This window comes from Pagrus major, chromosome 21 (genome assembly GCF_040436345.1).
Source record: "Pagrus major chromosome 21, Pma_NU_1.0".
Classification (NCBI taxonomy): domain Eukaryota; kingdom Metazoa; phylum Chordata; class Actinopteri; order Spariformes; family Sparidae; genus Pagrus; species Pagrus major.
The window spans coordinates 8,608,365-8,716,835 of NC_133235.1; the positions used below are offsets into that span (position 1 = coordinate 8,608,365).

The following is a 108,471-nucleotide window of genomic DNA, read 5'->3' on the forward strand; positions in this document are numbered from 1 at the left end:
TCAGGGTCCAAAGCAACAAAACAGTGTTGCTTCCTTCTGTAACACTAAAACTGCAAACCACTGTGATTTGTAACTAAGGCGTAACACTTGAAGAGTTTCCAGCAATATTTAATTGTAATGCTTTTTCTACTGAACAGTCCCATTAGTCACATATCAAATTTCTTCGAACTTCTACTATGACATTTAAATCACTGACAGATTTGTCCACTTCAACTGATGTTGGAAAACAACAACAATAATTAATTAGGAGGTCAAATCAGTCAAGAATCACAAGAGTAACATGCATCAGGTTACAGGTAAAGGACGGTAAATGATTGCGTTCACCAAAAATTTTGGATTAAATGATTTTTAATCTGCGTCACATCAATGTCAAACAAACGTGTGCGCTGATGTGTGTGCAGATGTTCCTCTCTGCTCAGTGCCCACGTGAGACCAATTGAAGCAGACATAATGTCAGTTTCGATGCTCGATGTTAAGATATTCACACGCTCTCACTGCAATTAACACACACACACCATAGGGAAGGAATCTGGCTGTTCTGCCAGAAATTGGTATGAAGACCGATTATGTGATCTGATGCCACCTGACTCCGACAGCAATGCCAAATCTGTGTACAAAGTCTTCTAGTATGTGCTTGTGGCCAAGTCTGAACCTGTTCACACACCTAAAGGCACGGAGGAATGTCCTTTGGCCAAGACCAGCCTCCCTGGCGAACATCACAAACCACAAGTATGTCAGTGCTGCTGGTGTATTTTACTAAACGTCCATTACAGAACTGCAAAAGGAAGTTCTGATTTAAAAAGGGGAAAGTGTTTTTTGTCTCTAAAATCTACAAAGTCTCAGTGCCTGAAATCAGAAATGTTCTTCTCTTCTGACTCCTAAACACACTCCTCACCCCTCCTCCTCTAATGAAGAGGCTCCCAGCCTGGTCCCAGTCACTCATCCCACTCCGCTCCCCTTTGTCTCTGCTGGGGGGGTATGAAGGGTGTAATTGGTCGAGCCTACTCAGGTGAAAGCAGACCTCTTGTCTGGGGACACAAAACCGTCTCTCTCTGTGTCTGCAGCACCATAAGGTCAAAAGGACACACCAATTTTGGAGACACTCACTCACACACACACACACACACACACACACACACACACACACACACACACACACACACACACACAGAGAGAGCGCTCTTCACTCATCCTCCAGCCCCCAACAATCACTGCAGCTACCTGGGAAAGGTAATTATTTGCTCTCCTGTTTGTCTTCTAGCTTTCAGGGCACTCAGCTGCCAGGTCTGACAAGAAACAGAGACAGAAAAAAGTTTGTACCGCGCTCCCAAAACCATGTCGGATACATTTTCGGCTCCCTTCTAAAAGTTTCTGAGGAGCGTTACATTTTTTCTGTGTTGTGAAAACCTTTAAACAGTGAACAAAAGGTCTGTGTTAATGTGTTCAGAATAGCATTGCATCCTGCAGCCACTCCACATGCTGCGTCCATCAGCACACGTGTTGTTCAGCAGGATGCACATGCCTTCACACTGACAGTTGTTCACCGGCAAACAGAACATGATGTAAAAATGTACTGCCAGCTGATTGAGGTGCAGTCTAGCCTGTACAAACATGATCTGCAGGCAGAGGTGCTCAGAGGGCAGAAACAATCCTAGAACCACAGCTGTTTTAAAACTGATGATGATGAATGTTGGCCAGTTAATAGAAATATGACTATCACAAGCATATTTTGGTTTTAGTGACTGATGATTGAGTTACAACTTACATTGGTAGCTATGGATAGAGTTTTTTTTTTCTTCAGTCAACCACTCTGATCCAGACTGAAAAACTTCTGCAACCATTGGATGAATTTTTTGTACAAACATTCATGGTCCCCAGAGGATAAAGCCTGCAAGTTTTGGCAATCCTCCAACTTTTCCTGCGGTGCCACTTATTCTGTGAAATAACTCAACATCTAATGTATGGACTGGCAAAAATAAATTGTACAAACATTCATGGTCCCCAGAGGATGGGGTCTACATTGACTTTCCATGAGCGCCACCATGAGGTTGACACTTTTTGAGCCTTTTTGAGTGAAATGTCTAGAAAAAAAACCTTTAAAATGTCCCCTTCAGGATGAATTGTATTCTTTTTGCAATCATCTGACTTTTCTTACACAGTGCCAGCGTGATGTCAAAATGAGATTTCTGTCCAGTGCTTTGGTTCACGCTTAAATTCTTCATCAGCTTTACCTGTACCTTGTGTTTAGCGCTAATTAGCAAATGTTAGCATACTAACACCATGCCTAATCACTGACATTCTCCCGTTGTGTGCTACATGTGTAAAAGGGAAACTCCAGACAATGTTCAGAGTTCATAGTGACACAGCTTTAATCATAAAATATGTGGTTTTATTGTCACACCCACTCAGGTATTACCATTAAGTCTATGTGGTAACACTTTATTTTGACATCCCACTGTTGGTACTGAGAAGACTTGAATGTTCAACAGCAAATCATTTTTTTGGTTTAAAACCACATTGTTTTTTGAACCCTAAATGAAAGCCTGACATAACTCACACTTACTGGCCTGTTTGTTGCCTACTTATTGTATCCCACTATTGTCTACATCAACTAAAACTATCTTAGTGACATGCAATAGTAACTCAGTAGGAAGTTTACAACCATCACTGTATTATCTGACCTTTGCACTGAAGACTATATTTACCATCCATGTAAATGGTGTGCAGGTGAACCTAATGTTGGACAACCGTCTAAACTGCATTTTATATGAACGGTGGTCTGACTCCCACGGCCAGCATAAATAAAAACACAAAGGCTATCAATGTGTTGAAGCAACCAACAATTATTCTCTCTGTTGACTATTTATGTTCAGGCTCTTTGGTTTCAGTGAAAAGGTTGCTTGTACTTAACTTTAGTCATCACAGTTATAGTCACAGTCCAGTTCAGGCACCTGGAAAGATAAAGACATGAGCACATCAACAAACAGAGTTTTTGACCTCACATCTCCAGTCAAGTGTAGACTGAAAACTCTTTGTGTTTGTCACCCTGACCATATAAAACACAAATACTGGAACCAACCAGATTCATTATAGATCTCAGCATAGCATCTACTGAAAACACTGGTGATGTGTTTTTGTCTGTTTCCAAACCAAAGTACCCATCCAAGGATGTCAGATGTTTTCCCGTCAAAACTAAATGAAAATATATCATACTGAAACAAACAGGACTAAGAGGCAAGTCACATTGTGAGGTTATATTTGGGCATAGCAGTGCTTTGAGATAAATGCTAACATCAGCATGCTAACATGCTCACAATTACAATGTTAACTCTGATGTTTATCAGGTTTAAGGTTTACCATATTGACCATCTTAGTGTTGTGTGTTAGCATGCTAACATTTGCTAATTTTCACCAAACAAAAACAAAAGTACAGCTGAGGCTTAAGGGAATATGAATAGTTTTCAACTTTAACCAGTGTATCGCACAAATTGAAATTTTGACCTAATGTTGAACGTTGAAGGATCAACCAAATTATTGCAAGAATAGCTCAACCAAAATTCATGGCAATCCATCCAAAAGTTGCAAAGACATTTCATTTCAAACCTCAAATGTCAACTTCTCAGTGGCACAAGAGATAAGATTTGAGATACTTCAGACTGGACTAAAGTGGTGGACCAACTGACAGATATTGCTAACCCTAGAGCCACACAGGTAATGGCTAATAAAAATAAGCAAGGACTCACTCATGTCTCATAAAAACTGAACAGCAGGGAGTAGCAATAACCCACTGGAGTGCTACATATTTCAGTGGCAAAACTCAACTAGATTTATGGTCTGCATGGGTGGCCCTGCTGGAAATTGAACTTGTAAGCCTACCATGAGACACAGTATTGACACAGAATACACAGTGTGTTATACACAATACATCACCCCTTGGCCTCTCACTCACCCATGTTGTGCACCAGTTTTCTTTAGCTTCTCCACGGCCCGTGACAGAAGGCAAAGAACAGAGGTTGTTCAGAAAGCACTACGTCATTTGACATCCATCAAAGATATTTGAATTTCTTTTGATCGCCACGGTTCCAACTTTCTTAAAGTTAAACAAGTTGGACCATTGTCACTGAAATCATGGGCCTGGCCTTGAAATGGTTCATAGACTTGGTTTCAGGTACATCATCACATCCCCATACAACAAATACTGAGATGTTAGGTCCCACGGTTACAATGAGTTTCTCATATTTTGGTATGAGGGTGAAACTGGGGCACAAATGGTGCAACAGCAAGACGAGCATATGTAATTTGATACACACTCCTGCAGAAATGAACACCATTATTTGTTGGATAATAACCAAAAACGTCAAGCATCGTATGTTTTCCTTATGCCTCTTACAAAAGCTCAACAAAAGGTGTGATTTTGTCCCTTTGTCGTGCGTCTATCTAGAGTATCATGGCTGGTTAGAAAGTTATGCACCTCAGTCACTGAAAGATGAGCTAAGTGGAGCAGCCAAGATGGAGGAAGAGCTATCGCTTATTGCCCATGAGCACAAGGATTGCTCCAGAACAGATCATATAGACATTATGCTGCAACAGCAACCCTATACCATCTCCCTGTTTTAGCACACAATGTTTCTTCCAATTACCTCTTTAATGACGCACCTATTGTCAGACATTTTCTTTTAACAGCAACCCACTTGTTATGATATAAGCAGGCTATTTATGGCACAAAGTTGGATGGCTAACAGTGGTGTCAGGTCCCAGAGTTTATGAGCATGCTGCCTGTATTACCTGACCTTTATGTGCATGTTCCTAGGAGCATCATTGCAACTGACACCCTGTTGTGATATCTTGTTGGTGTTGTTCTTGGATCATGATCAATGTTGCTCCAGAAACATCATTTCAGCTTTGCAAAGTCCACAAGTTGAGCAAACTGTTGTGGCTGAATGGGTTAAGTGGAACATGTTGTTATTCTGTTAACCTTTTACTTTTACATTTTCTCTTTCTTTTACGTTTCTTTTTACCTTTCTGCCGCTGTTTAGTTCGGTTTAGGCAACAAAAATACGCGGTTAGGTTTAGGAAAAGGTGGTTTGGGTTAAAATATATGCTTTTGAAAGGATCATTTCTTCCATGTATGCCTTTTGCCCATCTTTTTTAATGAAGTCTCTCATAACTCTACAACTAACAAAACTGAGCATTTTGTTTTTTTAAGAAATCTGGGGACTTTCTCCATGGGCATCAAAGCAGTTGTCTATAACGGTTACTGTTTCCTGTATTTGTAAAATCTGACATGTTTACTGTCAATAAAATTTTGTCTTCTCTCATAATTTTTTGTGTAAATACTGAACTTCTAAATGTGGGGAGGTAAGACACACTTCAGACACGACAACGGAAAGACTTACACTTTTTACAAGGTTCAGAGAGCCCACACATGTAATTTACAGCGTGTAAATGGATCACTCAGAACACATGTTGATACCAAGTGTGAGCAGCTTTTAAGTTAAAGGATTCCTGCTCTTGAATACAAAACACCCCTGAGAGTCTTTCTTTGGAGCCAGTTTAGTGCTTTCACATCTCTGCCAGCGCATTTAGTTGCTCCATTTCCAGTTAAGTTTCATCTACAATATAATTAACTGTTTATGATGCGTAACTCAAAAGGGTTTCCCAATTCTGCATTTCCTTAGAATCACCATTCAGGTCTGTGGCTTGTGATAAACCACAGCCACACTGCCATAACACACACACACACACACACACACACACACACACACACACACACACACACACACACACACACACATGCACACACAAAAGAAGTCCCAACAGGTGGAACAGGTAAACTGCCCTTGAGGTGTTGAGGGGGCTGGTAGGGTTGGTCGCAGGGACCAGGCAGACTCTCGGCTCTTGCTTCAGGTTAATATGGAGAAATAAAGAGCTGAAACCGAGACAGAAAGAAGTGAGACTGGTTCTTCCTAGTATACTTGAATAAAGTGCTGGATCAGGTAGAACAACAGCTTCTGGCATTTAAGTTGGTTTTCTAACTCATCTGACTGAGATCCTCCCCTCTTCAGCCAAATACAAAAGGAATTTCTGATGAACTGTCCAGGGCCAAAAGCCTATCATTTATAAAAAGTTGTATTTCTTTTCCCTCAAATGCTATATGAGCAAAATCCAAAGGGTGATTCTCTTTTTGCAAGTAGCATGATAAAAACTATTCAGTCAAAATAACTTTTTTGTGGTTGCATCTCTGTATTTTTTTTATCCATATACAGATTCTATAACCCGTTAAATGTCCTCGGCATTTGAAAAGCACTGTTACCTCAACAGGTTTATATGCTCTTTTTAAAGTCCCCCAAGCTAACCAAAGCCAAACATCTTACAAGACCTTGCAGGAAACACTGAGCAGGTTGTAATTGTACATGATATCAACATGTTATACATCTTAAACAGTTCTTAAAAGTATAAAAGCAATTATTTCTGCAAAGGATGAAAACTGGATTCTTGAGAACTTATCTTCTGTAAGGTTAACTATGACTGACACAACATGGTGTCATCAGTGATGGAATGTAACCAAGTTAATTTACACAAGTACTGTAATTAAGTATAATTTTAAAGTACTTGTACTTTTCTTGAGTATTTCCGTTTTCTGCTACGTTATACTCTACTACGATTATTTAATAACTTTAGTTCCTAGTTACTTTGCAGAATGCATGCTGCATTAAAGCGAAAGTAGAACATTTTAAATGTATTTGATCTGCAATCGTATTAAAAAAAACAAGGATCAGAGATATTCTGAATATCAGATCTGATAGTCTGCCAGGCAGATAATCGTGCTGCATTGAAGCCAAAGTAACACATATTTAAATTAATTTATGTTATTGGTGATCAGATTTAAAAAACCCTGATTCAGATAATCGGAAATATCCTGAATATCAGATCTGATCTGAGTCATTAAGGCTAATAATTGATCGACTCAAACTATACAGAAATTGTAAATATTATTAATGCTGACGTACATTTATTGCCAGAAAATTACTCTTGATCCTTAAGTACATTTACTATAAGACACTTTAAGACTTTTACTCAGGTACTATTCATATGGGTGACTTTCATTTTCATTTTTCATTTTCAAGTACCATTTTAACACGATATTTTTTACTTTTAATCATGACTTTTGGGCACTTTTTTACAACACTGGGTGTCATTTAACTTTAACATATCTGAAAATGGAACTTTTGACAAATGTGGAAACACATTTTTGCCAGTAAAATGTTAATATACATATAAATCAAACTCAGAGAACAGTGTCTGGCTGTTTCAGTGAAACTGCATTTGGACTTTTCTGAATGTATGTGGGCACTATTGAGGTGCAGCACACTTGTTTGTACTGTAATTTTGTTTTTGTTTTCTTACTTAAAAATAAGTGTTTGTTTAGCAATTCCCTTGAAACCATTGAAGAGCAACTGAAGTCTGTCATTGCCACTGACCATATCCAAGAAAAATGCACCAAACTTACCCAGGCGGTATATGCGCATGCTGTCACAGGTCATCCTTTTATTTGATTTTGAATGTGGAGGTGGCTTATTTGTTCCATGATGATAAAAGGCTTTTGAAGGGCTGGAGACTAACATTTCCAGTAAGTTCAGTTTTCAATCCACAGTGACAAACCCCGAGACTAACCAGGGACTAAGATTAATAAAAAAAATATACAATGCAGTGATTTTTGAGAGTGTACAAACATACATGAATATCTACCTCTGTCTCTCTTTACTCAGCGGGTCATCATTACCATTACCATTACCAGCTCTTAATTACGTCTGATCCTGATCAAACACAAAAGATATGTTAAACTGCTGAGGACTGCTAAGTATGTGCCACCCTGATCTCATTAGGCTAGTAGCTAGCTGCTAATGGCTTCATTAGTGCTGGATGCTACTAAACCATTTAGCCACCATGAGCTTTACCTCCTGGAGGAGGATAAACCATTTAGCACCACTGGTAACTAAACACATCAACAGAGCAATGATTGTGTGTTTGATAGGCCAATAACAAGTGCACTCATTAGCACATCATGTTATTAGCCACATGACACAGATTTCAAACACAATATGTTCAAATAAACTATCTTATATAATGATATTTACACAATATATCAACATGGCTCATCATTATATTTTCATCATTTATGAGTATACAAGGGGAAAGTTGTACTTTGTGCATGTTCAATAAGTCTAATATGTTTGCATACTGGAAAACTAGGCTAGAATTTTAAGTCAAGGCCAAAACATCCCATCTAACCATGTCCAGTTCAGTCACCCTTGCAATCAGACTGTTTGACCCAACAGGCGTCAAGCTCTGGCCTCAGGAAGAGCAGAATTACTGATTACCGGGCCTCAATCAGACTGATGTTTTGCTATTCTTCTTTCCCATGATTCTTCTCATTGCTTTGCATTTCCTCTCCTTTCCACCTCCTTTTTCTACGAGGTAGACTGTCTCCACGCAGTGGTTTTACTTTCTTTTTTTCCACTCTAATCACTTTGTTGCTGTTTCATGCCATGCAAGGCAGCATATTTATCTAAGATAACAGCTGGGTTTCCCCTTACTTTGTGGGCGATGGAGGATAATTGCTGTTGCTGTGCGTGTTTGTCTCCGTGTTCCAGTGTTCAAGTAGATTGCTCCTGGTTGTTCCGAGCACAGCTACTGTTTGGACAGGAACACGAAAGCAATGTGTATATGTCTAAATAAAGGATTGACAGTGATTGTACAGTACATTTTCCTGCACAAGCCTGCAGAAATTTGCATGTAACAAGCTTCCCATCAAATTAGTTCACAGTATGCAAAGTTCCCGATATGCTGCTGTGTGATTCCAGTGGAAATTCCTGCATCTGTTCTGAGCATCAAAGCAGGACACGTGAGTAGCTAGCACAATGAGTCTTTGGGCTCCGATATTTTTTTTATCTTTTACACATAAGCCTGTCAACACCACCCATCATGTCCCAGATACGTTCATTTGAATTCATTTTTAATCAACATTCTCACACTTTTGAAGCAAAGCATTTTTGAAGTCTCATCTACACATTGAGTTTATTTCAACATTTAAATTAAAAATATTTCAAACACTTCCCACTTTTCCAACTTTTCATACTCCTTCAGTCTTTTAAAGATTTAGCCAGCAATGCAGTTTAGCTCTCAGCTTTTTTGCATCCTGCATTCCTTTCCATCCATATTAATTAGACCATTTCCCACTTTTCCAACTCTTTATACTCCTCCAGCTGCTTAAAAGTTAAGCTGGCAATGCAGTTTAGCTCCGTGCTTACACTATATCTTGAATCCTTCATCTCTTTACCACTTTTCCAACTATTTTCAACGTTTGATCACTCATTCATAAACCAGAAACTCCATTCAAACTGTGTAATGTCCCATATCTTTCATACATTATGAGTTTTATTCAACTTTTAAATCCCATTCATACTAATTATACCCTTTCCAACTTTTCAAACTCATAGTACCTTCGACTGCTTCTTCATACAAAGCAAAGCCAGCAAGTTTTTTTTTTCGCACCAGATTTTTTTCAACAATTCTTATTCCACATATTTCATACTTTCCTTTTTTTATACTCTAAACTTATAAAGCCAGCAGTGCTGTTTGGCGTCAGCTTTTCAACATCCAGCATTCACACAGCAGTTTCTTCAGAAAGCTTTTCTAGCTTCAAACGTGTTGTATCAAAGAAAAGAGAGAATAGGCCTGACCATAGGGAATAATTTTAAGGGGAAAAGGGATACTTTTAAACTTAGCAACACAAACAACTGACCAAGATAAACAACTTTTTTTTTTATCTTTACGTGGAAAACATTTGAGTGTACCCAGGATGAGATGCTTTGGCACTCTCTGTATGTCTGCCTAACTGTAATCTTAAGTAATTGTGTTTAGAAAACACTTGAGCTGGAAGACTTCCTCCCTTTCAGAAAGAGAGTCACAAAAGGAGAAACCTGAGCCCAGGGCAATTCTTTAACTGTATCTGTCTCCATTCTTGGCTATTTGGTTTTTACATGACCTGGGTTTGATAATCCCTTTGATGGAATGAAAAAGAGGATAGTTTCTGTTCAGTGGAAGGGATTATAGCATTTTTCAGTGGGCTTTATTTTTTATATTTCCTAAATCATATTCAGTATGTGGAAATAGGCTTATGTTGCACAATATTGCATGTTACATTAATCATTATTGTGTAGGCCAAACACAAGATTTTTCTAAATTATTGATGTGATAAAAGAAAAAGTTCTGCGTGCACACAAGCAGCTCCATGTCTGTATCCTCCACTAGGCATCCAAAGGTGACTGCAGAGTGAAAGTAGAGGAAGCGAGTGTCAAGTTTTTCCTCAGGAAACAGAGTCAATTTCCACTTGGCTCGTGGACAGAACCGGAATTTGTTTTGCGTAAGCCCAGCTGGTTAAAAATAACTGAGTATAAAGGCAGAGGGCTGCAGGACGCTGCCTTCCACAACACCTGCAGGAGCAGAGGGAGACAGACACGTTTGTATTAGTTCATTTCGCCCTTGTTGCAGTCTTTGGGATTTAAAAATCAAACCAAAGTCCGATCGTTGTAAGACCAGGTGCTAGAAAAGTTGGTTGCTAAACTGAACAACTTTTCTGACCTGAAATACTTGATGGTGATAAAAGAAATGACCTTAAATGACCAAATAAAGAAATATTTCAGGTTTTATATGTTTTATTGGTTACATATTGGAATTTCCTGAGTTTGCCAGAAAGTCATTTACAATCAAATGTACAGTAAGTTGTCTCACACTGTAACATGTTGACTCATGTAAGCTTTGACAGCCTGTTATAACTCTTATGTACAAATTATTAAATCGACAGGCTTGTTAATGGTCATTATATCTTTTTTTTATTCAGTTTGGTTTGTTGCATTTGATCACAGTTGTTATTATAAACAACTCCATCTATTCCAGGGGTTAAATTGAGTAACAAATGGTTACGTAGTTTTGTGCATTTAGGGTTTTTTAGCTAGAGGTTTTTACAATTTAAAAAACTGATTCTAGCATATTACTATTGAGCAATAGAACACACACACACACACACACACACACACACACTGTTCCAAAATTGTGATTAATAGACGGTATATGTACAAAACGTAATACTAATAATAATAAACAATAAAGTTTTATTTCAAAGGCTGCTCTCTCTCTCTCTCTCTCTCTCTCTCTCTCTCTCTCTCTCTCTCTCTCTCTCTCTCTCAGGTCTCCACTGTCTGCACCCATCCACCTGCACATTACCATATGACTGCAGGGGGCTCGCAGGGCTGCTGGGAGGGAGATCATTAAGAAACATGTCGTCCTTTTGTTGACACCGAGATAAACAGGTTGTTTCGATGAGCCACCGCTTCACACGTTTGTGTTTGTGTTAAACATGCAGGGATCAAGTCCGGACAAATTAACAAGGTGTGTGTGTGTGTTTGAAGAGGCCGGGACGAAACTGTAAAATGAAAGGCACGGAGAGTCAGTCACCACCTTGTTGGGCTTATGGCCAGCAGTTGATCACGTTTTTCTCACATAGTCTCTCTTAAGGGGCTATCATTGTCTAACATTCGAAGAAATAGTTTCACTTAAAATTAAAATTGTCAGGGAATTTGTTTTACGCACTGGAATTTGGACTCTCCTGCACTGCCTCTCCTGACTTTAGCCAGGTTTGGTGTCGCCCCCTGTGCCTGCCTCAAGGGAACTGGGTTTCTCTTGAGAGAGAAATAAGATGAATTGCTGAAATGGAGCTGCATTTGACATCTTCATGCTTCGCACATTCATTCCCGCTTTTTTCCGTCTCACTTAAGATTGAAAATACATTGAGGAAAAACGTAGATTTTATAAATAATCCTCTGGCAAAGTTTCACAGGTAGAAAGATTATTGTCACAAGTCTTCTGGAAGAAGTTTCCTTAAGTGAAGTTAATTTTTGACTCCATTTTTGAATCATTAATGATCTTTTTGGTTAAACGTTATGCACTTATGAACTTACCTGCTTGACGCACCTGAATGCCATTTGATGTTTGCGCTGCTGGCTGCAGTGGGGGAGGTGTGTTGTGTGTGTGTGCGTTGGGGGGAGTCGAAGCCACACCTCCCGGTATTAGTCAAGGAGCTATAAGAGGCTCCATCAGGACGGTTGACACACGCACTCTGAATCCTGCATTCACTCAGCTGTCAACATTACCAAACAGGCGCTCTATGGACAGAGAGGAGAGACTTTTTTAATTCTGTCTGTTTTGTTTTGAACTGACTCAGCATGGCTGTGGCTGAAGCACTGATGCCTGCTGTGACATCGTTTCCAAGTGTGATGGAAGGGAAACAGTTCCACAACGTAAGTAGATGATTTAAAGTTCGGAATCTGTATATTTTTGTATATTCAGTTCTGATTGTTGGCTCACATTAGCAACTTCTTCTAACTTCGCTCCCATTTGCTCTCCTCTACAGCTGTGTAAGGTGGATGACTGTGCAAACAGCAGCGCAAGAGGCGGCGCGGACAACCCGCTCATCGAAGTGGAGTTCAGCATCCGGCAGTCTCCTGCTTTACCCCCCAAGGACGACGACGAGCTGGGAAAGTTCTTGGACCTCGAGTTCATTTTGTCTAACACAATCGGCACCGATGTTGGAGACGGCAGCACCAGCAGCGGGAACATCTCCCCGCCGCAGCAGCAGCAGTGCGCGTACTCCCTGCCGGAGTCACCGGAGAGCTGCAGCAGCAGCTCCGTGCCAGACTGCGGCGACAACCCTCCTTCTCACCTGGCCGCACAGACATACCACGGCACCGTCAGCTACACGAGCGAGGGCCCGGTTCGCAGTCTCATGGCGGAGCTGCTGACGCCAGAGATGAATTACCCGGGGGACAGTTCAGCGGAGAGCGCAGGCAAGGCGAGAGACGGACGGGAGTACACCGAGCTGCGAGCGTTGAATTCGGTCACCATTCCAGCTCCTCCCGCTCATCACCAAGCGGCCACGTCTCCTCCACCGCTTGGATACAAAATAAAAGCCGAGCCTGTGGGTCAGTCTTGTATGATGGCTGCCGCAGGGGACTTTATGGGACAGATGTATGAGAGACAACAAATGCGCTCCGCGGCCTTTACGCACCACCAGGCTACACTGCCAGGTGCGCTGCCAGGTTTCGGTGCGCACCACATGCAGCACCATGCACCTCAGGGACGCACAGACTGCCATTTGGCGCAAATGAACTCCATTAGCGCTCATCACCCCAACCAACACCATCTCCAAAACCAGTACATGAACGCGCCCTACCAGCCGCAGTACACACACCAGAGTCTGCCACAGTATCAAGGGCAGTACAGCATGCACAGAGAGCCTGTCCGCGTCCACCAGCAGCACCATCCGGCTTCCATGCAGGGGATGATGCTCACCCCTCCATCGTCGCCGTCGCTGCTGGAGTTTTACGCGCAGGACGACGCGGGGAGCATCAAACAGAAGCGAGGCCGCAGGTCGTGGGCCAGAAAACGCGCAGCCACGCACAGCTGCGAGTTCCCAGGCTGCGGGAAGACCTATACCAAGAGCTCCCACCTCAAAGCCCACACGAGGACACACACAGGTGAGCACAGAAGCACAAATTAATTTATGTCATTTTGCTCATTCTGATTTCATTTGGTTCTGTTCATGCAATGTGATCTAAACCAAGTCCTGTCTCTTGTCTCTCAGGTGAGAAGCCCTACCACTGTAACTGGGAAGGCTGCGGCTGGAAGTTCGCCAGGTCAGATGAGCTCACCCGTCACTTCAGAAAGCACACTGGACACCGACCCTTCCAGTGTCATCTGTGCGAGCGCGCCTTTTCACGCAGTGACCATCTGGCTCTCCACATGAAGAGGCACATGTAGGCCACATTAAAACTTCTGGACACTTTTGTATCCAAATCCATCATGGGGTCATGCCCGGAGCATCCCAGAAGAAGCACGAGTTGGTCCCTCAGTACTGGACAATTGAAACAAACGTTCCTGTAGGGACTTAAGAACATGTGTGGTGCCTTGATAGAGAGTTTAAAGCAACCTTTTCCTAAGTCATTTTATCTCCTGAGGTGCCACACATTTATTCATGTTGCAACTTGTTTTGCTTCCAGAAGTCAAGTGCCTCTCCATCAGAAACAGAATAAATGCTGATGGTCTCTGTACATATCTGTGGATATATGACTAACTTTGGCTAAATTATAGTTGTTTGTATTTAAGACATTTCCTCACTCTGTCTTTGAAATAAGTTATTGATTGCTGAGCGAGTGCCTTAACCAGACTGTGCATTTGCTTCCTAAAGGGGAAACCTCACTGTGGGCCGGACCCATAACTGTGTTCATATGTAAAAAGTATTTTTGTAATGTTTACATCTTATATCTTTGATACTAATCAAATCAGGTCAGGGTTTTTTATCAACATTTTTTACTCTATTTTCTCAAGCTTGTTGATCTACACAGTAATACATATCATAGATTTGTTCTTTGTCCTGTGAGGGTTTGCTTGAGCGATGTTAACAAATTCAGGTACTAAAACTCATTTACAGTCCCATTTTCAGGATACACCAAGTGTCAATTCACCCTCACTTTACTCAGTACAAATGTTATTTACAGCTCAGTGTTTATACAACACACATGTATTTTTGTCATGGAAGATGTGTTAAGAATGAAGTAATCCCCTGCGACCAATGGTTGAAGTGTTGTACTTGAAACAGAGTTGCCACTCAGATATCTAATTTTCAAGAATGCAATTGTTTTTATGTGCTTAAGGGCTCAGAGAATAAAAGTACTTTTACAAATACAGAACGTCTGTCTTTGACTTTTTTTCCCACTCACACGATTCATTCAAGTCCAGAGGAGTTTAGGCAGGTCTGCCGGCACCGATCCATTGCCAGGGAACACAAAGGCTTATAACTTTGAGTGTGTTTGTAGCACAGACGGTGACACTGACATCAGTGGTCATCCATGGTGTCCCCATTCCAAATGTAAATCCCAAATCTTCTGCATGTCCCACAATTTCAGCATGTTAATGACAGTCCATGACGAGAGAAACTGATGTTATAGTTGTACAGTAACATCTTCACAAGTTGCATGTGTAGTTCAAGGGTCGAAGGCAGGGCTGCACACATTCCCACCAGCCAAAGATGACCCACTGTAGAGTTCGATTTGACCAGAAGTTTGTAGTGAAGAATAAAAATATATATATTTGTTTTTGCTGTATCATATTTGTGAAGTAATACACAATACACACACACACACACACACACACACACACACACACACACACACACACACACACACACAATAAGCATAGTTCCAAGAGATGTTAAGACAGCATGTATGTTTAGGTGCCTGTCAAACTCTGCATCACTGCCTATAAGAGACTGCCCTCTACTGTTCATATGTATAATAACATCTGGCTGGTCCAATAGGCTGTGTTTACCAGACTGCTGCATGTTACTGATGCACTTGTTAAAAGCAATAGGCTGAACGTTGTGAAAGGAGCAGAACTGTTTCATTTTTAAAAAGATCAAAATTCATTGTTATGCTCCTTCGAACAAAGAGATGGATATAACATGCAGTGTAGAGAAGACTCACTCACCCTGCTCTGATGGAAACTCTGTTGATCAAAGATATTTCACTCATGAAGGATTCAGAGCGAGCAGCGCCAAAACAAGACACAAGAGATGAATAAGAATACAAAACACAGGCCCCAAGATATCTAATACCAAAACAAACAAACAAACTTGCCTGAATCAAGACTGTATAGAAACATCTCTTCACAAAGCAAAAGCACGAGCATCCTCAGTGGAAACTGAGATGGAAAGTGAAGACTGTTAGGTGGCATCTGTAGCTGTAGAGCTGTCATATACGGCCACTCATATCAAGGTTACACCTCTGCAGTTATTTGAACGAATCACCACCTGCAGCAGCACCGACGTCCACACGCCAGAGAAAGTAATCAGATTACAGTTACAAAATACAGAAACACACAACACAGGGTATTTACAGAATTGATTGAATTATTCTTTCTTCTCCTTTGTCTTGTTCACAGTAAAATGTTAACATATCATCTAGGGATGCAACGGTACAGTTTTCCCATGGTTCGGTATGCATCACGGTTTTTGGGCCACGGTAACGGTATGGTTTCGATATCTTATTATAAAACTATTCACACTAGCGAAGGCAATATTGCATGTAAAAATAATTAAAAGCAGATATAGTCAAACCACAAACCTTATTATAAAAATGTAACACTTATCTTAATTGCCTTCCATAAAAAACATATGCAGTATCCAATCAAGTTAAACAGCAAACATTATTGTAGTATTGTATTGTACTGTATTGTATTGTATTGTTTGCCTTTGTGTATTGAACCTAACAGGGCGTATTGAACGGTTCGATAAAATATTGAATATTGTTGCATCCCTAATATCATCACATGCAAGCAAGTGTAAGTGTAAGAAGAAAAAAAGTTTTTAAAAAAGTGCATTACTCTATTTATAATAGTCTAAAGTAACAGTAAAATACTTATCTAAAATACTTATACTGGACAGATTGCTAATTGCTTTGTTGGATGCTAGCTGTGTCTTAGATTCTTTCTCCCTGCAGTGATATACACTGCTGTCAGTTAAGTTATATTTTCTAAAACCCTCTTCCACTAATAATTCAGTCCCATCACTGCTGTCTCTCTGCTTCATGTAGAAACCAGAGTGTAGAGCCTCCGGTCTGGAGGATGTACTGTGCTGCGTTCTTTGTCATGTCTTAGTTTCTCCACTAGATGTCCTCAGTGGATTAGTTTCCACATACAGTCTCCATTATCTGCTAATTAGGCTTACTAGGAACAACTGTCTTAATTAGTGATGCTTGTCTCCTGTGTTCAGGCTAATCAAGTCCCTGTGTTTGTTTTATGTCTTGTTCTAATAAAACCTATCCGTAGTTTTCTTCTGCAGAACTGTGTTTTGAAGGATATATCCAAGGTGAGGTCACTGAGGAAAACAGCAAATGTATGTATCAGTCCTCTGCATATTGTTGATATTGTTCAAATTGTTTTTCATTTACAACATAAGAGCCATATGATATGACAAAATGCAGCTTTTCTTAATGTTTAAATTCTTTCACAATCATCTGTCGCCTATTAAAGCATCAGTAGATGAATCCTGAGTTGTCTGAAGTGTGGTTAAAGTACTACACAAAGTTTCTGTCATGTTGTACATGCAAACTTATAGCATATCATCTCCCAGCACAGTGGTAGTGAACTGTAAGGCAATCGTCAACAGACAGAAGCTGTCTTTTTAACCACACATGCAGGTTTTTCCCTGCTGTTATAAGGCTTAGGTGAAGCACCCAATCCAGTTTGGACAGTTAGTCCTCAGTGGACTTCTTTAGCATCTTTAATCATTAATCTTTTGGATGTTGATCTTCATCAGCTCTGGCTTTTCCAATTTTTGTACACAAATATGACAATAATAATGGTCTAAAATCATGTGAAATTGCTTTTTTCTCTGAAAAATTAAAACATTTTCTGTGATACTTATCAAAACACATCCTATAAATTAGTTTATTTCAGGAGGCTATGTGGGAGTAGAGACAGATTGTATAGCTGTGATCAGTGATTCATCATGCAGGTGCGGCTGTTAGCCACACAGAGACAGTATACGTCACACTGACTACTCCTGAGAGCTGGGTGTCACTCAGGGTTGGAAGTGATAGGTCAACACTGAACTGTATCTTGTCAAGCAGGAGAGTGAAAACAATGAGGGGAAATTAAGTTGCAAAAATAAGCAATAAAAAGAAAAATTCAAGCCTAAAGTAGAAATACAGACTCGATGATAATAACAAACACAGCGATCAGCCTCTTTCCCTGCAGACACTGGCATATAGAAGGAAAAGCACTGGTGTTGATCCTAACATTAACAATGGCTCAGTTCTGTTCAGGTGTCAGTAAGCCATGACAGAGTGACAGCGAGCCGGCAGCTGAAGCATTTAAATGAAATTCAGACATCACTCATCCAATTATTTACACCTGTGCTATTCCTACTGTGACACATGAAGAAGTGTTCTGGGAAAAATTCCCATAACGAGCTGCGTTGAAATTCTCTCCTGACTTAATACATCTGCCTTAGTGAGGTCAAATGTTTGTTTTAAAGCAGTGAACGTGATCTCTCAGCAGTTGCGTTTGAGTTGTGTTCATTTGGTATAGTTTATTTCAGGAGCCTGTGTGGTAGTACAGACAGCTGAGAGCAGTGACTTGTCATGCAGGTGCTGCTGTTAGCCACACAGAGACAGTATAACACCTCTCTGACTGCTCCTGAGCTGGGTGTCATTTGGCATGGATGGTAATTTATCAGCAGTAACTCTATCTTGTTAAGCGTTAGGGTAAACAACAAGGAAATTAAATCGCAAGAGAGGCAATAAAAAAGTGTACGATTAAAGCAGAAATACAGATTCTTACAATAAAGTGGATTTCCTATTTCAATACATAACACACATAATTATATTGACAGTGATAGATGGGACCACCAGGGGCAGTGGTGGAAAAAGAATTCAGATCATTTAGTGAAGTAAAAGTACTAAAACCGCACAGTGAAAATACTCGGCTACAAGTGAAATACCTGCTTTCCATAAGTAAAGTAAAAGCATGTAAGTATTATCATCTGGAGAAACATGATTTAATGAAGTTAGTGCAGTGCAAAGTACAAGATTTGTCTCTGGGATGTAGTGGAGTAGAAGTATGGAGTTGCGTTAAATGGAAGTACTCAAGTCAAGTACATGCAGGCTTGGGGAGTAAAGGAAAACATGTAATGGGATTACATTATCAGGATACAAAAAAAGGTGACAGTATTCTGTTAAAGTTACAGAATAAAAGATGTAATGGGATTAGACACACTCAGTAAAAAATGGGATTACTAAAAGTTTTACAATTTTGAAATAAAGAATGATATACTAGTCTGTAACCATGCACAACACTCACACACATAACTCTAGCCTTGAAACCAAGTTTCTCTTGTCTATTTGCTTGGTCTTTGGTATTGAGGTAATCCAAAAGTAATGGAAAGTAATCAAGTAGCATTACTTTAATATTGTGATACTTGGATTATGTTACTGACTACATTATTTAACAGGTAATTAGTAATTGTATCGGAATACATTTTTAAAGTAAACCTCCCAACCCTGTGTGAAAGTAGCTTCAGCTTGTACTTAAGTACAGTACTTAGGTAAATGTACATATTCTAGCACAGACCGAGGTGTGGTTTCCTTTTGAGTCCACAAGTACATGGCAGGATGGCAAGTAAAGCACAGGTGGGACTAATGATAATTCAGCATCTTTAATCATTACTGGCCACACCTGTACTTTCTCTGCTAACACATGTCGAACTGTCAATAATGAAAAAGGACAACAGACCCTTCTCACAGAAGACATTTTGACTTGTTGAGGCAGGAAGGCACAGGTGTGACCAAATCCATTAAAAAATTCTTCAAGTGCCACAGTAAGTCGTGTCAGTGAAATAGGTGTATTGGACACCGATTGTAAAGATAGTCTTGCTGGTGTAGTTTATTCTCACTCCAACAAATAGTCTGTAGCGGATTAAGAAAAACTTCTGTGTGTTCACACTGCACTACTCTTGAAAATGTCTCTCCTCAGCCATTCATTGTCCTTTGCCAGTCTCTTTTTTCGTCTGAAACATGATCTTTCCAACCTTTGGATATTGTTTGAATTTTGTCATTTTAACCATGATGAAAACTTTTTAGCATCCAAGCTCCAATGAGGATCACTTATGGATGTGACTTAAGGGAGCTGTACAACATTTTGTTCTGACTGAGTAATTTGATTGGACAACAGGCATTCCATGAGTGCTTAGAATCTATCAGCACTTGGACTTTTAACCGCCTCACGTAGCTGCACAGGTGCTCTAATAACCATTAATTGAAGGAACTAAAAGCTGGAGTCAAAGCTAATCCTGAAGCAGTCCCTAATTTAAATACGTTTTTCATACAGTGAACTAAATCAAAATAAATGACTCTTAATTAGGGTGTTGGGGTTTAGAAAAATCAGACTGACTGGCACATGTTCACCTTCCCATCCATTCTCCTCATCTGTTGCAGGGAACATTGACAGCTTTTGGAGAAATGCCAAATTAAATTTCAAACAGAGTGTGCTGAAGCCTTCAGTGCTTATCTATTATTCTGTACACAAATCTGCAGACATGGATTAGACTTATCCTCCGAGCAACGTGTAGAGAATAGCTATTAGCAAAAACAGTTGTATGTGTCTGTCTTGATTTTAAATATTAGTAATATGAAGGAAGAATGCGTTCCTTCCCGTTTTTCACAGCTTTCAGACTGAAGAAGTAGAAGTAGTACTAATAAGAAGAAGCAACCAGCACCTGCTATTACTCAGTGCATCAATTTATAGCAGTGGTTGAATAAGTGATGTCTCGTGATCGGTCTTTTATCCCTCTCATAATAAAAGTGAAAGAGTCTGATCATGCAGCTGGACTTTTGAAGAGTCCGATAATAAGACTGTGCCATCACTTATTGGGTAATTGTGGCCAATTTCTGTTCTCCTCACAGTGTTCCACCATCTCTCACATCCCTACATCTGCATCCTCAGTGCTAAACCACACTGATCGCCTCTGTGTTGTCAGCAATGTGCTTTCAGAGAGAGGCAACACAAGTGGGACTGCTTGTGGGCAATCAATATGTTTCACTCTTATATATATACTAGTGTAGTGCCCGTTCAAAACATACTGTTCAGCGCAGATTATCTGGTAGTGTGAGGGGTTTACAGATCCAGTTTTAAGCCTCCTGAACTGCTAACAGACTCATCAGGGTGGCCCAAGTACTATCAATCACATTCAATATTTATGATTTAAAATGTGCACGATTAAATCTGTAGGTTACTTTCCAAGCTGGACCACAACAGCCAATGAGAGAGGCATCCCAGAGCAGCTGACGGTGCTGCCAAGCAACAGTAAACATTGTAGACCTTAAGAGGAACGTTAGTTAGCACACTACTGTTGACAGAAACTTAAAATCTCACCTCAAGTTCTCGCTGAAAAGAAAATTCCCCACTCATTTAACCTTCTGCTTTTGTTTTTTTCTCACTGCAATTGTTGCACCATGCTCATCTCTTTTTTGTTTAAGTCTGCTTCCCTATGAGATCACATGAGAGGCATCATGAGTGAGCCCAGCTTCAGTCGGCAGAGCCATCTAACTTATTTACTCGGCAGCCATTTGCCTCCAATGTCATGCTGTAGGTGGGAAAATTGGATGCTGGGATTATGTAATGCTGCTGTTTTCCAAATTTAAAGTCATATAAATGTAGCTAATCTGACAAATTGTTGGCATTTTAAAGCTTCCCAATGGATCAGCAACTGAAGAGATTATGAATAGTGAAAATCTAGGGGCACATTTGGCCATATTTCAAGGTGAAACAGCATATTTGATAATGCGTTAGCTGATATTAGCATTTAAATACTCCCTAGCTAACATTACCATTTGATTACAAGATGTGTGTTGCTATTTCTGAATCAATGTACACATTTCCTAATTGTAATGTATCAAAACAGTATCATATCAATCAGTAACGTTTGCTAGAATGTGTTTGAATGCTAGTGTTAGCTGTTGTCTAATGTTAATGGAAGCTAATCGATTAACAAACCTGTCATTTTACCTTGAAATATGGTCCGATGTCCCTATCTATCCATTGTCTTTACAGTTGCTAATCAATCTGGCAGCAGTGAAATTTACATTTACATTTAGCAGACCTTTTGTCCATAGCGACTTACATTCATACACTGATGGTGTGGTTGCCATGAAAGGTGCTGCCCAGCACATCAGAGCAGTATCTTGCCCTTTGACACTTTGACAATCGAAGCAGCAACCTTCTAATAACAAGATGCTGTCTTTAACCCTGAGCCACAGCCGCTTTATGAAATGATAACAAATTGCCTACACTTCTATGACTTGCACCCTAGAGCACAGCAGTACAACATTTGAGCTTCACATCCTGAGTGTGATTGCCAATGTAAATAGGAAATAGTATTAACCTTAGATACAACAGGAGATAAACCAGTATGCAAAGCTCATACAGCCTTTTGGCTCGGCTATAAGCCAAAAAGCTAACATTAAGCTTGCAAGATTCAAAGTCAATAATGTTGCGTATGGTCGACAAATAGTAAATATTATTTGACAGCATGTTTCACAACAAGACTAGATGGCCAAAATCAATAATATCCTATCATGTGATGGATAGAGAGGTTGTCTTTGTTGCATGCACTTTAAGGCTGATTGTTTTATACCCCACAATATTTTGCACTTAAGAAAATGCAGTCTTCATTGAAAATGTGCTCATTTAGCTTTTGTCCTTTTGAGCCAGTGTGTTAATGAGATTACTAACATATTGTTATTCAGTTGATTATAATTTCTTGCAATTGTGCGACTGAATAATGTACACAAGTTGTACAGAAGCAATCGTTGTACAGAAGCAATTGCAAGTGACCAGTAAGCAACATTCAGCACTGTGAACTCCACCCTCATAGTTCCTTTACCATCAATAAGAACTAGTCCAAGAGCATGCATTATTTTTAGACTCTGCTTCCTCCAATCAAAATGCAGGGAAGCTTCCCAAATTCCTATAATTGTCCCTGGGTTCCTGGAAATATTCCTGATGTGGAAAAGGGCTTTCATGTTCTGTTACATGTGAATGTGGTTGCCCAGTTATATGTATTTTGTATTGTTTTTTGACTGGCGACCTGTCCAGGGTGCACTCTCCCTGTCCCCAGTGCATGCTGGGACAGGCTCCAGCTCCCTGTGACCCTGACCCTGACCCAGATTTGCTCATAGGAAGTGTGGATTGAGGGGGAAAATGCAAACAGAAAAACAGAATCTCATAGTTAAAGTTCCAGTAACTGTTGACCAAATAGTGACTCTCCATGGCTTTGTTACATGTATATATCGACAACATATAAATCAGCACTATTGATGGACTGAGAGATTTACAGTGATTTTAAAAATGAATTAATTTCAAAACAGGCAAAGTACACATAACCACACATGACTATGCTACATAAAGATATATTCTTACAAAAAAAGACAAAAAGAAAAAATTAGTAATCAGAAATAAAGTAAATAAATAAAAAAGACCCAAAAAACTATGAAATATTAAAAGAAGAACATTTATATTCAGTTGTTTGCACTGTTAATGCAATAAAACATGTAATGAGCACTTATTCACTAACTCATCGACTATTTTTTAAATTGTCAATAAAAATCAATATTGTGTATTGAACCTCTTTGTAACATGACACCGTTATAGTTCACTTTAGTGGCAATGGTAGATTAGTATTCTGTGTGTGTGCATGTGTGTGTCGTCAAGGAGGCAAAGCTATGTGAGCCTCTGTAGCCTTGTTTACCTAACCCAAAGGATTCTGGGTTTTGTCAACTGTCACTAGGTCAGAAGTCAAACTCCACTGCCAGTGTTTCTGGGGAGAAAGTAGGGCAAAAATCTGAAAGTCTTCATAGAATTATTGATGTTTAAGTGATGGTATGCTTCAATTTACACCATCAGTGGACCCTGAAATCAAGCTTATGGATCACTCCTTGCAGGAAACACAGGAGGACGGGGGTTTCTCTCAGACATGCCACTCCCTAAACACTCAACTATTATCTCTGAGGTCAAAGAAAGGGCACGGGAAAAACTGCTTGTTACCATAGCAGAAACTAGGGGTGCCTGATCCTTTATGAACTATTTGTGACAAACAGGGTTGAATATATATGCATACGATAAATATACATTTTGAGTCATCTGTCCCCCCCACAGGGTTTGTGTTATATTTGACAGCCGGAAAAACTTGGTCTTCATATGCTGTGGTTATCGTTATCACTTTCCCAAGCTACAAATAAACACCTCAGTGGAATGTAATAACCCTCTGCCCATGTTACAGCGTGGTTGACAGGCATTCAGGCAGAGGTAGGACATCACAAAATGAAATAAAAAAAGATAAGGAAGGTGAGAGAATGTGAGGACACAAGCAACAGAAGGCAAACATGGGATATGGGCGATTGGGAGAAGATAGGTGACATACTGGTCTTGTAGTTAATCAAAAGGGTTTGATTTAGCTTCTGGTGTCAGGAGGAGTTCAAACTTCCCTGTATCACTGGGCACTATCAATGATGCTGCAAAGCTGAAACGACACTGCCCGGAACTGTGAACTGAGGGGACTGTCAAATTTCCAGATGAGCTCAGATTTCACGAAAGAGCACAGCATCTACCAGTTTTAAAACTGCTCCAAAAATACAGAGTTTGAGAGAAGTCACAAGTCTGTATATGACTGCATTTCCTGCAAATCCTGGTATATGCCCAATGGTCAAGTCTGTCAGTCAAACAATAATAATAAAAAAAAATCTATATCCTTTAACCAGCCCTGAGGGGCAAGTGAGATATTCCATGCAAAAATATGCACAGTAGTTCAATAGCAAAATAAACTTACTATGCAAATGCACTTAAACATACTACAAGGATCCGGCTTTGAAACAGTCTCAGTATTAACTTAGGCCACTACACAAGCAAACAAGAACATCAGGCTAAAAAAAAATGTTTGTGCCAGAGTGTTGAATTGGGGAGTGTCATAGCCTGAAGGAAGAAGCTGCTCTGTAGTCTGGTGGTATTGCACTGATACACGGTTTATTTTGTTTCGCTTTTGTCCACAGGGGCCGCCACAATCAACAAAATACAAGATCCTTGTAGCAGCTTTAACTTTATATGAAAAACATTTGATGCAAATTATCTTGTAGAATTTATCTGAAAAGAAAAACAGAAACAATTATCCTCATCAGCTTTGTAATAAGAGTAACACAGTCATTTTAGTGGCTTTATATTTATGTGCTAAATCTGCACTACTATCACCAACTCTGTAGAGCATTTTAGCATCATTCAGCACATTGTTTTGTTTGCTTTGACTGTCCTTCCAGAAGCAGTGACAGCATCGGCCTCTTTTTAAGGAAGTGCCATAAAATCACATAGGTGGCATTACAGAGCGACAAAGTCTCTGCAGTGAGGATGATGGGCCCCCCAAAACATGGGGCCCTATAGACAAGATTTACTCTGGGGGCCCTTATTACTTTTCCTGGAACCTATATAGTATACTGTATATATAGTTTAACTATATAAAACTATTATTTGTTTTCTGAGGACAACATGACAACCCTTTGTTATTGTACTACCTCAATGTGGCAAGAACATTTTTCTACAATCTGTTAAGTGGGCATAATACTTGCATGTGATTACACAAAACACAGTAGTCACATGTCTTCATTTAATCAATGCTCATTCAGAATTATGCCGTCAGGGTCTTCGCAACATCCTCAAGGCATACTCAATTATCACACGTGCTCACGAACAATACAATATAAAAGCAGAGAACATAATTATTAATCATGTGTGGACATAATTGAAGCAAGAAAAAGAGAGAGAGGCTGTCTATTGTGTTATTAGCTGTAATAGCCACACAAAAAATTAAGAAGGGGCTTCTTTTACTCTCTGTCCATAAGTTATCTGCAATATTCCAAAATGGTCATTTTTTATGTAACTTTTAATGCGCCATGTGCTCTTGCAAAAACTTGTATCTTTCTGATCTGTGAAAGTGCCACCTGCTCCATTTACTGATGTTAGATACATCTCCATATAGCTGCATACTGAAGATACAAATAGAATGAAATGACAGTGAAACAGATTTAACTGGGTAACCAACATGATGACAAATGGAACAGAAAACCCCCAGCCTCTAAAATATCTGAAAGTCTCAAGGAAGTCATACCCACAGACGTTTCCAGAGCTTGGCCTCATTTTGTTGCAGGAAATGTCTATATAGCTGTGGTGCAAAAGGGCTGTTTTGCGCACCTTATCTTCTTAAAATGTCCCAGGTCATCGCCTCTGCATGCTCTTGCCTTTTTGGTGCATGTGTTGATTCGCATTTGGATTATGCATTTGTTTTAGCTTTTAACCTGTAGCACTTTGAGATTATCCCCTGAAGGCGAGACACTACAGTTGAGCAGGGTAAACATTGACCTAATAAATCACCATGAAACCTCCCCAGGTGATTACGTACATTTAGACAAATGTGTGATACACATTTTCTGAAATGTTATGTTTGAATGACACGTTTGACTGAAAGAGGTCATAATGTAGTTTTAGTGTGAATCCTAAAACAATGCTATAGAGACACTTGAAACTGGTCTCCGAGAGCTTTTTAAAAATGGTAAGGCACCAAAACCTTAGAGTGGACCGAAAGATTTTCGTGCATCATCGAAAATGCACTTACAGTCCATGCTGACAAGCTGCTACCTTTAGCCTATAAAAGGAAGTAGTCGAATGTTTAAGACAACTTTTTAATGCCTGTGAGTACTGTTAAAGGCGCCTGGGCCACAGAAACACTGAAACACAACCTTAATACTCTGATGTAAATATGTCACTGTGTTGTAATATCACGCATAGAATCAGATCAACAGGCCGCAGTAACAAGGTATTCTCACACCACGTCTGACCCGTACAAAAGATCTTTGCTCAAGTTATGAATGCAACTGTTCCAACAGCACATATGTTTAGAGTGAGATGCCTCTGACATCTATGCTGGAATTATTTAATTATTTATTTGGAAGTTTAAGTGCACTGTATCATGTTTACATTTTTTATATTTACTCCGTGACACAACAAAAACAAAAACTTTTTCTAAGCCGCCTCTTGTAATGCAGGAGATGCCAGTTGGTTTGCAAGCTTTTGCGGCTATTCTGATTAAAAAATCAGTCCTATTGTCATGTGCTCCAGTTGTGAAGTCTTTGCTGTATCGAGTCTGTATCCGAGGGAGTCAGGTAACACTGGACATAATTGAACCACATGCTGCCCAAGCTGGAGATGAGGAAAGTAACCAAAGATGCATGGGTAGATGAAACTGTTTTGAAAACGCTGTTGCAAGTTTTAACTTGTCATGAATAGTTGGTATAAACTCACCTTAAACAAACGCCCCCAAAGAACACCCCAAAACCCCAATTTCAAAAATAGGTACAAGGTAAATTTATAGTCATTTTTTTAGATCACAAGGATTTAAAAAAAAGAAACAATGTTTGCGTCATGCTACATCTGTTTTGGAAAATGGAGTGTTGATGATGTATTGAGAAGTCTCACACCCTGAGGAATGGAGTTGCTCTGTAGTCTGGTGGTACGGCAGCGGATACTTCTGTATCTTTTGCCATGGCAGCAGGGTGAACAGACTGTGGCTGGGGTGGGGGTTGTCTTTAAGTATCCTTTGGGCTCATGTGAAGACATCTCACTTCACCAAAGTCACTGATGCTCTGTAGATGGGTGCCAGTGATGTTCAAAACGTGTTAATATCTTAAACCTGTGGTAACAACAGTCCTCATTTCAGGCATTTCAGCAAAAACCAATTAAAAAAACACTGACATTGAGACAAGGGAACTGGAAGTGCAAAAATGCTGACTAATTTCCAGGTTTTAGGACAATATGGATAACTATTAAAAAACTATAGGATGATATGAATATATTTTTAACTGTTTTGAAAACTGTGTTAACATTTGAAAAAGTGCTGCAAATACAAAGTATTTTACAGGTGAAGGAGTATGAATGAGGGTCATGGGGATGGGAGAATGTGGTCTGAATGCATTTAATGCGAAAGCAACAAAAAACGATTCACAGTTTGATCCTGTGTGAAGAGTTTTGACAATGTGACTCCAGTTTTGACCAATGCATGTTAGCAATTGAAAAAAAACTGTAATCTAATTAAAGTAACCCCACCAATGGAGGGAGACAATGTGTGTGGAAAGGAATATTTCCCTTTTTTATTACACTGTTATAAACAACGTTTGTATCTCACTGCCCATTTATTCTCAATCTTATTGCTTTAACATGAATGCATTTTTCCCCCCCAAATCTTCATGACACTTCTGTGAGGCAGCATTAGACTGTGGCATACGACTATAGGCAGCAGAATTTTTGACCGCCACCCCTCACCTCCCTCCTCTCACCCCAGCCTGACCATCACCGCGCCTGCATGCGTGTCTCCTCCTCCTCCTCCGCGTTCCCAACAACCCAACAACCTGATCGGTCCTCAAACAAGGTAAACCCCGCATCTGCATGCCAAAACCTCTGGAGTGCCATCATCCATTCATCGGCTGCATCTTTCATCCGTGACACGTCCTCTATTCTATCAAAACGTGGGAGCTTCCATCTGTCACCGGTGGCATACTGTAGCCGAGGCTACCACACCTGTCTGGAGCATCGCGTTGACTCATTGTGCCTCTGCCTTGCCTGGGCTGTTGCAGAATTGAATTTGCATTATCATCAAAGCACAGTGCACAGATGATCGGGTGCAAGCATGTGATTTACAAACCACCTGCAAACCCACACACACTCACACACACACACTCTCACTCTCACACACCGCACAGCCAAAATCACAAGGGTGTGTGTGAGGAATCGTTGCGGCATGCTCTTACAACAAAAGAATGAGCAACACATGCGTTCATTCCTCCACTGAGCACGTGCAGCTTCACATAGGAGGACACTAAAAAATGCATTGTGTTGAGATGCCGGTAAAAACACCTGTGATATCATTATGTGTTCGGATAATTGCGCCCTAACATCCCTGTGTGTGTGTCACTCAAATTAATTATTAATAATTTTTGAATTAAAAAATAAAAATGTAAAATGACTTTGATTGATGCTTAATTGCTTTTACACACAATTAACTCGCCATCTAGCATCATCTTGAAGGCAAACGCAGCATGTGACCCAGCAGTGAGCCGCAGTTTAAGGCAGTGTGTGTCTCACAGGTTGTGTGTCCACCCGCAGGGAGCCCTCACCCACATGTTGCCTCTGACCCCCGCGCACTCAGGAGCTCAGAAAGGAGGGGCCTGAGGAGGAGTTATTGGCCCGGCTGTGACCGAGCGGAGACGGAAGAACTAAGGTGATGCAACTTTTTTATGCCAATATTGGCGGAAGAAAACCTAATATGTGCAGCAGCGCTCTCAAAGGCAAAGGACGAGAGCTCACCTCCACGGTAAGACAGCGCCTTCTCACAGGAGGGAGGGAGATTGTTGAGTTTGAACTCTGCATGTCTGGTGTGTAACCGGGTGATGAGCGGGAGGTTGGTTGTATTCTCCTGAATGAGCTACTTTGCTCACATGTTTCACGTAGAGGCTGTAAGGGTGTCAGAGTGATCTTTGAGGAAAATAACAACATGAACGTGTGTCCGTGAAGGGGACACTGTTATAGAATAGAGGGGGTCCCAGGCAGAGGGAGCCACAGGGTGATGCAGAAGGTTGGAGAGCTGCCATTTAATCCCACGTGGCACTGGTCGTGGCCTCCCCCTTGTTGTGGGGAGAGAAGGGGAGGTGGAGGGGCTATTTCTGTGTTGAGATATGTTTCTGACTGCATGTCATGGAGACCAGTTGAGTTTCATAGGTGATTTATATCAGTAGCATAGTTTGCTAATGGATAATCACCACACGACTTATAGTATGCCTAAATACTATGTAGTTTTTGTAGGGACCAGCTGTATACATGTCATTATTCTACAGTCATTCTAATTACAACAGTTTCATTTAAATTAAAATCAGATTGATGGAGGACTGTCATCCCGATATCCATATTTGAAAGTGTAAAAATTTGATAAGGATCCATCATTTAAAGCTGCAATATGTATGAATTGGTGACCTGTCAAATTCATATATTTGCATATCACCATTGGCGAGTAAGCTCAATTAGCCGTGCAGTTAGCGGTCCAGACTGGTAGCTCGGAGCACTGGGGAAGTATTGGTGTTGACAACCTTAATTCATTTTTTAACTTAAACATGTAATCTACCTTAACCAATATTATGAAGTTCAAAAATTCTGTTATTGATACATTGGTGGACATTCTTATATACACAGAATATATACATAAACACACATTTTTTACAGTGATCCCTCAAATATGGAACACTTGTGTCAAAGTTATGTAATGGAGGAAGGATATTTTACAGTTTAACAATACATTTTATTGTCCAAAATGATGTCAAGGCACTGAAACAATAGACTTCACTGTGAATTTAATGATTTTAACACACCTCAAAAATCCTTTTTCTGTGTTGTGTTCTGTAAAGAAAAGAGTTTTCATATCGGCACATATGTTCTAATATATCTGTGATAGGCCAATATCGGCTAAACTGATATAGCAGTGAGGCTCTATTTTACCTGTTCTAAAACTTATATTTGTGTTTTGGGTACCACTCTACTGTCTCGTCAGTTACATATTGCATACATAGTTACATAGTTAAGTTGATTGTAGCTGTATGTAGCTCTATTGCCGTAGCAAAGTGTACCCTTTGGGACAATTATATCTTATCTCATCTTATTTTAAAACCTAAAGTCAGATCATTGGCCTTTACTGAGTGTCTGATATTACTGTTTCTATTGGAAATCGGTCGACCACACTGTATCAATTTGATTTGAGCCACAGAAGGTTATCAGACAAGTCAAAAGTATAATTGACTCCCAGGAAACATATTGCTTATAAAGTGATGTATTGTCATGTTACAACATGATTTTGTATTTTTATATTTTTAGACCTTGTTTTTTTACTTCTCCTCTGTTGTTTGATGGATTGCAAACCAGCTGTAAAGATACATACAGCAACCTACACTCATATTTTGTCGATGCAGCTCTTTGGCAATCGGCTATAATTTCAGAGATAAAGCAAATAATAGCTGATAATGATTCTCAATATCCGGCCAGTAACTTATCTGCCCAATTCATATCATGCATCCCTAATTTGGGTACATCTGGCCAATACCAAATTTGCTGTATTTTAATATTGTAACCCCAACCTTGACAAACACTTTCGCTAAGGATCTCTTAAGTTAGTTTGTCATAAAATTGTGACCAGGTTATGTGCTGAGTCAGACTTTTTTTTTGAGTCACAACTTTTATTGTTGGAAAAATAAACATACTACTTACTACTCAGGCTCTAATTAATAACATAAAATCATATGTGATCGGTAATGACAGCATTTATAGGTTTTACTCAATTTCTTAATTCTGGACTTCACTAAAAATCTCAAGTTTGAGCTACTCAAATGTCAATCTTTGGTAGTTTTCATCATTATAAATTGAATATGTTTGGGGTTTTTTCTGTTCGTAGGACAAAACAAGGGAATTTGTGATGACGTTTTTCACTATTTACTGTCTTTTTTTATAGTCAAACAACTAATCAAAACAGTAATTGACAGACTGAAAATAGTAGTTGTGGTACATACACATGTTCTTTATGTTTCATTTGTATTCCTATAGCATAACAAAATTGGTTGCTGAACAGAATGGTAAAAGTAGGGTATGTCAACAGAGGTTGTGCATGCATGAATGGCAACAACCCCAGCCCCCAAGACACACACACACACACACACACACACACACCACCCCCTTCCCGCCATATCCTTGTCCACACACAGGAGGGCCTTTCTTTCATCCAGCCTTAGAGTTTTCTGTTTGCTCTCCTTACGCGGAGCTCTGTAGGTTACACACAATTTGGCAAACGTATGTCAAAAGGACAGGGACTCCACAGCCTTATCACAACAGCTTCTTATATGTGAGTGTCAAAAGCATATGAAAAAGCCTCTCTGTAACACCTTCATTAGACTGTAAGCCCATTCACACTGCCCCTCCAGTGCGGGAATCATGCACCGATACTCCACCCCGCCATCTGTGTGAAAGTTACAGATGCAGAGAGGGGGGACAGTTTCGCTGCAGAGGCGAGACAGCGTCTGTGTGAATGGAAAAATTACCATGACGGTCAGCCCTCCCGGCTGAGACTTCACTGAACTTTCCCCCAGAAAACAGCATCCCTCCCCGTGAGTGAGAATCAGACAGTCTGCTGTTTTACTGATGGTGATTATGTAATTTAGAGCAAAAAACATAACTTTGTTATTTTCCAGGATGTATGATGGGTCAGGATCTCAACCACAACACATTATAACAGCATCCATATGATAGTAAACGATCAGCAAATACATGTTTAGATTAACAGGTGGAAACAGGGACACACATTAAAAAAACACACGGATGTCAACGTTATGATGTGAACCGTCACGCCTCTTTTGGTTCCGCAGCGCTGGCGTGCTGTATGAATTGACACACTGGAACAGCTTTATGCCGATGCTGCTTGGTTCAGTGTGAACAAACAAAGGCGAATAAATGGTGAGCCTTGGTTGAGGCCATAATGTGGAGTTTATGTGTGAAAAGGGCTCATGATAGTCTTAGAAGGATTGTAGCCACTGTGGCACTTCACTCCCTGGTAGACAAGGCATCGAACAGCTGAATGGAATGTGTTTAACAAATGACTCTTAAAATAGTCACTACTAATTGCCAGCTTATATCATGTTCATTTTATAAATCATTCTCTCCATTTGTGGTTAAGTTGTTCGCACTAACAGCAGATAATTTCTCTGGCAAAAAGTAAGAAAATTCACAGGGCCCGTGGCTCAGAGAATTTGAGTAATCTGCTCTGAGGTTGGGGACATCACTCGCCAGATTATTGATTAATAGGAAGTTCCTCTGTAGAGTCAATGGATGGAAGTAATAATGTAGAGGGAACCTGTAACATTGGTGAGGTGGTGAAATGCATACTTCCCCCTTTTCCCGCACAGACATGAGTATCACATCACAAGCATGTTTGAGGGGGAGAAGCGGGGCTGTTGTGGGTCAGCCATGGCTGCCAGACATCACCTCAGCCCGCTTGGAGGCGGAGCATGTACACCATGACGCCACTCTGGAGAGGGTCCATCTCAGGCGTGGCTTAGTTCAACTCAGTGTGGTAAAACTGGCAATAGAGAAGGAAATCAATGGGGCATGGTTTGACATGGCATGGCCAAAAGTGACAATGGAAAAGCTCCAAAGTGAAAAAACCTAGGAAGACCAGGCTGGCTGTCTTTGTCGCCTTCCACTATTGTGTTGTTGTAGTTACTGTCTCTGGCAACTTATATAGAAAAAAATTACCGTGACGGTCAGCCCTCCCGGCTGAGACTTCACTGAACTTTCCCCCAGAAAACAGCATCCCTCCCCGTGAGTGAGAGTCAGACAGTCAGACAGTCTGCTGTTTTACTGATGGTTATTATGTAATTTAGACCAAAAAACATAACTTTGTTATTTTCCAGGATGTATGATGGGTCAGGATCTCAACCACAACACATTATAACAGCATCCATATGATAGTAAACGATCAGCAAATACATGTTTAGATTAACAGGTGGAAACAGGGACACACATTAAAAAAACACACGGATGTCAACGTTATGATGTGAACCGTCACGCCTCTTTTGGTTCCGCAGCGCTGGCGTGCTGTATGAATTGACACACTGGAACAGCTTTATGCCGATGCTGCTTGGTTCAGTGTGAACAAACAAAGGCGAATAAATGGTGAGCCTTGGTTGAGGCCATAATGCGGAGTTTATGTGTGAAAAGGGCTCATGATAGTCTTAGAAGGATTGTAGCCACTGTGGCACTTCACTCCCTGGTAGACAAGGCATCGAACAGCTGAATGGAATGTGTTTAACAAATGACTCTTAAAATAGTCACTACTAATTGCCAGCTTATATCATGTTCATTTTATAAATCATTCTCTCCATTTGTGGTTAAGTTGTTCACACTAACAGCAGATAATTTCTCTGGCAAAAAGTAAGAAAATTCACAGGGCCCATGGCTCAGAGAATTTGAGTAATCTGCTCTGAGGTTGGGGACATCACTCGCCAGATTATTGATTAATAGGAAGTTCCTCTGTAGAGTCAATGGATGGAAGTATTAATGTAGAGGGAACCTGTAACATTGGTGAGGTGGTGAAATGCATACTTCCCCATTTTCCCGCACAGACATGAGTATCACATCACAAGCATGTTTGAGGGGGAGAAGCGGGGCTGTTGTGGGTCAGCCATGGCTGCCAGACGTCACCTCAGCCCGCTTGGAGGCGGAGCATGTACACCATGACGCCACTCCGGAGAGGGTCTATCTCAGGCGTGGCTTAGTTCAACTCAGTGTGGTAAAACTGGCAATAGAGAAGGAAATCAATGGGGCATGGTTTGACATGGCATGGCCAAAAGTGACAATGGAAAAGCTCCAAAGTGAAAAAACCTAGGAAGACCAGGCTGGCTCAGCGTCCGACTGTAGCACGTCTGTAATGAATTATTTTGATGGCAGTTTCCCTTGGCTCGATCAGACAGTTTTTACAGTAGGCTCTGAGATATTTCATTGTTATTTTTGTGGAGTTAGTTAGTTTAGACACGTCTGGACTGGTGGAATGCCAAGATACTGCCAGACTAGAGCAAAAGAGATGCAGTGAAGGTAGGGTTGCAACGGTATGAGATTTTCAGAGTACCATAACCTTCTTGGAACTTATCACAGTTTCATTGTTCAACGGTATACGGTATTGTTATAAATATCTGTTTTAATGACCCTTAAAGGAATGAAAATAGAACGTTTTTTTGGTTGGAACACTTACAATTTCCTTCAATTTTTCATAAGACTAATACGTTAGAATTCAATAACATAGCTAAGCAAATGTATATGGTATGATAACTCGGTTGTGATACAGTGCATCTGCCAATTGAACCCAACTGAAAGGGTTGAGGAAAAGGGAGATGAAAGAAGTATACTCCATGCTGTGCTCCATATCTTCAGTAAAACAACACAATGACACCACCAAGTCAGTTGTAGTGTCAAAGTTCCCAGCACTTCTGTAATAGACAGTTACTTTGATCACACACCCTCAAAGTTTAACACAAAAGCTCTCTGTTTAACCCGATGGTGATGAAAGGAGGAGATGGAAGAAATAGACAGAAAGAACATGATGGATCTATGTGCTGGCACCACTAGGGGGCTGCATAGCATAGTTGGGCTCAGCTGTTTGGTATTTGCTCAGCAGTTCAGCATCAACATCTCAAGGTGGGTTTTATACACAACTGGAGCGGAAGTGCTGCCTAGTCTGACTTGAAACTACCCAGTGAGTCTGGCAACCCTGCCCATAAGCAACCCTAAGTACATTATAGCAGAAAACTTCACAGTGAATGCTTGGTGTTCTTTCTTGGGTCATTGCAGAAATGCAGTTTATCATTGTAGTAAATGAGTACACTAAAAGAAAAGTTCTCTCTCTGTGTATGTGCAAGCAGTCGAGAATAACTTACCATCATCTTTATGGTCGTGTGTGTTCTGTAAGTCACTGCACATGTTCAGTAGGAAAACAGCTCTCTCTCTATGTCAGATCAGAAGCAGATGATCACAGCAGGAAAAGCACAGGTGTTAATAATAAAATTAACTTAACGATGACTGAAGTCCATGTAGCGGTTTCAGTGTCAGGGCCCTGGTGTTGTGCACGCTGGCTCTGTCACACTGTCATGAGTTAATGGGCCTTTTAAAAAAAAAAAGAGCCATCATTAATGTTATTAGTTACACCTGTGCTTTTCCCACTATGACAAGTTAAAATGTCTGCTATGAGACAGGCCTGTCGAAATACTGTTTATTTTTAAATCAGAAGATTTTACATTTAACTTGAGAATTTAAAGAGACCTTGTTCACACATTTTTAAATATATGATGATTGATTTCTTAGAAAAAAATGAGTTCAGCACTTTTGGTTAACTATGAAAAAGTATAGACATATTCAGTATCCTGCAATGACTGCTTGGCTGTGTCCGAAATCACTAACTACTCACTATATAGTGAGTTCGCCATTTTGTTGTACCGTCCAAATGTGTATTGGGAATAAGTATCCCCTATATAAGTGACTCAAAGTATCCCACAATGCATCGTAAAAAGCGTTGCCAACTAAGCACTATATACCCATCATGTATTGCGCTGGAGGGTAAAAATGACCAGAGTGGTGTCCAAAGGTGTTTTTCTTTTAAATGATGAGCTCACTATATAGTCCTCTAGATAGAACTCACTAAGTAGTGAGTAGGAAGTAGTGAATGGAGCGGGTGGATTTGGACACAATATCTGATCTTCACCTCAGGTGAAAGTTTAGAGTAGCTTCTAAACACAAGAGGTCCTCGCAAAAATAATGTTACAGAAACCATAAATCGTCCAAAACTAGCAACAACAGCAGCAAAAAAAAGCTACATCGGGAAAGAGAACGCAGTGTCAATTACTGAAAGTGATGATAAAATGCTACACAGGTGCATTCATGCAGACTTCACAATATTCTTTGTAATGCCTGGTGGATAACACTGTGAATCCAGTGTTTTCTTAAGTTGTTGGAACAAAATTAGGACTGTTCCTCAGGACTGTTCATTTCGAGCAGTCATCTCCATTCAAAACACTGAGAAAGCGTCTTATGGTGCATTCCATTGCAATGCGGAAGTCGGAATATCTGATTCGGCATTCGCGACTTCCCATCTAACAATGTCCCAGTCTGCAAACTTCACAAGCAACTGCAGCAGCTTAGTTAACAGTTAAGGGCCCTTAAAAAAGACAGGAGGAGTAGGCTCCTAACGCATACTCTCAAAGACTTCTGTTGAGTACAGATCAACTGAATGAAACTACAAAGTTCTATTTACTGCATGTTTCACAAACAAATGTGAAGTAAAAAGTGATGAAGAGGTAAAAAGTAATTGTTCACTATGAAGTACAATCCAAGCACAATGGAACGCACCATTAGTCTTAACGCACCTGCAACTCGTTACCTACAACCTCACTTTCCATTGACCTGTGGGATAGACCTCATGCTGAAAGGCAGCATTGTGCTGGAACAGAGGAAACGTGAGGGAGCAAGAGAGCATATTACTCTGTGTTTGTGGAAGTTGTTTAGAAGTTCTGTGAGTCAGTTTCATTTTATTTAATTCTGCTTGGGGAAAGAGGGACAACAGGCTTCGTTTTTTCACTTGGCCTTTTCCTGCTGTTGTTCTAGCTAACATAGTTGCTAGCAATTGTCTGTTCAGACGTCCACCAAACACGGAGGAAGTATTGAAAACGTGTTTACGTCCACCTGACAAATGTAAGTCCAATATTTCCTGTTAGCTCTAGTTTTGTTTCTACCTACTCCTTAGAGTAATATCTTGCACATTAGCTTGTCAAATGTCAATTTTCTTAAGCTCATGTTAGCTGCTAACTGTTTCTCTGTCATTGAGGTGTTGAGCAGCTAACTATTAGTGCACATTCGTGTTTATCAGAACTGAAAACCTCCTGCCTGCAAGAAATTGTATTTTTGAGAGACTAGCACAGTAAATTTGCTCTAAAGATGAAACAGAAAAGGGCTGAAAGTGGCTAACAACTGCAGATTTGGGTGGTAATTCTCCAGGGGTTTCTCACTCAGAGTAGGCTAACTCTTTTCCTGTTACATGTAGTCAGTAGGCATTTTTCATGAGACATTTTGACATACTGTTTTAAATTCAAACCTTGGGCCGTTTGGTCCTAAGGGTAAGTCCACTCAGCTATAACATGGAATTTGCAATACCGTCATCACCATGATAATTGTTTTAGCATATCAAAATCAATTTGCTTTACTGGGGCTGTTAAAAAGCTAGCCACGAACTCATGGAAATACAGGTACAAGGCCATTTATTTGTCATTATACAACACAGGGTCGCATAACGAAATGAAGGTTTGTAAACACCTTCATGCTACACAAATTACAGAATATATGCAGTTAATAATATAGAAATATACATAAACACGTAGTGCATCTTTTGAATCTGCATCAGGGTGTCTGTAAAGAGCAGCAACAAGCTGGTGATGATAATGTGATTGGCATCTTCATATCAAAAGTTCAACATCTGGGAAACATTGTCCATCGACTTTGACTGTGTGTGAGCACCAAGCATCGATGTCAGTTCACCTTGCCTTGCCCGCCTCTCCTTGTCCCACTGTAGTTCTGCGCTCTGTTGGCTCAGAACACAGTCCACCCTTCGAGTTCAACAGCTTGATCCGAGATGTTGTGGTGGAGACAGGTCTCCGCTGGCAGAACAGTCTCTGATGTCACGTTGTTCCCATTTTGTCGATTTCCATGTCCTGCGACCAGACATTAGGGCTGACTTTTTCCGACTCTCTTCCTCCCTTGGGCGGTCCAGCCGGTCTGGTTGGATGGTTGAAAGATGCTGCTCTTAGTCTGAAACACCCACTTTCTTCTCCAGTGATGATGATGACAGTATTTCAGCCTTAAGCAGTACGCGTTTCAGCAACACAGCTGAAAAAAACAACGGTTTAAAAAACAAAAATGTAGCATAATTCGGTGAAGCTACCAGCCACTGCATCTTCATGCGCTGCTGTTGCCATAGCAAAACAATAGAGTTACATCTCGTGATTACATCCGCCAAGGAGGTTATGTTTTCGCCTGTGTCCGTTTGTTGGTTGGTTTGTTGGTTTTCAGCAGGATAACACAAAAACAATCTTTTGACACAAAAGCAAGTTTTTATGTTGCTTTACTGTGGGGCTGAAACACTTCAGCTGAGGGCAAGTTCAAAGTCGCCTAATAATTCTCAGTGGGTTTGTCACTAAAAGCATTATCAGAGATTAGGTAAATATTACTTCACTTCACTTCACTAAATAACTTTATAACTGAACTTATTGGCACCAGGTGAAACATTCAGGCAAACTGACCAGCTCTGGACCCCAAGGACTCAGGACACAAACCAAGAAAACCTTAAGAGTTTCTGCAGACTCTCTCTGCAATAAACTCTGTCATCCAAAAACAACTACTACTATTTAGATCCTCACTGAATTGGTCTTCTTTATTGTGGTGAAGTAAATGATGAATTACTTAAATTATCTACACATTTCTACATATTGATAGCACTTGTACTTGTTCTACAACAGATAAAGTGTGGGGGTTGTTTGTTGTGTGGTATCTATTTGTGCAGGTTTTTGCTGGGCCAAGGTCTCCATTCCAACAAAAAACAGAAAAGAAGTCAAGCCCTGCTTGGGTATGTGCATGCGTGTGTTTGTGTTGTAACAGGGTCTATAAATTGATTATCATCAGAACATGCCTTTCAAAAGGTTTGCTCTGTTCTATTAACATTAACACTACGCTATTAAGCATCTACATTGTTTTTACTGATGGAGTTACTGCTATAGATTTTGTATTTTTGCTGCTCTCTCCTCCCTTTCCAGCTTGTGTGCCGCAGAAGTCAATATCATTTGAATGCTATTATTAGAAAACTCTGATTTGTACACGTCATATTAAAATCCCATATCTTCTCATTCCCAATGTCATTGCCTTATTGTAAGAATTCTTATTTTTGCAGCAGTCAAAAGTGATGCATAGCTTGCTGGCTCTATTTACTGGGTGGTGAACAAAGGCCTAAGCTAGTTGGGGCTGCTTTGAGTACTGTCACAATTTTCTAAGTCATATTTACCTTTCTGTGCACAGTGAAAGAAAGAGGCTGTCTATCATGACAAAACAGAGCTTGTGGCGTCCCAATCATACTGCTGCATATTGACATTAGTGATAATAGAAACAGCTGCTTCGCCCAACAATATGATGCATTGTAAATATGGCTAGCAATAATGTTTGCTATTTTGTCCTGGACCTACTGTGTTGTACACCATGTCAGACAGGAAACCGAGGGACCCCACACTGCTACAGTTTAGATGTTGAGTGCAAATCGAGAACAGCTTGTGTAATAGTATAGTACATGAGGATGGTGTTGAATCTGTATTTTAGATAACGGCAAGCAATTATTGAGTCTCTTGTATATCTTCAACCCTGGTACATTTTCTGCTTCAAAGACAGACAGATGTGTGCCACTTCATTGGCTGAGAAGGTCATTCTGTCATCAGAAAAATGGGGCCCTAACAAAGAACTGCTCCAAGCGGTTAATGTGTAACTGTGTGGCATCCTCCCATTTCTTTTCACCAATGGCAGGCTAATATTTCCATAGTCCTGACCTCATGAGTCTTTGTAATGGGGTCAACTTAATTTTGTGATTAAGTACCATTGTTTTATCAGGACATGTGAAAAATACCTTGAGGGGTGACCTTAGTGACTTTTACACCCTGCAATATTAGTCACCAGTTTCTTCACCTCTAGAAAAGTCACCTGTCACTTATTGAACTTAAACTGGAAAGCCATAAGGAGATAAGATAAAACAAAGAGTTTGCACCTGTCCTTAACGTCCACACCGTGAAAAAACAGGGCGATGTTATAGTACAGTGCACATTTTCAGACAGTCTCTCTTGGAAAACATTCCTTGTTTTTCATGTGGTTGTTCACATGGAAAGTGACAGGTATAGTTATGTAAAGAATGCAAAAAGAGAGCTGGAGGGAAGACTCTTTTCTGGAATCTTCTCACAGCTAGTCAGTGAGTGAGGGTGTGAAGTGTGTGTGAATGTCAGATCTTCAGTTACAGATATAGTCGGACACAGCTCTCCCCAATTTGACATCAGAAGGGCTGAAGCTTTTTGACCATCCAAAGTACAGTCCTGATGAAGCTTTCTGGCAGCTCCATAGTCTAGAGAAATGTTAGCTCTCTAGCAGTTGTTTACCGTGACCGGCACGTGGGAACAAGATTTCAGGGTTTTCTGCAAGAAAACCCTTTAGGAGGTCAAGAGGCTGCATGGGGAGAAGGTTGGTGTGGATGGATGTTTAAAACCAGGACTTTCCCCCAGGAGACCAGTGTTTTTATGTCACATGTGAAACGTTGGCATTGATTTGTTATTTTAACCTAAACCATTGTCTCTTGCTAATCCTAACCAAGTAGTTTTAGTGTCTAAACCTTACCTAACTGCGACTCTTGGAATGGCTTCCTGACAGAAACCCCTGAAGAGAAATGTCTGTGTGTCAGTGTGATAACATGCTAGCATTTCAATCAGGAGAGACTAGTGAATGAAGTAAAGAAAATATATTAGTTGTTCTATTACAGCAGATGATATGTGATATAACAGCAGATGATATGTGATAGAAAAGCAGATGATATGTGATATAACAGCAGATGATATGTGATATAACAGCAGATGATATGTGATAGAAAAGCAGATGATATGTGATATAACAGCAGATGATATGTGATATAACAGCAGATGATATGCGATAGAAAAGCAGATGATATGTGATATAACAGCAGATGATATGTGATATAACAGCAGATGATATGCGATAGAAAAGCAGATGATATGTGATATAACAGCAGATGATATGCGATAGAAAAGCAGATGATATGTGATAGAAAAGCAGATGATATGTGATATAACAGCAGATGATATGTGATATAACAGCAGATGATATGTGATAGAAAAGCAGATGATATGTGATATAACAGCAAATGATATGTGATATAACAGCAGATGATATGTGATAGAAAAGCAGATGATATGTGATATAACAGCAGATGATATGTGATATAACAGCAGATGATATGCGATAGAAAAGCAGATGATATGTGATATAACAGCAGATGATATGTGATATAACAGCAGATGATATGTGATATAACAGCAGATGATATGTGATATAACAGCAGATGATATGCGATAGAAAAGCAGATGATATGTGATATAACAGCAGATGATATGCGATAGAAAAGCAGATTATATGTGATATAACAGCAGATGATATGTGATAGAAAAGCAGATGATATGTGATATAACAGCAGATGATATGTGATATAACAGCAGATGATATGTGATAGAAAAGCAGATGATATGTGATAGAAAAGCAGATGATATGCGACAAACAGTCTTGTCAGAAAGTCTTTGGCACTTAACTCTACAGGGAGATTTTGTAATTGAAGGGCGTCTGCCCTGAGCAGCACCAAGAAAAATGTCGCCATGAAGTCCAGACGTTGGTGGTGGTGGCGGCTGATGACCTTCCTGAGACAGGCTGATGAAACAATGGGTTGACTGTTGGCCAGTGTCAGTCTGCCCTTTGGCTTGTCATTAGGTCAAAACATATCATGTGATTTTTATCCATAACCATGCAGGGTCTTGCATATCTGCCAGAAGAAGTTGGTGTTTTTCTCACTTCCTCAAAGTGCGGTTGTACCGCAGGACCACAGGAACAGGTTACTCTGCCCAGAGGTAGCTAAGATATGGTGTTGGAGCTTTTGTTAAAAATGAAAGCACAGTCACTTCTTGTAATCCTGGGTTGACTGGTGTGTGGTCAGAACAGCTATGTGGGTTCCATCTGCAGTCTCTTTCTGTATTTAGGGAAATGCTTTCAGAAGTGCAGCACCATTACGCATGAATCCTCCACAACCAAAACATGTTTCCAAGCTGCATTACCTCCTGTGTCCCTCTGCAGTGTCTCTCTCTTTGCATTATGTAATTAGCTACATTTCTCAATGATGTATATGCAGATAGGCCTGCATTTCCATTCTTGATCAAACAATTAATCATTCAGTCCATGAAAAGCAAAACAAAGCCCAAAACCCAAAGATGGGCTACATAAAATGAAAGGAAGAAGATGAATGGAAGAGAATATTTGGCATTTTTGCTTGATGCCACAACTGAAACAAGTAATTGATCATCAAATAATGTGTGCAAGCCTTGTGGCCTAACACCGCAGTATTCTCCTTAGATAAAGCAAACAAGAGACCCAAAACGCAGAGATCACTTTGATTTGACCTTTATGTCAATGGGAATATCCCAAACTGCCAGGAAACTGATTGTTTAGGGCTGATGACATCTCTTTAAACCAGACACGACAGGTCTCAAAGTGAGCATAGTGTATACTGCCACTCCTCCTGGGATGGCCCAATAGGCTTGGCTCAACTATTGCCTTGTGTACATACATTAGTATGGGGGGGGATGGAGCCAGAGCACCGAGACTTGATCACAGACTTCAGTCTTCACACCAGTTAGTTTCTCACTGCTGAGCCGCCTCCCCTTCTCTGAGGTAGAAGTTGGTGTCTCCCTTTTTATTTTCTTCTTTCTTCAGTCTTCATAACGTGGATGGTAAGGTTCAGTTTTTAACCTAGTTTTGTTTCTTGTCATCTTTTCATCAATGTGCAGCGTGCTGTGTATGATGGATGTCCCAGGGCATTTTGGAGTCCCCGTAGGCTCCTGTACATGTGAGAGGCGGAGTGTGTGCATGTGTGTGTGTTTGTATGTTTATAACACTGAATGGGAGCTATATTTGGCCTACTTTTTTTCTTTGCTTTTGCTGGGATGCTTTTAGTTCGCTGTCCAGGGTTTTTATTCACTGAGTCAGTGATAGAGTCAGAAAAACGGAGACCTGCAGCAGAGTTACAGTGTTTGAGTCACTCTCCAGTTTCCACATGACAGCTTACAGGGTTTACTGCAACATGTGCGAATAAGCTGATGGAGACCTCAGTGTCTTCTGAAACTTTCTTAATATATTTTTGAAGTTAACTCAGAAATGAACCATATCAGTGCGATCAGGCAATTAAATCCGTTAAATTGTTAAATTGTTATTTAACGATCTTTGGTTCCAATGTCTCCGATGTGAGAATGTGTTTTATGTTACTGTAAACTTAATGTGTTGGGATTTCGGACTGTTGATTGACCATAACAAGCAATACAAAGATGTCACCTCTGGAAACTTTGACAGGCATTTTTCACTTTTTTCTGACATGTTTTAGAACAATCAAGAGAATAATCTGCAGATTTATCAGTAATGAAAACAGTCATTTGTAAAAGCTCCAGTTTATTACACTTATTACTTTTCTATTTCAGGTAAATTTCCCTCAATCAGAAATACTTGCTGCCACTTTCTACTAAACCCAGGCTGTTTTTGAGTATTCTCTCCCAGTTTGGCTTTTATACAGCAGTAGTCAGTAGGCAGTCTAAACGTTCCCCCAACAGTTAATCTCTTTACACAAAAGGGCACTTTGTTATGGCAGCTGCTTTGCTACAAAATGCAAATCTGTTACTACATGTTTTTCTAAATTCTTTCTCTACATCCATGCTAACAGATTCCTGAGAAGTTTGATTTCCACCTCTCAGTTTATCAAACTTTCAGAGCGCACAGGATTTTTTTGTGTTTGTGTATTTTTTTACCTTGCAGCAGGTCATGTACAAAGACCGCGGAATGGTTTTGATCGTGGCCAAGGGGACAAGTAACTAAAAAGTGTTGCCTTGCCTCCCCCTTCCCCACCCCTCTCCTCCCCTCCACCCCTCTCTGCCTGTCACATGTTCTTTTCACAGCATAGAAAAGTTTCTGGATTAGGGCAGAATTAGCACAAAGCAGCGACGCCACTCCAGCTACACTCGCAAACGACACAGAAGAGGCACGAGGGGGACCGAGACACTCGAGCGAACGCCACCTCCAAAAACTTCAAACTCTGATAGCGAGAGGCGGACGAGTCCATCCCAGAGAGAGAGAGAGAGAGAGGGGCAGCAGAGGCAGAGAGACGGCAGCAGAGAGGCAGGGGATCTTTGCCGACAAGGTCCTGAAGGATGGAAGAGAAGCAGTTTGCCGGGATCCTGGTAAGTTTGACTTTTGTTCAGTGAACACACATGTACACACACACACACACACACACACACACACACACACACACACACACACACACACTTAACGCAGATATACAAGTTTATAAACACAGAGAGATGTCATACATGGAGGCAGCCACGTCTCTGAGCGCACTGGTGAGATGCAGCTGCTGGACCACCAGTTGAGTCACCCTGTTCCTCCCCTTTCCCCCCTTTTATTTTCTTAATTGTTTTTCCTTTCGATTTCAAAAGGAGAAGGTAGTGCTCAGAATTTTATTTTCTAGTCTTTAAGAATACCTCCTTAACTTGGAAACACTTTTTATCTTTAGTCATCTTCGCCCAGTTGCACAACACCTTAATCTCGTTTATCTCTGAAACAACCAAAATACACGTTTGCACTGACTGATAAGCCCGCAGTTTGTCTTCTGAGCGTTCTTTGCATTGGTGTTGGAGTGCAGCAGGCCGAGCTGTCATCACCTGCTGTTCACCATGGCAATGTTAAGCACACACCATCAACAACAGTGTCCCTAAAGTCCCCAAAATGTGGCTTTACTTGCAGTCATAGAAACAGCTCTGTTTTCACGGCACCTCCTCTCATATGATCTTTGTATGTTAGGCGAACAATAAACAGTGTTCTTTGGCTGCTGATAAGACGTGAGGCCAAGAGGTAAATGTGTCAGTGTCGGGCCTGTGCTGCTGGTGAGGCTTTAAATAGAGGTTTGGCATCATTGGCAGTCAGGTCACTTCTCTCTCTCTCTCCCTTCTGTCCAAGTTCTTCAGTCCGTCTTGAGACGGCGATAAACACAAACTCAGAGCTCCAACTCTCTGCTGACATTCTCGCTCATTTGAAGCCATGCTTTTCTCCCCGATGGTATTTTTTTTCTTCTGCTGTCCTTTTGAGATGCATATCCACGTTAAAATGAACACATCCTGTCTGAAGTTCGGAGGGGGGCGTTATCAGGCTCGCCCGCTCTCTCCTCTCACTCTCTCACAACATTTGAAGGCAGTTGGAGGATGGAGATTTGAGTCTTGTTCTCTTTTTTTGTGTGGGTTTGTCTTTGTGTTTTCAGCTCAGTGACAGTTTGCCAATCAATCTTTTGCATAGTTAGGCACTTCAGGAGAGTTGCATAAAAAAAGTTCTGTGAGTTCAGATATGGCAAATGTGTTTAAATGATAGTCACGAGGACAATTTGAATTGTTTCTCCATGGAAGAGGTTTTGTTTTGGATATGTGTGCTTATTACTAGATCTAAGTGGTATTATTTACCTTTTCAGTGCCTTTCACACTTTGTTTATGAGGAAGGTAAGGAGGACACGTCAGCTGTTGCCTCCTCACAGCCACTAGGGGCATACAGGCCAACATTGTGGCGTTTTGCATCTGGCAGCCAACACTGAGTACACATTTTGAGGAAGAAAAGTGCAGTTTATCATTCAGTTTGACCAAAATAAAAGCTTAAGTCATCCAAGTTAAGTTAAATCCATCAGTAGAGTTTAAAAGGTGCCATTAGTCAGCTTTAAGTGGATATTATTGACTAAATTGGTGTAAAGGTACATAAACTTACTAGCATCCCAATACTTACTATTGGGATGCTAATAACTACATATCAGTCCTTGATTATTTTTTGGCCAGAGCCTTCTCTTATCACTAATACACATGATTGCTTATTTAATTTGGCTGAAGGCATCACAGCAGGAAGCAAAGAGTTTGTTTGCTCTCAAAAGTTTTGTTCCCCAGCCAACATGGAGCGACTCCTTTAAGGTCAATTCAGTTGATTTGGCAGGGAATACAAACTTAAAAAGCAATCTAAAATTGACAAATAGAAGAAGACGGGACTTATTTAAAAATTACATTTAGTAATTGATAACTCTAAATTAAGCTCAGGTGCAGGCACAACTGTAGTTCCCAAATGATAAGGGCATGAAGCTGTGCTCTTTTCTCTTCGAGCTCTTGCTTTCATACCGTTCTTCCGTCTCCTGTTTTTTCTCAAAAAGTAGGGTAGAGGTCAGAGTTCAAGACCCACACATGTCCTATCTATGAAGGTAAACATGGCACAAAGCTGCAGCTAGATTGTACAACAACTTCAGCAGTGACAGCAGGCAACTGCTCATGCACACTTACACACAATTCGCCCCCTGTGATTGGTCGCTTCTCATGGCTGGGGCCGTTGTCTTCAGCGGGAGTAGACAGTGATGTCAGTCGGGGCTTAGAGACATCAACAAAGAGTGAAAGAAAGCGTGTGTGTGTGTGTGTGTGTGTGTGTGTGTGTGAGAGAGAGAGAGAGAGAGAGGGAGAGAGAGAAAGAATTACAGACAGAATCTTAGACCTTGCTCTCCCATCGCCAACTGTCACTACAATGTTGATTCTGTTCCTCCCTCTTCTTGAGCTCTTTTCTGTCTTCTTCCTCCATTTGTAACAAAAGCTGATGAATTTGTAACAATCTTTTCTTTCTTGATCATTTCCTGTTTAATCCGCATCATTGTTACCTCTGTGTGGAGAGTGGAAAGTGCCCTTTCCTGAAGTCCTTGCCCTCTCTTTACAGTCTGGTTAAATTTATTTATGCCGGTCCAGATGGTTGGTGGATGGACCCGTCAGCGTAAATCCCGCGACACACAAGGCGCTCGCTTCCTGCTACCGCTTGGCTCGGCTGGTAGCCTTCTGCCGGGACTCTTCTGTCCAAACTTAATCCCCCTCCTCGTTCACAACGTTCAAAGAAAGCCCCCATCTCTTCAATCTTCCTGCGCTGTCTTTGACCGCTCTGGAAGCCACCACTTCCACTGAGCGGATGAGCAGATGGTGCCCTGGCACTAGTTTGTACTGGGCGGATACCTGTCCCTTTGTTTTTACTCTTTAGTTGCTTCTTTTTGACTTGTCTATAAAATGTCTGATGTTTGGATGTATGTTTAGGGATGTGAGAGGAGGAGGAGGAGGAGGAGGAGAAGGAGGAGTTGGACTGAGGTTTTGATCATTTGTCCACTGATTGCTGTGGTCATATGTCATGCTGTGCAGACCACTGCCGCCCTGTCCATCACTATGAAGGCCAAATGGAGGAGGAGGTCACCAAAGTCTGACCTGATCAAAGTTTGACATTGGCAAGTCTTTTACTGTTAGCCTGTTACTTTACAACCTTTGGACTGATTAAGAATTATAACTGGACATCATAAAGACACATAAACCTCTTCATATTTTACACATCCCCTTGAGTAACCGCAGCATTAAAACCTTTTGACACCCTATAACAGGATATATGTATATACATGATGATGATACAATGTCCCAAACTTCTATTTACTTAAATTGTGATTAAATACGTGTCTGACACAATGAAATAACAGCTGTAGCCTTCTTAATCTATGGCACCTTTTTCACAAACTTCTTGATATAAACACTTGAGGTCCTGGTTCAAACTTGAATTACTTATGTGATATGAATGAAAGTTCAACTGGGAGAATGCGATTCTGGAAACTAAGGTGCTATTAAAGGAATAGTTCACTCTAAAACAAAATTCAGTCATTGTCGACTCACCCTCATGCTGATGAGAAGTCCGGTATAGTTTCTTATTCCTCAAAGTGCAGCTGGAGACCCGCGGGGCTACCCTCCGGCAGGAATAATCCATATAACGAGCATAAGTGGCGACCGAGAGGAAAAGGTCCATAAAACTACACAAAAACTTTGTAATATTCCTCCATACTGCTCATCCGCTGCAATCCAAGTGTCCTGAAGTGGCGACATCCAGAGTTTACTCGAAACAACGTCATTTAGTACATTTTTACGAAACTACACCGGAGATCTCATCAGCATGTGGGTGAGTCAATAATGACTGAATTTTGTTTTAGAGTGAACTATTTCTTTAAGCAAGCGCTAAAAAGTGTCACTCTGTTGGAGCCAGTTGAACTACAATTAGAATGGCACTTGGTAGTGTGCATACCTCTGCCAAGGCCCAGGAATCCACTTTAATTCAATCAAGCCCAATCCAGTATCGGATAAAACATATAGAAATATGCTATAGAAATCTGCTTTTCTGGTGGCAGATCATATCAGCTGCCGCCAACAAACAATTTAACTGGGTTAAGAGATAGTCATCAACTACTTAAACTGTGATAAGCTACTACCTGAATGTTTTGCACACTGCTGTTTGCTAATGAAAAGAGATGAAAAGGATAAGTGATGACAGACACATATGCCGTTTTTCCACCTGCATGTTTGGCCGCCCCGCCTCCAAGCGGGCTGCGGTGATGTCTCCTGACTGTCGCCAACCCTTAACAAGCACCCGTCTCTCCCTAAAATCGATACTCAACTCACGTCTGTGCAGGAAACCTGAGAAAAAGACGTTTTTAAAAGTCAGCGTGTTCAGGTCTCAGTACTTTTGTAGCTTCTAACTGAATCTCTTTAGTTTCTCTCGTCCTGTTTGTACTTTCAAACACACTTTTCGTGTTTAGTTACTGCTGGTGAAAACACAACATTTCCTGTAATGCTGCTTTATCATAAAAGATTTTAAATGACTAAATAACAAGGAGCTTTTATATAAGATGTTATATAAAAAATTGTTTGTAACTGAATTAGCAGAGCCACTTTGTTAGTGGTGATTCTGCAATAGCACTACAGGGATCGGAGCAAGCACATCATTGGTTAAAGACACACCTTCAAGCAGGCAGCCCTGTTGTGGTGTAAATGAAAATCCCATGCAGTACATGTTACAGTTAATTGCATTGTTAGAATGTTTTTGTGACGCACCCGTCCATCCATCATTCCACAGCAGTGGCTCTACTCCATGCTCCCTCCGCATGTCTGAGCTTCTCACCGTACCTCTAAAGCCATGGTTCTTAGGCTGCCTGCCACAGTATCCCTGGGTGGTCAAGCCGGAGATGAAATCATTGCGACTTTAGCACCAAGCCCGAAGGCTCCTCAAGTTTGTGTGGCCAAGCACCAACTAACGCGCTCAGATGTCTTTATTTCATGTCCAATATTGGATAATGACATTCTTCCGATAACACTTGTTGACTTGTATTTTGTTTGTACAATCCCTGGCATTTCATAAAATACTACAGCGAACAATGCTTAGAGAATAAACGCCTCTGTGCATGCCAGTAGCTCACGCGCCATCTGTGGAAGCCCATGCCACAGTGTCTCGCGCCAGTTTAACCAAGGCTTAAGGGGGAGCCCAGCCACCCTGCAGATGAAACTAATTTCGGCCGCTTGTATCCGCAATCACCCAGACACAACTATTTTTTCCAGTGAAACTGTGGTGTGTGTAATGTGTGCTGTAGGCTCTGAAGTGGAAACTAAATGGAGAGAAAAAGTAGAACCCACAGCCAGAACCTCCCTGAGGTCAGGATACACACACACACATAGCTACGCACACACTCTCTCACACACACATTGAAACATAATGGATGGCCCATCTATACCTTAAGCCCACACATTAATAATAATAATTATACATAATCACATTAACATATTTTAGATTTCTGCTCACAGATACATCGCACACACATCATCACATTTACACACACTCACACAGACAAAACATGAACAAAACAGAGAAAAAAGAAAGTATGCAAGCAACTTTGTTCCTTTTTATTTTATGAAATAATAAATACACAATCTGTTAAGTGACTCAGGGCTGTGACTTTTGCTCTGAAGCTGTGATAAAACTGTGCCGCCCAAACTGTGACCCAGGGGCCATTTTGAACTCACTAGGGATGTGTTGACCCGTTTTTTAAAAAGTTGGTTTACCCTGGCATCTTGGGCTGTTTGTAGTCATCGTCCATGTGCCAAGGCCTGTACAACAGCGCAAGTTCAGCGTACACTAGATATTTTTTCATTATATGGCTTCAATAAGCCTTCCAATTGCAATCATGCCAAGGGGTCACACGACAGCGGGCATCAACTCCATAAGTCACATAAATCACAGGCTGCGGGAAGTCAATAGGCAGATAATATCACTGCCTCATCATTAGGGTATGAGTAGATGTGATTATAATTCCATATTTGTATCACATTAAATGAATGCGTTACTAGTGTAATGTATTATTATAGTTTATGAGAGTTTAAGCTTCTTAAAGTTTAAGTTCAATCTTTCAACTTCAACCCCAATAATAGGCTTACTTTCATATCCTAAAAGTACGAGGCTATAGTATTTGAATTATTCTCTGTGTACAGTGTCCCACAGCATACATAAAAGTACCTATAGCAAAGTAACACAAGGAGATGAACATTAGCATACATACAGCATATGGCTCAAGAAGCTGACGCAGATAGAAATTATATCCTCCAACGAGAATCTGTATCTCTCATATAAAAATGGTCAAGGAAATCCGAAGGGCTTCTCTGATCTCTGAAACCCTCTCATGGTCTGTGCATTGAGCTCCTCAGGATATTCTAAGAATGGAACGGGGTTGCCATTTTCCTCTAGAACTGATCGGTCAGAAGGCGGTACTTTTATATGTGCTGATCTGTTATTTCAAACATAACCTGTTCTGCAGCAGGTTAGGTGTCCGTCATAAGTTACCATGGTGATGTATCCCAGTAATTGGTGAACCGCCGACGAAACCCTGAAAAAGCCAGGGTTAAACCTGAAGTTACCTGAAGTTGCCTCATTTGTATTATTGCTTATGCCCTCTGGAATCATGTCCTCCACATAACTAGAGTACATTTATTACAGGTGAAATTAGACAGTGTCTCTCCTTATCTCTCTGTCCTTATGTAAGAAACATATTGAGTTGCCAGTCAGCCAGTTTAGTTTAGTTAACAGCAGTGCTCAGCAACCGTGTTGACTGCCTCTGGGGCGAGAGGGCAACAAACAGATGTGAACCGAGAGAGAGAGAGCGAGAAAGAGAGAGAGAGAGCCGTGAGGGCAGGTGGGGGGAGAAGAGTCAGACATGATTTTCTGATTTCACCCCCCGACTGTCCGGCTGAATGTGAAGAGAAAAAAAAAAAATTACAAGCAGCCGTACGGGGCACAGGCAGCGCCCAACGTTAGCTAAATGGCAGTCACTGTGGCGAACGTACAATTGAGGAACAAGGGTGACAAATGCCAAACACGTCCACTGCTGGGCACTCTTTAAAAGGTAACCCACCACCATCCAACCCCCCCCGTGTACACACACACACATAGCTAAGAAAAAAAAAGGACCCCATTGTGTTTTGGACCTTTAGCTTTCATTTGGAAAAGCCACTCAGGCTGAAAATTTTGTTCTTCTGATTTTCTTCCTCTTCCCTTCTTTTTTTTTGGTTTAATGGGTCTCCCTCCCTCCAACTCCACACTCGTCCTCTGAAGTCTGAAGTCAGTGAAATTATGGACAGGGCCCTGACATTGTGTCCACACAACAGGGCTCTTAAATCTCCCCCAGTTTCTTTTAGTATTATGATCATTTTCAACGGTTTCCAATTGAACTCTTTTCAAAGGCCCTTTCAGAACCATATTTAGGTAATTTGTTGCGCTTGAACCCAACCTGCTCCCTGGCTCTGTGTGTGTATGTGAGTGTTGAATGGCAGCTATAGGCCTGGGATGAGGGGGGGTCTGCTTTTCTCAGGGCCAGACCACCCTCTCCTGCTTGGTAACACACCTCCCCTGAGTTATTTATCACTTCTCCTCCTCTCTCTGTTTCTTCCCCTTTTAAGCGCCTTCCAGACATGGAATCTGTAACATTTCTGGGCTCATTTGTCTGATAAAATAATGTTTTTTTGGTTCTCTAAACATTATGGAAAAGTTCCATGTTGACTGTGGTCAAACATGACTGGGCCGTTATAGATGCAGGTGCAGCTCTGCTGGAGAACAGCTGTTATTTGGAAAATAATGTCACAAAGGAAGAAGAGCAATCACACAGACTGCCTTGGTGATGAAATCTAAAACTTTCTGATGCTGACTGCTTATCCTCACAGCTTGATGGCAGACCATCCACAGTGCTGGGGGGAGGCTCACTACAGAACTCCACTGGTCGTTCCATTTTCTCTCTATTTAATCATTTACTAAATATGATATAACATTCTGCGGTCTTACTGTTTACATAGTCCTCCACTGCGCAAGCCATTACAGTCAGGCTTTCTGAAAATGAAAGAATATTTTAAGTTTTATCTCTTACTCTTCATTCCTGTTTTGCTCACATGCTGTTGATTTTCCTCCTATAAACACTAACAAAAAAAAATAAAATTAGGGACTGGTAATTGGATTTCTTGCTTTGTGCCCCCACACTTCAAGGGAAAACAAAACAAAACACAGAATTAAAGGTCTAGCGTGTAAAATATAAGGGGATTTAGGGGATTTATTGGCATAAATGGAATAATGGAATATAATATTCATAATTATGTTTTCATTTGTGTATAATCACCTGAATCTACAAAGTTTTGTGTTTTTATTACCTTAGAATCACAACTGATTTTATCATTTGTTAGAGAATGGTAAAAAATATGCAACACAATTTCCAGAAGACCAACTTTACCTATTTATATGGCTTGTTTGGTCTAAACAACAGTGTAAAAGATACAGTTTAGTATATATACATGAAGAATGTGAAACTTTTAGGATGTTTCACCTATGTTGGCTTAAAAATGTGGTTATTTTGCAAACAGAAGTATTTGAGTTTCAAAGAAGCTGAAAGAAGAAGAATTACAAGAATTACATTTGCATTTGCAACGTTTGATTATTTTTTTTTACTCAGAGACAAGGAAGTGTAGGTACATAGATAGATAAGCTTTAATGGCTTTTGATGTTGCTATCCTTGCATAGAACTTGAAGGAGAACTTGGAGCTACGATGGTATTTCATTGCTCTAATGAATGAAGACGACATATTTCACATCTCTTTCTCTCTCTGCTTTTCGCTCTTTCTCTCTTGTCACATTAAAGCGCGACAGTGACTTCTGCCACGTGAGGCCAACTTCAGTCACATGTTCCTCACTTTCATCCCCAGCAATGGTCCCATATGTTTGTCAAAATGTGTATGTTGTGTGCTTTTTCCGGCCCGATTTGTTCCCATGCCTTCTCTCCAATGAGCCCCGCTCTCCCCGGGGGTCTGAGCCGAAGCCTCACGCTATTTATACAGACCGAACAGCTGGGGCCCTCCCAGCCAAAGCAGTGAGGGATGGCTAGAGAAATTATCATGGAAACTTCAGGTTAAACCAAGCGTTGGAAATGTCTCTCTGTTCCCTCTTTTTTTACTCTCTTGTCTTGCTCTCCGTCATTTGTCTCCCTCCCATGGGTGTCCAGAGTGGTCGGGTCAGGTTGTGTTCAGCTCAGGTCAGCTGGACTGCCAGACAAACATCACTCACTTTTTGGATCTTGTTTGTCATCCCATTTGAAATCTCTTATTTATCTCTCTGTTCTTTTCTCTTTTTTTATTCACACTGCAACTAATGTTTTTTTCCCCATTTTCCCCGTCTGAAACACACTTTCTTCCCCCGCTTCCAATTAAAGAGCTGGCTGTTTTGGACTGAACAAGAAAGGTTGATTTTCCCTCCAACCGCGCCTCAACACATTTTGTCCTTTTGTTGCACCGGACAAAGCCGACCTGCTGTTGCAAAACTGAGCTTTTTGTGTTTCTTCCCCTTTCTTCTGCTCTATGGCTCCTGTGGTGCTTGTCCTTTATTGTGAATCTCAACCCTGTGAAGTTCTCTCCTTGCTGCTTTTCTCTTTTACTTATTTCATCCTGTCTTCACTTCACTTCAGTCTTACCATGCCTTCTCTCGACCGTTCTGCCCTCCACTCTCAGCTTTTTCCTCATGTGAACCGCTCAGGAGGGAAGACAGAGTCAGGCCTGTCGATACCTCCTTCAGTTCGAGGCCTTTCTCACAGTCAGACGTCCCATCACAGGCATGCTGAGCTAACGAGAGGTGAAGAGATATTAACCTAATTGCTGTAAGGGACAGATATATAGATCGAGGAGGATGTAATAAGCCCAGATGTGACTGCTGGCTCCCTGTTAGATTAGCCTTTCGGTGTTAAAGCAGGTTGATCCACAGATATTAACGGACAAGAAGACGTTTGGGAAGCTCTTGACTTTATATATCAGTTTATATATTATACATTTTTGCATGTTAATTTACTTAGAGGCTGTTACGACCAGCTCGTAGGCCGCAACAAAGGAGGAGATGTACACAAAGCAGTTGCAAACAAACCACAATTTATTAAAGTAAATTACTTAACCATATGGGTGTGGAAGTCAGTATCAGGAGTGTAGGTGAGTGTGTGGGTGTTATGATCAATGTGTGGTGCATGTTGTTAGTGCAAAATAAGGCAACGCAAAGAAAGACAAGACCAGCACGCTGGTCTGGTGCTGAGTGGAGGGAGCGGAGCAGAGAGATCTGGCGTCTGGGAAGGCGGGGTTAAATAGGCCTAACTGGGAGCGCTGGCCAGGTGCTCCCTGTCAACCTAATGACACAACTGCTTCGGACCTGCAAACAAGCAAACAAACAAACCAACAGTGCACTGTACACAGAACCCAGGCCTGGGGCCGTCACAGAGGCCAAAACACCAAGGGCACACAATTACAAGATGTTTTATAAAGCTCCTACGTAAGTATTCGAATGCAAATGACGCTCAGCCCAGCTGGCAACAAATGCACAACCCCAAAACATACCTTGACATACTCGACGCGCACAAACCTTCTGATGCTAACTGCTTATCCTCACAGCTTGATTGCAGACAGTGCTGCGGGGAGACTCTACCTCACCACAGTAACCCCACTGGTCGTTCCATTTTCTTTCTATTTATTCATTTACTAAATATGATATACAATTCTGTTGTCTTTCGGATAATAATACACTTCCTATATGCAAAGCTGGAGGTAACAAACATCAGTCCTCAAGAGGGCGAAATAGAGCTTATCAGAGTGTTTCCATGACAACAGCAGTAAAGAGAGTCTGTTAGTGAAGCCGTTTTCCGTTGTGTTACTGTCTAAATGAAGAGGAGACAGAGGCGACATGTTTGGCTAGAGCTTCTTCAAACTAGCCTGACAACTCATGACTGGTCTGCAAATACAAATTAGTCTGAAACCTCTTAATTCATTTTCATTTTCCAAAGGGCATTTTCAATGAGCACGGACCAAAACGTCTCTGGACGTAATTGGATAGTCCTACAACTAATCAGAGCAGCGAAATGTTGCATAACCACTCGTAGGCTACCAGGCTAGTATACTAGTTCAAACACCCAATTCATATTGCTTCTAGTTTAACATAATACACAGATGTTTGGCACCATTTGTACATAACATGAACTTCATCTCCAACAATCCCCATAAGTTATTCTTGGAAAACCATCGAAGCCAACAAGTCTCAATTGCTGTTTAGCTGCCAGGACTCCGGTCTACCAGATGCAATGTCTGCTGATTTTTGCGTTATTGGAGACCTCAAGCCTCAAGGTAGTTATTCCCAGTTTGCTTGTTTCCATAATCTGTTCCTCAATAAGAGTGACCAACAGAGAAACAACAAAAGCCACTAGGTTTTCACTGTTACCCATCTGTTCAGAAACCTGACACGATAGTGGATTTAACACAATGTTCAACATCAGCCTGCCTCAATGGCGCTCCTCTGTACAGTCATTGTATCAAACCCACCCCATATTAGATAAATGGCTGTTATTAGCCCAACCAGCCCAACAGTTGTTCTGAGCCTACGTGACCCAAACAGAAGTAATCAACTTTCTCTTGTTGTTTCATGCTGTAGCACCCCCTAGAACGCAGTTGTGCCCTAAAACCTTATTGTGTTTGACTGCATAATTAAAGCAACATTATGTAACTTTTTTACCTTAAAATAAGAGCTTCAGAGTTATTTTCAGATGTTTGTAACTAGCTCCCCTTAATCAGGGTGAAGGCACTGTACACCTCACTGTGTGATGAATCTCAAAGTTAGAAAGTGAATTAATTTATGAGCAACAACAGCAGCACTAGATTTGGGTGCTGCAGTCAGAGAACAAGTGAACCTTGCAGTTGTTGTTTTTTTTTCTTGAACAAGTACAGCAGAAAGGGCCATTGTCCATTCAGTTCTGACTACCCTAGTTTTAAGGTCAGCTTTTGCCCTGCTTTCCACTCTTTCAGTCCAGCCACGAACCAGGGTGTTTTCAGGTGATTGGTGTATTTGCTTGACCTAAACTTTGGAGTTTGTGCATGTCATATTTCATTGGACAAGAATAATTCTAAGAGCCTTATTCAGATGTATTTAAACAGCAAATTGATTCTACGTCAAATGGATCATTTCCAGTTTGTACTATATAGAAGACAAGGGGTAAACACTTATGAAAACACAGTCCCACTCATACCTCTAGGCGTTGCCACTGGACCGCTGACGCAAACACAGAAAAAATAAACAGAGCAGCAGATAGTCAGCAAAGCTACAATTGAAACACCATTGTGGACAGTTTTGTGACTCTTCCGTGAATATTAATTGTGTTTTATTGGCCTTTTGGATCACAAAACCTTCTCATCCCATAAAAGAAAGGCATGGGAGAGATACGTCTTTCATGAGTATGCAGTGATATTTGAATTTATTTGTCAACACAGATAAGAGGGCTTTGAAAAAGGAGCCAAAAACATGAGAGAGGAGATGAAATGAAAAGAATTCAAAGGAAAGGAGATTATTTTCCTTTCAGACTTATGTCTGAGTGGTGTATCTTTTTGTCACCTTTTTCTTACTTTCAACGACTCCACTACTCCACATGCTGTATATTCCACTGTTCAAGTAATCATCTGTTCCCAAAAAACCTTTGTCCTTTACCTGAATATTTTTAAATGGATACCTTTAAAATTGATTATGTCAGGAGTCTTTTGTTAGTGTAGGGCAACTGAACATCAGGAAACGAATTATTCTACAGATGGAAAAATTACACCTGCTTTTTTTTATTTGTTCCTAGTCCTTTTGAGATATCAGAATTATTATCCGTATTAGTATTGCTCAGCACCAGCTGTAACAGTGCAATGTCTGTGTCACTGAGTGTGTGGAACGTATGCAGTGCTACTGTTAAAAAGTTGAGGTGCACAACAAGTTATAGTACAGTTATTTTCAACCATCTTTCAGTATAAACATGGTTCGCGCCTACATTGTTATCAGATTGTACTGTGTGGGCAACAAGTTACACACTGAGCCCCCACTGAAGTCAAAATCATGACCTATGCCAACCCATGACAGCTCAAACAATATTTCAACAGTGCAGAACTGACATAAAAAGGACATGAGGTCTTGATGTCAGTGTCCCTTAAAGCAGTTTAACCACTGCTACACATACATTTGTGTTCAGTTCCAACTATAATTGTATTGCCACCTCATCTGTCTCCATCATTTGTTTGTATGGCTAGAACTCCAACGGGCCTCCTAATTACAGTGTGCATGAAATCATGCCGCAAGCACATTTTATTACCTGCGTGATTTAAACGTCTAACTTTAAAAGCTTATTAAGGAAATATGAGACCCAGGCTACATTAATCTTCAAATGACTGCACATTTGTCACGGCCATCAGTGAGGATATTGGTTTGCCAGAGCAGGAGCTTAAAAGGGAAATGGAAAAGGAAGCCTCCCTGACCTTCTATCTTTTCTTTTATTCCTCACTCTCTCTTTGAACGTTGTTAAAGTTGCCATTTGTTGTTTGTGTTGTATGTTTAGTGGAGGAGTTCAGATCAACGTCTGTGTTTGGCCTTAGGTTCAGCTGTAATAGATGCTGGCATGTGCGTGGAATTTGACAGGAACGCCTCGAGGAAAAGAGGAGATCCATTCTGACCTTATCAGTGTATCTGCTCCATGCCGTTCTGATTGTTTGTCTCTCTGCTCTTGGTTGTTTATTTTGGCTTGTCCTAATATACATGGGAAAACTACCATCACCAAGAACTTAATTAAAGCAGTTTTAAAATGACAGCTTTATATTTGAATAGAATGTGTGTTTCCTTGTCTTCTATAATAACAAACTGTGATGATCTTTTTCACTTCTTTCCAACATTTTTTAGACCAAATGATTAAATGAATAATTTAGCCAGTACTTGTCAGCTTAATTGACAATGAAAATAATTGTTAATTGCAGCTCGCCCTAGCTGCATCCAACAATACTTGTAACTTTCTAAAAGGGACAATCCATCATTTAATTGCAGATCATACCCTTTTCCACTGAAAACAAAAGCCAGATGTTGTGGGTGTTTTTTGTCCATTGTGAAGGTGTATATGAAAGTATTTCAAGAGAGACTGTACACGTCTTTCAGATAAGACAGAGTTGGAGTCTTATCATTAATGCCTCACAGAACATGACTGTACCTCACAGAAGGCTAAGATTAGTTATACCACAATAACAAGACGATCATTTTCAGATATTTGAAAAGATACTATTTTGTCATAAACAACATTAGCTGTGTTTCCATGGACCCTGATATTCCACTAATAATCAGAATAATAGATCAGTCACATTAAAGGTTCCTCATGTAACTACCCCAATCAGGAGAGACTGATGTGATCCTGTCTAATATGAATGACATTTCAAACAGGTTGATATGGTTGGTGTAAACTTCTGATAATCCACTCAACAGGAAAATATTAACACCTAATATTCATCATGGTTGGAATAAATATATTCTTTCTATGCATGTTCGCATCCTGTAGGGTTAACTAATGAAACGCGGCAGAAGCCGATACAAATTTTAAAACATTGTTTTCAATCCTGTTCGTCATCAAGCTCTGCTGAAGCTTGATAACAAGTCATTCATTTGAATCAGGTGTGTTGGAGCAGGGAAACATCTAAACCATGCAGGGCAGGGACCTCAGGAACAGGATTGAAAAAACGTTTTCCTTAAAGATTTAAAGATTGTTGAATGCCTCTGTAGTCGAAAGGCTCACAACAACAAGTTGATGTTGAATCACTTTATTCAGCGTCCATGTAAACAGTTATGTTGGAATCTCGTAACAGAATGATTTCAGTCGAATTGAAAACATATTGTCCTTGTGACAACAGCTGAAGGGAAGCCCAAGTTTGATAAAATAGGTGTGATCTTCATTAATCCATAGGCAGTTGTTGTAGTCAGCTATAGAGCCAAACTGAACAAACCCACTCCCTGAGATATAAATACATGATTCATTTGAGTCCCCCAGCACTTAATAAGCAGCCTCATGGACGCAATAAAGATGTGCTTGTATGCAGTGGGTGGACGTGGAGGTGCTCTTAAGTTAGAAATGAGCTGTGAGAACAGTTCAGACTCTTGGTGTCAGTAACATCAACAGGCTTCAGTACCTTTAAAAATCCTCAGTGTGCACATTGTTTTTCTCGCAGGCCGTTTTGCTATGCAGCATATAAAGACACAAGTGAGAATTTTAACAAGTTGCCGTTAATATCAGCAGCAGCATCTGGACTTCTCTAATTAGAGCTAAATGACCAAACATAATAGAGCAATTACTTAACGAAACAAGTCATCCCCTCTCCACAGACAGCAAACTGTAATCACAACAAGCATGTATTTTAGGATCTGTTTGTCCCTACCAAATTCATACTGAGTTTTCAGTGAATGCGCCCACATTTAATGCCTGCATGATTAAAGTGTAGTTAATGTGTGTGTATGTATGTGTGGGTGGGTGCACTTGTTAAGCCTTTCATTAGATTTGACCTAATCTGAGGCCGACAGACCCTCCTAAGGCAGAGCTAGTAAGAAGTGGCTGGATCCCTGTGGAGGAACTAATGATCTGCCATAGTTTAGTCCTCAAATGCACACACACACACACAAGCACGCACACACACGCGTCTGTATTATTATAACTCTTTGTCGTAGCCCAAAAATAGCGCCTTAAAGAAGTGAGGAGCGCCTTCAATGACCTCACGTCGAAAAAATGCTCTCACATTGAAGTACATGGAAACACACAAACACATCGTTTGCAAGCCTGACAGCATCTCCCTAAGCAATGCATGTGCGCATACAGGAGGCCCTTTATCACCAAAAGGAGTAATCATGTTTACATTATTTTCCTTTCTTTGTGAGAGAAATTGGTGCTCACATCAAGCAGAAGGTTTCCAGTGAAAAATATTTGCTGGAACCAAAAATATGTCTCATGTTGCTGTAAGACTAATTATGGTAGCTTACTTTCTGGTAGCTCTGTAGCCACTGTAGCCCTGATGTGTACCCTGCAACATATTGATGCATACTCTACAGCATAGCTACGCAGGGTACAGGTGAGGCTTCCATTGCTATAGCCTGACTGCTACTGTTTATTTGAAGCCAACACTGATACAGATATTTGGGCGTTAAAAGATCAGAAAACAATAAATCAGCTGATAGCAGATTATTTTTTACATAAAAAAACAATCTTAATACAGATTGATTTTGAAAGGTTTCCTGTTCAGCATGTGACTTGTTATTTCACTTGCTATGATCAGCTGTCATGTACACCTAGATGATATATCTGTAATAAGCTAATAGCAGCCAATATATCGGCACAGCCTCAATGCACAGTAATGACCTTTATTTAGCAAGACCATTCTGGTCAAACCACTGAGTGTATCTAAATAACTTCTACCAATACAACGTCCTCGAAATAATTTGAAATAACGTTCTAACGGTTATCAATTGCCGTAAAGAAGAAGTAATGGAGAAAGTGCAATAGTACCGCTTGAACAATAATTTGTCTGTTATAAATGCGTCAACATGTCAGGGTTTTTGTTGGGAGCACTTGTTTTCATTGCCCTCAGCACTTCCTCTCAGCACACTGAATAGGGCGGGTATATGGTAATGATTCTTTTATTGGATCCCCTGTGAGATTCTAATCCTCTGAATTGATAGACAAATGAATAGCATCCTGTCTGCGTTGCTCGTCTCGTGTTAAACATAACTGGAGGGCCTCCACTCAAGCGGCAGCAGCTATTGTCCGCGGCTATCAAACACCCATTAGGCCGGGCGCCAGTTGCTTGTCAACTTTTGACATTACTCGCACTGCATCCAGTCAGAGGACTGATGCTGAGTGACGCGCTGAAAGACGGCTCGTCTCGTTCTGCTGCATGAGTGATGTTTTTGTTGATCTCTCAATCGCGCCCCTATTGCGGATGCACTTTTACCTTTTTCTCTCATACCCTCACTTCCTCTCTTTCTCCTCGCTCTTTTTGTTGTGGGTAGCCATTAGCCATATGGTGGCAAACAGGCACAACAATGTGTGCAACAAAACAGAGGCTCAGGAGGGAAGCGCTTGAATTTGAAAGGGTGTAACTTTGTGAACATGTCGCGGACGAGGCGAGGGAGGAGGGCTTTGGCTCGACCGGCCTCTCGGTGTGACACGGCAGAGGCGGGGGGGGCATTGGCAATGTCAGGGTGTAGAGACGGACGAGGATTTGGAAGAGTCAAGTGCCGCTGAAAGGGAAGTTGTTGGTGGTCTGCAGAGTTGCAGCAGCTGCCCCTGAAAACAAACGGAAGAAATAAGAGAGACAGAGAGAAGGAAGGGGGGACAGGGGAGTCCGGTGGAAGGCGTGCGGGCTCCTCACTTGTGGGCTCCTCACTTTTTTTTTGTCTCCCAGCTTTAATCTGTTGGGAGAAAGAGTGAGGGAGAGAGAGAGCTTGGCCGTAGCCCATGGGTGCTCCAGACCTCCCCCCACTTTACTCCGGCCAGCTTAACTAGAAGTTCAACACCCCCCTGTCCCCTTCACCACCACCACCACCATCGGTCCTCCTCTCTCCCGCTTACTTGCTCTGTATTCAGCCTAGGTGCTGGAGTGACAACGAGCCATTCATTGTGGAGGTAGAGGGAAAAGACTGTGGATCTCTCCTGTGTCTTTTTTTGGGGAGGTGGTGGGAGTTGGGAAAAAGGGGGGAGGTGGACCGCGGAGGAGAAGGAGGGAGGGCGCATATTCCTGAAATGGTGAAATACGACAGAAAAAGGGGGCGAAAAAGAGAAAGTAAAAGAGTGTGAGGAGAAAGAGAGGGAGGGGTGACTAAAAAAGTAAGAGCGCAAAGGAGGGAGGGATGGATGGAGGGGAGGCAGTGCTGGAATTACAGAAGGAAGGGAGGGGGGGAGAGCGAGCAAGATAGAGAGAGAGAGTGGGCTACCATGCCGAATGAGCAAGAGAGGCGGAGAGGAAGCAGAGCTCCATCAGATGAAATGAGGTGAAAGTAATTCAGGCATTAATCAAGCCAGGGCAAAAGGGAGGGTATACTGTGTTTTCTCCCCCCTCTTTCGCTGCGGAACTGAAAGGCAAGGTGTGAATGAAGGAGCCTACAGTGGCCAGCAGAGAAGCACCACTGGGTCACAGCGTCAAATCATGTCCGATTCGAACACCATTGCCGCTTCCACCGCAGACCAGGTCAGTTCAAGCTGTCATATTGTTTGTCTGTTTTTGTTTTTGTTTTGTTCTTTTACTCGCATCACAAGCGAGCGTGCTGTTGTTTCTTCTTTATTAGTTGCGCCTCACACTGGCTTAAGCTGCCCGAAACATCTTGTTAGAAGACTTAGGAACAAGACTTCTAGGAGTACAAAAACTGAATGTATCCCAAGTTCCGGTCAGATGTATGATATCTTTAGATCCTAATTCGGAAGTAGTTAGAGGAAGTTTCTAAGAGCAACTGAGTGAGTGTGTGTTTCTTGGACTATCAAAGCAACGATTGTTTTGCCCGGAGCTGCCTGGACAACGGTACAGGGTCCTGAAAGAATTGAATTCATCAAGACGAGCTATTGTCTACGCCGCCTTATTTTTCGGTGATCATTCAGGGGGTCTGTGACGACTCAATACCCCCCGCACCACGTGAGGAGGGGGATGCAGCTCTTTAAAAACCAGACCACGTGTGGCGGCCCTGAAAAGTTTTTATAAGTAATTGCAGTGGGAAGTCCGGGCAGCGCTGTGAGAGTAGGGTTGGTAAGGAAGTGGGCTGGTCCGCCGTGTGTGTGAAAGAGAGTGACAGAGTAGAAAAGCAGAAGTGTCCAGAAAAGGCCGATATTTATGCCCCCCCCAGCCCTCCTCCCCTACAAGCCGCTTTAATCGCACACTTTGGCACATACATCCCTCGCTCAGCTTTCTTTTTCTTAACCGTCGACTGTCTTTGAAACACTCGGAGACAATTAAATCCTCTGATCTGTTCAAGATAAAATATACAGTCATTTCCATTACGACAGGTAAAGACAAAAAGTGTGTGTGCGCGAGAGTGTGTGTGCCTCCGACCTTGCTGCCGGCTTATGTTGTTAGCCAAGTTCTTGTCTCCTGTTTCCGATTGCTACTGTCAAGGCTGAGTCAGCTTGCTATAGTTCTGTAGGCAAGTGCACACACACGCACACAAACACACATAGCAACACACATATAAGCACAGGCACAGAAAGTTTTGGGCACACACACACAACGCACACGCCAACACAATAGCACAACAAAATTCGGGGATGGATTGTGGGTGGAAGGTTGAAGTTATTTAAAGCTACATAGAGTTTGTGTGTGTGTGTGTGTGTGAGAGAGAGAGAGAGAGAGAGAGAGAGAGAGAGAGAGAGTCAGTGTGTGCGCATGTGGCAGTAACACATACACAGGTGTGTGTGCGTGTGTTTGTGTGTGTGTGTGTGTGTGTGTGTGTGTAGAGTGAGAACAATTCCCTAAAGCAGCACTCACAACAGACAACTCTACAGCAGTCCACATGCTAATCCGCTGATTCTGGTCCATTTAGATTTGTTAACACACGCTCTCCATATTTCTCCCAAAGCTTTGACTGACAGGACTGTGTAGGCACAACATAATTACAAGCAGAAGCTGCATGTGCGTATGGGTGCAAATTTTGGTCCATAAATATTGACTACGATGAAAGAAAACCTCTAAATTTAAATAAAATCTACAGCTACAGACTGAAGTTTTGCTTCTTGTAATCTGGTAGTTGTCAGATGAGATGTACATATTTGCATTTGTTCTTCTCCAGTGAACTTGACAGAATTGTTGTGCCACACCTTCTCTTATCATATTTGTTGGATGTACAGAGTTTGTGAATGCGTGCCGTTTATCTTAAATGTCATAAAAGAGATAAATACCACAGTTAAACCGCATCCCTTTTGTATATGTTTACTTGCACTACATTATATGAGTCCTTCCTGCACCTCATGACATACTGCAGAGGGGAAGATTTCATCTTAAAGCCACTCAGAATGTTTTTTCAGATACCATCTGTGATGTACTTTTCCATTCAAAACTCAAACTTGTAGAACAGGAATACAGAAAGCCAGAGAGGTTCATTAACATGTACACATGATGTAGAAATACATAATTTAAGCTCTGGCATTCGAAAAAGCGGAATATATTCAACACTCAGCACACATCCAGTTTTATCACTGAGTAATTAGTTGATATGATCAATATCAATGATGAGTATACAGTATAAATGAATATACCTTGTTAATCATCATTGAATTTGATTATTTTGAAACAGAGACTTTGTAGTGCCTTTTTTTCAGACGAGAATGCAGCTTTATGTTCTCACCTGAGGTATCATTATTGTTATCTACTGTAAGTACATCTGTTTGCCTGGCAGAAGAACCTTTTTTCCACTGAAAGACAAATTGCTTTGATGAATCAATTTTGTTGGCAAGGAACCCCTCTGCTTGGCTTAAATTTTTTGGATGGACGCATCTCAGCAAGATCTGAAAACCTGTGTGAAACAGTAAAAATTAAATTGCGAGGAAGTAATGATAAAACTTCTCAGTCACTGTTGAAAAAAAGACACCTACATGAAATGCTGCTGTATAACTATAACACATGACAAATATGATGATACTGCAGAGTGGAAAAGATGCCATATAACATGTTAAAAGCTTGAACACCTGCCAACTGTTTTTTTTTCAGCCTATTGTCTTTAAAGCAACAAAATGTAACTTCCTGGATAAGGACATTAATTGTTGGGTCTCAGCCCCAGATTGTCAAATACTGATGCTTTGGGTTGGCAGCTATCTATCTTTCTCCAGGAAGTGACTTTGCTAAGCAATTTTGACACTTTTCATTTCCCTAACATTTCCCTAGCATCTAAGTTATAATGGGGAGGTTCGGGAAAAATCCCTGTGGGTCGTTACCATTTCTGGGTGAATAATGTGGGTTGACTCAAGGGTGAAGGGGTCTGATAAAGCTGAGCGAACGCCATCTTCTTATACAAACACATATACACACTCTGTTAACAGCTAAACCAAGCTAATGGTAGGGCAGTAAATGAGCGGCCCCTCCCAAAATGGTACATCTGACTTCTGATGTCTGGACACTTCGGTCAAGTACTGCAGTATTCAACATACGCTGTTGAATATGGAGAAAAATAAAAGAAGCAAAATGGTGCTGCTGAGTAAATACTCACTGAAAAAGAAAGATAATCAATGTAAATGTTGCTAATTGTCAAGCTTATGTTAGGCAACACTTCAAATTTAAAATGTCTCCAGTCTTCATTTAATCACTAGCTACAATTGAGCAGGCATTACAGATGTACCTGAAAGCACCTGACAGAGTGATGCACAAGCTTCATCGCAGCTTTGAGGTTGGTTTAACCTCAGAATCTAGTTAGTCTAGTTATTATATAGAATTTTTTTCTGGTTGATTATTATTAATAATTATAACAATAATAATAATAGCAATAATAGTGATAATAGTAATGATACTCTATGTAATTGTAATAGTTTTTCATGAAAGATTTAAAATGAGAAACATGCAGCTGCCTGGTTGACTCGTAGGCTGCCATTAGCCCCCCAGCTCCCACTCCACCCAGGCACTTTCCTGATCTCTGTCAGTATTCACAAATACTTATCCCGATTCTAAAATGACCCAATGTCCGGCCTCAAAAGCAGTTTTTCTGACTGCAAAAAATACAGAAATAAAAAATGTCCGATCAAAGCCCCGTTCCTTCATTTCCTCTGTCATTACACGGGTCATCTCCTTCGTCACAGCGGTAGACCAACCTCACCGTGTTAGGACAATAGTCTGAGGTCATGTGTGATTTCAAGGCATGCTTGACTAATAATTGGAGTAATAAGGAGTTCAGATGGATCTAGTAATTGCTAAGTGAGTGCTGGTGATTGGCTTTGACATCCTTTTACTGAAAGAAAGGATCAGATCGGATACCATTTCCATTTCCAGACGACAGCAGCAGTCATTGCTGTGACATTTCAGGAAATTATTCATCATTTCATCATTTCATTGTTCACATATTTGAGTGTTTTTAAATTCACGGTAATTGCACATTTACATGCAATCTCCATACACTTTGAGACCATTAGGCTGGATAGTAAACTACTTTCTTCTTATTTTTGAATCTTAGCCGATGACTATTAGTCTGAAATAGTCATAACTCAAAGAAATGGCTTCAGCAGACTGACCCAAATTATTTCTTTGTATATAAGCAGATTTTCTGAATCATGGGGTGCCTTGCCAAGAAGCTAATGAGGCTTGTTATGTCGAAAAGTACAAATTCTTCTGCTGTAGTGGCATTCATCCAGAGCTTTTTCATTTAAACACCTACCTTTTCTGTTTATGTCTCCTATAAGAACGTACACAGACATATTTAGCCCATCTGCCCTGGAGGCTGTCATGGTTTCAGTATCGGTTTAACAGAGTGATGCTTCATTCTTCTTAAATACCTCATGTTAGTTTAAACACAATGACAGAGCATGTGTTGTTCTGGCAGGAATTTAAAAAAAACCATGTCATCAGGAAAGTGTTTTGCAACTTATAGAAATGGAATTGACTGTGAAACATCCATGGATGTCATATATAATGTTATGGTATCTGCTAATATACACTTCAGTACATTACATATTGCGTAGGAAGCCAGCAGGGGCCCACACACACACACACATACACACACACACACACACACACCCACACACAAACTCTGCCCATCTGGGGGCAGGTGTTGCAGTTTATGGAGCGGAAGTGCAAAGTAGCTGTATTTACTCACTGCGCTAAGGCTTAGCAAGCAAGGGAACAGACACATGTGGAAAAGAGAGCCAGAAATAGATATAGAGAGTATATGTGTGTTTGTGTGTGTGTGTTCGTGTATGTGTTTGTGCCCCTTGTCCATCTCCCAGTGGCGACTCCAACCTTCGGTCTCCCTCTGACTTCACTAAGTTAAGCTTGCGGGCTCACAGCTGCCTTGCAGAGGCACACAGTCATACAACGCACAGCTATACAGGCACGGTTGGGTGGATGGATGGTTGCGGGGTTGACTGACGAGTTAGAAGAATTAATGATGGATAATGGCTGGCTGGAGAGGTGGATAGGTGGTAGCTTATGACCCCCTTTGTTCATAAATGGGCGTAGATATGCCAAAATCTCTGATGGGGGAAAACTGAGTTCGTGTAGTATTTGTAAACAGAAATGGCTTCAGGCTCAGGGGTTGTGAAGTTGGAGGTGCTGCTTAGAATATTAATTATTTTTCCTCAACATAGAAACATATTTGCCACCTGAATATTTAATGATGCTATAGGTTTATGTTATGGCCATCAGTTTGAAATTCAAAATTATGTTTTTTGAGTCAGTTTGGTATATCAGAATGCTAAAACACCCATGAGCCTCAGCCTATGTAGAGGAAGCCTTTCAGAGGTGCAAATCTGAGCTGTACTAAATTCAGAACTCTTTGTTGTTGCAGTTATGTTGCAACACTGTTGCCATAGTTTCCAAATTATTGGAAAACTAAGCCAGAACCCGAAAGTGAACCAATCAGCCAACCAGCATCTCTAAAGCTCACTAAATGAATTATTCTATTGTTTTAAATGTGTGTTTAGCCAATTTCAGGCCTCATGCTAAGCTTAGCTAATGGACAGCTGGCTGCTAACTCTTGGTAAGAAAGTACATCACAGAAAGTTATAAGTTTCTTCTGGCTTTTATTCACACATGCTTATATCTTTGAGTTTTTAGAATTGAGCTTGTCACCTTTTGTAGGTTTTGAAGTGCTATAACTGACAACTAAAGTGGTTTGTTCATAAAATGATCCTCAGAATGTGCTTCTTACTATGGTGGTGCTAAAAATGATGTGGATGGGGTTTCAGACAACAGCTGGGGGCAACAAGGAAAGGAGAGGGGTCTTTGGGGTTAAAGGGCTCATCTTTGAGGTGGTTCAGCATTGAGCGTCTTATTTTAGGTCTTCCTGCAACGAAAGGCAGTTATGTAATTGTATCCATCAGAACACTGTCTTGTGTGTTGTCACTCCTGTTTTGCTTGAAATTAAACAATAGAGAGAATGTAAGGAACATCAAAACAATGGTTTCAACATTACAAAATGTAGCTTAGTCATATCTTACTTGAACCTCATGCTCCATTTCACAACAATGAGTAGAAGCAGCTACAACTGTTCATTCAGTATCATTCCAAGGCTGTCAAGAGTTGCTGGGATAGCTTTGTGTTAGGAAGAGGCCACCAGGTTGAATAAAAAGCTCACCCAAGATTTAAGTATTCCCTGTATATATGCATAGAAAAAGGGGGGAAAAAGTGTGTCTCATCCCTACATGGAATCAACATACACGGACACATGTAATAAGTCTCTATGAGTAAAATGTATATATGGGTAGGTGACACGGTGGTTATTAGCCCAGCTAGAGTTTCTGTCCTCAGGCAAAAACACCCTATTGAAGAATGTTGGGGTCATAGTAAAGATGAACTGTCCAATGGACACGAGCTTTTATGGTAACTGAAATGACTTATTCAAGTTGTGCCAGAGTCAGTTGTAAAAATGCTGCGCTGCTTATGTGTCCTACTAATTAGAGTTGTCCTGTAAGGCAAATTTAGGGAGTGTTAATTTACTCCGATAAGATTTAAAACTTGTACAACAGGCAGAACTGTGCCTGAAGTCAGAACAAGGTTTTGAATCTGCAAGTGACAAATATTCACAGAAAAAAAAGTCTTAAATGTCATTTTCCCCTTTTAAATTCTTAAAGTAGTTTATGAAATATAATATATACATTTACAAGGTTATAAATATGTATTAATTTAAATGTCTTATTTTGTGCACTTAACAATTCTATTTGAAAGAGCAAATTTATTTAAAAGCATTCCTCATTAAAATAGTTTTTTGCTGCAAAGTAACAGTGAATGGTCTTTACTAACAGGCTGACTTACTGACCTACTCTTCATTGTTCAAATGCGATTTTATATATTATTTTTGTGTTACTCTCATTTGTTAGTCTCACATTCTTTGGGAGACGGCTCCTTTTTCAAGTCAGGCACATTCACTGACTCTGCCGACATTCCAGAGACTGACTGATTCATGACAGATAGCATTTGTTCATCTTTTAAAGACAGTCATCTATACTGTGTACTGCTGTTGTATTGCCTTTGCTGTTAGCCTTCAGCGTATTCTGAGTGAAGCCTGTATTACAGAAATATATATATATATTTTTTTGATAGGTTCATTTATTCAGGATTTGCTGCCAATATTTATTTGGTTTAATGGAATCTGATTTGCAGTCCAATATCCATATTGTAAGTCGTATTTTTGCCATTGCATCTGTCATGTCACGCACTGCTTCTATCAGCAGTCTAACTGAATTTGTCAGTGGCATGTCTCATTTACAATTTCGTTCTTATTTTGGGGTTTTGAAAGGAAGTTGGCTGCCTGTCAGTGCAGTGGTGAAAACCTGTTTTTTTTCCTTGCTTTGAGCATATTTGGGATACATGATTCTAATATTATCCAGATTTCTGATTGTCTGCCTCAGTTTAGGTATGGTTTTGATTTCTGCACTGAATGAGTTACCTCAGTTGCTTAGTTTCTGGCTGCCTTCCGATGCTTACCATTGTACTTGCATTGGCTTATAGCAATTCATGGATGAATAAAGAGACCAGCGAATAAATGTATCCTACTAAATTTAGTGATTTTTTTTACATGTGGCTTGGGTTGAGGACATGTGTACACATTGAACAGACAGTGATCAGAAACTTAGATCAGGTGTTTATATACATTGCACGGTATCCCAGTTTTATTCTATGAAACAACACAAAAACCCAATAATAACCACAATACTAGTGTGCATGTAAGTATACTGATAGACCTGTTAGTGCCATCTTTCACTGTATTCTTATTAGGGGTGTCACCATTTTGATTCTAAATTGAAAATCAATCGAAATGCGCTTTCAAATTCCATCATCGAACTCAAAATCAGTATTAGCAATACAAAACGCGCCCCCACCCCTGGGCGCAGAGTAACATGCATCCAGCGTGTGTCCAGAGGAAAATAAATAACTGTAACAATGACACAGATAGCGTACCTGAAGCCTGGAGCTGCACTTCCAGACAGTTATCTGTTCACAAAGACGATCACTGACTGGTACCGGAGGTAACTCTGACAGCTACACAGATGTTTCAGAGATCCTTTATTGATTTATTTGGGAAGATGGTTCACTCTTGGGGGAAGAACTGAACAGAACTGATGACAATGCCGGAGATTCTTTATTGATTTGCTCGGGAAGAGGGTTTACTCAGGACAGGTTTGAGAAACTGAACTTTGTAACAAACTGAGTTTCTATCTTTTGTTGTTTTTTGTTGAATCACTGAGGGTGGTGTTTTTTGTTGAACTCTAAAATCTTTGTTTTTGCTCAATATTATTTGAACTTGCCTAACCCTTACCAGCAAAAAACTGAAAATGTAAATGGCAGTCTTCAGGGTATTAAACCAATGATCACTTAATCTTTACAAATCCAGTTAATAATATTAACACAAAATCTACACAGTTTGACAACAGAGCAGAACCTAAATCACTGTGTTGTTAAAACAGTCAACATTCTTCAGTAGTTAAATGTGATGTACTGCTCTAACCTGCAAACATTTAAAGTGCAGTGGTGCAACTTCCCGACAAAAGGGAAACTTTAAGCAAAACTGTGAAACGAGGTGAGGAGAAAAGGCTGATGAGGCTTATTCATCAGCTTTGTCATGGATTTGTAGGAAGCAAAAACCAGCAGAGAAAAGAGCTGATGATGAGGCTCGTTGAGGCAGCATGCTCCCCGCGTTAGCAGGGAAAAACGAGTGGGGGGGTGATAATGCTTGTCGAGGCTGCATATGTGTGGTTCGTGTTTGTGTGTTTTTGCACACTCTTGTTGAAGCAGCACACTTGGAGTGCGAGGATTGAGGGCAACTCCACAGAGATGATGCTTGTTAATGCTGCCTCGAGTGAAGAGGGCTAAAACAAAGAGGAGAAACAAGGACAAACGAGAGAGGTGGAGAAAGATGGATGATGGTGTCTGATGTGTGTTTGTATTTGGGAGAAAGAAAATAGTAATGCACATACAGTAAATGTCAATAAGTCATCCTTCACATCAGCAGTCACAATTTATATACCGTATAGTAATTGGACAAAATAAGAGGAACAGTTCTAGATAATAGTATTATTTATTCCTGTATTGTTTCACTTAAATAACCCCTAACCCTACAACTTAAGTCAAAATCAAACAGGACTGTAACCAACAATTATTTTCATTACCATTTGGGATTTTCTTGAATAATCAAGTAATACAGAAATACAGAGCCCAGAAAGTTGTATATATACAACTAACAATATATTTGTGCCCACGATTTTTTAATTCTCGCACTCAAATTAATAATTTTAATTTAGCATATTTCATTGCTGTCATACCATGTATCTTGTCATGCATGTACAATTCACGCTCTCACTATGAATTGCTTGGATTTAATAAAGATATGTAGATATACTTGGGTTTTTGCTGTGAAACACAACACTGTCTTATTTTTAGATCCATTAAGCGTATTTTACAGGATAACAGACTGTTTTACTCTAAAAGAAATTGATGACACTGCTGATGTCATCCAGTTCATAAAAATTCAGCTTTACTTTGGACCACCTCTCCTTTGTTGTCATCATTCAGCTGACTGAATGCGTTGCGCCAAATGCTTTTGCTACGCTCTACAAGACGGGAGAAAGCAAAATATATAACATGAGATTCAATCAAAATACAAAAAAATATCCATCAGAATTTTTCAATTTTGGTCATAGGGCTGGGCAATATATCAATTGTATTGTGATATGATAAAAGTGTTGTATTTTCCTTGTTTTAAAGGCTGCATTACAGTAAAGTGATGCAATTTTTTTGACTGTTCTTTTTCTAATATTTGTCTTTACCCACCTAGTCATTATATCCACATTATGATGAGTATTTATCAAAAATCTCATTGTGTTTATATTTTGTGAAAGTGCCAGTAGTCATTCCAACAGTCGTGTCACAGTATCGATATTGAGGTATTTGGTCAAAAATCCTGATATTTGATTTTGTCGCTGGAAACAGAGAATATTTGGCATTTTTGCTTGATAAATAACTTAAAAAGTCAGTTGATTATCAAAACAAATAGACAAAGAAACAGAACAGGCCATGAAACAATTTTAATTTCATCTCCACAGCTGATATCGTGGAAATATAACAGCTTGAGCCCAGAATTCACACACCATTTGCTCTCACTACTGACCTTATTGGATGCCAGTGCTACGAGTGTGCCCTTGCGTATGCTGAAAAATATGTGCACCTGTGTGTGTGTGTGTGTGTGTGTGTGTGTGTGTGTGTGTGTGTGTGTGTGTGTGTGTGTGTGTGTGTGTGTGTGAGTCTACATGTTTGTGTGGGTGTGGGGGTGAGAGGGATGCAGGTGAACAGCTTGCGAGGGCCTACAGTTCCGCAGGCCAGTCTCGCGCATCACTTGACAGCCATACCCGATGAAGGCCTACGCACAAATGAACTTGTTAAGCAAATGAGTGAACAAGCGAGGGAGGGTGGAGGGGTGGAAGGGTGGAGGGGGTTCACACGGCTGCAGCAGCTCCAGCTAGACCTGCCTGCCTGTCTGCATACATCAGCCATCACTGCCCCTTGTCCCTCTGTCTCAAACTCTTTTCCTTTTCCCTTTTCCTGTCGCTGTGTCTTTCTCTCAAAGAGTTCTCCGTATCCATCTCTATTTCAGTCTGTCTCTTCCCATCTCTCTCGTGCACTCGCGCTCATGTAATCCCATTGTTTTATTAGAGAACAGCCTATTTCTGAATTGGATTGGGAGATTATCTTCACGATGCTTTAACAGGGTGCTGTCATCCTATGCTCACAGACAAAAGACAGTAAAAATGACTTTAAGTTGTTACCAAAAGTCTAACAATAGATTCATGGTATTAACATGGATCTCGCATGTGGCCACAATTCTAGAATTGTGATTATCTTTCCCGAAATAAAACGCTCAGATCATAGTACCTGCATGCACATGTGTGCATTCACACATAAGCAGGATAATCTATCGCATTTAAATATCTTCACACCCGTATACACATGAAAAAACTCCCACAGTTACACACCCACATCTTTGTCCATTCACAAGTTTAAAGTTTAAATCCGTGGAGATTCCTGACATCAAATGTCCACCCCTTCCCCTTTGCCCTTACCACACCCAGCCTTCCTGGCCATTCTTAGCCCCACCCCCTTTCTCTCTTTCAAAGACCAAACCTAGTTCACCTCCCCCTCCTCCTCCTTCCCAGGCAGGCATTTGAGGATTCCAGCCTTGTCATTTTTGTGCTATAAGTATCACGGAGACAGAGAAGTTAGTCAGTCATCACACTATTGGGGCAATTTGAGGGGTTGATGCTGCTCTTGCATCAAGTATCTCACCATGGAAAATAATGTCAAGGTAAGGAGCTAGATGACACAGAGGAGGTTTTACAGGTGGGGGAAGTGTGCTAAATGTAGTACTTGATGATATATGATTGGAAGTTGTTTAATGTAACCATGGACTGCTAGTTGCTTCCTTAAAATCTGTTCAGTTTTCTTGTAGGTAAAATATACCAAAGATAATAAAGAGATTCCTTACTTTTATATTATAAACTGTCCTCTTTTATAGCTGAATGACTTGCAGGTCTGTTTTTGCAGCCATGTGATAACTGTCTTACCAATCCACTGATCAATAACCAAGAGACTGACTAGTTGGTTGCCTGTCATAGCTTGCTGATATGCAGGCAGACTGACCTGTTGTTTTGACGTCTGAGGTTTCTGTCTTGATCGACTTAAATGCCTACAGTGGATTTTGCATAGATCAAGTTGAAATGGATTGCACTTCAGTTTGCTATCAGATTTCACTTACCCAAGAACATTTGTGTGGAAATGATGCCAAAGAAAGAGAAATGGGACCTCAGTCAGGTAGCAATGGACTGTGTTGAGATTTGATCACCCAAGTACCATTCTGGAGATGCATAAAACCTCCCAATGTGTTATCAGTGCAACTTAAGGGCTGCATTTAAATTTGTTGGTAGAGCTGTCTACTTGTAATCACAGGAAATGACCACACTGGATGGAAGATGGGGTGAAAAGCCTGATGTCATAGAGTAGAGCATTTTGGAGAGTCTCTCCTCCGAGTCATGGTGTTGCACTCGCTTGCACAAACAAAACAGACTGTACATGCTTGGCCAGTCCCTACTTGAAGTGGGCATACTCATCAGTTTGTGGGTTTTTTAAAGCTGCAAAAAATGTTGTTGGTACCCCAGCCACTTGCAACCCTAACCCTAACCCAAACCCTTGGAAAAGTTTTGGATGAAGGGATTTCACATGATGTTTGACAATTCAACAATAACTTTGCTTGAAGGGCACTAATGGCTTGGGATAATTGTCACCACTCTAATTTGCATTTTAGGTTTAAGTAAGAACCGGAGGCGCCTGCTTTGAGCAACTTTCTCAATGTATGGAGTGATGTAACCTGTAAGTGACCCCTAGCTTCTGGACGGCCATCTCTCCCACCCTTCATCTGACAGGGCTCAACTCTCTCTCCTCCTCCTCCTCCTCCTCTCTCCTCCTCCTGACACCCCATCCATTGGTTTCAATTAATCAGCCGTGGAGGGGGATTTATTCAGTCCCTGCCCAATGGGATCCTTTGGTATGTGGCCCCAATGGTAGCAGGTTGAGAAGCCACGGTCTACACTGTCTTTAGGCCTATTACTCTCACCTCACAGCCCACTCATAAAGAGAGCTTTGAACGGCCTGTTTTTGGGGGGATCCGGTGGGCTTTTTGTCCCATAATAGCCGAGTGGATTCAGTCACTGCAGACAGACATGTTTACTAAACTCTGTGTAGGTGGAGTGAGGGAGATTACGTGTGCCACTTTGAATAACCGGGGCCTGATTATTTGGCTGGGGAAAGTCTGCAAAATGACAACATGTTTTTTGGTTTGACTCGCAGGAAAGATCTTTGCCTTTGATCTGGGTGTTATTTTGAGCTAATTGGTTTGTTAGACATGGCGGTCTCATGGGTGGCTCCTGTAAAAGAGTGATTTAAAGAGTTTTCACACTTTCTGATTACATATATTTGCATGTCTTGTGATTTGGATATGAAAGAAAACTGAGCGAAATTAAATGAAAGGCATGGCACTGCATGAAGCACTGGGTGCTTACGCCCTGAGTATTCATGTGGAGGAGACAGTTGAATAAACATGTGCATCCAACACAATTTGCTGTTGTTTTTCACATCTGGTATTACAGAGAGCTCCTGTCAGCGAGAGACACAGAATCTGTCTTTAGACCCCTCTATTGTGTCCTCTAGCCAAGGGTCATTCTCTAAAGCTCTTCTCTGTTAAAAACACATTGATCTCTCTTGAAGTAAAGTATATGAGAAATGTCATGGACAGCTCAATCCGATGGAGAACACCAGACAGATTTAACTTTTCGAAAGCAGCCACTTTTTTGTTTTCCTCGGTTCACAGACTACCGCTTCACCCTGACATGTTTGAGACAGTACTTCCTCTGCACAGACTCTTTATGTTTATTGTCAAGAGGCTCTCATGACTCGGATGCAAGAGAAGCACATACATCAAACTGTGATCCGTTTCAGCATTGGCAGAGCTCTATATAGCACCTTAAATGCAGTAGGAGTGCATTGAGATCATATTACTGGAGCTGCATTTGGAGCTCTTGTGAATATAAATGAGTACCTGACTGTATTAAAGGTCAACTTTGAAGTGTACAGGTAGTATTAACAAAGGTCTATTTTTCAACAGAGGTACCTAATGCTGTCACTAGATCTCTCACCTCAAGTAGTATTGCCTGTGTAGTGTCCTGTTTTAAGCAGAATTTGCAAGATAAGATCAACCTAAATGTTCTCCTTACCTGTCTGTTTGCAGAACAATATCCCAGTAAGGTAATTTGAACTTTGAATAATGCCCAAAGCAAAATTTTAATACCCATGTTCTGCCTCGTGACCAGCTAATTAATGCCTGTTTGAAATATAATACATTTGTCCCTCAAGATAGCACATTACACAACACAGTTTGTTTGAGGATACACATGCTTTTTCAAAAAATTCTGCAGGTTTTGGATCAGGTGTGATCATTCTCTCACGCTCTCTCACGCTTATTTCAACCCCAACACAAAAAAAGGAGCAACTTGGGTTGAAATAGGGATGCGAATGGAACTAAACTGAACTACAAATGATCTGGACCTTATTTTAACGTGTTTGATTACCAATTCAAATATAGCAGTGAATACAGGTTGTGGATGTTCTCAGTTTCTGCTAGAGCTATTGTCGGACGAGATTCAAGATAAGTAGAAGTGTCATATGTCAAAAGATTTAGTTTAGTAAAAATGGGTCGTTGGGTTAATCATAAATGTTCTTATCTCAAAACATAACTAACCTCTGTTTATATAGTTGGTTGTTAGTGTCTAATGATGATCCAGGGTTTGAGCCAGAGCACACCATTGCAACAGTGACCCCTTTAAAACCACCCTGCAGCTAATTGTCCCCAATAAAATCAAGTTCTTTGTGAAACCTAACATTAACTCAGCAGCTAAAGGGGATACTCAGCTGTCAACAGGATCCATTTAGCCGACATCTGATACGTATCTTTCAGTTTAATTGTCAGACATGACTCCATCTTTTGAAAAACTGCCTCGAAGTCAACACTTGATATAATTCCACTTTTGAATGTGATGATTCTAAGAATGAAGAAGCATTTTTAATTATAAAAATTGTTGCTTTTGAATGTGTGCGTTTGTGCATAAATCTATATGTGCAAGTGTAGATGCTTTTGTGTACGTGTGTGTTGAGCCTTCACTAGTATTCCCAGAGAGTCACTGAGACGTCATAGACATGTTTAAAGATAACAGTGTAATTAACTGTGGAAATCGGGTGTGGAGGTACATATGTGATTATGCCTAAGATATTAATATCACACTCCTGCTGTACCTTAGTGTAAAATCCTGTTTATCGCATCCTTTTTCTCGTTAGTCTTATTCTCCCCAACCCCTATATCTGACTCTTTTAGACACATTTCACCTCACAAAAAAAACATTTTTATTGTTTTTACACTGTCAAAACAATAGTATTTGTCTGAACTTTAAACGTTCATGGTTAGCAATATTTTTATTATTGTAGAAGTAAACAACCTTGACTTATCTTAAAATGTTGCCTAGTAAAGATACACAGCAGGTTTCCATCCCATATCTTTTCTTCAAACTATGAAAAAAAGGATCTCAGGAGAGTTTTAACTCTTAAACAATGCGTGCTGGGAAATCTACTAATTTGCTGATTATGTTTCTTAGGTAGATGAAACTCTGTACAGTTTATTCATCTAACTCATCATCTCAAGTCTAAAGGACTTCAAGTTAGAAGAACTTTTGTTTGCACACTCTGAAGTGGTCTGAAAATAAGCATTTTAAGTGTAATTAACTTTAAATAAATAAAACTTGTATACATAGTTTAAGTCAATAAGAAAAGAGCCATGGATTCAACTAAATTCCGGTATGAGTTTTCACAGTGTATCCACCCACAAAGCCAGAGGGAGATTTGCATTTGCATTGAGACAGCTTCCCCTGAGAAGCAGTAAGCTGTCATTAAAATGCCATCGCCCTATAGGAGGTGTTGTTAAATAAGATTCTGTCAGACAGGAAAAGGCACACACAGTCAGCAGGTACATGATATTAACAAGTCACATTTTGTAGACAAGATTATCAGGCCAATGTACAAAGAATTTTTGCGTTCCTTTGTCAAAGCTCTAAAGATGCACTGTGCAAAACATGCAAATTACAGGGAAGTGCTCATGTGTTGTAAATTCAGTTTCAATTGCCTCCTTCGTTTGTAATAATTTCCAAAACACATTTTTGTTATTTAACTTAAAGAAGTATTTCATTGCTGGAAAGATGGCCCTGGGCTGTCTATGCTATAGAAATATTTTTTGAATTGGTGCAACATGACCAGAGTAAACAGAGACAAAGAGCTGTGGTACTCTTAAAATATAGAAAACCTACAACAACCAGAATACACAGCACGGGACCAATAAACACTTCTGTTGATGGTTGACCTACTGCGATTTGGGTGGTCCTTTTCTTTTTTGTTTAACAAGCAATATCGTATTACAGCTCAACAGTACACTAAAATATGTTTCTGAAGACAATTTTAGGCAAGAAATAAGCAGTGTAGTTACAGAATCTTAGTTTATAGAGTATCAGCACAGCATGGTTTTGACAGGCACACGTGCAAAATGCAAAACTAAACTAAAAACAATATTTAGTTGAAACAACAGCCCTAGAATCCCCTAGATGACACGTGCAGTAGTGTGTGCTCTGCTGGATCCAGGCAAAGTGGAGTTTACCATTGTTCCTTTGCACATACTACCATCATTTTAGTGATACAAAGCTGAAATCAGCAAAGTTTCTATTTAAGTTCAGAGATCATTATCAAAGGAGGGGAGAGGAAGAGAAAGTTACATCAAGTGTGTGTGCTGAAGTAAGCTCGAAGGAAGTTTGTAGTTCTTGCTACACTCCAGTGGTCAGTGCCTCTTACAGACATGGCTGCAGCTGTCAGGAGATGTCAGTTTGAAAGGTTCGTGCTGCTGTCTGTCAAACTGGTCCTGTGTGTTTTAACACATGTGTGAAATTGTGTGTATATCCCCTATTGGTGTGTGTGTATGTGTGCAAACTCTATGCAGTCTGTCTCCGAAGCTAAAGTGCTCTCTTTGGACTGTTAGAGGAGGGAGGATGAGCGTAAGCACAGGATGGGAAAAAACTGAGCAAAAGCATTAACTTATATTTTTACTCATTGTCATGTTACATTTATGGCAAATTTACAAAATAGTGAGGTTGTGATACTGACACCGACATGTGTCTTCATGCCCTCTAACAGAGCTGTGCAATACATGATATCACAGTGTTTTTTGCATTATTAAGATGTTTAATACATGATCGCTGATGATTGATGACATTTAAACAAAGCTAATGATAATGACCTGAAGTACACTTTTATTTATAAACTGTCTGTGCTGTCAGAGCTCCATTAGAGCAGTCTGCATAGCTTAAGGGAGTTTTGATATGCATTCAACCTCCCTATCTACAAACAGAAGTACATTTGTTCCCCTCAAATTACACCTGCAGGCCTTTGTGGAGTGACACGTTTTTGGGTAAATCGCACTGATCCCACCTTATGTCAATTCCAGTCTGAGCCTGCACAGCCCAGATCAGCGCTTCTCTTTACATTCACACTCGAGGCACTGAGCTGGCAGTCTTTTGATGCTCAGCTTAGCAGAAGGAAGAGTTAGGGACTTTGACAGACTGTTGGTCTCAAACCTGTGAGATTAAGATTTCAGAGTAGTGAATCACTTGCCCGCCAGACTGCTCCCTCCAAGGATGTACTGTTCGGGCTAAATATACAGTAGTAGCAGGCTCAGATTATAATGAGAATGAGAAATCAGGAACAAAGTTGAACTAAGACAATTTTATAATTTATATAATTATATAAATTATTATATATATAATTATTATATTAGTTGATCAAGCCGTAAAGGAGTGAAAACTGATGCTTTTCTTTTTTTTCATTGTCACAAAATATGATGTCATAAATATACTGTATGTATATTTAACAACACTAACTGATTAGAATTCAATACGGTATATAAGCAAATGTACACAGTATGATTACTGTCAGGTTTCATAGCACGGTATACTTCAAAAACGTTCCCTGCAACCCCAGCCCTACATATCTACCATCTACGGAGGTATGGAAATCTATAAGAGCAGCCAGCTAATCATAGGCTTTTTCACACTGGCATTTCTCAGCAGTCAAAAAAGTAAAAGGTGAGTGATGCAACCTGTTCGATTGTGCAGACTAGGGACCCAAATTTCAAGCAAGTTGTTTTATTGATAGTCAGCTGCCTTAGCGATTATTGGTTAATAATTAATAAAATATGAAATATATTCAACGTTTTCCCATCAGCAAACTGTTTTAACCACTGATTTGATCTATGTGTGTGGCAAAAATAGAGTAGGCCACCTTGAAAGGATAGATGAAGTTGACACCAAGTTACTTGAATGACTTGAATGAAGTTTTAACTTGTCTGTCGCTATTCAGCAACTGGCCCAACAAAATCCAACCTATATTGAGGCTACTTCAATGGCTTAAAAGTGATAATATCAGTTTATATGGGCTGTCTTTTTGTATTTTTAAATACATGTTTATTCTGTTAAATACTTAATTAAATTTACTTAGTTAAATTAATCCATTAAAGCTTAATCCTTTACATCCCTAGTGTAGACACAAATTATCTTTTTGAATACCAATTTTCCTCTGAAACTTTATTTGACAATAAATGACAAGATCACATTCTGTGCCTAATATCCCAGTTGGGTCCACATTAGCTGCATCATGCAGCACTGTGATGACATACAGTACCTTACCACTAAAGCCTCACAACTGCCCTACCACAGTCAACACATATTGGTCTCTGTGTCTTCGGCAGATAAACTTGTGTGTTTGTCCTGGAGACGGGAGAAAGCTGTGTTTTAAAAGTCTCTCTATGTTCAGCTCACAGTACTTTTGTAGCTCTTTGTAGTAAAAACTCATGGTTGTACTTCCAGACTTACTATACTGTTTGCTGAATGCTTTCAACCATCACATCTCAGTCAAGTTACTCCTAACGCCAAGTGAACCTTTCCTTTGCATTAAAATCTGTCCACTGGCAGACTGCCAACATGCTTTATTGTGAAGTAGTTAAAGGAAATTCACAGGGTTTGTCACAAAGCAAGTGTAGCTTCATTAGCAGAGCTGTCCTTCAATAAAAACAGTCTAATCAACCAGATATGGAAATAATTTATTGTCTGTGTATCAGTTTTGCATATTGCAGGGAGAATTAGTGCAAACAGAGACAGTCACAGTGAGCCACAGGGCCGCAGGTGTCAGGCTCTTAAACACACAACCTGCTATAAAATCGTATGTTAAATGCTTGGAAACCTGGATCTTTGGACTGGATTCAACAGTTCTTTGTCGCAAACCATGGATTTTCATCAGTCTATGTTTGAGTATTGAAAACAAAAGGCTGTGACTGAAACCAAAAGTTATCCAGACTATCAGATTAAATTGTGATTTGGTTCATTAGCCTGACATTAGTCTGACCTTGTTATCATGCTAGATATTTTCTCTTTGGTTTGGAGAGCCTAGTTTGCCCTGAAGAATCAGCAGTGACTAACTTTGCCTCTGGTTGTAGTTGTTTTTATGCTGATTAAAGAGTTGCTGTTTCCGTGAGTCAACTCACAATGACTTAACCGCATCAGTGTCACGTTTGTTATAATAATGTGGTGGATTTTCTTTTGTCATTGTTCTGGCTTTAGCATGACATCCCCATTCTTAACTCAGCCTACACAGCTTTGATTGGCAGCAGTAATTTGCAACATCAGGTCGTTTCCTCGCACTCACCTTGACATGTTTCACTAACAGGATACATAAACCTGTACATGAACATGCAAGACTCCTGTCAGACTTGCAAAGTGATCTGCAATTTATGAGCAACAGTTATTTGTGAAGCGAGACACCATTCAAGATCTGCCGTGCTCATAAATCACAGTGAAATGTTGTTCCAGATCACTCAGTCATTGAAAGGAACATGTCTTGCTCTAACTCTGTGTTTTAGCTGCTTCTTCTGTCTTATTGTACTCTAATATAGCCCTGGAGCTGCGATAGCGCACCCAACGCTGTGACTCGAAAGAGACCTTGGAAAGAGAGCAAAGTTACAAACTAAATAGAAGGAGAGATAGGGGGAGGCATGTGTGGTCTTATATAAAGCCCAGATGGTCCCAGAGAAGCATGTGACAGAGAAATGGAGGGATATGGAGAGAAGAGTGACTGTCTGTCCGTCTGACTGACTGACCAGAGGGCTCGCGGGAGCCGACACCAAAGGCTACAACACCTGGGCGGAGAGAGGCAGACATCGGGGTCAGTCATGGGAGAGAGGGATGGTATAAAAACATCAACATTAACTTTGGGTTTAGCCAATATACAGTGTTTGATACCGCTCTGATTTCTGCTGGATCGTGTTGATCTGCTGTGGAGTCAAGATCAAACCACTAACCCTCCGATACATCTTTTAATTATCTTAAATCTGTGATGTTCAATTCTGTCTATGTGTTCTTTTCTGTTGATAGTGAATTTGCTGTATGGTGTTTGGCATTTTCTCAGTCTGTTGTCCACTTAACGCTACGCCAGTTTTCCCATAAAACCAGTTTAAAAGCCACAGAAAACTTGTGGATCATTCTCTGACTGTAGCTGGATGGATCAACAGTAATAACACAGCAAGAGCTTTTCAAGTTACAAGAGATGTGATGTGTGATAGCTGCGCTGCTTTCTGGGCCACGAGGCTGCTCTCGTTGGAGAAAAAGTTATGTATGTACAGCTTTGTTTTTTAGGATGTTTTGGTTTTTGGGAGTGAGTTTGAAGATTTGGCACTTGATATGCAGCGTGTTTCTTTAGAAATGTATGTGGTTTATTGGTCATATTTATGGTGGAAAATAGTGACGCACATACCCAACTTATTCCCTTTCGATATGGATCTTGATACGATAGGACTCAGAGTGAGTACCAACCCACTTTAAGGAGCATAGGCTATAGTGATAAATAAGACAATGTGATGTGAATTTGATAATTAGATTTAGGGCTGCAAGTAACAATTTTTATTATTGATTAATTTCACAATTATTTCCTCATTTATTCGATTTGATTAATCCTTTTATCTAATAAATAAAGGAGAAATGAGAAATGTCCATTATTAGTTATTTTTTATTAAACCAACAGTCTTAAACTATCTTGTATGACAAAAAAATGGAAAATTTCTGTTTTGAGAAGCTGCAATGAGTAAGTGTTCAGGCATTTTTGCTTATAAAATGAGTAAAATGGAATGCTGACCATGAAACGGGGACCTTTGTTGAATCTCTCTTCCTGGTTTTCTGTCCTCTCCACGGTCTGTACTAAATGTCCCCCAAAAATATTGAATTAATGAAAATTCATTGAAATCATTGAATAATTACTAAAATAATAAATTGATTTTTCAAACATTTGCTGATTAAGTTTCTGTCAATCAACAAATGAATTAACTGACATCGGTCACATCTGTCCAACACCTGATCCACTCAAGTAGGTCAGCATCCATTCCACCAGAAACATTCTGGTTCAGTCTGTGACAGCGAGAAAACATCATCATTATAACAAAATTATTAACATTTAATCAATTATATACTTTTATAATGATCATGATCTGTGTTTTAAGTTGAAAGTGTGTTTCAGTGGTGTAGGTATGTTATTGTAAAAAAAACAAAAAACAGTTCTTTAATTGGCTTTATGTGCTGGCCTTTGACTCCATGCCTACAACATTTCATGGTGACTGACTTGATGTGCAACTGCACAGGCAGTCATTAATTAAAACAATCAAACTCAAGCATCAGAGTAGAGAACACCTTATCAGAGTTTTCTAATGGTTACAGATGTCCTATCCTCAATTTGATGCCAATGGCAGCATTATGGATGTGGTCAACTTAATCCAGTTCAATCCAGTTGAGCAGAAGCTACGATTCCTGGTAAATAATGATTACTCCTGATCAGTTATGAGGCTGAATACACGTGTTTTTAAATGCTGCATTAAGTGCACTGCACACTACACAGTGCCTGCTCTTCACTTCGAGTGAACGTCCTCTGCACGTGTGCTCTTCTTTTGAAATCACTCACTGAATTTAAAGTCAGATATAGCTGACACTGACTGAACATCAGGTTGAGCTTTAGAGAGTGTACACCAAACACTCAGGGGTCATTGATATTCCCAGTGTTTTCTCTTCTTTCTGTTTGTCAGGTTGTAGACCTCAGTCAAGCTGACAACCTGCGTGTTTATGCATGTGTGTGTATCGTCTGAAGGCACACACCTGGTTACTGATAGCGAAGTCAGATGTACAAGATGTACAGCTGGTTGCAACAAGAACACACACAGCTGCACACTGTCTGTGTCTCCGATGCTCATTTTCCTTCCAAAGTCAACTCCAGACGGAGACGTCTTAATGTGCAGCCTGCTGTGATGGCGGGCTCTCTGCTGGGGGGTCTCTCCTCACACACTGCTGTGACCGAGGCTTCACTCTGAGCATGTCCTCACCAACAACACATGTGTTTGCTGATCTTCCTGTCTGTCCCACCTGCAGCCTCCACTCCTGCACAAAGAAAGGTCAAGGATGCTGGAGAAATGCTCTTTGTTTCGCCCTCCTGACATGCAAGCTCAGCCGGACACAAAGACAAACTACAGAGCTTTGGGGAAAACATGGCAGCTGTTTGTTTTCTGTGGTTGTTGCTGTTTTGGTGTCCGATAGTTTTGCTCTCTCTCATTAGTCACGCTTGGCTCTGCCTCAAAGTTGAACTACAGCACCATGGGGGCGAAATGCGGAGGATTGTTTTTAGTTGTTGTGGTTGTTTCTGTTGACATTTTCTGCTGATGAACAAGATCGCGCACAAACTGTCAGAGGCAGTGCATTCTTTTGGGAGAGGTTGTGCTCAGAGTGTATGTATCTGCGCGATATCCTCAGGACTTTCAGAGAATTGAATATAAATGTCACTCTACTGCTCTTAGAAAACTCTCGCTGCAACAACTCGTTCACAGAAAAAATGCTGTTAACATCAAATCCCATCATGGGCAGTTGAGTCTTAATATTTAGCATAGCTGACAAGGCATGCTAATCGTTCTGTGTTAATCTTCATAATTCTGTGTCACGCTCTCTATAGGCACATACTGTATACTGACTTTTGTCTCATGAAACATTTTAAAAAGCCAAAGAAGAAGTGTTTCTATGACCAGTATTCACATTTTTGTCCAATTGAAAGCCTTTACAGTATATTGAAAATATAAAGCTGTACATTCATTGAGCCTCAGAAAATCAGGCTCTGCTATACACAGATAACGTACCGGTAGACAGTATGAATGAGTGAATGTAGTTATTACTGCTGTGCCATGCATTCAACACCATAAATCCTTACAAGCCAGAGCCGGAGTGCTTCATCTTCAATTTCAAACATAAAAAAGTCCAAAAGTAGAAAACCAGCTTTCACAATCAAGTCTTCACACCTTCATTTTCAACAACAGAATTCAAAATAAGCCAAAATACAATGAATCCTGTTAATACTAGTTAAATAGTCCATCTTGCCTTCTTTTCCAGGCTTTTGCACCAAAGTAAGTAAACTTAAACATGTAAAATGAAACAACCATCTCAATTTTTATTATCTGTATTTTTGTTATCGTACACCAATATAGGTCATAGTTTAGTAAAGCCATTTCATGGAGCGTTACCTCTTATATAATTAATCAATTAGACTTTGTTTGTATTACACTTTTCAAGTAACACAAACGACCACACACACACACACAGACCGACACACACATACAGAGCAAGCAATAAAGAACATAAGTTGAAGACCTGAGAAAGCGATATCATGAGTAAAACACACAATTATTGTTTTATTATAAAATTATATATTATTATTATTATTATTATTATTATTATTAATAAAATGCAGAAATAAAATGCTATAGTTAATAAAATACATAAAATAGGGTCAAAAAGTCATCACTCTCTCCACTACAAATGACAACAACACTTCTGAACACATATCTGAATACCCTATCATGTCACCCTCCCACTTTAATGACAGCATGCACCAGAGCCAGCACGGACCCCACAAGTCGCCCCAGCACAACCTGACAGTGCCCCAAAGAGATTCCCGCGATGCCACTGAATGCCTGGCCCTCCCAGTCCCCAAGCGCCCCCCAAAGGCCCAATGGGGATTGGGGCCAAGGCCAGGTGACTGTGGAGTCTGAGACAGCCATGACCCCCAGGCCCCCCTCCAGTCCTCGAGCAGCTCCCGCAAAGCTCCTCATAGTTTGTACAATACAAAAGAAATTGGGACTTACTTTCCACTTCTTGAGAGAGCTTGAGAGAGAAAAACGCATTTCTTTAAACTTTAATAAGAGCTTACATTTAACTAATTATAATTGTAACAATTTATTCCTGTAGTTGTGCAGCATAACCACCTACTTCAAAACTAAGCAGAGCTCTTTTGCCCATGAAGAGGTGTGTGATTTGCTCCACATACTGTAAATACCTTCCTATTGCTTTTATCATCTGCCATTTCAATTAGGTGATGCCACAGTTGGATCATTTCACATTGTAGTTGTACCGAGCCTGGTACCCATCTGTCTAACATCACCACGATCATTAGATGATTTCAGTTCGTTAATGGCTTATCCGAGAGCAGCAGGTCAAGTCATCTGTCTTCTTTACAAGAATGCACTTATGATCAACATTAGCTGTGTTTAGTTTTCTGCAAGGGCGTGAGTATCTTCATGTGCACCCACAAAAACACACAGACAGACAGTCAGAGACAGACAGACAGTTAGCTACAGATGGACAGACAGTTAGATACAGATAGACAGACAGTAAAATACAGATAGACAGACAGTTAGAGACAGACAGACAGACAGACACAGCTGAGGTTATGGAGGAGGTCAGCAGAGAGGGACCATCTGATGTCAGCAGATGGAGCGATGGAGGGAGGGAGGAGCGGAGAGGAGAAGCTCGAAATCAGGACGACAAGACCAAATGCTTATCGGCTGTTCTTAAGGCGCTGATTTCACTTTACATCCTGTCTGCTCCAGTGCGCCCACCTTATGCTAGACTTTGGGGCAGAGGAGACAGTATTTAAAGAAAATATTCAATAACTGTGAGTGCGAGCATGGTTCGTGAATAATTCACCTCCACATGCACCCCAAAGATGTTTTGTTATTTACCATCACTCCATGATACTGATGAAAATAATCCTTTAAACACAGTCGACATCAGAATCTGATCCGACCAAATGAAGCAAATAAGGCCTATCAGCTCTTCTCTGTTTATTAAATTAAATGTGTTTTTAGGTGTTGGACTTGCTGCAGCAGCACTATCTCAGAAACACATTTGCTCCATCTGAAGTCACCTCCCTGTCTTTGTCTTTGTTGTAGAACGGAGCAGTTCCAGGCGAGCCAGTGAAGAAGGATGAAAACTCCCGGAGAGGGAACTGGGGCAACCAGATTGAGTTTGTCCTCACCAGCGTGGGCTATGCAGTGGGCCTGGGCAATGTCTGGAGGTTTCCCTACCTCTGCTACAGAAATGGAGGAGGTAAGCCTTTCAATGTAGAGTTGAGCTACTAGTGGTTGGCTTTATTAAAGTGTTAATTTTGTCAGCTATTTTTCATTTTTATTTTGTCTTAGCTATATTATTGTGTCAAATATCCTTATTAGTTTTCATCATATTAAACTTCATCAACTTCATCCTGTTTTTTTGTTTAGTTGACCAAGAGTCCACGCATTTTATCTACATCAAAGAAAACAAACTATTTTAGTCTAGTTTGAGTCAAAAACTGTTTTCAGTCTTTTTAGTCATTTTACTCAATTTAGTATAAGTTATTCATTTGATAATATTGAACATTTCTGCCAATCTAATCTAGCACAAACCATTTATTTTATCAATTTCTGATAAAAAAAAAACACAAGTAGAATGTTTCAGAGTGCAGTTTTGCAGAAAGTGTCTGGTCTGTTGGTCTGATGGTATTAATTCAATGAATGCATCCAGAGCCATTTTGATGTAAATGTGTTGGACCGATAAAGACAGTGTTTTCAGGCCTGATGTTTCCCTTTAACTGCTTCAAATTGTACTCCATGTTTTATGTATTCATGTGTGTATTATTCCCTGAGTAATTAACGCAAATGTAAAAAAAAAAAAAAAAAAAAAAACGTATCTGCTAATGTAAAAGAAAGTAAGCGAAAAACCTGCGCCACCTTCATCCGGATCGGCACCAAAAGTTGATGGGGTCTATTCTGGGCCGAGGCACTTCCTCCATCCAAGTTTCATGGAAAACTGTTGACTCGTTTTTGTGTAATACTGCTGACAAACCAACCAACAAACAAACATGACCTCCTTGGTGGAGGTATGGCTTTTAGCCAGTTAGCTCACTAGTTGCAGACTGAAGCTCCCACTGCTGCTTTAAAAACACTTGCAATCTAGCTGAAACATCAGTGTTTCCCATGCAGTAGTCTACATACTAAACTACATTTTAGTCTTTTCTTCTGTCATCAAAAATATTGCATGTTAGTATAGTCTGAAATTAAAAAAAATAACACTAGAGCCGACCGATACTTTGTTTTTTGGGGCTAATGCCGATACAGATATTTGGGAGTTAAAAATTCTGATTTGGATTTATTAGCTAATATACACACATTGTTTGCTATGATCCCGCAAATGTGGTTACAAAACAGTTGTGACAAAGACTCGTAATGGAGGCAGAATATTTTACAGTTTAAGTTGTCTAAAATGACATCAGTGCACAACAGTAAACTTCAATGGGAATTTGAGAATTATAATCATAAGCATAATTTTCTGCATTATAATCTCTGAAATCTGAAAAATATATATTTACAGTATGTAAAAGGAAGATGAACTGAAATTGATTCAAAATACAGAACAGACTTGGTTAACTTATAAATGTGAGGTTATAAGAGATAGAAAGCTAATTATGAAGATTGAGAGGTACATTTTGGTGAATTCAGGTTTTTCCTTTTTGTATTTTTCATTTGGGGATTTTTATTTATACGCTTACCTTCAACAAGATGTTCTCTGAGGGGATGTTTTTAAGTTGAGTCCTGAACGAATTATGTGTCAAAACAGGCTGTGTAGTGAAGGCATGTTGTCAGTCCAGCAGCTTTTAAAAGTGAAGAAATTGCCTTGTAGATCTGTAAACGGCCTGGAAGTAAGGAATTTAAAGCTCCATGTACCAAATGTAATGTTTTGGTTTACTGGTGTTTACAGTTGATTCCCAACAGCTCTCATTTAAACCTAGTACAACTGTATGGAAGAATAAGCCTGGAGAGAACAGTGGTACAACATATAGGAAATAACACACGACTTACTGGGTGACACCAGCTTTTTGCAGATCGCTGTTGTTACTTGTGTGTAATATTAGAGGTTCTTAACAACTACTAAATGATTATAAACTAGTGACTTCGGGTTAAAACTTAAAAAGGAAAGTGTCAGCTCGTAAACTTTAGTGATGTGTAAAACAGTTGATAGGAAACATCTGTTGCACTGTCGAAAGCAATAAACTACTGTGTAAACTGGAGGTCACAGTAGCAACAGAAGCTTGAAGGGGGAAAATCATCGTTTGTCAACATAGAAATGTAAACATGCACACAAAAGAAATACGTGTGTTTAAAGTTAGTTATAGTCATACAGTGTAGACTTGGATGCAAATTTGATGATGCAACCAACCTGCCTTAATTTGGTCATTAAGTCTAATCTTGTACGCCTGAAAAATTGTCATTTAAGATATATTGAGTATTTTTGTAAAAAACAAAATAAATGCAATTTACATCATTAAACAGGCCAAGTGTGACAACCATATTCCATATTAGTCTCTGCTCTTTAACTCATCTGTCTAATTTAACTTCTATTTGAATGCAATGCAGTTATCTGTACAATTCCATCCAAAACATCTTTGTAAGCGTCAAATCTAGTTTTGTGTAACTTCATTATTGGTAATTGAAGTGTGAATGCTGTTTAAAATATATGCGAGTGCACAGAATGCATCCAGCTGCTGCTTGCTTCTTCTGCTGACATGCTGCTTTGGCTCTGCAGCCGCTGTATGAGAACATGATGAGAACAGACTATATTTGAGTTCTGCTGCTGTCAGTTGGAGGCTTTCTGCCTCAAGTCAGATTAGTCCTTAAAACAATAAAATAAACTAAAATGTGCTCTAAACAAGACAACTAGAAAGGATAATGAAAGTGGTGAGGTTGGTTACGATCCTGTGACTGAAGGCCTCAGACCTTTCCATGGCAACTGTCCCACATCAGTTCATATGTTTACGCTGCAAATATTTGGATTACTGTTATGCATGTAGAGGACCTGCATTCCCATACAAGGACTCAGTATAAGTAGGCCATACATTCACGCACACACACACACACACACACACACACAGCTGCAAATAGTGCAGAGTGGACAGGCGAGCTGAGCTTTACCAGCAACACACACACAACGATAAGATTTTAGTATTGTGCGGTATCAGCTGGTTGCACCGACCTAGTTCGCATACAGACACTCATAAAAAAACACACACACGCACACACTCACGCACACACACATGCACACACACGCACGCACGCACGCACACACACACACACACACACACAAACAGACATTCCCTATAGATGACTGTCTGGTTCCTGGTCCAGTCTGAACCACCAGAGAGTTGCTGCACCACTGAGCAGACTCAGATGCACATTCAGTGACCTCTCTGCTCACTCAGGGGATCTTACTCTCACAGATGAGGTTTATTGTTTGTTTTTTGTTTTTACTTTTTATGCCCGGCGGCGGTGACAGCAATGGCCGGAGGCTCCAATGTTACGCTAATCTTCATAAAACTTTACACAAATGTATAACAGGATAAAATGATAAAGTGATGACATTTTATATCCGATAGGTCAAAGGTCAACTTCGCTGTGACATAATGTTCTGCAAAAACACTTTCCTGGCCATTATACAACACCATAACTCAGGAACAGAAAGGCAGATTGTGACCATAGTTCACATTTTGTCAGATACTGAAGTGATGACACTAACCTTGGGTGTCCACCGTGAAACTGTGTTGATTTTAGAGATCCTCCATTGTGCCTGCTTGAACATGTCTGTGAAGGATCCACGTTTTACAATTTCTTCTTCTTCGTAATCAGCTTTATTGGCCAGACATGAACACTTACAGGGAATTTGACTGTTTTTTGTTTCTCTCAATGAACTCACACACTAATAGACATACAGCAGTAGTACAACACAAGCTCATCGGTTTTGCTGATATTGATCTTCAGGTGATTGTTGTTGCACCATGCGATGAAGCTCTCTATCAGTCCTCTGTATATATAGAAATAGTCTCTAAATGATGACAATATGTCTCTCACTGTAAATTGATCTCTGGGATCATACAGTACATGTCAGCATATAGCGATATGTTCTGTTTTGTGAGTCCGCACAGGCATGCACTTAAACTGCAGCAATGTATTTAATGATAGCGTTGTGTATTCGTCTTGCTTGAGTTCAATATCATTCGCTGCACCCCACTGAGCAGGCACGTCTGTGGACGTCCAAAACAGGTTGATATCATGTCCGTCGGGCCAGGCCATAATCTGGACGTCCATTGACAGCCAGAATTAGTCGATAAATGACGTTGAGAAAAGACGTCCAGTCAGGCCATAATCTAGACATCCACTGACATCCAGAATTAGTTGAGAATAGACGTTCATACTGGCTATGATCTGGACGTCCACGGACAGCCAGAATTAGTCGACAAACAACATATAAACATCTATACAACGTCCAGAAAAGACGTATAAAAAACTTTCATTCTGGCTCCCCTGAGGACGTCTTTTAGACGTCTTGGATGTCCATAAATGACGTCTAAAAGATGTGATCTAGACCACTTTTTGCTCACTGGGACATTAAGTCAGCCAACATACTCTAAATCCTTAACATTGTTTAAATAACATGCCTGCTTTCATTTGTCTGTCAGTGCCTATAGAGCAGGACTAGCTGTACAGGAGTCAGACAGAGTACAGGATGTAGCTAATATTGTATTACCTGCTCGGCTACTGTGGCTTCTCCTGAGCTAACACATAGGTGTCCTTACATCTACAGTAGTAAAGGACTATGCTTACATAAATACATATATAATTTTTTGTGTGTGGCTTCACACTGTTCATAACCAATTTCAAGTCAGAGCAAGAGGGTGACTGACTGTCTGTCCTGTTGTCTCTCCCCTTCAGGTGCCTTCATGCTGCCATACTTCATCATGTTGGTGTTCTGCGGCATCCCCCTCTTCTTCCTTGAGCTGTCCTTCGGTCAGTTCGCCAGCCAGGGGTGTCTGGGAGTATGGAAGATCAGCCCCATGTTCAAAGGTTAGTGTCAGTGTGTTTATGCAAAGTGCATACAAAGAAAAAATACCATTATATGGTTATTTGAGGTTTTTGGTTAGGACGAGGATCAGGGGGGGCACATGTGTGTGATGATGTATTACAATTACTAGTATGACAACACAAAGAGATCACAATGTTTGCCATGATTCAGATTTAAAGGACAAGTTTACTCGAAAAGAATAATCCCATCATAATAAATTCTCTCCAATGATGATGGAGAGTCAGGTGAAGTTCTGTAGTCAAGAAAACATTTCTGAAGCTTTAGAGTAAAACAGCGTTGCAGCATTCTCCTAAACAACTGAAGTAGATGGGGACTTGGGAAAACTTTAGGACTTAAAACTCAAGAAAACAACTGAAAACAAAATATAAAATGGCTCCATTTTATGGAGCTTTTAGCTTAGCAGCTACAGAAATTATCATCTTTTTAAATCAGTTTGGGATCTAATTCTAGAGACTTTCAATCAGTATGAGGGTGAGTAGATAATGACCGGAATTTAATTTGTGGGTGAAAACTTTGGTCAGGACACCTAAAAAGAGCTGTATGTGTTGCTATGGAAGGATTCAGTGCATGATAAAAAGCTGAAGTGTGAGGTGAGCTGAAGGCGTGATCATTATAATAGATCCATATTCGGCAGCCTGTTGTCATGATAGATCACCCTTGGTGGATATGATGAGTATAAAAGAGTCAGCTGAAGGAAGCAGAAAAGTTGATAAGATGCGCAGCTATGACCAGATGTGTTAGCAACAGGACAGTGATGATTTACCCATCTACATAATGCTCATGTGTCGACAAACTAAATTAGTGTCACATATAACATGTTAAAGGGTCAAATGTAGCCTTTACCATGTAAAAGGCTATTTCCTTCACACTCAACTTCTAATGTCTCCTCCTGTTTTTTTCTCCATCCTGTCTTCGTGTCCCTTCAGGTGTGGGCTACGGCATGATGGTTGTGTCCACCTACATTGGGATCTACTACAACGTGGTCATTTGCATTGCCTTCTATTACTTTTTCATGTCCATGACAAAGTTGCTGCCATGGACCTACTGCAACAACCCCTGGAACACACCGGACTGCAGCGGGGTGGTCAGCACTCCGCTCAACGCCACCCTGGCTAATGCTACCACGAGCCTGGTAGCGGGGGTGTCTGAGGTCGTCAACCGCACCAAGAGGACCAGCCCCAGTGAGGAGTACTGGAAGTAAGTGAAAGTACATCAAGGACTTTTGATTAATTAATGAAGTGAGAACAAGTGGTCATTTACAACTCTTTTGAGTACTGATCACCAGAATGAAGATGTAGGAAAATGGTCAGGAGAATCCTGATCATAGTTTTACTTTTGTTAGAATCATTTCATAGCACTCTTTGTTTTGTAAGTTTTGCCAAGTTATGCAAGTAGCCTCTTTTGACTCAGTTCTGAAGGCTTATCGTGCGTGACACAGAGGTTAAAATTGACTTGCACCTGTGAGATAAGCTTGCATCAAACATGCCTCGTGTTTGCAGAAAGCATTCAAATATTTGGACTAGATTTGACTGGCAGCGCAGCAGCTTCTGACAGTGTCATCAGCAGTGACATGCAGGAGGTTTCCCAGATTACTGTTGTTCAGTCAACTCATGGGCTGTTTTGATGGTACTTAACAAATTAGCATGAAAGATAGAATATGTAACATTTCCGCATCAAAAAGTCTTCAAACTGCCAGACCTTTGTTATATATTTTGTTGTTTTGTACACTTGCTTTATTCCAAATGTTTCCAACAATGTTTTAACCCTGACAAATCCATCACTTTACTCAAGAGGTGCGCTTCATTTGCTCACCTGTCACTATACCTTCCGAGAGTGAAGAATGAAGTTGGCGAACAAGACTAAACGTAACCTGAATGCAAATTACCATGTCCTTTAACATTTCTGTGTGACTCAGATAGACAGATTTTAATCACAGTGGTGGTGGCTTAGCAATGAAGACGTGAACTCTGAGAAAGTAAATACTGTGCATTTAAGGGCTAAGTCACGTGTGTCAGGTTGATGAGGGTTTATCCAAGTACATCTGCTATACATTTTCATATAGAGTAGATGCAGCTGCATTGTATAAAAAGGGTTTGTTGGAGGGAAATATAAATCAGTAGGATGTGTTGATCAGTTATCCCCTCAGTCACATTACATGTCTGGATCATCCAGATGAGGTGGATGATCAACTACATGAGGGAAGAGATTCGGAGAGGAGATAGGAGTAAGACAACTTTCATTGTCTCAGGATGTCACACATCAACCAGGAGAGTAAAGAGTGACATGTGCCAGAAACACAGCAGTGTTTGTGGCCTTTTTACAGCAGCCTTGGTCACACACGACTTGATCAAGGTTTCCACAGTGGAGCATCATGTGTAATGGCTCTGCAGTTTTCAGATATAGAAAAACGTATATCCATTCTTCTCCCTGCAACTGCCTGTAAGAACTTAATCAACTGTAGACGGAGGCTTTCATACAGTGTTGCAGCAGCTGATATTGTTCTGAATTACCCATTAATCCTCAGCTCAGAACAAACAGCTTTGCCTTTTATATTTGCTTTAAACTTGAGTTTTATGTCTAAATGAGTGCTGTATACGGAGTGTTTAATTAAAAGTGTCTTCTTCAGTGTTAAGCCTTAGTTGCTGCACATTTCCATCAAGGGCTGCACGATCTTGAAAACAACTGACTCTGCATTTTTTGGTTTTCTGCTATATATATTGAGAGTGATGTCACAATAAGTAGAAGTCACCATGGTTACAAGTCCTGCAATGTGAATATTGTAGATGTGCACATTGCGATGTCAATACTGAAACGATACATTGTGCAGCCCTATGTACTGTCATATCCTAATGCACCTGTCCCTCCGCCGCTGTGTCTTGTACATTTCATGTTCAGGACATAATCAATGTCATTGCACTGCTCTTATGTGAGTTGCTGTTTTATCACTTTACCATCAAACACAAGAAAATATCACATTTCTAATAACGGATACACAACAATTCAGCTTCTTAATGACCTTTTTTTCTTTGGTTAAAGCCAGAACAGATTAAACAAGTCGAGGAATTTTAGTTTGGCTAATCCTGGCTAACAGCTCATTCACTTTACATTGACATAACTGTTTTTGTCCGTAATGCATTTATACCACTGAGACCATCACATTTCAGACGCTCATGTAATAAGCTCTAATCCTGAGTAAACCCCTATAGAATCACCAATTAGCCAAATTGTTCAGGCATGCATTCATCCGTCCTTCTCTGTTTGTGCTGACAATACTGAAATAATTGGAAGAGAAATATTACTGAGGCAGATGAGAGAGTGTGTAGGTTGTATAATCTACATGGAGTTATTAATAATTATCCTCAGTGTTGCGCGCACAGACATACTGTCGTTAAGTATAATTTCCATTTCAAATGACAGCTTTAAATGGGAATTCAAAGCAGACAATATTTGAGAAATCTAATGCATAGTTTTTGTTACTTCAATGGAGTTTTATTAAGCCACACAGTTAATGCTTGTACGTTTAATGCCTACTTAGTTATAGGGAAACAGAGGCCAAAAGCCAGCACTACAAAGTAATAATACTATAAAGTAATAGTACTTAAAAAGAAAAACATTTCCCTGTTGGTGTCTTTGGTCATGCCTGTAACACTGCATTGCTTTGACCAAAGACAAATGTCAGTTTTAAGTCAGATGCTCTAACCGTAACCCTACAGGAAGTAGTGTTGTTTGCTCAGCTAAGTCTGTTTTCAATTTTTGCTTTGAAAATGTGAAATGTCAAAACCAAACCCAACATCCAAAGTGACCAGTCCTGACTTCTGGCTCTGTCTCTTTCTCAGACACTATGTGTTGAACATCTCTGATGATATCGGGAACTTTGGAGAGGTCCGTATGCCTATCCTGGGCTGCCTGGCTGTGTCCTGGTTTGTCGTCTTCCTCTGTCTCATCAGGGGCGTCAAATCCTCTGGAAAGGTCAGCCTCACTCACACACACACACAGGCATAATATTCAAACTATATCTGCTGAATGAGAAACTTTCCAACTGATTTCACCACATCCTCTGATTATCTCTGTATCTGTGTGTGTGTGTGTGTGTGTGTGTGTGTGTGTGTGTGTGTGTGTGTGTGTGTCCAGGTGGTGTACTTCACAGCTACGTTCCCCTATGTCGTTCTGACCATCTTGTTTATCCGTGGCATCACCCTGGACGGAGCCATCAACGGCATCAAGTACTACCTGACCCCACAGTGGCAGAAGGTCCTTGATGCGAAGGTATTCACTCACATAAGCAGGCAGATGGAGAGAGGGATGTATTTCTTTTTGCTATTTCTGAATGTATGTGTGTTTGAATTTGTAGGTGTGGGGAGACGCAGCGTCACAGATCTTCTACTCCCTGGGCTGTGCCTGGGGGGGTCTCATTACCATGGCGTCCTATAACAAGTTCCATAACAACTGTTTCAGGTTGGTACTCCAGACAAGAGATACACAAAAACAAACTATGTTTAACAGGAACAGTTTTTGTCAAACATGCTTATTTGCTCTCTTGCTGAGATCAATGCGACTCTCATATTTGTAGCTGGGAGCCAGGAGACAGTTTGCTTAGCTTAGCATAAAGACAGTTAGCCTTTTTTCGACGTCTTTTCAACGTTCACTATTGATGTCCAAGTGACATCCTTACAGGGTTCAAAATGAAAGTTTTTACAATGTAATTTTAGACATCTTTTCAACTTCAGTTACAGACATCTAAAAAACTTCTTGTGGTTCAAAATAAAAGTTTTTATGACAGCCGAATGTAACTTTGAACCCCAAACCTCAACCTCAGTAGCCTGCATAAGGCATGCACTTTACCAGGTGTGCTATGTATCAGCTTCCTTACATCTTGTGTTTTGGTCATCCAGCCTTTATCAGGTAGACTATTATTCCAAGGTTGGATGACCAAACATAAATTTTTAATAAAGCTGATTAATAGCTCATAATCATAATGGAAAAACAAATGAAAAAAGCCAGGTATGGCTTTCCTAATAGTGGCTTATGTGGTGAAAGTCATTCAGATTGTGTTCACACTGATGCTATAGTCAAGCAAAAGACAGCTTCATAACCATGCATGCCGGAATTCATGCAGTTGGGTTTTTCAAAGCATCAACGATGCAAGGCTTGAACAGTTACACTGTAACTCTTCAACTTGTTACAGCAGTAGAATAACATACATTAGAGGTGGTTGACATTTACCTAGAAGCAATGCTGTGCTGCAGCAGTTACAATGAGTCCTGCCTGCCTTCTGCCTGTGTAAATGTGACCACGCTCATTTTGCGTCAGGCTATGTTGCTGCAATGTTTCAGCCACACAGACCAGCATCTTATTATTTGCACTAATCGGAGAAGCAAGGCAAAGGGAGGGTGAAGATGAGGAGGCGTGGGAGAAGAGGAGAGATGAAGAAGGGGGAGGAAAAGAGGAAGAGAGAGAATAAACCTCGTGCTACTGGAGGCTTCGGCAAGAGGGAAGAGACAACCAACGAGAGGGAGAGGAGATGTCGTCTCTGGTTGTTCAGGCTGTGCGGCACCCCCCTAATGAGTCAGGGCGAGAGAGCGATGGAGAAAGTGAGAGGAGGAGGGTAAAATAGTCAGGAGGCAACTTCAAGGCTACAGGTCTAAAAAGAGAAGGGGGAGAAGGTGAGATAAGGAAGGACAGACAGGAGGAGGGACAGAGATAATGTGTTTTTTGACTGGTGTTAAGAGGCTGGTTGCACTCAGCTTGAATGTCAGGGGAGCGAGCGAGAAGCCGAGGAGAAGGTTAAGATGGAGAAGAGGGGACAGAGCAGGAGATAAGGAGAAGGAGAGATGCCATTTACTCTCCTGAGCTTGTCCACACATGCTGACGGAGTGAGGGCGTTGGGGAGGGAAAGGCTGAAGATATAATTTGTTCCTCTGCCAGGAGCTTGAGGTTGTGCTATCTGCTCACACAGCTGTACGGCGGCCTAATCAGCTTGTGTTCTGCAGCTCCGTCCCTGTGGAGTCGCTCTCTGCACTCCCGTAACACCACCAATTGGTGCCCATGCAGAAGTGCAGCGAGCGTAGGTCTGACGGTGGTTTGTGAGGAGCTGAGAGAGGGCATCAAAGTCATCAAAGACATCCTCCGCGATAACTCAAACAGGAAGTGCGAGGAAACGAAGCACTGTGTATTCCCTCACTGAGTCTGAACAAAGTCAAAGTCCAAGTCTGAGTCAGGGAGAGTAGAGATGAAACACGTGCTTCTCAGAACAAGAACAGCAATCTTCAAGGGAAGAAGAGGACCGGAGCAGAGTGATGCTGCTGCCTTTAATAGTGCAAACAGACCAGTGTGTCCACACTAAAACTCATCTTGACTCACAGAGAGTAAACTCAGCTCACATTTGATCTAAGATGTCAAACTGAATCTGAGCTGTCTCTTATATTAAAGGGCCAGTGTGGAGGATTTAGTCAGAAATGGAATATAATATTCATCATTATGTTTTCATTAGCTTATAATCACAACACTGGATACACTGGTGTCAAATTGCAAGTGTATCATTTGTGTTCCAGTTGAATTAATGCCCCACATGTTTTTCCTCCTCTTTCCTGCACACAGAGACAGCATCATCATCAGTATCACCAACTGTGCGACTAGCGTGTATGCCGGCTTTGTCATATTCTCCATCCTGGGCTTCATGGCACACAACCTGAACGTCCCCGTGTCAGAGGTGGCCGACCACGGCCCGGGACTGGCCTTTGTGGCCTACCCAGAAGCCCTCACACTGTTGCCCATCTCACCGCTCTGGTCGCTGCTCTTCTTCTTCATGCTCATCCTTCTGGGACTGGGGACTCAGGTGAGGCTGGCAAACAGGAAGTGTTAACACCCAAATATACAATCATGTCTCACCATACTAATGCAGCACTTTAATGTGAATTAATGGATGATTTAGTATCTGATCTTGGAACTGGTCAGCCTCTCTATTATGGACATGTATGGATAATAAAATCTGTCCTGAAAAGACTGTACATACTGTACATGTCTCACATCATTTGCACAGATACCCATACCACACTGTTAAGCCTTGTGGAAAAGTCTGTGTAAAAAGATGCACAGATGTTATCCTCAGTCTGTAGCCATGTTCATTGTTCACAGCTCTTTGTTAATGTTTTAACAGACTCAGTGAAGATACTAGACTGACAGGAATTGCATGCCTCAGCAACTCAGGATTAGACCTGATCTAGATCACATCTCTAGATCTATCTATAGGTATTACGTGGCGCTGGTTTAGTGGAGGACTGTTATGAACATTCCCAGGTCTCACACAGGCCTAATGTCTCAACTGGCATGCCATACTTTTCAATATCAGCTTCATTTTGAATATATTATCAGACTATGTTGAGTCAGGTTAAAAGACAACCGAGGAGGGCAAATGTGTTGATACACGTTGGTGAATTTTAAGCCGTGTGAGCAGCATGGCTTCAGGGACGGCTGCTGTTTGTTGGTCAGTCAATGAGCCAGACAGAAATATCTCCAACCGCTGAACGGATTTCCAGGAACTTTAGTACAGATATCCAAAGTGCTCAGAGGATGATTCCTGATCATCCGTTGACTTTTCATTCAGCGCCACCAACAGGTCACATTTTTCACTTATGCAGTGAAATGTCTCAACAATTATTGAATGGATTTCCAGGGAAATTGTGCTAATATTCTCCTTCATAATCAGGGTAAAATGATAATGTGTCCAAATACCTGCAGAATTATTGCTCTCCCATAAGCCCCAGCTGTACACTGCATGCTTACACACTAAAATATACTTATAATCCCTTTGAAACATCAACATTTTTGCCTCGTCATTGTGGATATGGTGGCATGGTAGCATTAGCATGTAGCTATGCCCAAGTACAGCCTCACAGGGCTGCTTGCATGGTTGTATACTCTTATTTTTCTCTATTAAGCCATATATACAAAAGGTTTTTTTATTCTTGACCATCCACTCAGGTGCCTGATTATCGCAGCATACCCATGGATGAATGGAATATCATTTCTTTTTAAAATATTTGGTAGAATGCATGCATGAATCGCTACAAACGTAGGTTTTTGTTTCCATTTCAACAGTGAATGTGTAGAGAGGACATTCCCGTGTGTTGGATAAAACTGCGGTTGCTCACAGGAAATACTGTAGCCAAGGATTTAGGTTAAATTTTATTATAAATTAATTATAAAATATAAACACACTGGACATTTAATGTAGATCAGAAACTTTTACGCCTATAATTTCAGACTTCCTACTTTGAATGATGTTAATAGCCATAGCTTATAATCACTCAGCAGTGGATGTGTAAACTGTTAATATAAATCATGTGTCAAGACTCTGTGACAACATTTAGGCAACAACTGTCCAGTTTCATCTCCCATATAATCGAATCCTGAAACCTTTCGTCCCTGTTCTTGTAGTTCTGCCTGTTGGAGACCCTGGTGACGGCCATCGTCGACGAGATCGGCACAGACTGGATCATTAGGAACAAGACTGTGGTCACACTGTCAGTGGCCATCGTTGGATTCTTACTGGGCGTGCCACTAACAACACAGGTAAGTCCCAAACACATTCGGATCATATGTTTGAAGTTGTTTTCTCTCGTGGAGACGCAGTTTTAACTCATTCTCTGTTTTCTGTGTGCAGGCAGGAATCTATTGGTTGCTGCTGATGGACAACTACGCTGCTAGTTTCTCTTTGGTTATTATCTCCTGCATAATGTGCATCTGCGTCATGTATGTTTATGGTAAGTAGGGAAACGGACTGATTATCCTGATGTGTGAAGTGTTCTCAAAATGCTCTCGTGAATTTCTGTCAAGAACCTCACATTTGAAAGGCAAAAATATATTCTGGGACACATTACCATTCCTATGAGTCATATTGATGATTATTTCTGGTTTGGTGATCTAAGTTTTTAATCTCAGTACATGGTTGCCCATACCCAGATGTAATGGTTCCATAAAGAGATTGTTTAACCAGAGCTATAATCTGAGTCTGAAAGCAGATACATTTATTGTCACCAGGACATCAACAGAAATTGTCAGTATGTCTGAGTCAAACAAGAGTGAAATCAGAGATGGTGACAGATGCATAGAAGAGGAACGTTCATTTAAAGGAGTAAAACCTCTGCAATATTGTCGATACAAATACAACCATCACAAAAAAGAAAATAGAAGAAGCAGAGATACAGATCTTTCTCCAGCAACTGCAGGCTGAACAGGCCTGCACACAACGCTGCCTCAGGACATGTTTTCAGTATGTGCTTTCCTCTTTCTTTTGCCTTCCTTTCTGCACATGCTGCACATTAACACGCCTACAGTGGTGGATTGAGAAAGTTTGGGCCCCTCGGCTTCTTTTTCTCTGAGCTCACATTCAGTGTCACTGCTAGAAACATGATACAGGGCAATCATGTGTGCGGGGAGTGCAGACAAACACGCACAGGCACAGACAGACGACAGACACGTGAACACTCAAGAGTATATGGCTGATCTCGTTTTCTTATCCTCAGTATAACACACGCACCAGTTTCTCTTTCTCTTTGTGTCCCAACAGCACAATGGAATTTATTGCAAGGTTTCCTAAAATAACTCTTATTTCTAATGGCCGTAAAGATTGCATCCCCTGTGAGGATTGTAGTGAGACTCTTCCCGTCACCAACAGATATCTCCTGCTTACCCACAGGTCTCAGGATCAGCACCTTAAGACACATATTGTGAGAAGAGATCTAAAGATTAACCTGTAATACAGCAGCACACCACGCACTGAAGGTTGATCTACTGACTGTATCCACCATCACTGAACGTAGAGTAATTTTACACCCGTGAAGTTTTCAGTTCATCAGCCTGCGGTCAGATACAGTCACACTAACATGAGCTCATGGTGGAAAATATAAAGGCAGTGGAGATAAGTGGGCTGATACTATCTTGAAAATAAAACACAGCTTACAGTTATTTAAAGTCAACTCTCTTTTTTCACTTTCCACAAGTCTCATTATGCATTAGAGGTGGTAACTGTGATTTCCTTTGATTTATGTTATTGTGGTGTGAACGCAAGTCCAAGCAGCGATTTATGTCCCTGGCTATTAAAGTCGTAGCCCAGCCTACTCCTTGAGAGTGCTGCTGCTATATCAATCTCTACATTCAAAACCGATCAAATATGAGACATTTAGTTTTGCACAAATCCATTTGTCAAATTTGATGACTTTTTGAAAGCAATCCAGCCAATCTGGGGCCTATCAGCTGCAGCCTGGGTCAACAACTTTATTAGAAGTAGACAAGAAGGGAAAAATGAAACCAGATACATTCAGTTACAGCAGTCAGCTTCAGACTCAATGCTGAAATGCTTCAATATCACAGACTGATGGTGCGTACCAGTCCAAAAACAAGTGAGGGTTCAACTTCAGGTAAAGGAACAAGAGAGACCACATGCTGACTCGACTTCATTATCTGCTTTCATGTGTATAAATATTGTACGTCATTACTTAAATGTGAAATGAGCACTCAAACTTTGGTGTTCACCTCAAAATCATTTGTTTGTATCACAGGTCACAGGAACTACTTTAGAGATGTGGAGATGATGCTGGGCTTCCCTCCTCCTCTCTTCTTCAAAGTCTGCTGGAGATTCATCTCCCCAGTCATTATCTCTGTAAGTGAACACAGACAAACACAGCTGCTGATGTGGGTCCACAGTCAGAGGGACTGAACCTGTAATCAAAACAAAATGTTGCAGTCATATAAATATATGTTGATGTATTGATCTGACGGATGTTGAATTTAAGGTTCTAAACTTTCCTGCGTTGCTGACACATTTGTTTGGGACCTGACCTACATTTGAGCTGCCGTCACCACTAATCTGTTTGGCTACTGTTGGCTGCGTTTCCAGTATAAACCTCTAAGAGCAAATCTTTTTGACTGGGAAACGGACACATGCAGCTGCTATCAATGGTATTTCCCATGCAGGCGGCAGCATTAGTCCACTAAGCTGCTGGGCCGACCAAGAAATTCATTGTTGTGGATTACTGGTCAGATTTCAGCCACTTTTGTTCTCTCTTTCATTTCACAACACAGATTAATGCCCTGCTCTCCAGGCCCACTGCTGGAGCTGCAACTAAACTCTGCTGCTGGGAACAGTCGTGATTTATAATCATAATTATCTGCAAGTTTTAAATAAAAACAGATGATGGTGCCGCTACAATGATTTCACCTGTGCTGAGTCAATGCAGGTTTCTTGTGAAAAACAGATCTGCTGTAGAGGAAGTAATGTTTTTTTTATTGACCATGCATAAGCAGCCAATTGTTTGGACTATTTCTAACCAGGATGGGGAACACTTATTGATTTGACTGTAATTATTGTGGTATATTGTTGTATGTACCTATTATTGTGAAATTGTTAGGATTGGCTTTGGTCTTGAAGGTACTTTTTCAAACGCCTGCTCTAAATGATGAAGCCCTGACTCGTTTCCTGTCTGTCTTCTGTCTGTGCAGTTCATCCTGATATTCACAGTGATCCAGTACAAGCCCATCACCTACAATGACTACGTGTATCCTGGCTGGTCTCTGGCTATCGGCTTCTCCATGGCCCTGTCCTCAGTTGTCTGCATACCCGTCTACGCCCTCTACAAGATCTCCAGGTCCCCAGGAGCCACCTTCAGAGAGGTACAGTACCTCCTACAGCTGTTTCTACTAATAGATAGAGACTCAGTGGCATTTTTGCTTTGAAATACAGGGAACATACATTGTGGGACGTCAGCCTATCATCATTAAACTACCAACATCAGTCATTCCTTCACTTATTTAATCTGCACACTTTATATATTCCCTGTATTGAATGATTCCTTCTGCTTGCATTACTTTCTAACATGTAGTCTCACGGAACAACAGCTGAATTAAACTGCACTTAGTAGGAAAGGATTTCACGTATACAGTATGGCAGGGGTTCTCATCACACACATAAAACAGGATCACATTATTCCCAATACTTTATTATTATTAAGTCGAAAATTCTAAATTTTCTGAAGAAGATCCAACTGTAAGAGGTGAAAGCAGCTGTGACTAGAATGGGACTCAGTAGACCGCTTACCTCCACCAAGGCCTAACAGTCCTCTTTAATTCAATCAAACCTCATCCAAATAATCAAATAACACATAAATTCAGATATCAAATTCTACTCACTTAAAGTCTACTCAGCCACCTAAATGCACCTGATTTTTTTCATCTAGATCCATGTATTATTCCCTGAGAAATTAACATAAATTTTAAAAAAACGCTGTATCTCGCAATGTTGAAGAAAGTGAGAGAAACGTCCCAGATACGTCCTTTTATCAGCAAAAGTTAATGGGGTCTACTCTGTGCCGAGACCCATCCTCCATCCAAGTTTTGTGAAAATCTGTTCTGTAGTTTTTGTGTCATACTGCTGACAGTCCAACCAACAAACGGACACGGGTGAAAACATAACCTTGGTGGAGATAATTAGTGAAGTGCAATTGTGTTAAAGAATTTGGAAAATGTGTTTCAAGTTGAAACGTTTTTTTTTTTCAAGCCCTGTAGGCACATGGATTATTACTTTGTATGTAAACACTGAAGCAGTTGGAGAGTAAGAGCTGAAGGCAGGTGAAGTGTCTGTTTGATGTCTGAGCCATGAAAGCAGTTGTAATGTCAGTGGATGAGTTAGCATTCATGGCAGTTGAAGTGTCAATCAAAGAGTAGGAGCTGTTCAAATGTCAGTTGAAGTCTAAAATCAGTGTCGGTTGATGTTTGGAGGCTGTTAGTACTTAAACTGTTGAATTATCTGAAATGAAAGCAGCTGGAGTGGCTTTTAAAGCAATGAAAGCAGTTGAAATGTAAAAAAGTTGAACGCGTGTCAGTTTCCCTCCACACTGACTGACGTGTCCTTCTGTCTCTCCCTGTGTCAGCGGTTGAAGCACGCCTGCCGAGCACATCCAAAGTGGGGCCCCGCCCTGCAGGAGCACCGGACAGGCCGCTACGCCCCCATGGCCTCTGAAGACACTGTGGAGGCTCGCCCCCTCAAGGAGAAGGAGGAGCTGAAGGAAGAGCTGAAGGAGGAGGAGAAGGAGAAGGAGAGGAAGGATGAGATCAGCCTCACCATCCAGGGAAGCAACGGCTCCACCAACACACACAACAACCCCAACCCCAGCGCATAGACGGCACCCTGCTCTGTCAGCACTACCAGGCGCGGCCCCTCGGTCGTGCCCCACCATCTTCCTCCTTCTCTTCCTCCCTTCTCCTCCCTTCTCCTCCATCCTCACCCCGCTTTCCCACAGTCCTCTGTGGGGGAGATCCCATTCGCTGGAGACCTTTACATATTGTAAGGGCTTATTATATCTATCCTAACCTCTTCTATCTATCTGTGTGACGTCTCTAGATAAACGAAGAAAAAAAAGCGAAAGGAAGAAAAAATTGGGTCATCATCCAAAAGATCTGTGTGTATGTTAGCGTGTGTGCGTGGGTGGGTTGTTAATTTGTTACACATAATTTAATAATGCAGTTTGTTTTTCCTTTCCTTTTTTGTAAAACGTGTATATGTCATCTTCATATGCAGTTAGAGGTACAGTAGATTGTGACGCTGCATGTGTTCGTTTTGTGCATGCAGCAAGATAGAGACACACACTGTTCTCCTTTATTCTGTTAGCTGGCTCTGTTTGGGATTGGCGACTTTCTAGCAGCAGTGATGTGACAGCCGGAGACTTGTTGTTGCGACGTGACACCCAGTGGTGCTGTAACAAAGAGGAGCAGGGCGAACTGTGCCTGAACTGGCCATTTACAGTTTGATGATGCCGAAAGATGGAAAGAGGCTCAAATCTTTGGCCAGAAAAAGAAGGCGGACACACTCGTTCACACTCATACACTCACACTATTGTACATTTGACAGCACACAGTGACCTCAACCATAGTTGATCTCAGCTTAAGACTAAGCCTGTTGTTTTTTATGCTGCTTCTTCTTTAAAAAGATATTCCACAGAGCACAAATATTTAACAAACACCCAAGATGGCGACTGACACTTAGGGCTGATTTTCTGTGGAAGTTTCCTCCATTTGTAATTTTTTTTTTTCCACTAAAGCTGCTTAAACTTGGCAGAGAAATTATCAGTGAACTGTTACTGTACTCTCTGCCTCTACATTCACACACACACACACACACACACACACACACACACACACACACACACACACACAAACACACACACACCAAGCATTTATTTCCAGTTTTTGGACAGAAGTGATCCCAGTGCCCATTTCTCAGGGTCCAAGCAAAGTTAAACTGTGTGGTTGTTCCTCGCCTGTGGAAACCTTGTCTCGACTGAGGTGGCCTGTTAAGATTATAGGGACTGAAACCACCGAACTCTCCCATACATACAAACACACTCACACACACGCACACACACACACACACACAAAAACAGGTGGATGCAACTCTGTATATTGAAGTGCCATCTCTTCTTAAGTCTTCCAGGCATTCTTTTTGATTGAAATGCATCTTGGGATGTGGTCTATGAAGGAGGATCCGGGCGCGAGGAGGTTAGCTGGTGAAAGGATCGTAGGTGTGTTGTAGTCTGTGTCTCCCGTGGGTCGTAGCAATCTGCCCCGTTAAGGCATGTTACCAAAAACAGTACCTGAGTTACCTGAGTCCTGCACATGTTTTTGGTAACATATATACTGTATATCTCAGAGAGACCTGTGTGGCGTCTCTTACAGTCAGTGGAACCTTTAATGTATTTACAGGCATTTATTTTAGAGCTCTGAGCCAAGCTGTGCTGTGACTGATGGAGAGATAGGAAGCAGAGAGATGCAGCTTGTTTCACAGAAGAATACAGAATATAAAAATCCATTTTAAATGAATTATGTAGTTTTAAATGTAGCTGTATAGTATCGTTCTCTCAGTAGAGTTCTCCTTTTTACCTCTCCTTATTGTAAAGTAACTTAGTAAATAATTATAAAGACATCATATGTTTATTTTGTACAAAAAATAAAAACTACAGAATCACGATTAACCATGTTTACTATTCCTCGTCTGTGACTTGATTTGTTGTGTTGGAGGGTGTGACAGGACAGAGAGGGGTCTTTTTCAGCATGCAGGGTCGGGTTCACAAAAGTGTCTGATTGGAACTGGAACTGATCGGAAAGCAGTGTGACAGCAGAGGTTAAAAAAAGAAAAGAGTTTTTTTTGTCATCGAGACAGCCGTGTGAAGGTCACATGTTTCTTTGTCTTTTCATCCTAAGATTCTTTGTTGGACGCCCGCTCAGGTGGTAGTGAGATGTTTTTAGCTTCACAGGCAGGGAGGATGTTTGGGATTGCATCACATCAGGTCTGGCTGTAAAGTTTCTTCACATCATAGTTTCACGTTTTCTTTGTTTGTGAGCTGTCAAGTCATCAGTAAAATCAAAGACGTTTGGAGAACTAGAGCGCTGAGATACCAGTGTGAGCATAATATACAAAATGGCCTATATCCCAAGAGTTTATGGTTGTTTTTCGACAGTTTTGAGAGATATTGAAGCACAATTTTAGATTAAATCTGTACATTCTTTCTTGTTTTTCACCACTATTCCCACAGTCATGTCTTTAGAGGAGGATAGTGAATTTGACACAACAGTGAAGTTGCTCCTTTAATCCACAAGAGGGGGGTGCTGCTGACACTCAGGGTAGTAAAGGCACAACAGAAGTTTAACTGTGAACTAAACACAAAAGACATGCTAACACTTTATAATAACCATCATAAATACATGCTACATTTATAGTTAATTAAACTTCAGTTAATCATTCCTTCAAATGCTTTATAAACCTTTTATTAAGCAATTGTTTATTGCAAAGCTGCAATAATACTTTGTAAATGGTTAATAAATACTGTGTAGTCCAT

At 40.7% G+C, this 108,471-nt stretch overlaps 2 protein-coding genes and 1 long non-coding RNA gene across 3 annotated transcripts; 2 read left to right on the top strand and 1 right to left on the bottom strand.

Annotated features, from left to right (window-relative positions):
• Positions 1–9,050: 9,050 nt before the first annotated feature.
• Positions 9,051–11,883, bottom strand: LOC141017208 (uncharacterized). Its single transcript, XR_012180630.1, has 2 exons — positions 11,287–11,883; positions 9,051–10,496 (listed from the first exon to the last, which is right to left on the bottom strand). It is a non-coding gene; the product is annotated as an uncharacterized lncRNA (long non-coding RNA).
• Positions 11,884–12,169: 286 nt separating this feature from the next.
• Positions 12,170–14,807, top strand: klf17 (Kruppel like factor 17). The gene is made up of 3 exons (XM_073492191.1): positions 12,170–12,359; positions 12,473–13,595; positions 13,703–14,807. The coding sequence occupies exons 1-3, from the start codon at positions 12,285–12,287 to the stop codon at positions 13,876–13,878; spliced, it is 1,374 nt and encodes a 457-aa protein (XP_073348292.1). The 5' UTR covers positions 12,170–12,284; the 3' UTR covers positions 13,879–14,807.
• A 29,343-nt stretch (positions 14,808–44,150) lies between these two features.
• slc6a9 (solute carrier family 6 member 9) lies at positions 44,151–106,212 on the top strand. The gene is made up of 13 exons (XM_073491324.1): positions 44,151–44,417; positions 87,586–87,742; positions 92,434–92,565; positions 93,511–93,781; positions 96,421–96,553; positions 96,716–96,850; positions 96,936–97,039; positions 99,182–99,419; positions 101,021–101,155; positions 101,247–101,346; positions 103,144–103,244; positions 104,084–104,254; positions 105,511–106,212. The coding sequence occupies exons 1-13, from the start codon at positions 44,388–44,390 to the stop codon at positions 105,757–105,759; spliced, it is 1,956 nt and encodes a 651-aa protein (XP_073347425.1). The 5' UTR covers positions 44,151–44,387; the 3' UTR covers positions 105,760–106,212.
• The last annotated feature ends 2,259 nt before the right edge of the window (positions 106,213–108,471 follow it).

Bases quoted from the DNA above. Each gene is read 5' to 3' on its own strand.
- klf17 (XM_073492191.1), top strand. From the start codon at position 12,285: ATGGCTGTGGCTGAAGCACTGATGCCTGCTGTGACATCGTTTCCAAGT. The intron at 12,360-12,472 runs GTAAGTAGATGA...TCTCCTCTACAG, and splicing joins AAGGGAAACAGTTCCACAAC to CTGTGTAAGGTGGATGACTG. The intron at 13,596-13,702 runs GTGAGCACAGAA...CTTGTCTCTCAG, and splicing joins CCACACGAGGACACACACAG to GTGAGAAGCCCTACCACTGT.
- slc6a9 (XM_073491324.1), top strand. From the start codon at position 44,388: ATGGAAGAGAAGCAGTTTGCCGGGATCCTG. The intron at 96,554-96,715 runs GTCAGCCTCACT...GTGTGTGTCCAG, and splicing joins GCGTCAAATCCTCTGGAAAG to GTGGTGTACTTCACAGCTAC. The intron at 97,040-99,181 runs GTTGGTACTCCA...TCCTGCACACAG, and splicing joins TTCCATAACAACTGTTTCAG to AGACAGCATCATCATCAGTA.